Source organism: Magallana gigas, chromosome 3, assembly GCF_963853765.1.
Source record: "Magallana gigas chromosome 3, xbMagGiga1.1, whole genome shotgun sequence".
Classification (NCBI taxonomy): Eukaryota; Metazoa; Mollusca; class Bivalvia; order Ostreida; family Ostreidae; genus Magallana; species Magallana gigas.
This window is the reverse complement of record NC_088855.1, coordinates 40401496-40545674: the sequence shown is the minus strand read 5'-3', so window position 1 is coordinate 40545674 and position 144179 is coordinate 40401496. Positions and strand designations below refer to the sequence as shown.

The 144179-nt window shown below is 33.3% G+C and overlaps 10 protein-coding genes across 16 annotated transcripts; 6 read left to right on the top strand and 4 right to left on the bottom strand.

Moving 5' to 3' along the window:
- Positions 1-40620: 40620 nt before the first annotated feature.
- LOC105330158 (protocadherin Fat 3) lies at positions 40621-49925 on the bottom strand. The gene is made up of 18 exons (XM_066079773.1): positions 49759-49925; positions 49467-49529; positions 47403-47567; positions 47110-47176; positions 46732-46892; positions 46256-46426; positions 45990-46105; positions 45716-45896; positions 45441-45599; positions 45080-45211; positions 44865-44987; positions 44575-44754; positions 44290-44477; positions 43874-44096; positions 42631-43129; positions 42462-42526; positions 41708-41798; positions 40621-41188 (listed from the first exon to the last, which is right to left on the bottom strand). The coding sequence occupies exons 1-18, from the start codon at positions 49832-49834 to the stop codon at positions 41149-41151; spliced, it is 2700 nt and encodes an 899-aa protein (XP_065935845.1). The 5' UTR covers positions 49835-49925; the 3' UTR covers positions 40621-41148.
- A 1630-nt stretch (positions 49926-51555) lies between these two features.
- LOC105330138 (pachytene checkpoint protein 2 homolog) lies at positions 51556-57019 on the top strand. The gene is made up of 11 exons (XM_011431731.4): positions 51556-51783; positions 52542-52704; positions 53172-53354; positions 53557-53647; positions 53829-53965; positions 54126-54212; positions 54316-54422; positions 55123-55276; positions 55455-55567; positions 56278-56347; positions 56754-57019. Exons 1-11 carry the CDS (start codon positions 51689-51691, stop codon positions 56844-56846), a joined length of 1293 nt encoding a protein of 430 aa, XP_011430033.3. The 5' UTR covers positions 51556-51688; the 3' UTR covers positions 56847-57019.
- Positions 57020-58433: 1414 nt separating this feature from the next.
- LOC105330139 (palmitoyltransferase ZDHHC11) lies at positions 58434-65638 on the top strand. 2 transcript variants are annotated; one of them, XM_011431734.4, is made up of 13 exons: positions 58434-58577; positions 59035-59245; positions 59499-59671; positions 59863-59964; positions 60186-60310; positions 60735-60746; positions 60988-61005; positions 61316-61441; positions 61805-61911; positions 62912-62967; positions 63110-63239; positions 63384-63534; positions 63879-65638. In XM_011431734.4, exons 2-13 carry the CDS (start codon positions 59069-59071, stop codon positions 64463-64465), a joined length of 1764 nt encoding a protein of 587 aa, XP_011430036.3. In that variant the 5' UTR covers positions 58434-58577; positions 59035-59068; the 3' UTR covers positions 64466-65638. The 2 variants fall into 2 exon arrangements, with proteins under 2 accessions (XP_011430036.3, XP_011430034.3); XM_011431732.4 differs by having other exon boundaries at positions 63107-63239.
- A 4271-nt stretch (positions 65639-69909) lies between these two features.
- On the bottom strand, positions 69910-78178 carry LOC105330140 (acyl-coenzyme A thioesterase 9, mitochondrial). 2 transcript variants are annotated; one of them, XM_020068034.3, is made up of 15 exons: positions 77988-78074; positions 77582-77746; positions 77060-77166; positions 76126-76174; positions 75701-75900; positions 75371-75454; positions 74928-75028; positions 73617-73690; positions 73295-73362; positions 73090-73201; positions 71806-71896; positions 71476-71561; positions 71036-71126; positions 70422-70575; positions 69910-70115 (listed from the first exon to the last, which is right to left on the bottom strand). In XM_020068034.3, the coding sequence occupies exons 2-15, from the start codon at positions 77611-77613 to the stop codon at positions 70072-70074; spliced, it is 1293 nt and encodes a 430-aa protein (XP_019923593.3). In that variant the 5' UTR covers positions 77614-77746; positions 77988-78074; the 3' UTR covers positions 69910-70071. The 2 variants fall into 2 exon arrangements, with proteins under 2 accessions (XP_019923593.3, XP_011430037.3); XM_011431735.4 differs by having other exon boundaries at positions 77582-78178.
- A 104-nt stretch (positions 78179-78282) lies between these two features.
- LOC105330141 (ubiquitin-conjugating enzyme E2 G1) lies at positions 78283-84843 on the top strand. The gene is made up of 6 exons (XM_011431736.4): positions 78283-78432; positions 80191-80293; positions 80888-80985; positions 81384-81562; positions 83071-83162; positions 83475-84843. Exons 1-5 carry the CDS (start codon positions 78387-78389, stop codon positions 83149-83151), a joined length of 507 nt encoding a protein of 168 aa, XP_011430038.1. The 5' UTR covers positions 78283-78386; the 3' UTR covers positions 83152-83162; positions 83475-84843.
- A 2273-nt stretch (positions 84844-87116) lies between these two features.
- LOC105330142 (calponin homology domain-containing protein DDB_G0272472) lies at positions 87117-118590 on the top strand. Of its 3 annotated transcripts, XM_011431739.4 has the most exons (14): positions 87117-87313; positions 90139-90201; positions 91007-91145; positions 91458-91551; positions 92094-92253; positions 92720-92755; positions 92929-93016; positions 94415-94529; positions 94771-94806; positions 96318-96470; positions 96765-97204; positions 97708-97898; positions 115715-115810; positions 116773-118590. In XM_011431739.4, the coding sequence occupies exons 1-14, from the start codon at positions 87214-87216 to the stop codon at positions 116934-116936; spliced, it is 1875 nt and encodes a 624-aa protein (XP_011430041.2). In that variant the 5' UTR covers positions 87117-87213; the 3' UTR covers positions 116937-118590. The 3 variants fall into 3 exon arrangements, with proteins under 3 accessions (XP_011430041.2, XP_019923596.2, XP_065935841.1); XM_020068037.3 differs by lacking the exon at positions 92720-92755; XM_066079769.1 differs by lacking the exon at positions 115715-115810.
- On the top strand, positions 98134-114929 carry LOC105324522 (uncharacterized). 3 transcript variants are annotated; one of them, XM_066079772.1, is made up of 4 exons: positions 98134-98828; positions 106902-107339; positions 107515-107727; positions 113124-114929. In XM_066079772.1, the coding sequence occupies exons 1-4, from the start codon at positions 98637-98639 to the stop codon at positions 113211-113213; spliced, it is 933 nt and encodes a 310-aa protein (XP_065935844.1). In that variant the 5' UTR covers positions 98134-98636; the 3' UTR covers positions 113214-114929. The 3 variants fall into 3 exon arrangements, with proteins under 3 accessions (XP_065935844.1, XP_065935842.1, XP_065935843.1); XM_066079770.1 differs by having other exon boundaries at positions 98142-98828; positions 113093-114929; XM_066079771.1 differs by lacking the exon at positions 98134-98828 and adding an exon at positions 98867-102030 and having other exon boundaries at positions 113093-114929.
- Positions 118591-119825: 1235 nt separating the features above from the next.
- On the bottom strand, positions 119826-126773 carry LOC105330143 (alkaline phosphatase-like). The gene is made up of 10 exons (XM_011431741.4): positions 126480-126773; positions 124208-124428; positions 123591-123765; positions 122960-123129; positions 122532-122642; positions 121974-122076; positions 121591-121731; positions 121225-121416; positions 120856-120981; positions 119826-120519 (listed from the first exon to the last, which is right to left on the bottom strand). Exons 1-10 carry the CDS (start codon positions 126565-126567, stop codon positions 120293-120295), a joined length of 1554 nt encoding a protein of 517 aa, XP_011430043.1. The 5' UTR covers positions 126568-126773; the 3' UTR covers positions 119826-120292.
- A 494-nt stretch (positions 126774-127267) lies between these two features.
- Positions 127268-134967, bottom strand: LOC105330146 (alkaline phosphatase). Its single transcript, XM_011431742.4, has 10 exons — positions 134732-134967; positions 134216-134436; positions 133822-133996; positions 133398-133573; positions 131997-132098; positions 131799-131901; positions 131220-131360; positions 130816-131007; positions 127984-128115; positions 127268-127754 (listed from the first exon to the last, which is right to left on the bottom strand). Exons 1-10 carry the CDS (start codon positions 134796-134798, stop codon positions 127471-127473), a joined length of 1593 nt encoding a protein of 530 aa, XP_011430044.3. The 5' UTR covers positions 134799-134967; the 3' UTR covers positions 127268-127470.
- Positions 134968-137726: 2759 nt separating this feature from the next.
- On the top strand, positions 137727-141972 carry LOC105330147 (allantoinase, mitochondrial). The gene is made up of 10 exons (XM_011431743.4): positions 137727-138009; positions 138149-138300; positions 138561-138675; positions 138769-138915; positions 139194-139233; positions 139322-139418; positions 139680-139866; positions 140119-140257; positions 140426-140598; positions 141014-141972. Exons 1-10 carry the CDS (start codon positions 137872-137874, stop codon positions 141197-141199), a joined length of 1374 nt encoding a protein of 457 aa, XP_011430045.3. The 5' UTR covers positions 137727-137871; the 3' UTR covers positions 141200-141972.
- The last annotated feature ends 2207 nt before the right edge of the window (positions 141973-144179 follow it).

Below are 144179 nucleotides of genomic sequence, written 5' to 3'. Positions count from 1 at the left end.
GGCTCGGAAACAATAAATGTCTGTTCTGAAAATTTTCAGAGTTACTAACCAATAGTCTACCACTATCATTGTTAAGTTAAGCTGAATGTACATGTACCCTATTTAGTTTAACAGAGTCAAACCCTTGATGATAACCTAACAAAAAACTATATGATGAACGCGGTGAATTTAATTTTTTCTATAGTCATTTTTCCTTACTTATGTAGCAATATACCTTCCTCACTTGCACGGAGACCTCTTGGAGTCCTTTGGGATCTCACTGCGTCTTTATTGCACTATCATTACGCACTCACAGCGTTTGAACGAGTTGTTTTTTGTTTTGCTGCGTTCACACAGCGACCCCCGAGAGCTGTTGCTGCGATCATCGCGCTCTCTTGGTGTTTCCTCTGTGTTTATTAGCGTTTGTACCGCGCTCCCACGGCGTTTCTAGTGCGTTGTCAGCCAGCCAGGTGTGACAGGGGTTTAAAACAACACAGCCACGTCCGTATATGTATAGGGACATAAAGGATATAAGTGTACATTAAACCGTGTTGAACAATTTGAAGTTCCAGTAAAAAAACAGTTCAAAACTCAGTTATTGGAGTTAATAGAGAGGTTAAGCATTTGAACGTGTACGTGAACGAGTACGTGTAAATAGGGGAATTCCTTAAGTTAATGTGTAATTCGTCATAATTTCTGCATGCCGCGTAATTCTACAAGTTGTACAAAACGTGTAAAATTAAAAGTACACGGAGGTGTAAACTTGTAGCATTTTTCAAAAGAAATACATACCTTGTGTATATCAAAAGTTGTTTTGTGTACAGCAGACGATAGGTTAAGGACGACTGTGCTTTTGGTTTCATCAAATTCATTGAATTATTTCATGAACAGTGAGAGTAAACTGAACATGTTGAAAATGTTAAATCTAATTATTTTTCACGTTCATTTACAAGTACAGTTTATTAAACATACGCTTAATTTTTGTACGTGTAAACATACTTGTAGTTCTACACGTACCCGTAGACGTACACGTTCAAATGCTTAACCTCTCTAATTTTGAACAAGCTCAAACTTAAATGTGTTAAGGTCATCAGAGTTCAGAAAACTATTTTCAAGCTTTTGAAAAATGACCCCGGGTATAAATATCACGACTTTTGGTCTCAATTTTCAACGTTGAAAAAGTACTCCGGATCAATATATGGTGAGGGTAGAATCTCTAGTTGTCAAACTTTCATAATTTTCACATAAAGACTTTTCGGACATAGGCCCCATTTAATTAATGATAAATCAAAATAACTGATGGGAAAAGTCGAATAGTATAAAATATTGATATATAACGTAATAGTTTTAGATTATAATAAAAAAAATGCCAATGTTACATAGAATTTATAACGTTACATTAATTTTGTCAAAATTGCAAATCAAAAGTGTTATATATTCAACATGTAATTTGAAAATCATTTATGTTAAAAAAAACAAAGGAGTCATACACTGATTTGAGACTTATAAATTGGAGAGAACAGGGGGAATGGGTATAAATCATATACAACCCAATAAACAAATCATCCTGTGAGTCGTTACAAAGCAGAATATATAGCAATTAAGTCAATAGTTTATCATAGTGATATGTGTACATGTATATAATTAATTACAAAATTCATTTTACAGATATAATGTCAATACACCCGGCCAATGGACCTATAAGTCGCTTTGAAACTGTTACAGGGTGAATAAAATTTGCATGTTTTAGGAGTTAGTTGGCTTTGTCAAATGTTTCTGTTGTATAATTAATAGATAAAATGAGCAATTCGGCGGAGATATTTACATATTAGATTAGTGAACAGAGTACTATAATTGGTAATATTTTGAATGGACAATATCACTAAGAAAACTTTTCATTTTCAATTTCATTTAAGTCACACAAGTTACATATTCTTTCCTGTACCGGTTCTCCTCTGTATTGCGACCTGTTTCAATCATTAGAGGAAGTACACCACATCAAAACATTGCCAAGGATCTGATGAGTTTAGCAAGATCTTGCGTAACGTATATTCTTCAACGGAATAGCTTGATTTAAATAGGAAATATGTTCGAAGTTTTGGCACATCTTGAATATTTTTGAAACATTCGGTTTCGAAGTTATTACGTTAATTTTCCTCTGCATAGTTCAAATTACAAGGTATAAAATTGGTATAAGTACTTCCCATGTTTAGAGATTCCAGGATATTTTTAACTTGAGAGCTCCAGTGAGAAGAATTGTTTTGCGCACCGTGCCAACTTGGTAATGCGTTCATTTTCCATATATACTAGTCGATTCAACAGACGCAAAATGTTCATTTCGTGGTGGATTTTAGAACTTACCACCCGCTTTACCTATCAACGGAGTAATCCGATGAACACCAAGAAAATATCGGAGGGCTCGATTTTGTACAATTTCAATACAATGATGCTTCTTGTATCCCCTACCCCAATGCTGATAAAGGACGGATATAACAAAATTATTAAATAAATTTTCGAAGGTTCGGAATCGAACCAATTTATTTGCGTTGATTTTTTAGAAGACGGATCCCAGGGCACTCACTTTCAAATCACTTTAAAATCACGTATTTTCGTTGAAAAATCATCCCTTAATATTTGTATGATGCCTTGTAGTTCAGATTATTTCCCCTAGATGAAAGTTTAAGTTACTTAATTTTGATATCTTTTCCCGAAAGTTAACAGTCTTAAATTTTTGCAACTTAATTCGTAATCGCAATTTTTTGCACAAGGCGTCGAAGGTATATAAGATGTGTTGAATGTCATGTCATGATATATCTGCATCCATATGTATATTAACTTATAATTAAGACATAACAAAACATGTAAATATATATGAAGACGCTCTCAAAAAGAATAAGACGCGACCAGAGAAGTACTCTTACCGGAAGGGGGTTGGGGACGCACGCTGTTTATTCCAACAACCTTATATTCTCAACAAAGAGAAGAATTCTCGGGAAAAGGGTTTTATTAAAATGGGGCTTGAAATATTTTAGGTGTGGTAAATTAAAGAATTTGTTTTAAACATTGTGTGTGATTTAATGGATAAGAACATTAGGCTTGTACTTTTTCATATGGTGTGAATAACAAGAGAAAACACCCTAATAATATAAGTTTTGAAATAGTGTATACATGCATTTAATGTGACAATATATTATTATAAATATTTGGCTTGTACTTATTCTTTCCAGAGCGAGGAACAGGTGTATATATAGATAAAAACAAACGCTATTTTTTTTAAATCTTATTTTCTCCAAAAAGGGTAACATTTCCGGGAAAATTGGTTTTAGGGGGGGAGAGTATATATATAAAATGTCGACACTCGATATACATAGCATTAATGTCGACACGTAGGGGAATTGAATTTATAAGCGTTTTCCCGTTGTAATTTAATAAGAAATGACTTAGATGATGTTTATATGCCTTATCCAAAACATATCTAAATGTTTTATTTAATAAACTTTACGAAAACATGAGATGTAAGAATCGAGTCGACTTTCGCAGTATGTATGTATTTTCCCTAAAAAAGAGTTCAAGAATTAGTATACACCGGTGGATACAATTATAAAACTATTTCTTTTTATCTTTCAAACGAAAATTACAATCTAGAAACAAGAAATGCCGCGAGAAATAAAGAATTCATAATGTAAATATACGCGAGTAAGTTGAAAAACGAAAGTAGACGGGACTTTCCGCATCACTGTCATGTGGGACAACTCTTTGTCTATTTTTAGAAAAACTGAGATAATGCATCGATTTATTGAAAGATTTGCAAATTCGGCTCAAAAACTAAATGCAGTTGACGACATAAAAAGAAAACACTGAATATGTGTAGCGTTTCGATAAATAAAATCTCCATGTATGTTAAAACTATTTTTCTTTTCAAAACACGAAATAAGACGTGAACAGTAATTCCCCTTTCAAACACATATACATTTTTTCGTGTTGACATTCTGCAGAAAAACATAATGTCGACGCGTATATATTGCGAAAGTCGACACGATTCTGAGATCTCTTGTTTTCTTAGATTTTATTTTATAAAACGATGAGATATGTATTAATTACGGCAAAACAATTTTATCAAAGTCAATCCTTGTCAAATTACAACTAGAAATCGCTTATAAACTCAATTTTCCTAAGTGTCGACATTGATGCTATGTATATCGAGCGTCGACATTGACCCTGATTCTCGAGTATATATATATATATATATATATATATATATATATATATATATATATAATTAATTGTTAAGCGCTTTGAGAAATGGTTCGCCAATTTTAAAAGCGCTATATAAAAACTCGCAATTATTATTATATATATATATATATTCATGCACATATTTAGAATAAAGGTACATGTACTTGGTACTCAGTGAAGATTGGAAACTGCGTATATATATATATATATATATATATATATATATATATATATATATATATATATATATATATATATATATATATATATATATATATATATATATATATATATATATATATATATATATATATATATAATTAATTGTAAAGCGCTTTGAGAAATGGTTCGCCAATTTTAAAAGCGCTATATAAAAACTTGCAATTATTATTATTATTATTATATATATATATATATATATATATATATATATATATATATATATATATATATATATATATATATATATATATATATATACATTGTAGGCAACACTAATTGTAAAACGTAAGCGCTTTCATTTCTTAAATCCTCGGACGTTGTAAAGTCGTTAAAATAATGACGCAATAACGTTACCTAGTGATAACGTACATAATTTACATGATAATTTCGGTCGAAGCGTGGTGTAATCCAAAGAAGCCCGAAGGGCTTTATGATAGATTTGACCACGCTCCGACCGAAATTATCACCTCATAATATTAAAAAATGATTCCTTATTACTTATATTTATATTATTTCCAATTTGTACACTTTAAAACAACATTTTAAAATCACTAATTTTTCATGTAGCACATGCTATGTATTACTACGCGGCGCAGCCAATATCGTTTTTCAGTTATTCTATAAGACACGCCCATATTTTATGAAGTTATTTGGCTATAGGGTTCAAAATTGATTCGTAGTGTTATCACAGACAAAGACAGTTGAAAATGTAAATATTATTGAATATTATACATTTACAACATATTAAGAAATTAACTGTTTTATGTTCAAATGTTTAATGTGTATACATGGTATTTAACTTAATTTTATAACAAACAATATCACCGATATTACCGGAGGCTTATTTACTGCATGTGGCACGTGCTCATGGTTTATATTTGTGTATATGATGTAACCCTGCGGTGACATATTATCCCTTATTTATATATATTAATTCATCCACCCCGTTTATGATTACTGTACATTAATTAGTCTCTAGATTTTACTCTTACATATCTTTGATCTGTAGACGTAATTATTTTAATATCCAGGGTAAGGAAATAATATTTTGAGAATGTATTTGAAAAATAAGATTGTCATTCAATGGACTTATCGTATACATACATACATACATACTAAGACTTCAACACCATTAGGAACCCTGACGTTTCGCTGGGCACAAGACATCCCTTTTATGTATATCTTGAATAGTCTGTGTTAGTTCCAGGGATTTTCTCAAGTTGAAGAAACAGTAGACTTAGATATACACAAACGGATAAAACCATGTCTAACAAACAAAGCATCGATATCCCACCCGATTTAACAAAAGCAATTGAGAGTCTTTACATCTTTCACATGTATCTAGCAGGTCACTAATTAGACCTAAATATAATCAAAATTCAAATAATACATATCGTAAACTGAATATTAAATTAAATAATATATGTATAATTAATTCATTCTTTATTTCGTCTAATAACCTGATAAACTTTAAAAAAAAAAAGAAGAAGAAGAAAGAAACCCATTGTCGTAGTAAGTGTATGTGAATGCAATTTTTAAAACCTTTTATTGTCCAATCACTTAATAAAAAGCAATATATCTGGTGCCAGGGTTGCTGGGGTCCTTAGTTCACCAAATACTACGTTACATACCGTTTATATATATATATATATATATATATATATATATATATATATATATATATATATATATATATATATATATATATATATATATATATATATATATATATATATATATATATATATATATATATATATATATATATTAATTTTCGTGAAAGGTTTTTTTCTTTTTAACATTTATATATAATTGACCCAAAAACATGCATATGAAAATATGTTGACAACTATAATTTTACGTTAATCTTGCTTTTGCAATGGACAATTGCATTACATCATCTGTAACTGCACGAAAAAAATTTCCATGTCACCATTTTTTATTAATATATAAATATATATAAATAATATATGTTTCTCACAGCGAAAGAAATAAACAATTTCCTCTTTGACCCTTTCATATGAGGGTCTCTATATCTATAAATATGTTTTTAATTATGCATATTATTAAGTTTAAATATATTGAAATACTTGTAGTATTTTTCTAACAAAACATTAACTTTGTTTAGAGATATATCTATTCCAAACTGTTCTTTGAACCAAATCAATACATTTTCCCAAATATTTTCAACATATTCACATTCCAAGAAAAGATGACACAGTGTTTCTGGATATATCTTACAAAAACCACATAAATTTGTATTGATAATACCAATTTTACATAAGAATGCATTCGTTGCTAAGATTCTATGAACAATTCTATAATTGAACAACCTTAACTGTATATCATTTGTTCTTTTAAAAAAAAAAATATTTTGTTTTTTCCACCAAGAGTCATCAACATTTAACTCTAAAATATTTTCCCATTTGATTTCACTTTTTGGCTTTTTGTACTTCTGACTAATAAAAACATCATAGAAATCTCTACCACCTTGTTTGCTTTTTGTAATTAATTGTAAGAATTTTGGGAAAAAAGGTTGACTTCTTTGAATATTATCATGGTCATTATTCAAATGTAATTTTCTAATACAATAAAAAAAAACAATGTAAAAGGTGTTTTTAAATCAAATTTTGTACAACATTCATGATATCCTAGCAAAGTTCCGTCCGTATCGTAAAAATCAAAAACAAACTGAATACCCTTTTTTAGCCTTGATACAAAAAGAGTCAAGACATGTCATTCTCATGCCACTGTATTCATACCTTTGGCAAATAATGTTTTAGCTACCCTTGCTGTTATATATAATTAACCAATATATAATTAAACAATAAGTCTTCATTTTCTTTGAGGTTTCTTAAGATGGGCTTGGTAGCGTTAACAATAAATGACTGAATTTGGGTATAAGCAAAGGCCTAACTACTGTTATGCGGCCTGCAGTAGAAAAAGTCCTTCTTGACCATGATGATAATAATTTCTTAACTGATTCAATTTTTGGCAAAAAAAATTAAATCAAACATAGTATTTGTATCTAAGTCTATGCAATATGTAATACCTTAGACTGTAAATGGTTCCTGTGACCTCATTAGGTTTTTGTATTTTTCACATAAGTTACTGCCGGTATGAACAGTAGATCCAATCTTTGTCATTGTGTTTTATCTTAGTTTGGTTTCAATCCAGAAAATTTGGAATACTGGTTGACTAAAGATATAAAGTTGACCTGATGGAGTCCTCTGACCAATCCATAAATAAGACTGTATCATCAGAATATTGTAATAGTTTGTATTCCTTATCTTCAATAACAATTCCCTTAATTAGATTATTATTTCTAATCATTATACCCATTGTTAGAACAATTATGGTGAAATTGGGTCCTCTTGTCTACAACTTCGTCCCATATGAAAAAAAATCAGAAAAAATATCATTTTGAATAACACATAACTAAGGCTCTTTAAACAAAAATCTTTATCCACTTTATAAAATTCTCACCAAAATTTAAAAAATGCAATACTTTGTAAATAAATTTCCAAGAGATAGAATCAAACGCTTTTTCAAAATCGATCAGAAGAATTAAGACCAGGATTATTATGTTCCTTACAATAGTGCATAATGTCATATAATAACCTAGAATTTCACCTATATATCTATCAGCAAGAAAACCCTTTTGATTTTCTTGAATTATTTTCGTTAAAGTTGGTTTCATTCGGTTCGCTAAGACACTAGATAGCAGTTTACATGTAATATTCAATAAGGTGATTGGTCGCCAATGTTTTTTTTTAGAAATTCCCTTGGCTTATTGCCTTTTTGGAGAATAGATATAATTCCTAGCATTTGATTATAAGATAACTGTCCCATTTCATAACTATAATCAAAAGATTTGAGAATATAAGAATCAATATCCCTCCAAAAATTTTTTTTTAAATTCTGCAGTAAAACCATCTGTTCCTGGTGTTTTGTCATCCTTAAAATTCTTGAGGGCTTGAAGCACCTCTTGTTTTGTAATTTCTGCATCTAAAATTTCTTTTATTCGATTATTCATTTTGGGGACATCTACTTTTTGTAGTAGATCATCTAGGTTTACATCATCAAGATCTTGATCTTTATTTGCATAGAGTGGTATATAAAACTTTTTTACCTCTTTTAATATTTCTTCTTGTTTGTTTATATGTTTACCCTCGATATCCAATTTGCTAACATTTTTGTTAACACAATTTCGTTTTTCTAAAGCACAAAAATATTTTGTAGGTTTTTCTCCATCTTCTATCCACTTACAATGACTTCTTAACAAAAGCCCCTTTAGTTCATATTTTCTAATTTCTTCCAGATCCCTCTCAAGGTCGTTTATCATATCTAAATATAGTGGCAAATGGTTATCAGCATACATATTGTAACGAACCGAGGGTACGGGTAAATGTTTAAACTTAATTATGGGTCGCTGTTTAATTAATATCCTGCGTCAAGGTTAAAAAAGAATTAACTTTGGTCACAGTTTATAGAAATCGTTGATTCAATTATAATATTCAATTTGCCGAAACTAATATAAATACTCCGTATAAAGTTTTTACCATTTATTGCAACGAACGAATGGTTCTATATAAAAACACGTATAATTATTACTATTATACAGTATGGTTGGTACAACGTTATTAACTCCTTTAAGTATAGCGACGAACCAATCCAGGACGCCCTAATACAAAAGTTGTATTACTTTAGTAACACTAAAAGACTTGGTAATGTCAATACATATCACTGTCAAGCGAGTTGCTCTTCACCGTCAACTGAACTTTGCTCTCAAAACACCGTCTTTTTATGCCCTAACTTGTTATGTTGATGCTGAGACGCTGACAACGTCAACGTCATAAGTGTCAACTAACTTGGCGCATTTTATCTCATAATAATTATATGATAACGTTGTACCGACATAAAATACACGACATTTAACATTTTTACATTATGATACAAAATTACAATTAATAAAGTTAAATAACATCAATTATTATTGTTCATTTCGATTGTCATTATTTTTTTATAGAGTTAAAATAGTTTTAAACATCGGGCTCGAAGTCCGTAATATACTGCAAGCATGGCGGTTAGTCCTAACGAAAGTAAACAAGTCTGTATTCTAATGGAATAAAAGGATTTATATAACCATGTAAATAAAACAAGTAAGTCACAACAACACACAAATAATTAAAACAAATGATGATTTAGTTTCAACCCAGGAATCGTAACATTACCCCCCTCTTAATTGAAACGTCCTCGTTTCCACTTGGTTCACTCAATCAGCAAGTTGCAAATGGACAGAACACTGAGTCTGTGCATCACGTTTCACAGATGAAAATGAGTTGATGGTCTCCTCCGCCTGAGTTGCTGAACATTTAGTTGTGGTCGATGTACGATACCAGAAGGAGCGTAATTGGTAGGTGGTTCCATCAGGTAGGGTGGCTGTTTCCTCCTTCCTGATGTGATCCAGGGTTGGTGGGAATGACACTGCTCTGGTCCCCGTGAGAATGGATCTCTCCCTAATCATGATAAGTTCTTCAGCACAATGTTCTTTTCTGTAACTTGATGGAGCCCCCAAGAAGAAAAATCTTGGGTCCAGATGGAGGTGGTCATAGACATTTTTTCCTTCCTGTTCCTTGTCCATAGGTTGCAGATCTCTCCATTCTTCATTCGTCTCATTCATCCCATCCATAGAGCTAATGATAGTTGCTGGTGCGTCACTCTCCTGCATTTCTTGTTCCTGAATATGGTTTGGCTGTGGCGATTTAGCTAGGGGAGAAAGCAGAGGTGAGGTGGTCTTGAATAAAGATATGCAGGACCTCGGTGACGGAGTGGTAGGTAGCTCAGCAGGTTGGATTGCAGGCCGCTCATCCTGAACTGGGGTCCCTGGCATCTCTCTCTCAACTTGTGGATGAATTCTATGGTTTCTAGTTGGTCCACCATTGACTGGGTGATACTTGCATTTTGCTTCATGAGCAAGTAATTGGCTCTTTCTTGATCTTGACATGGCTAAAACACATCCATACTGGGAGTATTTGCACAATACTGGTTGACTGTCATGCTTATCTCTGATGTGTCTGCTAAGTTGGCGCCATGTAGGGTACATCCTGAAGCAGGTCTTACAAGACAACATCATTGGTACTGAAATAAAATAAAGTTATTGTCACTTCACAATCATCACTATTTTTCTTCGTTGGTTATATTATGAAATGTTATTAGAAACAAAGGTCACTGGATTGGTTCACGCACAATTTTTAACAAAAATAAATTATAACTGTTTTTAACGAACGCGCTTTATTGGGATCTATTTTCATTTACTTCGCTTCGGAATAATTTCATCTGATCATGGTGAATATATTTTGGTTTTTCTGTTTTTGACCTTTTGACTTTGTACACGAGGTCGGATACAGCGCCTAATACTATGTAGGGTCCTGTCCAATGGTTTTGAAGTTTCGGACTGCTCCCTTTGGTTCTGGCTTTAGACGCAATCCATACATGTTGTCCAGGTGTATACTGCTTTTGATTTGTATTGGTGTCATATTTTCTTTTCTGATTTTCATTTACCTCAATCAATTTTTGCCTGGCCTTTTCGTGGATGACTCCTATATTGGTTTTCATTTTCTCAACAAAGTCGTGGCAATTTTTATATAACTGGTCTTCCCCTGGATGACGACCATACATAAGATCAACTGGCAGTTTCAACTCTCTTCCCAGAATTTGGCTGGACTGTATCCTGTGGTCTGGTGCACAGAGGATCTGTATGCGAGCATCACCAAAGGTAAAACTTCATCCCAATTCTTTTGGTTTGGTTGAATGTACTTGCTAATCATATCTTCCAGGGTACGATTAAATCGCTCGACCAATCCATCACTCTTAGGGTTGTATGGTGTAGTTCTTGTTTTCTCTATTCGCAACAACTCGCATAAATCTTGAAATAATGTTGACTCAAATTGCCTGCCCTGATCAGTGTGGACCTGGAGTGGAACTCCTTACTTCGAGATAAATTCTTCTGTAAAAACCCTTGCAATGGTTATTGCCTCCTGGTTTTTTACCGGATATGCCTCTATCCATCTTGTGAAGTAGTCAGAAATGATAACAATGTACTTGTTACCCTTCTCAGTCCGTGGTAAAGGACCAAGGATGTCTATGGCTACCCTCTCCAGAGGTTCACCAACTAGATACTGACCAATTTTTCCTCTTGCTGCTCTTGACGGATTCTTCCGTGCCTCACATATCTCTCTCGGATTTTCTCGGTGGGTTTGGCTACTCCCAAGTGTCCACCTGTGGGGTTGTCATGCACTAGCTTCATTACTTCAGTGACGCAGGCCCTTGGTACCACTATCTGGTGATAGGTTTGCTCGTTTTCTTCCCATGTCCTGTAAAGCACGCCATTTCTTATAATTAGGCGTTTCCATTGCGACCAGTATGTTTTAACATCTGTCGACTCTTTTGCAACAATCTGCCAGGTTGGTCTTCTATCTTCCAACTTCCACTTGATGATTTTGGCTAATGATGGGTCTGTGTTCTGCTCTTTTTGTAGATCTTCTGGTGACTTCGTCATGTACCAATTTTGAGTGCTCGTTTGATCTTCTCTTAACTTCAGTATTGGATTACTTTCAGGTTCTATGTTCTGGTAATTTATTTCCTTCTTATCACAGTTATTACAAGGTGAACATGGACGACGATTTAGTCCATCACTATTACCATGCTGTTTTCCTGGTCGATGTTCAATCTTGAAGTTGTATGTTTGTAGTACCTCTAGTCAGCGGGCTACTTGTCCTTCTGGATTTTTGAAGTTAAGGAGCCAAGTTAATGCTCCATGATCGGTTCTAACCAGAAAGTCTTTTCCATATAAGTAATGATGGAAATGTTTTATTGGACTAACTACTGCCAGAAGTTCTCGTCTAGTAACACAGTAGTTTCTTTCTGGTTTATTAAATAACTCCTTAAAGTATGCGATATGTCTCATTATTCCATCCTCTATCTGAGATAGAACTCCACCCATAGCAAATGCACTAGCATCTGTGTCTAACACAAAGGGTAAGTTCAGGTTCGGGTACCTTAAGATAGGTGCTGAAGTAAGGGCTATCTTTAGGTTTTTAAATGCTTCGTCACACTGAGGGGTCCAACTGAACTTTTCTGTTTTCTCTGTCAGTTTGTGTAGAGGTCGGGCTATATCTGTAAACGGCTTTATGAATCTTCGATAGTATGAACATGTACCCAAAAAACTTCGCACATCTGTAACTGATTTTGGTACAGGCCATTCCTTAATTGCGCTCACTTTATCTGGAGAGGTTGATATCCCTTCTTGACTAACTATGTGACCAAGGAAAGCTACCTGGTCTTTGAAGAAATCACATTGGGAGAAACCTTTAATCCAGCTTCTTGTAATCGTTGCAGTACTGCATCTAGATGATTTACATGGCTGTGGAAATCTTTGGAATAAATAATTGTGTCGTCGATATATAAGAGACAAATTTCGACGTTCAGACCAATACATTTTCCATTAGTCTCTGAAATGTGGCTACCGCATTACATAAGCCGAATGGCATGACCTTGAATTGGTAAAAACCATGTGTGGTAACAAATGCTGTCTTTTCTTTATCTTTAGAGTCCATCGTTACCTGCCAGTAACCGCTTGCTAGGTCTAAACAACTAAACCATTGTGATCCTCTTAATGCATCAAGTGAGTCATCTATACGTGGTAGAAGGTATAAATCTTTTTGCGTTACTTCGATGAGTTTCCGGTAGTCAATACAATATCGAATGCTACCATCCTTTTACTAATACCATTGGTGCACTCCAAGCGCTAGATGATGGTTCTATATTTCCTGCTTTAAGCATTCTCTGCACTTCCTCTCTTGCTGCTTCTTTCTTATAAAGAGGTATCCGTCTAGGCTGTTGCTTGATTGGTCTTGCGTCTCCTGTGTTAATTTTGTGGGACACAATAGTTGTCTTCCCTAGCTCTGTCTTTGATTTTGCGAATACTTTAATGTGCTTCTGCAAAAGATCCCTTACCAGTCTTTGTTGTTCCTTAGAAAGGTTCTTGGTACAAGAGTCCCGTAATGGTTTCATGTAATTTGTAAAGCCTGTGTCTACAGCTGGCTCTGTGTTGGTGTCATTCTTGGTTTGTACTTCACTTACATTAGGTTCTATTTCAGCTATAGCTGCAGAAGTATCTTTGTAAATTTTAAGCTCTTGGTCACTAACATTTATGACACGAATGGGTACCTTACATTTTTTGGGTCTTACTAGACATCTTGCAACTAATAATCCCGACTGTTGAAGGTCACGTTTCGTTCCATCTATGAGGAGTTCTTTATCATTTAGATTTGGGTGAACTTTCCCTTCAATTATCATCTCACTTCTTGGGGGAATAGATAAAGTCTCTTGAATAGAAATTTTGAACACACTACTTTGATCACTGACAGTGTCGCATACTAGCTTCTGGTCACCAAGTGTAAGAGTTCCTTCCCCTAGGTGTAACTGACAATTATGTTCTCTGAGAAAATCAAAGCCTAGTATCATTTGCGCATCAATGTCAGCAACTATTGCTCTGTGTTCGATTATTTCCCCTTTGATTTTGAATTGTAGTACAGTCTGACCTTCTTGGACCACAAGGTCACCATTTGCCATTCTTAAATTACCATAATTTGGTTCTAACTTTGGTCTCATACATCTGTCTATTTCATAATATTTCTTTGGATGAATGACTGTGAATGACCAGTGTCACTGATAGAGTTTATTTTCAAATTGTAAACAAAGACATCAAGTGTTAATGAGTTATTACTTGATCCCTTTATTTCTAAAACTTGTGGCCCTTTTTGTTGTGTAGTTGTGGTTTAGGCCGCTGGCGTCAACTACTGCACGTTTTCCTGGTTCTCTGGTACTTTGGTCACTACGCTTTTGGTGTGACCCGTTTTTCTTTGACTCTTGTTTTTCTCTGCTGCCAGGTGTCGTTGTAGTAACCTACATTCACTCTTGATGTGACCATCTTTCTTGCAGTAGAAACATGGACCTTTCTTGTTGATCTTCTTTTCTGTGTTCTGTCTGATGAGAGCTATTTGGTGTGCATCATTTCTGATATTTGCATCCATCGGTTCTTCTCTCTGCATCCGTACCGCGACTCTGTTTCGTCTTCCACGTGCTTGTTGAAATGCCTCATATTCTAATGCTAGTCGTACTGCATCTTCTAAATTTCTAGGTCTTCCTTGGAATACTGACCATTCCATCTCTTGTTCATTTAATTTTTCAATGAACGAATCCTTGGTAATCTGATCGCGGAAATCTAGGGGTGAGTTTGGTGAGGGTGAGTCGCTTGATATCTTGCATCAATTCTGTAATAAATTCATTTTTCCTCCGTACTCGGCTCTTTAATTGTGTCTTGTAAATCTCTTTCTGATTTTCTGGTTCAAATCTTGCCGATAGTGCAGAAACGAGGTGACGAAAGCTAAATCGATACTCTGGTCTTAGATCACTCAGAACGCTTAATGCCGGTCTCCGTAGACTTGTAGCTAACTCTAGTGCTTTAGTTTCGTCGTTCCAGTAGTTGAGTTCAGCGATCATGTCAAAATGTACTATGTAATCGTTCCAATTCATAGTACCATCAAATGTTGCCGGTTTTCTTCCTCTCGGTTCCGGTGTTTGTCTGAATTCAGGTTCCGGTGCTCGTCTTGAGTAGCCATCGTAAGGTACGTCGTGTTCATAACGATCGTGCGTTCTCTCTTGATTAGTTTAAAATGGACGCATGATTGGGCGAAATTCGTCGTTCCCGTGATTAATAGAACTTCTTGATGTCATTGGATATGACAATCGTGTTCTTGAATAATCATAATTATGAGGTTCATCGTACGAATTCGGCATAGATGTGATTCTGTACGGCTGGTATGCGTTGTGCGTATGTTCGTCCTCGTACATGGTATTGATGCCAAAACGCACATTATTATGGTCATTCGATCGCTTGTCATCACTTGTTGGTTTTACTTGATTTTGTAACAAGTTCATTTGTGATTTCAAAGATTTTATTTCGTCGAGAATCACGCGCAAACTATTTTGCCTACATGGTTTTACACTGGTACTATCGCCTATTATGCTGTTGTCGTTATTGTTATTGACCCGTAAAAGAACTTCTCTACTTGGGGTACCATCAATAAATTGTCCTTGATGAGGTTCTTCAATATGATCGTTTTCCTCCATAACTTCTTCGTTCCTTGACATCGTCGTAATTGTAAAAGTGTTGCAGTTTTAAAACAGCTGATTCCATCGCTGCCACCAATGTAACGAACCGAGGGTACGGGTAAATGCTTAAACTTAACTAGATGCTGTCATTAGACAGTAATACCCGCACCATGTGTTTGCCCCTAAATAACACTGTTCTGTACCAGTTTAATTAAAAATGAAGGCTATATGCAAGCTCCGGTAATACAATTAAAATTTATAATTTTCATAACTGAAGGATGAGATCCCTTCCCAAATGATAATACACATCGTGACATGAGCAGCACTTTATGTGCAATTTGGGGTAGAACTGTTTGCAGTGAATTTTCAGTTAATCAATAATCTTAACATTTTATGTCATAGAAAGTATAATGGTCTATATAATTATTACAAACAAAATTAAAAATTAAATTATGCCCCCTCCCCGTGGCGGTTGCCGGATTTAGATTTGCTTCTATGTGCCTACATAAACATCATCGTGTGCACAGATTTAGAGAAGGCGTGGGAGTGAGGGGTCCAGACCCCCCCCCCCCCCCCCCATGAAAATTCATTTATATCAATTGTAAAATTACCAAAAATACACCTTGGACCCCATTGCTCTTACAGACATGTAAACGCTCTAACCCATTGCGCTTCAATGTTAGGTAACATTATTTGGGGGGTAAATATTTAATGAATATTTAATATACTTTATTGTTTATCTCAATAGAAAGTATACATGTACATGACAATATGCAGGTGTCCTGCGCCACCTTAAAGCTGTTATTTACCTAATAAAATAGTGCAAGTGGATTTGAAGAATAGGTCATAAAAATACATGCATGTTACAAATGAATGATCTTTGTCTGAAGTTACGTACACAACACAGGTCTGCATGTCTCATTAGCGGGTACTAGTTTTACCCAGCTCTTCGATTAGATGGGTTCACGTGTATACATACATGGGTGTTGCTAAAATGCGGAACGGAAAGCGGAACGGAAGGGAAAACGGAAAATGTTATCTAATGTTATTTACCTCATAGATTTTTTAATCATACTAAAACGATATACTTTATGTACCTTTTTAATTTTTTTTGAAAGATTAGCAATATTAGATTATTTATTCAAGAATATTTATTTCCTCAAAATTAACAGTACATGCATTGACCACTATATTCTGTCCCAAAATATCCTCAATTCACTATTTGCTGTATATTTATATATACCTCAGGGTTCAAGCGATTCTCTTTTAGAAGCATTAAACATTCTCATTATTCTTTCTTTAGAACGTCCTCTCTAGCTTATCAGCTGGTATAAATACACGGCTAAAAATAAAGAAGTCTACGGGGTTTTGCATTTCAACAGACTCGGATGATAGTGTTGAAAAATTGTGCAAGGTCTTCTGAGTGACTTCCAAATGGAGAAAAGATGTCAACATTTTCCATTATAAATCGTCCAAATGTGCTGCATGAATATTTTGGGATCGACAGACTATAGTCCCAATATATAATCGGAAAATCAAACCAGGCAACGGTTAGAGCTCTCTATTCGGATCATATGTATATAGCTGCTGGAATAAACAACTGCTTTTTAATGCAAACGTAAACAAAATTGCATTGCTAAAAATACTAGTTTCACAAATTACTAGTTTCACAAATTACCGAATATTTTAATGTTTACTGTATTCTAATTTTTAATGTCGTCAGTCCTACGGTTTTTTTTCTTCCATCTCAATGATACTGTATTATCTGTATGATAAAAGATCGTCTAGAACACCGAAAATTCAATTTTGATGTAAGTATATACATGAACATCATATTTGAAATATAAAAAATACTCAAAACACGCATAAAACGCTTTCACTAACTGCGTACGTTACGCTGATATGCCAGCAATACCAATAAAAAAAAAATAAGTCAAAAGTTAAAGCTAATTTGCTCGTTTAATCATGTTAATGTTTCACAATTCGTATACATTTGCTTTTTCCGTTTCGTACTCAACTAAAGCCGAATGAGTACAATGCTATAATTGATAGACATTCATATGAATATTAATAAGATAGCAACATGTTGATAATCATTCATTAGATATAAATAAAAGATACAAAGTAAATCGTTTCTGGCCAGTCTATACCCTTTTTAAGCGATAAACGTGATGATATTTTCCATTCCGTTCCGCTTTCCGTTCCGCGTTTTAGCAACACCCATACATATGCAGAAAAGGATTAGTTAAGATCAGCTAAAGGAATTCATTATTGTGTTTTAATTGGATTATCATTATGATGTTGACCAATTTAGGTAAGCAGAATACATGTTATAGCAGTAGCTTAATATAATGAGATGCCAGCATACATATATAAGTTCTACTTTCACTTTCTAAATGTGATCTCCCTTTGACAGCATACTGTATCATCATCTTTTAATATTTAAATAAGCTTATCATCGTTACCTATCCTATCGCATTTGTAAAGTTTCTGTCATTTTAGTTGCAAAAGTTATTTTTTTTCATTTGACAGACTGCATGCACTATTGAGTTGACCCCATATTGACCCTATATAAACAATTTCTTATTAAATTTGTGTATTACATGTTAGTAGGTGTAGACACTTATCATTTTATATGAGTTATAATAGGGAGAAAGGATTATTTCTTTGTTAATGTATTATAATGCATCAAATACAATGTAGGTCATGACTTTATGGGACTGTTCTGACCCCACGAAACAGGAAAATACAAAATATCATCTAATGTCATTATGATGCATCAAATGGTGTAAAGTACATTAATGATCCCCAGGTGTTGTCTTTACACCCCCCCCCCCCCCGCCTTTCTGAAATAGGAAATGATATGATACACTGTATATTTTGTTAACTTCTGAGATCTGAGATCCTCATCCCTAAACCATATAATTTATTTTTGCTCTTTGTGTTATTGCGCGTAAAATTGTATATAGATTATGCCCCCTTGGAGACACCCTGACATTTTAGAACTAGAAATAATAATGTATTTTATCTTATTCATATGTTATACAGTAGTGTTTGATCCATGTGGGTAATTCCTAGCCTAATGATGTCACTGCTTTGTTTAGGAGACTTTACAATTGCCCCAAATAGGCGAATACACATGGAAGTGATGCATATAACATTTTGTTTATAAATCTTAAAAATTGAATTAAACAATTTCCAAAATGTTAATGTGAATCACGAGAGAAAAAGCAATCAAGAAATGATTTAAAAGTTGCTACTGTACACATGTAAGAATGTATTAAGAAGACTGAATCTTTATAACCAGGTTAAATTGTGTGTGTGGGGGGGGGGGGTTGAATGTGTAGTATAAACATTTATAATTCGAATCATTTATTGTTATTAATTTTAACTTGTCAATGAAAACTACTTATTGATCCCAAGGTAGAAATATGACCTCTGATCATATCTCAATAGATCATTTGTCAATTATGCAAGGTGTAATATAATTCTTTTTAGAATAACATTTTTACCAGTTTATAAAAATTTTTAGACACTCAAATTATATTTTGATTTTAATAGATCATTCGACAAGGGAGGGGGGGGGAAGAACAGTTTATATTTCAGTTTGTTTGGGAGTGGGGGTTCCAAGTCATATATTTGACAATTTTTTAATGTAATTTAAGATAAGACTAAGCCATACTACAGTCATGAACATGAATAGTATAGAACAAAACGCAAACTTATACATGTACATGTATATATACATAGGAAGTATAACAAAACAGATGATTGATCTATATCTGGGTTCTTAAATTGAATCATATATCATGTACATATTATATTATTGTTTCTTTGTTCAAGGCATTTACGATGGTATGTAGGTCATGATCCCAAGTGCTCTTCCTGAAATTATTAAATATCATAAAAATCCCCACCTTAATCCAAAGATATTATTCCTCCTTAGGTCATGCAGGCGCATCAGATCATTATGGCATGTAAGTCATGACCCTAAGGGGTCACCCTGACCCCCTTAGAATCAGAAATTGTCAATTATCTTTAAATTATTGATGTTTGATGATCCTATCTCTATTTAATCTTTATTATTAAGTCCCCCGAATGAAATTTGGAGACTTATTGTTTTTGTACGGTTCTTAATACATGTATTATTATTCTTCATCTTCTTTTTCTTCTTTCCTGCTCGGAACTTGTTTCTCAGAGATGGCTGAACAGAATTGTACAAAACTCTAGGATATGATAGGCCTGCATATCTAGTTGTGCACCCTGGTTTGATTTTTCTCATTTTGGGTTAGACAACCTCAATTCGGGGGAGGGGGTGGGGGTGTCAAAAGGTGTGGGGTCTAACATTGAACCTTGTAGGAAGAATCGTAGACTCTATTGTAAATGGTAACTTGAAAACGGACAAAGATGATAATATAGGGTTTTCATAATCATATATTGGCTGTTACTGGCAATATATAGGGTTTATTAGATCTGATCCCTGGGGTCATCCCCACCCCCCAGGAATTTGAAATTACCATATATCTCAGAAACTGTTATAATCATGACCCCTAAACCATATATATTCATGTTTCTGATGTCAAGGGGCATCAAATATTATGTAGGTCATGGGCCCTGTGGGTGGTCCTGACCCCCTCAAACAGCAAGTCCCTTAATATCTTCAAAACAGTTGAGATCCCCACCCTTAAACATATATATTCCTGTTCCTTGTGTCAAGGGGCATCAAACGGTATGTAGGTCATGGGCCCCTGGGGTGGTCATGACCCCCCCCCCCCCCCTTGAACAGGAAGTGCACGAATATCTCGAAAACGGTTGAGATCCCCACCCTTTAACCATATATATTCTTGATCCTTAAAGGGCATCAAAAGGTATGTACCGGTAGGTAATGGGCCTCAGGGTTAAATTTAATTTTTCAAAACCGTAATGCACAACTATGGAACAGTTCCTATCATATCCCAAGATATGATGTTTCTATCCATTAAATCATAAAAGGAGTTCTAGGATCTATGTTTTTTTGAAGTGATAAACGTCAATTTTCTGCTACTTTTTGACTCCCTGGATAAAATTTAAATTTTTAAAACCTTACTGCACATCTATAGAACAGTTCCTATCATATCCCAAGATATGATTGTCCATCCATAAAATCATACGAGGAGCTCTTGGATCAATGTTTTTTTTTAGTGATAAACGTCAATTTTCTGCTACTATTTGACTCCCTGAATGAAATTAAAATTTTTAAAACCTTATTGCACATCTATAGGACAGCCCCAAATATATCCCAAGAGATGACTTAGCTACTCCAAAAGTTGTAAGAGGAGTTCTGGGAACCATATTTTTTTTGCAAAAAAACGTCATTTTTTGTTGCCCACTGATCCCCTTAATAAAAAAATATTCTGGAACCTGATCACGCCTCAATATGACACCCCCAATCATATTTTAGAAGATCATTTGGCTACTGCAAAAAAAATGACGTTTTTGAAACCAGTTTTTTTTGTAAAAACAAAAACGTCATTTTTTAGTCATTAAATGACCCCCAGGACAAAATTGAAAATTCTGAAACCTTATTGCGCATCTATAGGATACCTTAAGACATATTCCAAACGATGATTTGTCTACTGTTGAAAATGTAGGAGGAGTTCGAGGAAGAAGGTTTTTTGTGAAAAAATTTTTACCAATTATTTGACCCTCAGGACTAACAGATAATTTTTGAAACCTTTTTACAAAACAACATGATACCCCAAATCAAACTCCAAGAGTTCAGTTTGCTGGTTTATAAGATGTAAGAGCAGTTTGAGAAAGTAAAACGTGACAGACGGACGGACGGACGGACGGAACAGGGTAACAACAATTTACCCGAACTTTCTTTAGAAAGTGCAGGTTTAATTATGGGTCGCTGTTTAATTATTTTCTTGCGTCAAGGTTCAAAAAGAATTAACTTTGGTCACAGTTTATAGAAATCGTTGATTCACTCATAATTATACCCGCACTTTCTAAAGAAAGTTCGGGTATATTGTTGTTACCCTGTTCCGTCCGTCCGTCCGTCCGTCCGTCTGTCTGTCCGTCTGTCCGTCCGTTTGTCACGTTTTACTTTCTCAAACTGCTCTTTCATCTAATAAACAAGCAAACTGAACTCTTGGAGTTAGATTTGGGGTATCTTTTGGAATATGTTTTAGGGTATCCTATAGATGCGCAATAAGGTTTTGGAATTTTCAATTTTGTCCTGGGGGTCATTTAATGGCTGAAAAATGACGTTTTTTTTTACAAAAAAAAACTGGTTTCAAAAACGTCATTTTTTTTGGCAGTAGCCAAATGATCTTCTAGAATATGATTGGGGTGTCATATTGAAGCGTGATCAGGTTCCAGAATATTTTTTTTTATTAAGGGGATCAGTGGGCAACAAAAATTGACGTTTTTTTGCAAAAAAAAATATGGTTCCCAGAACTTCTCTTACAACTTTTGGAGTAGCTAAGTCATCTCTTGGGATATATTTGGGGCTGTCCTATAGATGTGCAATAAGGTTTTAAAAATTTAAATTACATCCAGGGAGTCAAATAGTAGCAGAAAATTGACGTTTATCACTAAAAAAAACCATAGATCCAAGAGCTCCTCTTATGATTTAATGGATAGACAATCATATCTTGGGATATGATAGGAACTGTTCTATAGATGTGCAGTAAGGTTTTAAAAATTTTAATTTCATCCAGGGAGTCAAAAAGTAGCAGAAAATTGACGTTTATCACTTCAAAAAAACATAGATCCTAGAACTCCTTTTATGATTTTATGGATAGAAACATCATATCTTGGGATATGATAGGAACTGTTCCATAGTTGTGCATTACAGTTTTGAAAAATTAAATTTCACCCTGAGGCCCATTATCTACCGGTACATACCTTTTAATGCCCATTAAGGATTAAGAATATATATGGTTAAGGGGTGGGGATCTCAACCGTTTTCGAGATATTCGTGCACTTCCTGTTCAAGGGGGGTCATGACCACCCCCGGGGCCCATGACATACATACCGTTTAATACCCCTTGACACAAGGAACAAGAATATATATGGTTTAAGGGTGGGGATCTCAACTGTTTTGAAGATATTAAGGGACTTGCTGTTTGAGGGGGTCAGGACCACCCACAGGGCCCATGACCTAGATAACATTTGATGCCCCTTGACATCAGAAACATGAATATATATGGTTTAGGGGTCATGATTATAACAGTTTCTGAGATATATGGTAATTTCAAATTCCTGGGGGTCGGGGATGACCCCAGGGATCAGATCTAATAAACCCTATATATTGCCAGTAACAGCCAATATATGATTATGAAAACCCTATATTATTATCTTTGTCCGTTTTCAAGTTACCATTTACAATAGAGTCTACGATTCTTCCTACAAGATTCAATGTTAGACCCCACACCCTTTTGACACCCCCCACCCCCTCCCCAAAAAAGTGGTTGTCTAACCCAAAATGAGAAAAATCAAACCAGGGTGCACAACTAGATATGCAGGCCTATCATATCCTAGAGTTTTGTACAATTCTGTTCAGCCATCTCTGAGAAACAAGTTCCGAGCAGGAAAGAAGAAAAAGAAGATGAAGAATAATAATACATGTATTAAGAACCGTACAAAAACAATAAGTCTCCAAATTTCATTCGGGGGACTTAATAATAAAGTTTAAATAGAGATAGGATCATCAAACATCAATAATTTAAAGATAATTGACAATTTCTGATTCTAAGGGGGTCAGGATGACCCCTTAGGGTCATGACTTACATGTCATAATGATCTGATGCGCCTGCATGACCTAAGGAGGAATAATATCCTTGGATTAAGGTGGGGATCTCAATGGTTTTTATGATATTTGATAATTTCAGGAAGAGCACTTGGGATCATGACCTACATACCATCGTAAATGCCTTGAACAAAGAAACAATAATATAATATGTACATGATATATGATTCAATTTAAGAACCCAGATATAGATCAATCATCTGTTTTGTAATACTTCCTATGTATATATACATGTACATGTATTAGTTTGTGTTTTGTTCTATACTATTCATGTTCATGACTGTAGTATGGCTTAGTCTTATTTTAAATTACATTAAAAAATTGTCAAATATATGACTTGGAACCCCAAGACAGCACCTGGGGGTCATTAATGTACTTTACACCATTTGATGCATCATAATGACATTAGAAGATAATTTGTATTTTCCTGTTTCGTGGGGTCAGAACAGTCCCATAAGGTCATGACCTACATTGTATTTGATGCATTATAACACATTAAGAAAAAAATACTCCTTCCTTCCTATTATAACTCATATAAAAATGATAAGCGTCTACATTTACTTACATGTAATACACAAGTTAAATAAGAAATTGTTTATACAGGGTCAATATGGGGTCAACTCAATAGTGAATGGAGTCTGACAAATGAAAAATATAACTTTTGCAACTAAAATGACAGAAACTTTACAAATGCGATAGGACAGGTAACGATGATAAGCTTATTTAAATATTAAAAGATAATGATACAGTATGCTGTCAAAGGGAGATCACATTTAGAAAGTGAAAGTAGAACTTATATATGTATGCTGGCATCTCATTATATTGTGCTACTGCTACTACATGTATTATGCTTGCCTAAATTGGTCAACATCATAATGATAATCCAATTAAAACACAATAATGAATTCCTTTAGCTGATCTTAACTAATCCTTTTCTGCATACGGAAAACACAGACATGTATGTATGGGTGTTGCTAAAACGCGGAACGGAAAGCGGATGGAATGGAAAATATCATCACTTTTATCGCTTAAAAAGGGTATAGACTGGCCAGAAACGAATTACTTTGTATCTTTTATTTAATATCTAATGAATGATTATCAACATGTTGCTATCTTATTAATATTCATATGAATGTCTATCAATTATAGCATTGTATTCAATGGGCTTTAGTTGAGTACGAAACGGAAAAAGCAAATGTATACGAACTGTGAAACATTAACATGATTAAACGAGCAAATTAGCTATAACTTTTTACTTATTTTTCTTATGTGGTATTGCTGGCATATCAGCGTAACGTACGCAGTTAGTGAAAGCGTTTTATGCGTGTTTTGAGTATTTTTATATTTCAAATATGATGTACATGTATATACTTACATCAAAATTGAATTATCGGTGTTCTAGACGATCTTTTATCATACAGACGATACAGTATCATTGAGATGGAAGAAAAAAACCGTAGGACTGACGACATTAAAAATTAAAATACAGTAAACATTAAAATACCCGGTAATTTGTGAAACTAGTAATTTGTGAAACTAGTATTTTTAGCAATGCAATTTTGTTTACGTTTGCATTACAAAGCAGTTGTTTATTCCAGCAGCTGTATACATATGATCCGAATAGAGAGCTCTAGATGTTGCCTGGTTTGATTTTCCGATTATATGTTGGGACTACAGTCTGTCGATCCCAAAATATTCATGCAGCACATTTGGACGATTTATAATGGAAAATGTTGACATCTTTTCTCCATTTGGAAGTCACACAGAAGACCTTGCACAATTTTTCAACACTATAATCCGAGTCTGTTGAAATGCAAAACCCCGTAGACTTCTTTATTTTTAGTCTTGTATTTAAACCAGCTGATAAGCTAGAGAGGACGTTTTAAAGAAAGAATAATGAGAATGTTTAATGCTTCTAAAAGAGAATCGCTTAAACCCTGAGGTATATATAAATATACAGCAAAAAGTGAATCGAGGATTTTTTGGGACAGAATATAGAGGTCAATGCATGTACTGTTAATTCTGAGGAAATAAATATTCTTGAATAAATAATCTATTATTGCTAATCTTTCAAAAAAATTAAAGAAGTACTACATAAATTATATCGTTTTAGCATGATTAACAAATCTATGAGGTAAATAACATTAGATAAGATTTTCCGTTTTCCCTTCCGTTCCGCTTTCCGTTCCGTTTTCCGTTCCGCGTTTTAGCAACACCCATGTATGTATACACGTGAACCCATCTAATCGAAGAGCTGGGTAAAACTAGTTCCCGCTAATGAGACATGCAGACCTGTGTTGTGTACGTAACTTCAGAGAAGGATCAGTCATTTGTAACATGCATGTATTTTTATGACCTATTCTTCAAATCCACTTGCACTATTTTATTAGGTAAATAACAGCTTTAAGGTGGTGCAGGACACCTGCATATTGTGATGTACATGTATACTTCCTATTGAGATAAACAATAAAGTACATTAAATATTGATTAAATATTTACCCCCCAAATAATGTTACCTAAAATTGAAACGCAATGGGTTAGAGCGTTTACATGTCTGTAAGAGCATTGGGGTCCAAGGTGTATTTTTGGTAATTTTACAATTGATATAAATGAATTTTCATAGAGAGGATTTATATAACCATGTAAATAAAACAAGTAAGTCACAACAAAACACAAATAATTAAAACAAATGATGATTTAGTTTCAACCCAGGAATCGTAAAAATATCATGTAAAAATTTTAAATTATTAATAATCTTTACTTTATGTTCTTTCCTTTCTCGCGTTTATTTCGACGACATTTGCATTGCCATATCCTTTATTTTCATCAAAAAAACATCTAAAAATAAGTTGCCTGGAATTTCCAGTCTTGATTCATTGATACGATATTCAATATCAGTTTCTATAATGATTTTTTATACCCCTGCAAACGAAGTTTAGGGGGGTATATTGGTTTCACCCTGTCCGTCTGTCCGTCTGTCTGTAGACGCAACTTTGTCCCCCCCCCCCCCTATAGAATTTTTTACTACTGCATGGAACAGTCTGAAAATTTGTACATATGTTGATCACCATCTGAAGATGTGCACCTGCAATTTTTTTCCAGATGGAGGTTTTTTGTCTTTATGTCTTAACTAAATTTATTTTCTATAAGTACTCTATCAACTGACAATGCAAAATTTTTGTTTGTCAATGATAAATTCTTAGGAGCTAATGAGAACATCAAAGACAAGTGTGGCTGAATTCATTTGTCCCAAGGGGCCATTATCTGAGCCAAGGTTTAGATGGAGCATGTGTTTTGGGAAAATTGATAATCTGTAAAATGGGTTGTGATTTGGGCTATTTAAAACTGTTTCATGTAAACCAAAAGTTTCCATCAATTAATAAAGAAGTTAACTATTTTTAGAAGTTGTTTAAATTTATTAGTCAAGTAAATTGATGAAGTGACCCTAAAGAGCATTAATTTAAATTATATTCAAAATTACTGATATGATTGTAGTGTTTTGGCAATTTTAAAATATTTTGTAATATTAAATTTTCTTTTTTACATATTTTTACATAGTATGGTAATTATGGTAATGCTTTTGGAGTTTATTAAATTTAACAAGCTCAACAAAGAAAATCATAGTCCTAGTATGGGATCAATTTTCTGATATAGAGTTCAAAATGAACCACTGGAGAAAGTGGGGGAAATATGAAACAACTAATTGCATCTGTCAAGACTTTAACGTTTTATCAACAGAAGAGCATTTCTTGGCTACTGGTATTTCCATTTACTGAAAAGGGAGGGGTTACTGTCATTTTGTTGGTTTTTCTTTAAAACAATTAAATAAAAAAAAATATCATCAGATACATAAATTTGTAAATGTATTACTTTATACATATGTATTACCAGTGAAATTCTGACAATTTTGATTTAAAATTTTCTTTGTTAATTTTTTTGTTTACAATTCTAGAATTGTTTTTATTTGTATGTGTTCCAAACCTTTATTTTTCAATTCATTTATTTGTCCCCATTTGAGATTAGCCTTGCGGGGGTATTCGTCCCATTAGGACAGTTCTAGTTAAGTTTGTTAATAATGTAACAAGTTTGTATTTAAAATGTCTTCTGATTCAACTTCTGACAATATGATTTTTATTTAACATTTGTTACAAAGTCTTTATTCCTGAGTAGTGAGTTATTAAAACGCCAGAATCCCTTTCCCTTTTTAAAGTCATTTATAGTGATGTCTAATTCAATAATAGAATGGTCAGTCCTATAACCGGGTAGTATGTGTACATTATCAATTATTGATAGGAGTTCCTCTGACACAAGGAAAAAGTCAAGTGAAGCTTGTTTTACAGGATTTTTTCTACTCCATGTTTTTTTTCTAACATTTGGGTTTTTGATTCTTCATGGATCTACTAGACTAAATTTTGATTTTAGTTTTTCTATTTCAATTTTATTTTTTTGGATTATTTTTTTTTCTAAGATAATGAAAGCAATGTAATAGGTAATCTTGCACAATATTCCAATCTCCACACATAATAATAAAGCCGGTATCAAAAAAGTCATTTATTTTTTCACTCAACTCAGAATAATTATTAGCATTATCCCTATTGGGCCCGTATAAATTGACTAGCGTAATTGAGTACTTGTTATCTATCATTATATTTGATATAATGCAATTTCCTTCATTATTGCTAAAAACGTTTAAAATATTTATTTCATTTGTGTTATTTGATAAGGTTAATGTTCCTCTTGCATCCGATTTGCCCGAGCTTATGAGCATCTCATTACCCCATTGAGCATAAACTGAGTTTTTATCTAATTCTGTACAGTGAGTGTCTTGTAAACAATAGATGGATGATTTATGACTTCTTTAGTAGTTAAAAACATCTTAAAGTTCTCTTTTCATGGGATCATGTAACCCTCTGCAGTTTCCAGAAGTTATTTTACACTTGGTCATTGATAAATTGTAAACTGTATACTAGTAGCGAGTAAGAACCTATGCATGATACATTCACTCAACCCTTTCACACATGCATCAAAAAATACAAATACTTCCTGTATGGTAATGTAACAAAATATGTCATTAAAAAATATATAATGTACAGATCTGGGTCTCGCTAGTTTAAAGTATGTTATTAAATTGTGAATAAGATAGTAAACCTTATTTTAAATACATTGAAATGAGAAAACCCTGTAATTGCTCATATAAACTCATACACAGGGGCACAGAAAAAAACAAGTGCAAGTCCCCATGCGTAATTACTACATATCAAAGGGTATACCTGTAACCTTTATTTTAAACATTAATACTTCGGGGCAGAAAAAAACCAAAGGTAAGTCCCCGTGTTACTACTACATATCAAAGAAAATACCTGTAAATCTTATTTTAATAACTCATACCTCGGGACTTTGGGGGGGGGGGGGAGTATTAGTCCACATGTGTGATTATTACATATCTTAGAAAATACCTGTAAACTTCATGTACATATAGATCTAAGAAAATATCTATAAATCCATACTTTGGGGCGCAGGAGGAAGAGTATACCAATGTAAAACCGATTTAAAAACGAAGAAAAAACCCCCAGAAAAACAGATGCCGGTTTAATACATATATGTGTACATTATCAGTATCTACTGTAATTCACTATTAACTGACATCTTCATTTTCATCATTTATAATGAATAGAGCACAAGCACAAGATTTCTTCTCTTAAGTTCACAGCTGCTTTTACATTCTTAATTATTTGATATTCTCTATTCACATCCATGAACACCGGATTATCACATCACAAATTATCACGTTTTGTTTAACTAACCAGGAGCCTTGTACGCGAGCCATTCTTTTCCATCTTTTGGTCGTTATTCCATAATTACGTCATTTTTGGGGAGTTGATTTTAATCAACTCTCCTATGCAGTTACTCAGGCAAACCGAAAGTGAAACAATGTTTGGACCTATGCACAAATCATCACCGCTGACAAGACTTAGTTCATAAATATAATCGATGAATTCGATGTAATGTTTGCTGAAGCATTGATTTTTTTTCAAGGAAACTTATCTATAAATACCCTTAAAATAGTCAGATTTTCAATAGTACGAACAATTTATTATTTTGTAGTCGTATGTATTCCTACGCCAGAGTTCAGTGTAGTCTCGTTCAACTAGACGCCCCGCTGTCTCCGTAAATCTTCGACAAACTCTCTCTTGCTTGTCGGAGCCGAGCGTCTGGTTGAACGAGCCTAGCTAGAGTTCAATATTGTTTGGATCCTTACAATTTTTAGAAATATTTTAATAATAGATACATAGTTTGATGGAATAAATTCTATCTTTAAATACTAGTAATACGCAACATATGATTCATATAGGGTTTTCCCGAAATTCTGGTCGGAAAAATCCGAGATTTCATATTATAAATATGTGCGTAATTCAAATACAGATTAGATACTACTTGTGGTGCAAACTAACATATCATTGATATTTAAATAGATAACAAACGATAAAATCAACTTCCGTCAGTACTTCGGTATTTGATTGTTTCACGGATTCTGGTGTTCATTCCCGATTTCCTGAGTTCATATGCCTTTCGAGCCAATCCCCCTCTATTCTTCAAATGCACCGGTAGATCCGTTCGAACAGCATATAGCTAGCCCTTTGGTAAGGTAATGAATCCTGCTAGATTTAAGATCATACAGTATTTCGGTCCTCCATGCGGACAAATTTCACTATAACAGCTTCTGGTGCATTTGGTTTATAGGTGCTTTTAGGATTCTTATGTACTCTGTGCGAGTTTTCAATCAGAATCGACTCTGCTGATTCTGATGAAAGCAATGCTTGGTTTATGATGAAGAAAGAAGATGGAGGAAAACAAGATAGCGCAAATGCCCATTTGGTTTTATCGTAAAATACAATTTCAAATTTATTTTTTTCCAACTAAATATAATTGATAACGTCAAAATTCAAATTTACAAAAGCACTATTTCTTACTATATTCAGTTTTGAATATTAATAAACAAACGATAAAAAAATAAATAAATCATAAAGTTTTGGTGGTCTCGAACCCACAGCCTAAAACACTATCTTTATAATGTTACCTAATGTCTGGTCCTCTAACCACTGAGCCATTTCAGTAACAACGAACTACATTGTTAAATGCTACATGTATATGAGACTTTAACCACGAATTTCAAGACTTGTATTATTTTTCTAAAACGTTGAATTGTTGCAATACAAAATGGCATTTCTAAAGTATAGTGGGTCATCTCGTCACGTTTTCGCTGATTGAAATCAGTTTCATTTCCTTTAAACCTTACATAGACTATGACAAAAATATGGAGCTCAGACCCACTCTATATAAGAAAAGGAAGTTCTAAAAATGACACAATTGGAGGTTTTGACACGCATACGCCAGTTTAAATCAACCTATTCTAATCATTTAACATATTATAATTAACATTAGGAAATTATGGCATTTGTAGACATTTTAATTTTATAGTATCTTATCTATCCTCATATGGGCAGTTTACACGCCTTATTCACCCATCTTCTTTATAATAATCTCGTGAGTTACTACGCCTGCTTCTTTTGGAATGCCGTAAAATAATAAATGATCTTGCCTCTTGTTGTATAATCAATCCTTGAGTTCTTTCAATGCATCCTCCAGCGTGTCCATCTTGTCAACCTGTGGATTAATAACTTTATTGTGTTGTTTTTTCAGCTCGGCCAGCCTGTCCTCATGATTTTGAAGGAACTCGTTTATTTGTTTGAATTCGCCGGTCAACGCATCGTCCACCTTGCCCTCTAAAGCAGTTAACGTGAATGCATCTTCATTTACAAAAACAATATAAATATGTTTTGGTTTTTGGTTTTTTTTTGTATTTTTGTTTTGCTTTTAGTTTGTTTTGTTTGTTTTTTGTTTGTTTTTTTTAGAGAGAGAGAGAGAGAGAGAGAGAGAGAGAGAGAGAGAGAGAGAGAGAGAGAGAGAGTAAAGCTTTCACCCATAGGTTTATAATAGGAAATAAACATACTTTAATATCATTCCATATGCAGATTTTAAGAGACATGGACGGAGCTTCACGCCACAATAGTTTTAAATATTTCACTTCAATGAAAATTAAATTTCATGTATCGACTTAACAACAATAAAAAATCACTTTCAAAGAATATGATACTATTACAATATTTTTTTAGTCCAGATTCGATCAATGATGATCTTACAATCTTCACCATTTTTATATGCCTAAAAGTTTTGGAATTATATTGTCACAGATTCTTTTCAAATAAACGCTAATACGTACTTTAAGTTTTCGTGATTCTTTTAGGTTACTGTTTGTTGTGACAACCAACATCATTTATGAACAATAAACCATGGTTCAAACCCAGATAAATAAAGACTATGCAAAAAAAGTGTTAATTGCTTCTTATTTGTATGTATGGCATGTTGTATGACAAAATCTATCATGAACCAATTTATAATTGAGGAAAACCGAACCCTTCCATAACCAGAATGAACAACTTGAAAAACCACTATGACTTGGTAATTAGCAAACAACAAACCATAGAATGTATGTTGTGTATGTAGTTGGATATTGCAGTTTTTGGTGCAATTCATTAATGTATTTTTTTGTAATACTTTTGATACATACTGCCTACAATATGATATACAATATGATATAGAATATATATATATGATATATAATATACAAGAGATGTGAATAATTACATTGTTAATTATTTGATTTATAATTATTCTTTTTGTTCAATATATGAAAATTTTACAAAGTTTAATATAGTATACAAAAAAAACCCTGGCCATTTACTTTCGCTGTGAATGTCTCTGATAGACTTGAATTATTTCATTGATTTCAATTGCTTTGATTTTGGTTTGTCATTATTTTGACTGATAGACCTCTGTAATTAATTAATAATCAGACGGACGTCTGATTCCAAAAGCTTTCTTTTCACATTGTCAAATGTTTGGTTTTAAGAATGCTGATGATTTCTTAATCTAAAGGGGTTGTAAATAAAACAAAAGAACCATTAAATTGAAATTTGAAAAACTTGTATGTTAATTACACAATCAAAAGACACACAAAATTAAGCCTATTATGCCCTTTAATTCTGACAATAAGAATGCAAACAGCCGACACCTGCTACTTTGCAATAATGGTATTTACTGGTACTTGTTACATTGAGGCTTTGTTTATGGCTAAACGATCTCCCTTTGATTTTAAATGTCAGGTAATTTCATATTTTGCAAAGTTTGATAGCTTGATGCTTATTGTAAATGGACTTCCCAACAAAACATGACTCAGAAAGTACAAAGACGGGGTTAGCCAGTGTGGTTTGTTATTCATTAAAAGAAACATTGTTTTTAAATAGATAAAGGATTTTTTCTGACATTATCAGCAATCATTGTTTTGTCCAAATAAACTGCTAGTACTTGATGCAAAAAAATCAATAACAGAAGATTAAGCATAAAGACAATTTTCTTCGTAACTTCAGTTGCATTTAGTAGTTTGCATTCTAAAATAATGATATCAATGCATATTTGATGTCTCTGATGTATTCAGTAAGGGTCAATGGATCATCCTTGAACTGGAAAGTCTACTAATAATAGACAGAAAACTGTTGTCAAATAACCTTATATATCAGTGGATAGACAGTCCATTGATCCATCAATGCTCACCAATGTTGGTTAAAGTTGAAATAAACAAGAGGCCCATGGGCCACATCGCTCACCTGAGCAACACTAGGCATGATAAAATCAGCTTTCTGGGGTCTTAATGAAATATACGTGGACAATGTGGTATAATACATGCAGATCCTGTATAAATAAAAATGCATTTCTCCCCCACGATATTCTTGTGTTTATGATCTAGTCCCTTTTCAAACAGAATAATTTTAAAGTCATATCACATGTTGAGCATTGTTGGTTTAAAAAAGATCCTAAACAATTGTTAATAAACGGAATATAAACCTACATCACACTCTGAACCCCTTGTGAGGCCCAAGAATCGTGCAGGGGCCAAAGTCTAAGCAATCTTATGCAATCAGCAATATGTCAAAATGCTTGCTTATAACTAAAACCATATATGATAACATTTCAGTATTTGTAAATAATCAAAATGGTTTTCCCTTGTACAACTAGATTCCCAATGTGGCCCCACCTCCTCAAATTTTTGATTTTAACGAATTTTAATCCATACAATCTGAAGTTGCTTTCACTTAAGTTGCACATTTTCTAGGCAAATTTTTTTTCGGGAGATTTTTAGATATTTCTCTATATATTCCTATGTAAAAATCCCCCCCCCCCCCCCACCCGTTGTGACCCTATTCTATCCCAAGGGGTCATAATTTGAACAAAATTGAATCTATACTACCTGACGATGCTTCCACATAAGTTTTCCTCGCTGATTGGTTTTAAGAAGAAGATTTTTAAAGATTTACTAAAAAAAATTGCATTATTCCTTATTATCTCCTCTTTTAAAAGGGCGTGGTATTTAATTATCACAACTTTAAATTCCCTCTGCCTAAGTTGCTTTGGGCTAAGTTTGGTTCAAATTGGCCCAGTGGTTCTCGAGAAGATGTTGAGAATGTGAAAAGTTTACGTACAGACAGACGGACGGAAGACAGACGAAATGTGATCAGAATAGCTTAATTGAGCTTTCAGCTCAGGTGAGCTAAAATGACGTGGTGACGTATCATATATGTTAAAAAACCGTCTATTCCAAGATCATCTGCTTTTGGTAAGCCTGTGAATGACAATATATGGTTAGAATTCATAAAAATTGGCATCATATAGCTCCTGGTAATACATATACGCGAGGCATGTAGCCATTCATACACTTGAAATAGCAGAGGCCACTTTCCGTCAAAAACGCTAAAGGAATGCAAAACCAAATGTTCATGTAGTTAGTATACAGTAACTTTTTCTCGGTTGCCGCTTTTCGTAATTTTGTAAGGAAATAAAATTAAACTTTATTTCTAAGAATTCCATGTCGAACGATTTTAAGCGGCTGGAAACTCTACTGCAGATGCTCAAAACACCCATCATATGAATTGAATTAGCGAGGATGGGGTAGGAATTAAAACTGACTTGAGCGTTGATGGTCAATGTGACAATATCATGTCAGAACAAAGCAGACAATAATAATGAAAGCTTAAACGTTTTGCCTTATATCATAAGATCTTTGTTTCCTTTCTATTTATAACAATATCATATGATTCATTCCTGTATATTTCTATATCACATAATAATACACAAGATTCCGTTATAAACTCCGGACAGAGGACGAACGCGTCCTTGCAGAGTTAACGTTCTTTTTTCTGTGAAACGAAAGCAAAACTTGAAAAACCTAAAAATGGCAATGGCTGTAGGTAGGAACTGTGAATTGAATTGTCCAATTTGTTTAGAAAAATTCAACTTTCCTAAAAGGTTGCCATGCTTACACACATTTTGTGAGCCTTGCATCCAAAGTTATGTACAGGTACACAAGTCTGTAACGGAGGAAGAAACTATTGCTATACTCTCTGTCCCGAGTTTTAGCTTCCACCACTTTTTGCTCGATATTTCAATAATAGTAAATACCTTTGTGCTCAAACTACGTTCATCCACTAATATAAAAAATGTCCAGATTATCTGTTTTGAAACGCCCCCTCTACCGCTTCAGGTTTCAATACACATCCCGAAATTGAAAGTCTACGGAGATTTTGCATTGCAACAGCCATTAATAAGCCCGGATGATAACGTTAAAAAATTGCGCGATGTATTCCGAGTGTATTCCGAATGGAGAAAAGGTGTAAACATTCCCCATTATAAATTTCCGTAAGGAATCTGTTTTCGTTCCTGTGAATTTTTCTGAGTGGAAAGGGATAATTGTTCAATGAAAATATCTTGGATATATTCCCTTTTAACGATTTCAACTGTATTTCTTTCACAGGTATGTGTAATTTTATTAAAAATCATCAAAAAGAAATGGAAGCAATAACTTGGGACAGACTATAGTAGATTTTTCATGTGTCCCTTGTGTCGTTTTAAAACTGAGCTGCCAGATATCTCTGTTACTGAATGGACACAGTCCAAGCTTCCAACCGATCATTTGATTGCTTCTCTTCTCGGGCATAAAACAATTGACTCTAAACTCGAGGAAGTATACTGTGAACCATGCACTTTTGCCAATGAAAAAAACCTAGCAAAATATCACTGCAGGGATTGCAAGGAATTCTTTTGTGAGCAATGTTTCAACTACCTACACAAACGTAAAAGAGACAACAACTTGCACATTGCGACAATTATAACTCCTGATTCTGATCTGAAACTTCTTGAAATGGAAGAACCGTGTCCTCTCCATACCAATAAAGTGCTGGAGGCATTTTGTTTTGATCATAGAAAACTTTGTTATAGCTTCTGTTTTATGACTGAGCACAAGAAATACGATATAGTTAAGTCTTTAGACGAAATTGCAAAGGACGAAAGAGAAAGCCTCGATATGGATATTTTTGTAAAATCAATATCTAAAACCGAAAGTCAAACACTTTCATCTTTACAAAAAGCAAATGAAAAGCTTGCACAGTTTAGTGATGACAAAGATTCAATGCTGCAGACTTTGACTGATATCCTCGAAACCACAAAGACACAGTTGGATACTCTTCATAGAGAGCTAAAAGGTTCAATTGAAAAGTTGTTTGCAAACTCGGAAGAATGTCAACAGTTTGAAGTGGAATGTATAGCTTCTTTTCAAAAAATGTTAATGTACAGCAAAAAATTAGTCGAAGCAGTTGAAAAACATGGCAGTAGAAAACAAAAATTTGTTACTATGGAGAAAACAAGAATTGCTATTCAGAAAGACTATGAAAAACTTCAATTGATATTCGGCTCTTCTGAAACCAGCAAATGTTACGTCCTGGATATCGATGAAGAACTTAAAAGTATACAAAAGTGGTCTAAATTAAGATCTGTGAAATCTAAGCAACAATGTGACGATCCCTTAAAAGACGTCAAGGAATCTGTGTGATTTAGGTTGCTTCAAAGATTATACAATATTCCGTCACTGTTTTCCAGTTAAATTCGTTTGCTTTCCACAGTGTAGCCCCTCGTTCATAATTGCTAATTCGCAATCAAAATGGAGATTCAAATGTCAAAAACAAAATTGTAAATTAGGAATATTTTTGGAGTGCCTGTCTGATGAAAGTCCCGATTGGTCTTATGAAATATCGGCAGAATTCTGTCTTGTGAATCAAGCTGACCGGGAAAAAGACATTGTGAAGAAAATTAAACATCGATTTCATGGAAATGAACCTGATTGGGGATTCTTATCTTTTATTGACTGGAAATTGCTTGTTTCCATGGAAGAGGGATATGTGTCCAATGACTGGATAGAAATCAAGGTCAAAGTGTGGTGAATAAATACGAACACGGACAACAGGAAACCTATTTGTTTGTTGTTTTTTTGTATAAAGTCTGCTATGGTTTTACCCAATTCATAACAAATTCCTTGTTTCCATAGAAAAGGGATATGTGTCAAATGACTGGATAGAAATCAAGGTCAAAGTGTGGTTAATGAATACGAACACGGACAACAGGAAACATTATACATATATTACATGGCTTCGAGGGCGACATACCAGAATATTTGCCCCGAGGTGACAGGAAAGCCCTGGAGTGTTATGTCGCCCGATGCCGGAGGCAGAGGGCGACATAACACTCCAGGGCTTTCCTGTCATCGAGGGACAAATATTCTGGTATTGTCGCCCGAGAAGACATGTAATATATGTTATATAACATTTTTAAACAAATCAAACTCGGGTTATCAACATATTTATTTACATGTAATTCACAAGGCAGAGGCAAATGTTTTTAAAACACTCACGCTTGAGTTTATCACTTTTGTCGTAATTGCCGAATTTTTTTCATCAATTAAACTATCGAGTTCATCTGAATTTAGATGAACAAACCGCAGACGTTGGCCTGACATGTTTAAAATTCGCGGATCTGTTTACGTTTGCTTAGCAACTGGCTCGTTGAATTTCGAACCCGACGTAATTAATATGCAGAATTCTTGCACGCGATGGTGATATTACAGTTTCGGGAGGGCATTTTAACTATTTCCTGTGAAATATAACTGTTTCCGGGAGGGCAATATAACTGTTTCTGGTGTGATTCAGCAATTTTCAGGGCATAGTAATAAAATTATCTCATTTGTGACATAACGAAAAAACTTATTCAAAAATGGTATATATTCTGTTAGTTGTTTTTGTTTTTGTATAAGGTATGGCATGGTTTTACTTAATTCATAGCAAAATTGTAAATCACATGTGTTTTATACCATAAAATAAAGTTTTTAGTTCTTGCAATGTAACATTATTGTAAATCATGTATACTGCTTTCTACCGTTGTCGAATTGAGCAAATTTTTCCATGGCCGTGTTTATAAACCTTAAAATGAAAAAAATGACAATAACAAACCGTGAACCATCTCAAAAATCCATAAAACGAAATTCAAAGCAGAGCAACACGGACCTCAATATAGATAGAGGTAGGATCAGGTGCCTAGGAGGAGTGAGCATCCTCTAATGGCCTGTCACACCCTTATGCTCTTTATCGTAATCGGGGAAAAATCGGAAAAGTCCGTAGATAATTAGGTGATAAATTATGGTCAAAAATTAGTATGAAAAACGTTTGTCAGCATGCGACCCAGTGGTAGATTGTTTTTGCTGACAAGGTCGTTTATATATAGGCCCTACTGTTTCATTTTATTTTTGCATTATATCACAAGTTAAAATTGTGTTATAATTGCACTACCATTTTATAAACGAGTTGGATAAAGCATATAAAATTACTCAATGGTGGGCGTTTCTTATTAAAGGGACTTGGACACGATTTTAGATCAAAATTTTCTTTTTCTTTTTTCATGTATAATATGGTTTACTTGCTCATTTTGGATGATTGGCCAAAATTTGAACGTTATAAGACAAGTTATAAGAGAGATACAGAGGTAAGAAATCATTGTTATGTAAACAAACCTCGAGTCTTATATTTGTTAACAAATAATTTAAAGTATTTAATTACCATTTCTTTGACCAAATGAGTAATGGCAAACAAGGTTAACTGATACATTGTGTTCATAGATAATATGATAAATAGAAAAAAGCAACATTTGATTGAAACTTATACCAATTAAAAACATATGTAAACTAAACAAAGCTCAATCTTTGTTTACAAAACAAAGATTTTCAAACTCTGTATCTTGCTTATAACTCAATATTTTGACTTTCAAAAGTTGACAAAGCATTAAAAGTACCCATATTAACCATTTTATACATTAAAATTGGGAAAATAAAATTTTGAATTTTAAGCTCAAATCGTGTTTAAGTCCCTTTAAGACACAAATTAATTTTTCTTTTATTGTTTATGTAATTCATGTCAATGTATATTATCATACGAGGGAAATTATGACAACAAATATGATAAAATGTTAATGCGTTTAATGATGCTAAAGAAAGAACATTGTTTATTTTCTTAAATGTATATGCAATCCTACGTCTACAAGTTTGATTATCACGGTATACTCTGATAAAACACTCGCTGAGATTCTAATAGATGAATATGTTTAAACAGTACATGAGTAAGACAAAATTGGCAATCATGATATGGTTGATGTTTCGAGAAAAGAAATAAAGGAAAAGGCGTTTTAGGAAGGGTATAGAGAATAGATGCTTTCACAAAGTAAAACTGATCTTATTTTGACTACAACAATTCTTTGTAATTACGTAAACACGTGATTTATAATTATAGAAACAACAATATTTGACCATTTTAGGACTGTAATAAATCTTACAACATAACCTTTTGAAAGAGGTTTTTGTTTTTGGATACATAACAAATAACAAATAAATAACAAATAGTTTCAGTATAATAAATATCATATTAAAAATAGCTAAAAAAAGGAAAAAATATTAATTTACTAATACGATCAATTTTGGTCGGATTGGATAATTCAAAGAATACATTTTTGAAATTGTCAAAGAGTTACTGTCAGTTAAGAGCTAGAGGAAGAATAAAGTAGTATGTATTAAACAATTTAAAATAGTTTATTAAAATTCTAACAAAGTATTGCTGATGGTGATTGTGTTAACATTGAAAAATATGTAAAAACTTAAAACAGCAAACGAAAATTCTACATGTTTCACACTAAAGTCAAAAGCCCAATTGGAAAATATTCAAAATAATTTTGTTTATTTAAAAAAGAACAGACCAGAGACAAATAAATAAATAATGGCCATGGGAAGTTAATAAAAGTAAGATATGGCCAGAAATTAGTCCTGACGTTTATCCCATTTCATTTGTAACAAGTAACAAGGCACTGTTTTCTGGTGACAAAAAGTAACATTACCTATGACAAAACTGATTATTTTCTTTTCGCTGGATGGTTTAATTTCATCCAGTAACAATGGTTACAACTATATTCTATTGGTGACAAAACGTAACGAGCCTTTTTCTGTTTAGCTGGGTTCTTATTTTATTTTGGTTACAAGGGTTACAGCTATATTCTATTGGTGACAAGAGGTAACATAGGTGACAAGCAAGAGGTAACATAGGTGACAAGCATTTTTCTGTTTAGCAGAGGGTTTATTTTGTTTGGTTACAATTGTTACAGCTATATTCTCTTGGTGACATAGGGTAACAGTGGTGACAGTCATTTTCATGATTTACAGGATGTCTTTTTTAAATTGGTTACATTGGTAACAATGGTTACAATGGTTACCATAACCCTAACTCTAAACTAACCCTTACCTCTAATCCTAACTCTTACCCAAACCCAACCCTAGCCATATTTTGTAACCAAAGTTACCAGTAGTCACTGTAGCCTGTCACAAGTACAACAAAGTTTGAAAATCATTCATACTAGTATTCAAGCATTGTTACCGATGTAACCAATGTTACTGGTTACAAATACAAAGGGGTAAAATTCAGGACTAATTTCTGGCCATGTATGATACAAAGTACACTTACTCTTTTGTAATGAATATTCTAATCTAGTGTAATACAGAGTTGAAGTAAATATCGGTTGTTGTCAGTGAACAATGCGAAACTTAATTAAAGTGACACGGTGACCTAAAAAGAGATGTTTAGCTTTCTGATTAAGACAACGAAAATAAGAAGAAATGTAAGAATGTTGGTCATACCGGAGGTTTTACACATTATAAGCCATCACTTATCAGTTGACAAGTCGTCAAAACTCATCCAGAATTACACATATAAACTAAACAAGTTGTTTTGAACACTGATTTGAGTGTCAAGTGATTGCACTCAACAGTGAGTTTGACGCACTGAAAAAAGATAGTTATTTGATGTCTGTAGTAAGAAAAAGTGCGTCTTAATAAATAAACATATAAAATTAATTCTAAAAGGTGTTTAGAGGCCGCTTGCTAATGATATGAACCACGCTACAGTATTAATTTCCCTGCGCTTGCGTGGCTATGAAGCGGAAGGGAAACTCAATATGTAAGTGGTAGCCAAACGATAAATTCTATTTTCTTCATTTTAATTGGGTTTATTTACTTTTAGGCACTGAAATTTTTCAAACGTTAATCCTTTCATATGATATATTAAATACTAGTATTTGTGGAAATCGTGCATACATTCAATATTAGATCAAATAATGGGTTTGTGCGTAACCATGTCTCTGTAACAATAGCAATTGTGAAATAATTTCTGTTATATTATTTACTCCATCGGCAAATACTACGAATGTTACAATTCTACGACTGCAGGCAGTCCTCTTGCGTTTGCTCTGTAAGTAAATACAAACCTATGTAGTGTGAAAATGTAACGTTAAATCATCAATGCGATTATTGGATAACATTGTTCCACTACTGATTTTTCAAAAAGTACAAAAATGTTCATCATTACTTATTCAAAAGATATGTTAATAATCCGATCAATCATTATAAACTTAACAAATTGTAATGTATCCACTTAAAATTTTTATTAGATGTGATAGACGAATATCAGCGTCTATATATGTATTCAAGAGAATGTTATCTGTAAGAGTGGTGAATTCGCCCCATTAATATAAAGTGTTTTCAGATTTCTCTAACAAAGATCTACGTTGCATGCCACTTAAATTGTATTAAACTATCTCCTGTCCGTAAGCGTTTGATCAATTAAATATAGTAACCATTATATAATTTACTAGTATATATATATTTTATAAATTCCAACCTTCGAAAATATTAATGAAGGTAAGATATCGAATTTCAATACTTATGTAGTTGACCAAGAAGTTGCTGTGAACATATTAAAATCACACCTTTGATTCCAGCTATCAAATTTTGACGGCATCCACATGGTGACATCGCCATTGTCACCTGACCATTCACTGATGCTAACTCGTGAGTCACCTGTTAAAATATCAGTTATATTTCAAATTGAAACTTAATTCACATTTGTTCTAAAAGTGTACGTCACAACATTACATAGCCATCTGTTTTATTTTGTCGGGATAATGATAAATAATTTACAAATAAAACAATTGACAAGTCTTACAATAAACATATTTTATATGTAGCAGAACAAAGCTAAATCAATAAGTTTTTTTTTCAAATTACCTATAGCCCTTTTAAATATTTTTCAATTTTTGAAAATAAGATTAAATGAAGAATAATTTTAAAAAATGAACTAGAAAATGTTAACATTGTATGGTGTTTTCTTTTCTTCCAGTTTTTAATGATTACAGTGGTTAACGAAACCACAGTGTTCATCATTATTCATTATGTTAAAGCTGAAGACGTAAAAAGCATTGTTCGCCATATTTCTCTTTCATCGCCGCTATCCTACAAACCTATACGTGTATATAAGACACAGACAACGAAACAGTTTCGATGTAGATGTCTCACCAGTGTGGACGTTCATCTTGCATCGTCAAGTAACTCGGTCGTAATGAAATATGAATGAAATTTTACACACTCTTTCCAAGCCAGTACGATACTAGCATCATAAATTTTAAAGAATTTAGCTCAAACCGTGACCATGTTTATTAATTAAAACGAAGTGATCAGACTTACGTCTATCGGTGTCGGCCTTCTCATAATTTTCTCCCTTCTCAAAATGAACCTTTTTGCCATCGCAACTGTGTTGACAAAAAATATAACATGCATGTATATTTATACAAAAAGTAACAATAAGTCATCTTATTGCAATAATAAACTGGGATATATTGAGCAATTAAAATACCTTGTACAGAGTCCTCTTTTTGAGAACACATAGCCATATTTGCAATAACGGTACAGGCCAATAACAGCAGCTCCGAGCAAAATGACCAACAATGTCATCAGTGCTGCAAACCATGCCACAGTTTCTGGGTCGTCAAAGAAACTGTTGCTGGTTCCCGGTACGACATTCACCGTAACCGTCACGGATGACTGCCTGTTTCCTTTGTCCGTGGCTTTTATGAGAGTGAGCAGTTTTGTGCCATTTTCGAAATGTCTTAGAGATTTTGCAGTGGTTAATAGTGCATTACCGTCGATGTCAAAATACTGATGGTCCAGTATCGGTTCGATGTGGTAGCTGATTTGGTTGTACGTAGGTCCAAAGTCGTCGTCCAGCGCGGTGATGTAAGCTACCGATGACGTCACGGGAACATCGTAGATCACGGTCACGTGATACTGATTGCTTGGGAAATACGGCGTCTTGTTGTTTGCATCCGATATATTGACTGACAAAGTGGTGGTACCTTATCACAAAGGATAATGAAGACATTCAGTCAAGGTACAAAATTATGATGCCCAACCAAGGCCAGAAGATTTATAAACTTTAAATAAGGAAGCACGATCAATATAATCTTGTCCACCTTTATTAACTATCTAATTTAACATTGTACGTATATGTGACTTTTAAATTGGATTTTAAAAGATATCGATGATGAAATATTTTGCTTTTATAAAAAAAAAACATATATAAATGTAACGACCGCCCATTGAGCGTTTGGTTGATAAAACATTTTGCGACAAAACCCGTAACTATCGCGATATAACGAAAAACTTAAGCGAAAGTAATAAAAAAAAAACAATGAATAAACACACAAATTTTGAAATAATTGTTTTACTTTGGTTAAATTATAAACGCGAAACATCCGCGATAGAACACCTTACTTAAATTAACCAATGTCAATATCGTTGAGGGTTTTATTTTTGATAACAATTACATGTATATTGATTGTTTATTCGCAGACACTTTGCAATTATTCGCAAAAGTTCCGTGGGCTTTTTCGCAAATATTTTGCGTTTCATATAAAGAAATTCTATTTAAAGCTATGAAATAAACTCAGCTCATCGATAAGACCCAACACTGACCGTTAGGAATAGCCCAGGCAAAATGTTCATTAACATAGAATTGTTGCACTGCGATAAAAATGTGAAATCGGGGGGGGGGGGGGGGGGGGGGTTGACAGAAAATGAACCATGCAGTTAAGGTATACCACTTGTTCCTTGAGTATCCACTGCCGCGATGATAAGAACAACAGAGGGTTGCATTGATTCAGGCTTGTCCACGATGTAGTCTGTCTGAAACTGTAAAATCCCAGTGCTGGCATCGATGCTGAACCGTCCGTAGTCATCCCCACCCGCTATCTTGTAGGTCCACGTGTCTCCTGCGTCTGGGTCGCTGACCACAAACCCAGGATCTGCGAACTTACTTCCCGACTATCACAGAAATTATATATATACAAATATGTATATGATACTTTAAATAAATACCGGTCTAATAACTAAATAATATTTTGCAAAGTAAAAAAGAAACAATTTTGTGGGTTTATATGCTTATGACAGTAAAAGCTTTAAAGCTTTCCTTTGATGGATCTGTAAATTGATCAAAAACAGTTCTCTCATAACTTACTTTTGCCTCATCACGTGAAACGTGGTAGACTTGATGAGCAAACTCGGGTGGTTCGTTTCTAGATTGTACGATGATGCTTAATGTTGCCTTTGGGGCCGATGCTTTCCCATCGTTAACCGTAAAGGAGAATTTGTATAAAGCAATATCAGCTCCAAAGTCTAAAGCTTCGATGACAGAAATCTTTCCAGCTGAATTTAAAAGACAGTGACGATTATTTTTTTTATTAAAAGAATAGAGAAAAACGATTAGAAAAGGGTCTTATTGAGATAAAACAAAGCAACAAACTTGTTTCATCCATTGAAAATTTCCACATAGTTTCCACTGGACCATACTCATATTGATAACTCAGAGCATCGCCGTCTGCATCCGACACAATGGCGGTAAATATCACGGTTCCTACGGCAACAGTTTTGGGTACATTGACTGTCTGGTCCAAATTGCTTACGACAGGAACGCTGTTCACGCCTATTCAAAAATATTATTAAAAATATTATTTTTGCTAAACCCTGGTATTACCAATTTAAAATTGTCTTATCCATCTTAGAGGATGAAAAATCAATTTCCTTTAGCCTTACCAGTTACCAGTATTGTTAAGAGCTTATCTGTGACTGTTCCATACTTGTCGGAAACGACAATGTAAAGATTGTAGGAGAATTTGGAGGCGTCCTTGATACTTGTTTTTAAGAAAATGTGCCCCGCTGAAATTAAATACAGAGAAAAGATTTGAAGTATAGAGAAACATTATTTTATGATTTTCCGAACTTGAAGATATTGTGAGTAGTATACATACATTGACTAATGGTGAACGGGCATTTTGTGCAGTAGTTAAGGGAGTGAGTAAGTTGATCGTTCTCGTGGTCAGTGCTGTTCACAGCGAACACAATAGTTCCCACTGACGTACTGCTCGATATGGTGATCACATCTGTTATAATAATAATGAAATGATAAGTAATAGAGAAGTAAATGAATCAAAATATGTATTTTAATTGCAGTATCATTGTACGTAGGTGATTTAGTATTTTTAAAACCATTTGCTCAATTTAACATTCAATAAATTGCAATTGGGTATTCATCGATTTCGGTTTAGTTATATGTATACTGTAGCTGTCATTAATTTCGAGAAAAAAAGAATCTTCTAAAATATAACTTACTTGGTAAATTATGAACCACTGGTTCCGAATTCTTGATAAGGTATACAAACAATGACTCCGAGACGGTATTTATGGAATCTGTGCAGTCTACCACAACTTCGAAAGAAGAGTTGCTGTCATAGTCAAAATTTGGAGATGCTAGAGAATACACGCCAAAATCTGAAAATAATATGATACAACTCTGAATCAAATTGCTTTTCTGTGCATCTATTAAGTGGAAAAAAACATAACTTATTAGATTATCAAGTCAGACCAAAACTTTAGTTGTAACTCACCAGCTGTCCCAGAAATGTATTTTACGAGAAAAGGTGCACCTTCTGGAGAAGTGGTGTTGAGGGAGCACGTGACTGTATCACTTCCGGTCTCATTTCGTAGTGTCAGGGCATATAAGAGAGTTTCATGTTGGATAGATTCGGATACATCGACAGACGATGGAAGATTTAGGATCTCGGGAGGCTAACATTGTGAGAAATCAATATAAGAACATCTAAGTTGACATTTTTATAATAATTTTGTTTAATGTTTAAAAGGTGCAAAACGTTGTCTCACCGTGTTAATGACAGTAACAATCAGATTCTTTTGTTGACTTCGGCCACATGGGTCTGTAATCTCGATAGTGACCGTGTATGTCCCATGATTCAGAACATCTCCGGTATAGATTTCACCTGCAAGTATGATTAGTGCATCAGTACATCACCATCGTTATACATGTATTTATTAGATTAATCAATAATGATGATTAACTTTGTGATTATGTACATGTATATTCTGTTGATCTTTGGAAATAATATTTCCTCCCTATAGCTGGACCTTACCTGTAGCAGAATTCAGTGTGAATTCTGGGGCGTTGTTCTTCTGAATAGTAAGGTAGGGAATATCTGCGGCATTGGGATCGCTATAGCTGACAGTATATACATAAGTTCCTATAGCGACAGTGTCCAGGACTGTTACTGTCTGCGGAAGGTTGGTAAAGTACGGTTTTGAAGCTGTAATGTAAATAAGCAGCGATATCATTCAAGGCCTAGTAGATATATTCAGTATATAGCTATTTTAGTTATGTTACACGGGGTAAAAACTGTTTCGATTGGTCATTCTTAAACTTGATTTGATGAGCTTAATGCAACATTTTAATGATAAAACTAATGAATGGCAAACCTCAAATGAATATAACCGTGATGTCCTATTCTTTTTAAGAAGTGTAACTAACGCCGCTGACTTGTTTTGACTATAATGTTGTTGATACAATTTGCAAATATTTTTCGAATTGTTGTTAAATTGTGCAGGTACTCACAGTCGGCCACAGAGAATTGTATGGCGTAGTTTCTGCCCGTAATGTACGGTGTGTTCAAGGTGTAGGTACCCCCTACAGAAAATCCCGGCACCCCCGACAACTGGATGTTCTGATCTACCGTAGTTATGGAGTAGGGGATGATGTCGTCACCACTTGAGTACCTGAAGAACATTAAGTTTGACTTAATTAATAAACATAATTTTATGATCTATAGTTATTTCTATAAAGATTGATACACAATGATCACTGCAACGCGGGTTGTTTATTATGTATTTTTGTATTTTGTCGTTTTATTGATTGGATAGCATTTATCTAATATCGGATGCAAGTACAAAAGAAAGAAATAATCAACTTATTAATTTTCAAATTTGTTCTTACCAGCCAATGACGTCATTTTTTTCTATCAAGATGTCATTGCCTGTATACACAGTTAACGTTGCATTCACTGAAAATAAAATAAAAGAATACAAAATATTTTGTCAATCTCATACTATTTTAATATCTACATGTAGTAAAATCCGTTTAATAATAGTATTGTTGAAATATTAAGACCTTGTTTCGAGGCGTTGTGTAGATTATCTATAGATAATTTATACCTACTTCAGAAAAAAGTAGGCATCTGGGTGACTAAGACTATATTATATAGGCATCAACACCTTCTGAAGTCGTACCTTCTGGAACATAGTAGTTAAAGGTGTGGGTCAACTCGTAGACATTTGGTGCCGTTTCCTTCCAGACTTGAAAATCAATCAATCCATAGTTGCTGCTCCAGAACTTCACTCTTGACAGACTTCCACAGCATGAAGATCCGTAGGCAGGGATGATGTATTGACAACCTACAATGTATGATTTTTGACCCGTAGTCTTTTACAGGAGACTGATAACATGAAATATGAAAATATGTTGTATAAAAGTCAAGTTGACCAACTAAATTTTCTCCAATGGCATGATGCCAAAAGAATAGCTCGGTCTATAAAGTATCATTAAGTCCATAACCTGACTCTCCGACTCAAATAGTAAAGAATGACCGAATAAAACTGCAGATGAGGTCAGTTTTTATCAAATTAGGTTTAAATTCTTTGTAATTATCCTGGATATTCAAAATAAAAGAGCTTAATTTTTTCAGCGTTTTAACGTTTGATATCATTATTAATGACATTACAGTATCAAACAACATTAACGTAGCTCGCGGGTTTGCTGACGTCACAATAGGATTCGACGTAAAGAGTTGACCGTCATAGCAAACTCATACATTTCATTTAGAAATAACAAATGATCTTTAGAAACATAAAATGAAATATTTCAAAAAGCTAAATTGCAGTTTATACAAACATTTATAATTATCAAGTGCTAAAAATTTAAAGATGACATACACTGTCGCATTGAATGCTATAAGGTATGAGTGTGCGTTGGAACTCTTTAATCTAATTTATGTTTAGACAAGTACATTGTAAATAAATTGAACCGTATGCATTAACTTCGCTCGTTTCACAATTATGAATTCTGTATTTTCAAATACCGATCTAACTATTAAAATTATTTTGGCTTTTAATATGTATCGTATGCGATTACAAACTTGTTTATATGGCAATACTTGTATGGTAATTATTTTTGCATTGAATGCATGACTGGCTCATTGAAAAGAAAAGTAGTTATGTTTCTTCTCTTCACAACCTTACATTAATTCCCTTTATGCATTCGAAAACATTCATAATAATGTTAATTAGATTTGCATGTTCTAATATGTGTTAATCAGCTAGTCTGGTCAACCAGTGCATTTTCATATTTGGTTCTCAGAAGAAAGAAATTGATGACGTCGGGCTAACGTCGTGATAAAAATATAGGATTTTGTGAAATCTTTTAAATCTTTAAAGTTGTTTTACGAAAAATTGGCCGAGAACACATATTGATTTTTTTTTTATGAACTGATTCAAAATTATCTCTTCTGTTATTGTGTTGAGTATAATTAAGTTCGTCTAGATCGTTTAAAAGTTTGGAGCATAGTTTTGAAATGCGGTTTTCGACTAATATATGCATTTTACTATATATTTCATTGAAATGGCGTTGCTTGATTTTATCAGCGACACTGTGTTTGAAACACGATAACATTATAACTATGCAGACGAATCTCAAATAAATTTTAGAAATAAATCTCTGAAACCTATTGATCACGCGGACAAATTTTCAGGGTAGGTTTTCTCGCAAGCAGTAAACCCGCGAACTACCTTAATATACTGATTAAATAAGATAAATCTCTAATAAACGTAGTCTTCTTAATAAGGTCACGTGATGAGATGCTACAAAGTCAGGCACGTAGCATCGTTTTTGAAAGTGGGGGGGGGGGCAAAAAAAATAAGGGAAATTTAAAGTTTCCAAAAATCTTCAAAATCCTAATCCGTGGGGGGGGGGGGGGGGGGGGGAGGGGGTTTACTCAACTATACTTCCAAAAAAAAATTCTTCTTTTCCAAAAATTTTTTCCCTCCAAATCATGAAATTCCTAATCCGTGGGGGGGGGGGGGGGTACCTTCAATTTGACTACTCATTTCCTAATTTTCATATCAATTTTTTACTAACTTCCAAAAAAGTGGGGGGGCCAACTCCATTATAATTCATTTTTTTATATGTAAATTTTAAAAAATTCGTTGCTGCGAGAAAAGATGGGGGGGCCCTGCCCCCCCCCCCCTGATGCTACGTGCCTGAAAGTAAACGCGCAAGTGCCCAAGAGATATTCTTACTTGAACAACTTTCTATCACGTCACTGTGTGAAGATGGATCGCCGCCGAAATTGCATGCACAGTCTGAAAAATGGTTATATAATCAAATGCATGAATGAATAAAAAAATATTTGAAATGAGAAAAAATATCGTTATGTTTCCATTCGGTGCAATTTAATTCATTCAGCAAAACGTAATGAAAAATAAAAATTTCCATTCACTGGGTTTCTTTTTCAATAAGTGTACAAGACTTCATTTGCAATGGGTTCAGTTTCAAACACTTGTGATTAAAGCTAAAGACACCAATACTTACCAACTTCAGCTGTAAAATATATTATTAAAAAGAATACACGAAGAAATATTATTCTCCTCTCAATCAATAAATTCATCTCTGACAGTGTGAATATTAATCTGATCGGACATTGCAAAAGGTGTTGAAGATATACTGGAACTCTTGTGACCTCTAAATTCAAATACACTAAATAATTTAAAAATTGTCCCCTATTAAAATGTATGATCTTTTGTTGTGGACTACTTATTTACTTGAACTTTAACTCCGCTTCTGGTTTGTTTTGTCCTTTGCAAGGACTGTTTATTTCTCAAGACGCCTTACCTCCGGCTACCGGAAGAAAGTGTCTTTAAAATTGGTACACTTTGTATTTACATATTCGACATGGTGGCAAGTCAAGTAAAAGTCAATCAAATAAAGATTCAAGTTTCAAAAGTCAAATTTGTATATTTAATTATTCTCATTATTTATTTTTCTCTACGAGATAGAGAGAAAGGGATAGAGAATGAGAACTAAAAGGTATAAAGCTGTAACACGTGTTGGTTTGTCGGATGTTTTACGAGTGTGGGCTTTTGGTTAAACCCAGCCATTGCTTTGAACAGAAGAAAGCCTCCAGAAATGGATAGACCAACGCTTAGTTTTCAACGTCATATAAAGCAAGAAAGTGCACGGTACACTTCTAGAGTACTTATGAATTTGTTTATCCCTTTTCTCATTTTTTTTTTTTGGCAAACGGTCACTTGCTGATGTTCATAATACATCAACCATCAACACACATTTAACTGACTTTTTATTTTATTATTTTTTTAACAACTGTTTTTATTACCCCAGAACATGTAAAAGTATTCGTATAGCCGAGGTTGGGGAGCCTTGGAATCTATAAGTTGACATTTTTATTTATTGCTGATTGATATATATCATATTTTTGTTAACGCAATACTATTCAAAATAATATTGAACGTAAAAATGTTCAGATGTACAGTAAGACCCGTGAGAAACATTTCTGCAGAATAAAAAAACGGTTTAGTTAAATTGATCCGAATGAAGATTTGTGATAAAACTTTATATTTATTCCTTGATGCACATGTTTTGTTTAGTCTTGTCTTGATATTTTTTGTGTTGTATTTGACTTTGTAACGCTGCTTGAGTCAGACCATTGTTCATCGGGTGAGCGATATGACCCAAAGCCAAATTATTTTTTTTTGGGGGGGGGGGGGGTGGGGTGGGGGGGGGGGTTAAATAGATATTACTGCTTTTCTCTGTGAATTCATAACATTACTAGTATTCATTATATGAATCATTTCAAATATGTGTTTTGTATCCACTACTGTTTCGTTTGAGAAGATTGTAGAATAGGAACATAGACTTCAAGTTCTTTTATACAGTCATATTTATATTGGCTTTATGCCCCCAAAATAAATGTTCCAAAAGTCAGAAAGATGCGTGAATTGTCGTGCAAAGAAATATTGCTCTATAAACAAAACCTACCAATAATCAAATACAGTATTTGATAGCAATCCCGTTTCATATATGAAATTTGGAAAGCATGTTGCATATCTATTCATGACTGAATATGAAATTATCATTAATTGTACAACTTATAAGGTGGCAAGTGTTCTTGATTTCCTTTGGAAACATATAGTTTGGGCATTATTTAGAAATAGTGAAGAAATATATCAATTTTTCGATTATAGGCTTCGATTACAGATCCGGATTAAACCGCAATATACATGTGCATATATGCCAAAAAAAAATTCGAAAATTTCTGAGGAAATCCCACAGCCGGATATTTCAGCGTTTCCTGTTTTGGTTCTTGGATTATGTATCATAATAATAAAATGGCGGCATGTTCAAAGATATTGGCATAGTTCTGCATTTGATACCACAAGAAGAAAAGTGTTCCATGGGTTTTACTTTACTTTACTGACTTTGTTAAAAGAAGAAGTTTATTTCAATGGGCGATATATCAGTGAATGGACTCGGAAGTGTTTTACCAAAGGGTGACACGGAGGAAAAATATCACGTTGAAATCTGTCTGAAACCGACAAGGTGCCCCTTTTATTTGATAATTATCTTAGGATTTTCATCAATCATCAAACCGTCTCATAAAGAATCTTAGAATAGTCATACCTTTAATGTAATCTTAACCTGATTGTCTTCAACAAGGAAGTCTATGCGTTCACAATCACATGATCACAGCAGCTCCACAGACCATCTCTAACTCCTGTGATTTTTAGAACCATTTTAACAAGGCCTTTGACTTTCAGTAAGACGTAACAATCTATTTATTGCGTCAAAACAAGTTCAAAATGACGCTGGTTTCAAGTGAAATATGCACCAATTATGTAGTCTTAGCTCAAAAGCCAGACAAATCTTGTTGATTTCAGAGAGCCATGGCTGGGTGACCTACACTAGAATAGACAGGCCTACGTCACATTGCTGTTTTCACAACTACCCAAAGTCCAAGCTCTTGTTAAAATGGTTCTTTATATTTATTATCAAATAAGAATGAGAACAGGTTTTATACAAATGAAACAAAAATTAATAAAACAAAAAATTCAATTCAAACACCAGTCAGATCTGGTATCATCATGATCATACCATGATTTCTGGTACCATATCTCTTGTCGAGATTCAGTATGGATAGTATATTTTTACTTGTTCTTATCCAGTGTTATCATTTTGACTTCATCAATGATCAGACAGTGAATGCTTAAGTCCAAATAGCGCAGTTGGATGTAAACAAGATTACAGATACATGTCTGTCAGTCTATAAGAGTCTATTACATATATTTCTTTTTTCTTAGCTTGGCAGAGAGTCAAACAGTCAAAGAACATGTGATTGCCCTACTAGATCGTCATCGCGTTGTCTATGGAGATCTCATCTTGACTTCTTTTGATGATGTGTTTTTACAAGAGAATGTTAAATCTGTTTCACTTTGTGACACAGAGTGCAATGCTGAAAAAAAGGTAAGTGGTATTAGTAGATTAATCTGAATTTCTTTTTAGAATAACTTTGAATAATATAACATATTTTAACACATTTTGAACTAAAATTTCAAACACTCCGTAAGATCAATAAGTTATGGAAATGACTAAAATGAGTGATATTTAAACCATTTGAAGGTATGAGCCCGTCCTATGATATTGCGGTAGTTAAATCATTTTGTCGAAAAATCTATCCATACAGAAACTTTTCCAGAAACTAATGTTATTGTGAGATTCCTCTATTATATTCCTCAGTGATGTTTAGTATGCGTCTGTTTATTATGTCTAAAAATATCTCGACGTCAAATGTCAATTTCAGCGCATGCTACTATAGGTAAACAGAAATACCACGATACCATAGAACCCGCGATATGATAGGAAATGATGTCTTAATTCATTCTTTAATTGTCTTGTTATTGATCCATGTAATCCATCCTCTTCCTTTATAGCAAATCTGCCTGGTTTCGGGTAACCTGATGATGCATGTTTATCGACTGAATGAAGATGGACCAGGAACTGAAGAGCTGGATGATGAGGAGGATATGGCAGCTGCTCATCATTGGCTCCTGCCTGCCTCAGATTTCAGTGGATTATGGGAGAGTTTGATTTATGACGAGGATATCAAACGAGGGGTTTGTAGATGAAACTAAGTAACAGCTTTTCAAAAGCTTTCTCATTACATTTTTTGAAAGCCATAGGTGATAAGCATTGTAACTAATATGAACAACTAAAGATATTAGAAAATAATCTTTTTAATTTTTTCTAAAATCTCGTCAACTTTTTATCACATGTTTATACATGTAGTAGTAGTAATAAAAGGTTTCTGTTTTGTAGCTCTTGAATTATGCATCAACAACTCTGCTGTTTTCTGACAAAGCTGTCAACAATAACATAATATCATGGAACAAAGTTATTCTCCTACATGGTTAGTGGAAACATTTTCTCCAAAATTTACATTTATTCTAATTAAGCACATGCAGTTTGAATCTTTTTAACAAGAAAAAGCATCTGGATCCAAACCTGCAATTGCTTTAGGTTTTTATCTTTGATATTCTTGTAAATGTTTTGTAAAACATACAGAAATGTGCTGAATTGTGTTTCTTCAGGACCTCCTGGGACAGGAAAAACTTCTTTGTGTAAAGCCCTGGCCCAGAAATTAGTGATCAGGTTGTCAAACAGGTACTCTTATGGCCAGCTTATTGAAATCAACAGTCACAGTCTCTTCTCCAAGTGGTTTTCTGAGGTAATTACATTATATCTGAGTGTAATAAAAGAAAAGTTTCTTGGAATGTTCAAGATTACCATGAATATTCAAAAATTAATCAGAGTGTTGTGGTTCTGTGATATTTCAAGGTGTCAGAGAACATTCTATCTATAAACATGTATTAATATCTTGCTTGTAGAGTGGAAAGTTGGTGATGAAAATGTTTCAGAAAATCCAGGAGTTGATTGATGACCAGGATGCTCTGGTGTTTGTGTTAATAGATGAAGTAAGATTTGTACATATTTTGTTGCTCATTAATTCTCAGTGCAAGGCTTTTAATCATATATGCTAATTTAAGGAAAAGAAATTGATGGCAGCATGTCTTTTAGGTAGAAAGTCTGACTGCTGCAAGAAAAAGCACAATGTCGGGGAGTGAGCCGTCAGATGCTATCAGGGTGGTGAACGCACTGCTTACACAGCTGGATCAGATCAAAAGGTGGTGTATTCTAGATAGTGCGTCTGAAATAAGCTACAACTTTGTGTTTCGATTTCATTTAGTACACTAAGTTCTATCTAATTCTTTCAGCCAAATACTATTTAGATTACAATGTAAAAAGTTACAGAATTTAATTACTGTAAGGCATCATCTCAAGCCAGGGTTCGGAGTCTGCATAGCTCTCTCCTACCATTTTCTAAATGAACAAATAAAGTTTCTTAAGCTTAACATTCATGAGCCATATGTGACAGTTCTGTCAAGTTTAAACAAATGTTTGTATTCTTTATGCTGTTTGCGGTATTGACTGCATCAGCAAATAAACATGTTTTATTTAGGACAGAATTGGATAATCAACGGTTACGTCAAAATCTAATCTTTAAGTATACTTTATCAATGATACTCTCTTCTCATGCAACCAATGCTAGATGGGAGGAATTCAGTGTAATAGCTGTCATTCAGAATGATGAATCTATATTTAAAATGTATAAAAATTATAACAGTTGTTTACTCTGATCATGGTACACCATCAAAAGATGCTTGTGTATTTGCCTTTTTTAGAATTCATATGGGGTTTTGGCTAGAATGTGATTTCTTAGAATTTGCCAGTAATGCAATAGAGTACATGTATTACTTTATGAAAAAAAATGTACTGTGAAATAAGTAACAAGTAATTCACTCAGTCTTCTGCCTTAATTAACAGGTACCCTAATGTGATGATACTGACTACCTCCAATGTGACAGGTGCTATTGACCTGGCATTTGTGGACAGAGCAGACATTAAGCAGTATATTGGACCACCATCCCCAGCTGCCATATTCAAAATCTACCACTCGTGTATTATAGAACTTATGAGAGTAAGAATAATCAAAGCACCAAAATTTCTTACATTTGTCAAATATTAAGTTGGTGTAGACATAAATCAATAAGATTTTTTTATTAATGTGTCAATTATGTTATTGGTAATTTTGATTTTATGACAAACATTTGTTGACCTGTTGTCCAAATGTGTGAATTTTAAACGTGTACCATTAGGTTGGAATCATCTCCCCTGCACAGCAACTGTTTGATTTACGTACACTGGAAGTCATGAAGTTCATTGAAAAAAATGTTACCAGGCTTAGTTTGCAACTGCGAGACATAGCAATGTGAGTATAGACTGCCATTTTGAATTTAAATGCATACTTTTACTTATATTTGCATTTCCATTGTTCTTTCCCACTGTAAGCCCATACGGAGGAGCTGCAATTATTTCTCTATAATCGCAATTGCTCTGTCAGTATACTATGACGTCATAAAGATGTAACGTTATATATACTTTTCCATGACGTTATAGATTTAAACCACTATACGATACATCATGTGTTTTCTCCAACTCCATTAAAATTGACGTATTTACATGTAATATTAAAACATGTTTTTGATAACATTTTACAGGAATTACTGTTATATAACATATCATTGATTTTGTTAACAAATCTATGTGAATTAAAAAGATTCATTACAGTCTAAATGTTTACTTTTGATGTAATAGCTAAATGTCAAGGTCTAAGGTAATACAGGGTATTTGTGAGTGGTAAAATGCAAATATAAGTAATAAGCAACGATTATTTAGTGAACATGGCGTTATGAATAGCAATTGCTCTGTTGGCATATTCCATGATGCGCGCTAGCGCATCATGGAAAATATGCCAACAGAGCAATTGCTATTCATAACGCCATGTTCACTAAATAACGTTTATTTCTTAAATAACCAGGAACAGTATCTCAATTAATTAACATTGTTATGTAATTATTACAATGGACCATGACATAAACTTTTTTAATACTTGTTTTTCTGCTTTTGTTTTTGTTTTAGGCAGAGTGATGGATTGAGTGGAAGGACTCTTAGAAAGCTCCCTTTTATTGCCCATGCTCTCTTTGTTCAGGTATTTAACAAAACAGCTTCTATGTATATACAAACATGAAAATCATTATTACACTTGCCAAAATTTAATACATTTATATTTTGCTGAAATGTGCTGATAAATTTACTTTAATATCAACAATACCAACAATTTTACCACAAGTCAAATGTTTTAAATGCATATCGTTTTGAAGTTGAAGTTGTGTTGTCAGACGCACAAAAGAAGGAAAAGATTGTGCAACTTTGTTTATTCAATCTTTTAACCTTAGTTTGCAGCAAATATTCTTGAAAATTAGACTGATACAGAAAAATAACAATAATTTATTACCTGTATACATGTTTATGCAATTTTGAAAAATGACTAAATCCATGTGTCTATAGTAACAGAATCTGTTTGACTTGGCTGCATTTAAAAATATATTTTCCAGAGGCCATCTGTCACTCTTGAGGAATTTCTGGATGGACTGAAAAAAGCAGTAGAAAGGCAGTTCAAAGAGAGAAGTGACTTATCTAATGACTGAGGAATTTGTTAAGAATCATGCCAAATTTACTGAACTCTTTTGTTACTGTGATAAAAATCTTCATGGTTTGATGATATTTATTATGTTCATTATTCCAGATGCGGTAAATAATGTTCATTATGACAGTGCTACATAATAACTGTTTATTACATAAAATATTAAGTCAAAATGTATTTGGTATTTTGGTTTCTTTTTTTTTTTCATAAGCAAATCTTAAAGTAAAGTAAACCATTTAATATAGTGACATGTTTATCTTTTACAATTGAATAGTTGATTACATAAATCAAACACCTGGCCCTTTGGACCTATAAGTCACTGTTAACACTAATTAAAAAAATTAATGCATGAGCAAGGATTTACTTTGTCTTAATTTAATAAATGCAGAATGTATAAAATTTGCAATTTACTAATGATAGTTTGAAATAGGTTGTCTTGAGATAAATATGAATTATTTGGAAAATTTACACTTGATAAAGTTCACTTCAGAGATTGTTATTTAGAGTAAATTCTAGAAGAAAGTGGAATTTGTCCTCTATTTAGCAAATCTAAAGGTACATTTAAAATGGATTAGATAAAAAATAATTATCCAACTTTCAACCCAGTGTGACAAAGAGAGTGACAGTAGGGGTGTATCAATATTTTACAGCATAGATTATTATCTTCTAATATGCATTGATTCTGAAGTTTTATTCAGTTGTCCTAATTAGAAGAGAATTTCAATAGAAACTCAAATAATGATGTAAACCTTTGCAATTAGAGAGCTTGTTAATCTAATCAACCCAAACTATGTAAAGAATGTATTTTATGATTTATACGTTTCACAGTACTGGTAGTTCCTTAGCGATTTAATATCAACTTTACATTTAATTAACAATGTCAAAACATACATTTTTTACACAGTATATAAAAAATTACTTTTATCTGTTAAAAATACCAAAACAGGTACATGTACAAAGGTTTTCTGATATTACAATAATTATCAAAAATATCATTCAAATGATTGTTTATTTCAACATGCAATTTTCACAAAAAGTTTTTTTTAGAAATGCCACATAAAAACCATTTGACCCAGTTCACTAAAGTCTTGGGGAATTTAAAAATTCGCCACATTAATCTAATTTGAGAAAATTTTGAAAGATGGAAGAATGGCCACATTGACATTTATACATTTGTCTAAAGTTGCACAAATATTGCATTCTATATGTAGTGAGTTCAAATAAAAAGTGTTTGAAAAAAGCAATGGACCTTGCAAAATCCATGAAATGATGTATAAATATGCTAATTCTCTAACAATGACTTTTAAATGTTTTGGGGACTCAAGGCGACACTAGGCTCCTAGTCTGCAACTGGTGTCCCCTCATTCATTTTTTGGATCCGCCCATTATATAGTATTTGTTTGCGAAATAGTTAATGTACGAGTTAACTCTTTCATAGCAAGTGCGAGAATATAGTTCTGTTTTATATTTACTATCTTAAAGAAATTACAAATTCTTACAATAAATATTATCAAATTTTTTGTTTCAATTAATTATTTTGTTTTTATCTTTAATTAAGATATTGATTAGCTTTGGTAATATAAATTTTGACATTATGGCGCTCTGGCGGATTAATATAGTTGATACTGTCACCTTGGAACCAAAATGGCCGGCATATACTATTTTCAAAAATTATAATGTAAAACCACATAAATTACTTTTGACTTAATGGGTCGCTTCATCAATTAAACAGAATGTAAGTAAATTCCATTATATGTAAACTATAGCTTAAACATTCTACCACATAGATAATTTTTTTTTACAGAATTAAGGAATTAATCGACATGTGGGTAATACGTGTAAACGAGGACTGCCTTATTTACACTTTCTCGGGTGTTGTTATCTTATTAGTCATTAATGATAAAGTTTAGGTTAAAGTGTCACGTCTCAAATGGTTTTATATCTCACAGTTCATTTCTGATTGTATCATACATGTCTGGGTATCGAAATATTAAAGGCCTAAATATGATAAAATTAATGTATCTTTTGATGTGTGTAATATAAAATGTTTACATTACTTATAGCCCAATAAATGTTGCTTATTAAACATATGGGTTACAATTAGTTAAGTATTTAAACATATGAAAAAGGTATTAAGATTGTATGGCATTTGTAAAGACATGCATTTTTAACAGTTTCTTAATTGTTTGTAGGTGAAGTGACAAATTTGAAGGAAATCTTTCAAACATGTCCAGAGAATTGTTTCGAACGCAATATCGACAAATCAGCCGAAAGAATGGTTGGACATGCCCACCTCACCCTCTGCAGGGGGTTGCATGGTTCTTTATTCTATACTTCTCTTTCATCAACTTCACAACATTGGTTCCTCACTTACATTCAGATGTACAGATCCCAGCGTATATTGTATCCTTTTAAGATTTTGAAATTTAAGTTTATTTATCTAGATTTATCTTGTAATGCATGTACTGATTTAAACTGGATATATGTACTTGTGTACCTGCATGTACTTGATTTAATTGATTAGTACTTAATTATTAAAGTCTTAATATAGTTTCACATTTCATGAAAGTTGATATTTTGATTTTGACAGTTTTGTTTGGTCAAAAATGATTCATGGTAATTCAGGAAAGTGACCAAGTCCTTAGCTTTATTAAAGATCACTGCTCTTGCACTGATATCACATGTTTTCACACACATTGTGGCCAGCACCATCAACCCAGCTGATCCTGCTGTGCTGAAAGGAAACCCAAAACGGAAGCCATTTGACAGAAGAAAACATCCTCATGTTATAGATGACAACTTGCACTGCTATATCTGTGAGACAGATGTGTAAGTAATTACAGAGAAAGACAACAAGTTTTAGTGTAAACATGTTTATATACTGTCTGATGAAAAATATGCAGTTAACATATAGGCATACCAATTTTAATTTTATATTATTTCTCATTTAATTTTAATATTTTTTTTTTACAGTTACCAGTACATTTGTGTGAAATATATATTTCTTCTTTTTTTTTCAGGGCTTCAAAATCAAAGCACTGTAGTGCTTGTAATAAGTGTGTGATGGAGTTTGATCATCACTGTAAATGGCTGAACAATTGTGTTGGTGGCAAAAACTATAGGTATGGGTAAAAATGGATTACAAATATATTTCATCTAGTCATCTACCGGTAGATATTTGTGCCTTCTACCAATTTGTTATCTGGGGCAATTGGGACAAGCAAAAACATTTATGCCTAATGGGAACACAAATAGCTTAATAAATGAATTTGTCAAACCAGTTACAGAATGCATGAGGTTTTTGTGGTGTTGCTTATATATAATGATACTGAATTATTATCAGGTGGTTTCTGGCGGTGCTTGTGACAGGAATGCTGGGTGTGTTATCGGTTCTCCTCTTGGCATTAGTGGAGTTTGTGGCTTACTACAGTGATCAAACCGATGGAGAAATATTAAAACCATACAATGGTAGGTACAAGTGCTGGGCGTTATCAAATTCACCAATTTTTATAGTTAGTATGTCATATATAATCTACAGTATACAATGTAGTGTACTTCATTAGAGATTGAGTTATGAAAAAGTGAAAGGAAAATTAATAGAAAAAAAATGTTGATAACCAATACAGATTGAACTTATCAAAGATTGCCAGTTAAATTAAGAAACTGTTTTTATTGGTATATATATTCAACATGATAATCAAGACAAAAGTCATAGATTATTTAACCCAATACACATATGTACTATGGTATTGTTCAATAGGATTATATTGATACATATACAATAAAATATTATATGTAGACAAGTAAACTGATATTCTAAAAGAAAATATTATTTAAGAAACAGAGGCTATATGTACATGTACCAGTAAATGTGTCATTCTTTTATTTACAGATTTCATAGCAAGTAAGTACTGGAATGCTCTCGGACTGTAAAACTGCATGCAGCTTATTTTCTTTTGAAAGTTGAATTTATGTGGGTTGACTTAAACAACTGTACTGTCAGTTTTATTTATTGTAAATTAAGTTTGATATGCAGGTTTATAAATTTTAATGCTCATTTGAGTAATGTACATGTAATTGCACCATTGCCTTGAATACCCAATTTGTTTTTATATTATTATCATTTTGTTTGTTTTGGATTTCAGATATGACAGATACTTCAGGTAGGTTTTACTTACCGTTTTTTTTTTCAGATATTCTTAGTTAATGCTTATGAAAAACTACAAGAAATACATTGCTTTCTAAAATTACATTTCTTTTATAATAGCAAGTTTGAAAACTGTTAAAATCCTAGATTTGCTATTCATTTAACACTTAATTGTATTTGACATTTTTTTAATTGAATATTGATGCATTCTTTTTTTTCTGATAATGTGTACCAGATTACCATATAACTTAAAATGTCACAAGATTTTCTTAAACTCTGTATGAAGAAATTCCATTTGCACATAATACCATAATCCTCCTATTCAGAGTTTAAGATCTGCTATGCGGTGGTTCCAGACGAAGGCTTTCTTGGCCTTGTGGGAGTGACAGCCATCTTCTTACTCTTGTCGCTAGGGCTCTTAATACATCTGTTTGCCTTCCATTGCTACCTAAGTAAGTACATGTAGTATTGTTTGTACATGTAGTTTACATCTAAATCAGATCAATATTGATTATAGGTTGCGGTTATAGTCAGACAGTATATACTTGACAGTTTTGTAATTGATAGAACTTGATAGAAATGGTATTTTGAATTTTTTTTTAAAAATTGATGAAAATCTGTTATTGATTTTTTTTTGGGGGGGGGGGGGGGGGGGAGAGATTTTTAATGTTTGAATAAAAAGGAAATTCTTAAGATTATATGTATATATATTAGGTAAGCTAGGGGCAGTCTAGGCTGATTTGCTGAAAAATGTAGTTTGGCTGTATAATTGATAAAATTCTTGTAATGCAAAGTAACTGTTAATATTTTGATAGTGTATAACCAGATGACAACATATGAGTACATAGTTCAACAACGTGACAGGGAAGAGAATGATTATGGCACAGATGTTCCTCCAAGCAGTCAAAGGGAAAAGAAAAAGGTACCAAGACAGGGGATTGTTTGATACCTGTTTATAGACTAGACAGAAAAGCAAGTTTGATTACAGATAAAACTACCCACCTCTCCCTCCAACAAGAAATGATGAAAAATTTTAGATACATGTATAAATGTTATCTTAAAGAGACATTATGGCGCATCTTATCAAAAAACCAACTTGAACTTTTCCGATCGGGTCCGGTATTTTTGTACTACTCATGAATGTATAAACTTAATTAAAATTAATAATTATGTATAACCCATAATATTTACATCGCAACATGTTCTGGGGTTCAGCGTTCCATACTATTACGCATGCGTATTTACTGTAAACAAAACTTATGCAGGGCTCGCGAAGATTCTCCTGGACATGTTTGTTGATATAAATATGCCTTAACTACATCTCTCAGGTAATAATTGTTCAAAGTTTTTAAAATAACCACAATTATTATTTTGTAGGCGTGTATCTTGCGTGTTTATCATAGGAGTTGCTACAACCTAATTTATTTTTGTAAATGAGGCCCCTTGAGAGGTTATTTGACATATTTATGTCTGTTCATCTTAAAATGAACAGAAATTGGTAAACCATTAATAAACTATCGAGAAAGTGATGGTGTGTTCTGTTTAGAGTGTCCCTTTAACTTTGTATACTATGAAGACCGTAGTCGGACGAAGATCTAGTACATGAGTAGTTTTCAGCACGTGTCAATTACTGTCAATCAAAGTCCACGTGGTACAAATAAACAATATAAGATAATTCGGGTTTGTACGACCCTTAAATTTCTGGAGGCTCATAAATACATTAGGTATGTGAAAGGGATTTTTATGTATTTCAACTATTACAATCAACGTTTTTTGTTATTTCATAATGATACAATAGGTAAATCTGAAGTTATTCACACATGTGTTTTCAGCTGTACTGTCTCTTTAATGAACAAATGTTTGAATGTTAATTAGCATGTACCAGATATTAAAAGTTAAATTTTTTTCATGTTTTTATTCAGTCGAAAACAAAGAACAGAATTGAGCCAAGCAATGCAAGAGAAGGAAAAGACAAAATGTAAGAGTAACTCGAGAGTTTAAAAACAGTAGAATAAGAGCAAAGTGATGAAAATGAAACAAATAAAACCTAAGCACTACTATTATTTATTGTACCATCATCTGGATATTAACTTGAATGTATCTCTTAATTTAATTAGTAGGTCATCATCATCTGATATGAATGACAACAGTGGACTACAGTATCAGAAAATGCTAGAGGAGGCAGAGCGACAGAGAACAGACGGAGAGACTCCCCCTCCTCTGACCTCCCCCATACACAACAACAATATTGTATGTTTACATTTTATAGTAACCAAGACAACAATATTGTTGTCAAGCTCTATAACAACATATAAAGCTTAACTATGTATTCAACTCTTTTATTTTGGGAATGTATGAAGAAAAAGATGCAGTTTGTATTGTTATTGAATTCAGGTTTTTGACAAGTACAGTAGAGTTGATGATAGCGATGGTAGCAACACAGTAAAGAAATTGAGGAGAAAAAAGAGGAAAAGTCTCCGAGCTCACATGAGCCAGGGTGGAGATGGAGATTTTCAGGATACAGACAATAAGATAGCCACCATAGGTTTGTTATTTCGCATTAACCTATTGTTTTTTTCTTGCATACTTCAAATCAGAGAAAAAAAATTCTTGAAGGCAATTTGCTAGATAAGTTCAAAATGTCAAATACAGATTGGCAAACGATACATTTTGGTTCAATATAAGGTCACAAATTTACTGATATACTCAAGCAAATAAATTAATTAATATCCAACCTGGAAGAGGGGGGCATATTGGTATTTGCTGCATGGGTATGTTTTATAAGAGCCTCTTTTTTTAAATCAACAATTATATTATTGATCAGTAACATGCATGCACAATGCTAGTACAAGTACCGTACTTAAATTTTTAATTGATGTTTTGTTTCAGACAATCCTTCTCTTTACTACTCTAAGTCACTGAATGCACCATTGGATGGTTCATTAAGGAAACAATCCCAAAGAATGATGCCTAGTGTTCATGAAAATAAAAGTTATCATTCTGACACAGATGATTCCCAAAATGAGGCTCCATCAAAGAATGTAATTAAGGGAGGTAACACTCAAGACACTAGCCCTGATTCTGGGATTAATTCACAAGACTCTATTCGCAAAAGTAAACGGTTAAGGCGGAAAAAACCACGGAAACCCAGGCAAATGGATGTGGAAGAAGAAAATGAAGACTTAAACTCCACCACTATTTTTACAGTGAATGGAACAGCCAAATTTAATAGAGATGGAAGTTTAAATTATGGTGATGGTTTTAGAGAACTGCCATTAACACCTGTCCAACTAAGGAAAAATAAAAATCTTGGTGAGAATCGACCATCAGAAGTGCCAAAATTAGACTTAGGGGCTCTAAGGGGGAGTCATGAGAGTATTTCGTATCAGCCGGTCAGTTCTCTGAGGTCGTCTGATACGTATAGAGCGGTGCTAGGGGGTATACCCGAGAGATCATCCTATGATACTGAGGTCTAGTCAATCAATACTTACAGAGTTATAATTGTACTAATTTTAATTTATTTTGTCATTCACTTAATCAACTACTTGGTGTAGTTACTCTATTCTCTGCTGCACATGGAAATTAAAAGACTCAAATCAGATTAATATCTATAAAATTTCACATATGAATTGTGATTTTTAAAAATCACAAAAGATCTACTGTTTCCTTTGTACGTAATTACATGTAGATGCAATTTTAGCCTCTAGGTTCCATCTCCTTTTTTAGTATTGCTGCATTGTTTCTGTTTGTGTATGGATAGATTTCAATTATTTCGAGTTATTTGCTTTTGGCTCCCATGTTGGACCTCTAGGTCAGCAACACCCTATAAGAGTCTCCCATTTTATGTGGAACCAAATTTTTCCGGTCATAGTAGGCACTGAATTAACAAGGCGTACACACGCCATATTCTACTCACTATATACTGTAGTGTACACACAGTCATATGTGTGAAAGCTTTTTCGTTACTTTACAGTTTTGATTTTTCTTTGCCCGACATCCATGGCCATCATGTTAAAATTTGGTTTATAGTCAAACTTTCATCATGATGTTTGACCACCAACACAACATCAAAGGAGAATATTTTAACTCTTCCTTAAAAAGATATCTGAATTTAGGTGTTTGTACGGAAAACATTCATCTATTTATTACTGCTTTTAAAGTGGTCCAACTGTGATATCTTAAGTGTTTTAATTGCATAGCAATCCAGATTATAGAATTCCTTGATACATTATGAATTTAAGAAGAAGAAAAAAAAATTGCTTGAATGATGGAGACCAATCAAATAATTTGCTTATGTAGGTTTGACATACTTATAAGTTACCATCAATTACATATCTATACCAGTAATTTTTCTGAGAGCTTTTTAACTTTGTTAAACGTCTCTGTATTCTTTTATATCGTTGTGCTTATTTTATTTCCGTCCAGAATATTGTTTTTATTTAGATATTTCTTTTTGTTATTTTGAAATTTATACACAAGAATATGTACAATCATTCCATGAATAGTGACAATGACCAGTATCACATATCTTGAGGGTCCAATGTTTGTTTTATTTTACTCTTGTCCATTCCATTTTGGGGCATGGAAGTACTCAGTTCTAGCTAGTACGTGTATGCTTTAATTATGAAATATTTGAGATATTTGTTTTTTTAATAATTTATTTTTCCTGTTTCAATGATGAGCTCAGGTTGTGAATGGTGGGAAATTATGATATTGCATGTTAATTACTTGATTATTTTGGTTTTGATACAAGAAACTGTTTTATACATATGTTTATCTTGTTCTGTGATCCAGTGTGCAAGCTTGATTTGACTATTGTTGTTCTTGCTGTTAGATTTCAGTCAAATACTGTTGGTATTGTAATAATTGCCCATGTATTGTGATATGATCATTACTTGATTAACCTGTCTTATTTTTGGTATTTCTGCAAAGTCCCTACCCAATTTATGTACCAGATACTCAGACTTTGTCTTAATTAATCTGTCAATTGTTCTAATTAAGAATTCATGTATGTTTTGCACAGATTCTGCATTACTCATCAGAAAAATTAACCAAGACTTCCTGAGTTATAAATATCAATGTCAGGTTTCAAGATTAGACCATTGGCTTTAAAGCTGCAAAAGTTGCAGATATTAATTTCAACTACCTGTAAACAAAGTTCCTTTAAGCATGTTATTTGGTAAAAGAGGAAGGGGTAAATCTTAAAACTCATTTTGAAATATGTGTTTGTAATTCAATGTATGGTACAAGTATATGTATGTGTTCACTATGAAAAAAAAAACCTTTTCTCTCTTTAATTTAGACCCTCAAAGAATCTAAAACTCATTTGATCATTTTCACCAATGCATACAAAATGTTATCTGCTTTTTTCTATGTGTGCCTTGATGATACAACTTCTTTTAATATTTAATTAAAAGGTTGTATTTTGAAATACCTATATACAACAAATTACTTTTCATTTTCAAAATTATTTTAGTATTTAAGCTACACCATTTTAAATTTTCATAAAATAACTAATAAGGCACTGGTAATTTTATTGTTTTAGTTACTGGGACATGTATGTACTTGTTCTTTTTTTAGCACTTTTGTTTGAAATTATCACTTGTTAATTACATCAATGGTACTGAAGAAGCTTAAATTCTAAATAAAAAATAAAAAGATTAATTTCTTGTTCCATCTGTAAAAATTGTGTTGGTATTTAATTGTATTTTTACCTAAAAAAGGAAATTTTAGGGCAGGAACATAGTTTTTATCCATCCCTTAGTCTGTCAATCTTTTTTTTTTTTTTTCGATGGAACCCTTCTGGAACCAATAAATGACGATAATCTTATGAAAATTTGAGGCAATAAATACATTGTCACAGTGAATGATTGCAAGAAGTTCCCATTTTTGTTTTGAGGGAATTTTGCCACTCTTGATTGTAAAGTTTTGGCCACAAATGAATATGCTTCTGAAACAATTTGTCAACAAACTCCTTTAATGCAACTGAATAGAATTTCATGAAAATATTTTATTAATAGACATACTGTGGAATCATTATAAATTAGTGGGCACCAATTTTTGTGGATTGTGGTATTTTTGCTTATTGGTGGGGATTTAATTTTGTAGATGCATATGTTTTCAGTAAGAAAAATCTTAATTTGTTTTTGCCAAGGATGTAAATTGTGGGAGAGAGCTACCCACAAATATCATGAAAATTGAGCCACCGTGAAATCAACGATTCCACATAATTAGGGCCCTGATCAATGGGCATCCAATAGTGATCAATCTCTCCGTTCCTCTGTCCTTTCGAGATCACTTGTCCTTATTTTCTTTCAATATGGCTCAATCTGGCTCATACTTTACCAACAGAGTGCCTTTGGTCAAAGGATGTGCATTGACCTTATACAAAGTTTCTAGGGCCAGGTCATATTAAGCTACTTTAAAAAAATCTTTGTCCAGTGCATATCTAGGTATTCTGTTTTCTTAGACGTACCTGGCTCAAATTGCAAAACAAGGGTGGTAAAGGGTGTGCAGTCACCTTTAACCTAGTTTTTAAGCGTAAGGTTAAGGTTATAGCAGAATTATGTAAATTTAAATAAAAATCCTTGTCCAGATCATAACTTCCTGCCTTTACTCAAAGGATATGCAGTGATCTTAAATAAAGCAAAGTTTTTAGGTCAAGGGTTAAGGTCATATCAGACCACATCAAACTTTATTCATATATTCTCTTCCCATAGCTACATTTGGCTCATACTTTTCACTTCCACTTTAAGTAAAGGGTGTTGTTGACCTTCTAATCTGGATCATACTTCACCAACTGAGTGCCTTTGGTCAAAGAATGTGCAGTCACCTTGATCAAAGTTTCTAGGTCAAGGGTCAAGTCGACAAGATCGTATCAGGCCACATTAAAATCATCAGAGCATATAACAGGGTACCCTCTTTCCTTTTAGCTCTATCAGGCTCATACTTCACATAAACAAGACTATTAAGTAAAGGGTATGTTGTGACCTTGAACCTGGTTTCTATAGCTCAAATTTGAAGGTCATAGCAGATCTCTTAAAATCAAGATTTGAACCATGAATTCTTTTCCATTGGCTCAGTTTTGCTCAGGTCAAAAAAAAAAATGCATGTAGGTGAGGTAAGTTTGTTATGAGCTTAAAATAAAGTTCTATGCATGCCAGCTTAACAAATTTCAAAGTCATGTCTTAAGGTCAAAGCAGTGTCCTCTAATGCTTTTCAACCTAATGTCTATTATTTTAGATGGTTACCACCTTAACAAAGTCTAATATGTAGATGCACACATTCATAGGATATTTTGATTCTATCATATCATTATGGGAAGGAGGCTCTTAATTGTTCAATAAAGGGCAAAATCATATTTTAAAGGGAGATATTTGTGAAATGGTCTGTATATGCTATGACAGATGGACAGGTGATCAGAAAACCTTCCTCCACAGGGATTTTAAAACACTCAACCTTTTTGGTTCACTTAGATTGATTAGAAGGCTCACTATTTTTTCTACAGTACCAGTCAAGCAAGTCAGTTGAATCTAAAAATAACTTTGTTAAAAATGAACACTTAGATCTTGTCTTTGGTACAATGAATGGACTAGTACTAGAACAGTCAAAGAATTACATTGTAGGTCAAAGTTCAAGGTCAAACAAGTTGAAATTTCAACTGCTAGTGGAAAAGTGTTTAGCTGCATGTTAATTGATAAATTTTATGCTAAAAAAATATGATGTTCAGCAAAGTATGTTTATTATGATTTAATAGTTTACCGGTAATATCAACTATTCATGTTTACATTTTCAAGAACCTAAAAAAAAAATATAAATTCTTGAAAAACTAAAGGTGTAAATATGAATATTTGTAAATTATAAATTAGGTCCACAAGTAAAAAAAAAATTTAACTCCATGTCAATAGAACATAATAAAAAAAATGCACACAAAAAGGAACAATACACCAACAAATGTGTAGATATACTTAATTAAAAATTTATATTTAAACTTTTAGATTAACAAAAATATTTTGAATGTAATAAAACTGCCTTCTGGATATTCACAGTCTGTAACTACAGGTATATAGGACTCATTCAGCTGAGACAAATGCAGGTCAAAATATCAAACAGCTGCACTACTTTTAGTTAATAAATAATGCATGTACATGTACATGTATACATATTTCAACATTTATATGCTCTATACAATATATTTTGTAAATTAAGAAACTACATGTACATTGGTGCACTTTTGCATACATTGAATAAATGCAGAATTGTTTGTTTTTAATATTCAATAAAAAAAAATGCATGTAAATTGAAATAGAATATCATCATGTAGTGAAAATTTATTTTGTTCATTTCAGATATTTTATACTGATTGCAAGATTTAACAAAATCACTCTGTAAATTTTGATTCATGTCTCCAAGTAAATCAAAAGGTGGCAGACTGGTTGGTTATTAATTGGTATAAAGTAAAAAGGCTGTAAAAAGCTTTTTTTGAGTAAAACCTGTGTTAAGATTGTACATAGTTTAATGAGAATAAGGTGCCTGAGCTACGAGACTAAGATAGACACACTTAGTATCAATTATACTGTAAACATAGAATGATAAGCATGTTTGATATTCAACAAAACTGACTTTTCAGAAAGTAAGATCTGACTTTGTGAGTTACAAGTGAATACATGTATCAACCTGTTATTGCATGTAGCCATGTACATACCGGTACATCTATATGCTATGTACTTAATTAAGGTGAAACTACTTCTTTGAAAAGCATTAAATAGAATACATGCACAGCTAAATGTAATATTTTTACAGCATATTTGCAGCTACAATCACAAGTTTATGCTGTTTTTACATGATTACAGTTAGAAATGGCTTTTCTTATTTTGTAAAATTCATAGCAATGATAATTTAAATTGCACAAACATGCATGGTTGTAAATAAAAACACAACTCTTCAAAAAAAAAAATAATGAACTGGTGATATTATATTTATCACATATAGAAACCAAAGAATTACATGTGTAGAGAAATCTAAATAAGGAGTATAATTCTGACATCCGGATAACTGATGAAGGGCTATCGATTCCAATAATTTAACTTTCGAAGTGTCTCTTCCCATCCAAGTATAACATGTATTCTGAAAGATTAAATCAAGTGAATATAACTAACTAAACTAAAATGCTTTACAATGTAATGCCTTTCTAGAATTGTTGACAGTTTTCTCCCATCTTTTTGATAGGAGTGAGAAGATTGTCTTCACTAACTTAAAATGTACAAAACTATAAGCTTCCAAAAAATTTTGTGAATTAAGCACTGTTCAAATTATGACCCATAGGCATACCTATCTTTTAAAGAAATTTTTTCTTAGATCATTTTTTCCTGATAATGTACTCTTCTAAAGTGCAACACATTTTGTCTGTACTAAATTTCTTGATTCTTGTACCTGCATAGGTCTTTGGCATGACGTCTGGTATGGTGGGTTCATGGCAACGAAAAGTGAAATGGAAGTTATTGCTGGTGCTGCGCGACCCAAGGTCGGGGTCTATGACCTCAGCATGGACGTGGACCTGTATGTCCTTGTCCTGGGTGTACACAATCTACATAAAAAAAGTGTTACATTGTAAGCATGTTAGTGTAATGCAAAAAATAAATGTATTGGTTCTCAGGCAAAGTGGCATTAGGTCAACTGATGCCAAACTGATTACTTTTATTGCCATATTGATAAGGAGCATAATCCAATGTTTTAATAATTTTAATTTTAGAGCTAAAATATGAAAATTTAGTTATTCCCCTTCGCAACCCTTGCAATGTAAATATTTGTTGTCCTAAGAGACTCTTCGTATACAGTGAGATGGAGCAACAGTCTTTCAAACTATGGTACCAGTACATGCAATACTTATTTTCACAAATATGATTTTTCACTACCAGTATAATGGTACATATATATCAAAGAAACATGCTGAATGTCAAATACATGTACTAGTACAGAAGACAATGCTTAATGTAATGACTTCAAAATAACTGTACATCTTGTTCTTGACAACAAAATGTACACACCTGAGAGGACATCAGAAGAAGAGACCTGATCTCCACAGACTTAAGAAATGCAATGTCGTCCACAACCCGAACACTGATGTTTCTGGAAGAGCTGAAAGATTTATAACAATTTATTAATAATCAGAGGAAAATTTGAGATACTTCCACATATTATTAAATAGAGTTTACTTAGAAACAGCCCTTCATATCACTTATGTTTTGAACATTTGTATCAGAAGTGCTTGTCATGATTTTTCTGACTTTTTAGGTTTAACCATCCCAGTAAGATACGAAATTGCACTGGGTACCGTAATCATTTAACTTCATAGGAGTAGTCAAATTTCTGACATCTGAAAGACTGTAAACAGTTTGTGTTTGTACCTGAAAAGGTCAGCAATATATCAAAACTACATGCATAAGATGTGCATATACCTGAAGTTGATGAAACTCAAAATACATACCAGAACAAAGCTGTATTTGCCCAGGCTAGCTCATAGGCCTTCCTCATTAGATATCCTCCAAATATCTTGTTATACAGATTCCTGGCCTAAAGTAAGTAAAGAAAAAAATAATTAGTTATACTTAATAACTGGTATAATAACAAACAACATTTGTTATGAACAGGGTATATGCTACTCATAAATCTTCAAACACAAGTAAAAATAATTTCAAGATAGTTTGCTCAACAGTTACACACGAAATAAAACTCGAATTAAATAAATCAAAATACCCAAAATGAGCTAATTTTTTTAACAAATGAAATAATCATCATTGCTGTATTAGGAACAGACCTCTGGGAAACAGATATGTAGGTTTTTCAGAATTGTTTCTTCCATCCATACAGTGTTGTCTGGCTTCACTCGCTGGCGAAAGGTTTGGAAGCTGCAATAGAACAACATATGTATACTGACTGACCTCAAACAGATACATATGAATTTATTATTAAGATCAGACATGACTTATGTTCCATTGTTTTCCTGCGTTGCTTTGAAAATTTTTTTATACAAATATACCAATACATTTGTATTTTCATTGGTGCAAACATGAGAATTACAATAATTGGCAAAGTTCCAACATATGCAAAAACAGAACTGTTATTATCACATGTCAGTAAAGAAGATACATCATCAAAATTTCACATCTTATATAATACTTTTCTATTTAGATACAGTTTTAATGGAAAATATATAAGGAATACATGTAAAAAGACTTTACTTAGGCATTCAATTACATTTTGCATGTTACAATAAAGGAAATGCAAAATATTCTAGCTACATGTAGTAATGTACCCTGTATTTTGGGGCATATATGGATATAGATTCATATACAAATACCCGTAAATAAGGGATGTATTTTCATGGAAATTTAAAGGTAGGGATTTCTAGTCTTGCTCGCAAAGTAAATTGTCTCACACGACTTCTACATATAACCCCCTGGCAAGACTTGTAGAAACAATACCATCCTCAGTTCCATGGAGAGCTTACAAGCAGAGCTGCCAAAGTACGATGCTGATACATTTTCATTTCACGTAGCCAGCTTGTTTCATATGCCAGGTACCCTTTTTAACCCCTGGGTGGAGAGAGTTCACAAGTACCTTAGTAGAGTGAAGTACTGTATATTTCGAATTAAAGGCGAGGAATTAATATTTGCGTAAAATCGTGAGAAGCACATCTCACGAATTTTAAAATCTCATATTTATTTTTTAGACATACGTAAACTACGGTACATGAAACTATGATAAAAATTTGGCATTCATGATTTCACGTTCTCACAATTTGATGGGAAAAGGTTGAATCACAAAATTAAGTACATGTACTAGCGTGAAATAAGGAATCTATAGTAACTTGCCAAAGGTTACAATGTTACCTTGACAGCGACAGACCAGACTCAAACCTGTGTCCAAATCAGTTGACACTATCAAATGCCCTAACACCTCTAGAAATTTATCTAAAATTGAGAAACATCTGGTGTGTCCTTGAAGTTACATAATGTAGGCATGCATTTGTTAGAACCGGCATTAGTCTATCAATGAATATTGCACTGGACCAAATTTTGTGGAGCAGACATAGCCTTACTTGGGATCCAGTGTCTGTAGAAATTTTTGGTGAATCATTTCTCTCTCTTCTTCACTGGGATGGGTTTTTAGAAGGTTTTTGTTAGCTTCTTCTTGTCTTCTCAATTTGCTTGCTAATAAAAAGAAACACAATTGCAGTGTTATGAGTTGTTCACACATGCAGGATTATTTTAAAAGTATTCCAAGCATAATTTTTTTATGTATACCATTCCCTAAGTCATATATCTTCTCCTCCTCTGGATTTTGAGGTTTCAATCCACATATAACAGCTGATCTGTTGTTTAAAAAATGCAAAAACATGGATTATATTGTTAATAATTTTGATAGTAATTTTAGTGTATATTTAATTCAATTCAATTCAGTTTACTGACATCACCATGGTAGCATACAATCAATTGACAGACAAAAGAATATTATAACATAAAGGTTATAGCATAGCATATACATGTAAAGTACGTCTCTCTCTCTCTCTCTCTCTCTCTCTCTCTCTCTCTCTCTCTCTTGGAGTCAATAAAGATGTAAACTAACTTTTTAGTTGCAGGGTTTCTTGCCACCATTAGAAACTTGGCCACAAGGATGGTATGAGTGCCAGAATCCACCTTCTGCAATTTAAAGTGGGAGTTATATGAAACAAAACTCATGGTAATGAATTTGGTCTCTCTCTCTCTCTCTCTCTCTCTCTCTCTCTCTCTCTCTCTCTCTCTCTCTCTCTCTCTCTCTCTCTGTTACAGGACTGACGATATCCAAAAATAGGCATTCAATGCTTATATTTATATTCATACTGATGTCTATTTCTATGAAATATATGTGTATTGTTGCTGTAAAGCCATTACAGTAAAACTCATTTAGTACGAACACGCTGGTATTCAAACTAGTCTGACCATCACATCATATAGTTTTGTTTAGTTATCATAATGACATTGGTAGATTACTTTCATTAAAATCGGTCTCTATGAGTGAGGAAAATATTATTTAGCGGCCGATATGTGCATCAAAACTTAATAATCATATGTTTACATTAGATATTAAAGTAAAATTTCATTTTAATTCATATCTGTTAATTATTGGAGTCCCTATTAAAATTCTAAACAAACCTTTGCAAAATTTTATGCTATACATATTCGGATATAACGAATTTACGGATGTAGCAAACTGATTTTGAGTCCCGTAAGAGTTAATAATAATGAAATTTAACACTTTTATAACGAATTTCTTTCAGTTTAATAAAGTTTGCACTTCTATTTCACGTAACAGTTTGAATACATTTATTTTCATATAAATTTTTCGACCCACAGTCTGATCATTATGGGTATCAAAGTACTATATTTTTACTCTAAGCCTCAATTAGTAAAAATTATAGTCTTGTGAAAGAAAACATGTATATAGTGAATTCACTATAGTTATTACCGGTATTACCAATTCGTTATACAGATATAACGAATTACAGATATAAAGAAGTTAACCTTTTGGTCCCTAGGACTTCGCTATAACCGAGTTTTACTGTAATTTAATGATTATTTTTCAAAAGTACTTATCAACTTATGGTTATGTAAGATTGAACATTTCGTTTAATCTTAAAAAAATAAATATACTCAAAACATGTGAAGACATTTATGTTTGTGCTCATGGTGCATGAATTAGCAAAGTGTATTCATAGAAAATTGAACGTCACAGATTTCCATTGCAAATACTTTAAGGGAAAATCCACTGAATGTACATATTTAATTGTATCAGGACCATAGAAAGTTGAATGAAAATTGAATGAAATATTGGATCATGTGACCACATTTTATGACATGTTTAAAACATATACATAGAGGTGGAGAATACTCTGCCCACCTGTTGTAATGTTGTAGTGACCTCCATAGAGGACTTTCCAGCCCAGGTCACATTCCCTGTCATACTTATATCAACATCAGGAACTATCTCTGCTTGTTTCTCTAAAAAAATGATTTTATGTAAAAATTGTTTGAAAGCATGAAATAAAAACATCAGTTTACCCATTGTCCATAAAATATTATTCTTTAATGAAAGATTGTCTATACCCATTTATATTGGTGCTATTTACATCACAACAAACATGGTACAATATTTTTCTCCCTTTACCTTTGAACCTTTTTCCTTTTTTTAATTTTGCAATGTTGTTGAATGATTAATCATAAAGTAAAGGAATATGTGTTGTATTGTCCACATCTAAATTCTTACGAATTTTTCAAGAGAGATCAAAAGAAAATTATAAACAGTAATCACATGGTCATTTTTGCACTCAGCACATGACTTACCAATTCTATCCACTAGAGCTGTGACAATGGATATTCCTGCTTTCTTAGATCTGTCAACCACTGTATGTTTGTAACTTACATACACTAAAATTAAAAGATAGATAATTCATTGATGTACTGAATATGAAGCCTTAATTTATTCATACATCTGCATTTTACTTTTAAACTCAGTCGAAACTAGAAAAGTGAGAAAATAAAATCGTTTTCTCTGTTGATATTCTTGGTCACAAATCCAAAAGCATCATCATGCTCATCCTACATGTATCTGCATGGGCCATGTACAAATGAGACCAACATGTGTAAGACAGAATAAGAACCACCATTTCATACCTGAAAATGTATCCAGGTCCTCCAATATCCTGCCAAAGCGTATTCCCTTCATGCTTGGATTGAGGTACTTTTGTCGGGCAGCAACATCAGACAATGGGATAACCAGCTCGGAGTAGCTGTCAGACATACTCCGCACAGGAAGTTCCTCCTGTGACTCTGCAACGTATGCCAACTCAACTTTTTCCGTTCCATTACTGGCTCTATATAAATGACACAAAAAATGTTTGAAAGAACTCAAAATCAAAATGTTTATTGTGATGGCACCAGTGCATGTACATGTTAATGTAAAAAAACAAATGAATAATATATATCATTATATATTTTCATAATTTTTTTATTAAAAAAGCAAAACACTAACTATTCCTATGTAATTCGATCGAAATGTCTTGAATATTATTAACTTATTCTTATAATTAAAAGCTTACCCAATTAATTTTTGTGACCCACCGACTAGGTCTTTTAAAGATTCTCTTGCTAAAATATAACAAAATATGCACTTAATACATGTACAGACATTGCAGAATACATTAAGACATTATGAAAAGAAGTATGTGGTAAATTTTACAGTATGGGTATATTCTGATGAAATCTACAAGTGTGCCATGCTTTGTGTACCTAGTAGCATAGCTTCAGATCTGTAGTTCCTGGTCTGAAAAAATTTGGATGGACGACCTTGGACCCAGCTCATCCATCCGAATTATTTCAGACCTGGAGCTACAGACCTGGAGCTACTAGAAGCTCATCTTCATGTTTAGTAAATAATAATCAACATTTGACACTTTTCTTTATAAATGTAACACACTGATTGAATAATTTTAACAGTAGTATATATTAAAAAAATATAATTTAATATACTATGATATTATGTTTACAATCATAAAGCATGAATTGAAAATGATATTTCAAACCCCAATTTAGCCCTTTACACTCTTGTGTACCTATATATGCAAAAGATAATGCATATCAATGAATATATCTAGTAATAAAAATTTTGGAATAAGACTGAGTTAATACTTTTTAGATGTGTATGGTTACGTTTTTAAAAATAGTCTGCTTCAAGACATTTAACATGCATTGAGGAGTTGGCATTCATTCTTCAACTAAACAATGTCACTTTACCAAAGGTTTTCTTTTTAAAACCAAATCTTAATTGACAAATAACAAAACTTTCCCATTCAGCTTCTCTATAGTTTCCCTTTATAATTTTCCTTTTTTTAAAAAGGGGGAGAAAAAGAGCCTGGAACTCTGTATAGCTAATGTCGTTTTTTTTAAATATTGATAATAAATATAAAGAACTTTACTCTTCTTATAAAGAAATCTGTTCAACATAACCAGTTGAGGTCCAAGATTTAAATATACCTGCTGCAATAGTCAAATGACGTCTTGCAGGAAGTGACCTCAAATTTTCAATGAGTGATATGTTGTGCCCAGTTTTGAGTTTCTGACAATTGGAATTCACAGCATTTCTGTAAATCAAAAATAATATGATATACATCGTAACATGTACATAAGTACAACAAAAAGAGAGAGTTTTGATGGCATTTCAGTAATTTCATGCATGTGTAAATATATTCATATTTTTTTCCTGATTAGATATATAACTTTTTACCTACAGTCTGTATGCTTTTGATTGTAATGGCACATATTAGTATACTTGCAAACAAAACCATCATATGTTACTAAAATATAATACAAGTTTACATTTTTTATGTACATAATCATTCAAACAAATATGAAATGAAATTAAGTAAGATCAAGCATTTATTCCTTCATACACATAGGCCAAGATACATCAGATTGATCAATAATAATTGAAATAAAGAAGAAAGAAATATTTTCAAAAGTTTCAATCCTGCATATGCTGCACGATTTACGGATTACCTGATAATCATCAAACTTCTTCTCAAAAACATTTTATGTGAAACCGTTTTGGCAATTTTTCTCTCTGAAGGCAGTTTGGTCCAAAGTAATATCCAGGAGTAAAGTATGATTGGTAGAAATTACCTTACAAGTGCAATACCTCTTTGTTGTTTTTGAGGTTGTTTCCTTTTTAGATATTTTAAGAAGTGTAATTAATCAAACATGTATGATTTTTATGACTAGCATCCGGTTTTCACACGTGAAATTTACAACTAACTCGGCAGCAGTTAACCAAGTTTTTCACTGTTTTAAAATGCTTGAATGTATGAAAAAAATAACCCCAAAATAATTTGAACGGCTGAAAATGATTGAATTCAGTTATTTTTGTTGATCAAATGAGCTTAAACTGCGACGAGTATGCAAGTACATATAAATCTTCATATCATCTTATCGTAAATGTAACGTCCTTTTCTACTGTTTTGCCCCAAACTCAGGCCAAAGTTTTCTGTTTACATTTCTTGAACATTACCGGAAATAAAATATTTAAGAAAAATTAGAATATTGTCTGTGCTCAATCCGGAATTCAAAATGATCATGATGATAGAAAATGTTCAAACAAGCTACATTAAAGCAGTCCTTTAAAAGAAATCGCTAATATGAATTAAAATATAAAAACTAAAATATGAAATATATCAATTATTGACCAAATTGTTGTTGAATTATCTGCCCTTGTCTCTCAGCTGAGTGCATTGCTTCATTTACTGCGCTTGCGCTGACTTTACTTCCAGGCATTCATCGTTGAAGAGAACTATTAGTATTAGCTTTCATGGCTTACGAACAATCAGCCCTTCTATTGAGAAAACAATTGGCTGGTAAGAATATGTTGAACATGGTTGAATTATTTTTTCTTAGAAAATTAGCCACAAAATATCGGAATTTAACAACAAGCCCCGTTCTTTGTATCGACTGCTTACTACCAACTTGGCCATGTCGACTCACTTCGTTAGTATATTCAAGAATGATAAAATGTATCATTAATTCCATCTTTGATAATTTGTTAAAGATTCACGTAATTTTGGCATTTAAATTCAACAATTTGAAATTTGTATCCATAATACCAAACTGTTTTTGATTCAATTATATGAAAGTTTATGTTTAATGTAGTGCATTGATTAGCATTTAAAGTTTGAAATCGAGTTTAATGGTATGTTTGTATTGAAAGTTGTCGGTCCTATAATTGTTTATCTTAGTTATGATGTGTGTTATGTTACTGTCTCGTTATATGATAATGCAAACAAATCAGTAAAATTTCAAGGATACTGAAGAAATTTAAGCTCTACCATTGTTTTTAATATTTAAACATTAATTGCGTGGACCCTGAGGTCCATGCACAAAATAAATAACCAAGGTAAAACCAGATGCAATTGGAAAAATTCAGCTTGCGCATGAGCTAGGCTGGTTCCTGTGTGGAATTGTAGGCCAGGAAACCAGGGTAACACACGTTTATCTGAAGCAGAATGAGATTCCATACCATGAACACATTTTAAAGTTCAAAGGTTCTGAGATTATAAAGGTGTTGATAAACAGAACAGAAACATAATGTTCCTTTTAAAGCTCTGGTGGGGGCAAATCAGGCGAAGCCCCCGGAAGCTCCTGGGTTTTACCAAATTAATCAGTCAATTTACTGTAAAAGAAATGGTGCTACATCCCTTTTCTCTAGCCAATAGGTAGCCCTGAAAAAGATTCCCAGTGTTAGATGATACAACAAAGGAGTCATTTAAGTAGAAGTATCAATATCATCAAAATATATTTTTAAAGTGTATAATTTGCCCTTGACCTTTTTTAAAGGACAGCAACTTGGTAATTGATATTTTAAAGCAAAGAAAGAATAACATGTATGTTTCTTAATCCTGACAGGATAGATCATGGTACTTTATAACATCAAGCGATTTGTAGTACCACCAGGAATATATAGGTATAAGCAACTATCTCAACATCTTATGCTTGTTGTGCACATGCATACATGTGATATATACTGGTGGTATGCAAATCATAGCGGGTTTTTTTTTTTTTACCCATTCATGAGATCATGACTGGACAATAAAATGTATAAAAAGTTTTTTCAGTATTTTGAATTGTTTGCTTATAAATGCCACAATTTTCCTGTATTTCTTGCTTGCTAGATACTGGAAAATGTCACCTGTGTTTGACATGTGACCTTCCAATACCCGTGTACACAATTTGTCACGTGTAAAGTTGTAATTGTCATTTGGGATAATTATCTTGCTATGAAAACGTATCAAGATACCCCTTTGGGTAGCTTTTTTTTTAAGGGGTACCTACTTATAACTTTTAATGTTAGTGATAATCTTAAGTAACTTGATAGAATATATTTAATGAACTTTAGAAATAAACATGAATCTGACCCAGCTCTCCGTACATATTAAATACGGTTATTAAACATGTTTATTTCACTGAAAAAAAAGAGTATGGTTTCAGCTTTTATGCTGTTTATAGACTCGGGCAATAGAACACACAGAGTTGTACATTGAACCTACAGTCTGTTGACTGCTCAAGCATTAAATAATTTTTTCCATTATACATCATGACCATCTTAATCTTTTCTGTAGATTTGAACAAAAATCCAGTGGAAGGATTTTCAGCAGGCCTGATAGATGATGAAGACTTGTACAAATGGGAGGTAGTCATTATTGGACCACAAGACACCCCATAGTAAGACTTGAGTTCTTTTCTCTATGTAGTGAAATTGTACATCTTCCTTGCATCATTATTGTAAGTTCCTTACATTACGCGAGTACCAGTCCTTAATTCCGTGATCCTGCTGTTTTGCTGTTAAATCGCGAGAATATAAAATAGCAAACGCGGAGCTTTTCTCCTCATATCTTAAAGTTCTTAACTCTAAAAAATTAATGGCAAGATTTTAAAATCTGCGAGGGGTGCTTTACGCGATATTACGCAGATATTAATATCTAGCGCTTTGTTAGGAATCTACAGTATTATGCACAATTACCGGTAATAAGAAATGACTAATGAGGAATAGGGTTTTAAAACCAGGTTTGAAGGGAAGGTGGCTGGTTGGATGATCATTTTTATGATTAATAATTTATTTTTTTTATGCCTATCATTCATATATCATAGACAAAATAATTTAAACAGGCAAAAAGAAATGAAGTAATAAGTATGTAAATATATGAGTAATTATGCAAGAAATATTTTTAATTATTTAAGTATTTGTAAATACTCTAAATGGGATCAAAAATATTGTAGTACATGTATATGTTAAAAAATTGTTTGATCAATTTGCAGTGAAGGAGGATTCTTTAAAGCACACCTTATCTTCCCTAAGGAATACCCCCATAGGCCTCCAAAAATGGTATTCAAGTCAGAGATTTGGCATCCAAACAGTAAGTCAGACCCAGGTTATGTTATACTTGTATTATTTTTAAAAATTGACGTTAATTTGTACAAAATTTGAATGTACCCTGGTATTAACCTCAAGCAGACTAATACATTTTTAGTGCGTGTATTGTGACGTGGTAAGTTATGTTATATTATTTAATTGAATTTGTTTAGCCAATCAAATGAGGCATTGCAATCAGAATGAAATTATTTGTTGGTAAAACAATGTATTATGTTTTCATGTCATTGTACTAGATTTGATATTTACCTTGTAACCATAGTGATGACCCTTAAACATGGGGGCGAGAGTTGCCGTATTGAACACATTTTATAATGTTAGGCAGTTTATCCTACATATCTGTAGAACTTTGAACCAAAAAAATTCATTCCTTTATTTTTACAGTTGGTCCTGATGGAGTAGTGTGCATATCTATCCTTCATGAACCTGGTGATGATAAATATGGATATGAAACTGCTTCAGAACGTTGGTTACCTGTGCATACAGTTGAAACTATTTTAGTCAGTGTTATATCCATGATTTCTGATCCTAATGATGAATCGCCAGCCAATGTTGATGCAGCTGTAAGTTTTGTTTTATTATTTAAAGCTGACATGAATTCATAAAAGTATTTGGTCGCCATATTAGTTTCGATCGCTCCTCTACTGCCACTGGGGTATATATACCGGTTGAGAAAGTTACGGTCAGTTGCTTTCCGATCGAGGCATTCGCGTTGCACGGACTTCTAAATGCACGAACTACACATTGTAGTAAAATGTAGTAATAAAGAATAAAGAAAACAACAATCAATGAAATACAAAATGTATTTATTCTTTGAAAGGATGTCCAAGGTATACGTATTATTTTGCACAGACAGTGCTGCCTTACTTCGCATGCACATCAAACACGTGTGTCGTTCATACAGAGTGCATAACGGCTGCATCTTCTTGAAAACCCCGGCGACACTACATCCAGCACAGTAGCTAAATGATAGTAAATCCAAGAAAGTAACAACGTTTCCATCCGTTCCTACAAAAACGCCCCATTTCTAAAATCCATGCGATAATTGACATTGCTCGAACTGCCACAGTGTGTGGTTTGCGCATGTGCGATGTTATAACATACACAGGAAAACGGTCTACAATTATTGAGGAATTTTCGAAGTATCTTCGCCTGGATTTCAGTCTGTCTTGTTTCGTCGTTTATTGGATATATCTTGCCAGTGCAGTGGTTGTCATATTATTTTTGTTCAAAACGCGTTTTTACAAGTCTTTTCGTCCAAGGTAATACGGTGAAGCATGAATAGTGCTCTCGGTCTTATATAGGGGTGTGTAGCGATGAGCAGAACAATGGAAATCGACAACTAATATGGCGGTAGTCGGAGATAAAAGGGAAATAATGCGTATTTATGAATTCATGTCAGCTTTAATTATGCTGTCTGTATAGCAATTTTTCATGGCTTAAAAAATTTCAAACTCTGTTTAAAATTGTTTGTGATGATTCATATAGTTTAAAACTATCAGAAAAATAAAAGCAAGATTTTAAAATCTGCAAGGGGTGCTTCTTGCAATTTTAGCAGATATATTTACAATTTCCAGTGTGATTGTGATAACACTACAAATCTCAAATTTGTAACATATAGTTCAATATATTTCATCAATGATGTACTGTTGGGGTGCAACCAGGGTTTGTATAACTATATGAAATGAAAATAATTATAAAAATATTAAATTGTACGTTTGCCAAAAATTGTGTAATTGTAAGTAATAAGGAATCATTTGAATATTATGGCCGGGGTGTGATCAAACCTATCATTAAGCACTTTGGGCTTCATAGGATTTAAAATCATTACCTCATAATATTCAAAGAATAATTCCTTATACCTTATATCAATTCCTCGAATTTAACTTTGAATCTACAGTAGCGATCTGTTACCATACTTAGAGTAATTACTTTGGAAAAAAAGTATGGTTGTTTTTGTTTGAATTATTTCTGTTAAATTACTGGTATGAGCATTATTAAATCCCATAAACATTTTTTGAATGCATGTAATTCCATAATGTTTAATTAATGAAATTGCATCTGTTTTCAGAAAATGTGGAGAGAACAGCCAGAAGATTTCAAAAAACGAGTGGCACGTTGTGTCAGAAAAAGTCAGGATGACTTCTTATAGAATACACTCAGGTACATATAATGGTATACATATATCAGTAAACACCCTGTCTGGTATATGATGATAGTTTTGCACTTCTTTTTTCATTTGGGGCAACGTAATAGTTGTAGAGACAAAGTAAATACTTATATTTGTAAGATGAAATTTAGTTGTTAAAGAATTTGACAGTAGATGAACTTCCAAGTAAACTATTGTTTTTGTATGTAAATTTGAAACTGATTATATTAGCCCCATGTTTATCAGTACATGTACCGGTACTTTAATTTTCATTTTACTGTCATTTGTATTGAAAATTTGATTTGAAAATCTGTTTTTGTTTTCAGCTTCTCATCAGAACTATTACCATCCCTGTGATCATTTCCTGTTTCATGAAGACTTTATGGAGAGTTGATAACTTATTTCACACAGAATTAAGTTCAATACCATTCTTAATATGCAAAACATATTTCAAACAGCATGGTGGCATTGTTCATAGTGTGAAAGTTTTGTTTTGGAGTGTCTAGCTTTGTGGATTTTTTTTCTTAAAATACTGGTTAGATATTGGATAAAAATTGGAGGTCTCAACATTTTAAAGAGATATAAAGAAATTGTAGCAAAATATGCAGATGTTGTTTGATTGTCAAAGGAGAGAAATGTTTAATAATGATGAAAGTACATAAGTACATTTTCATTACAAAAGAAGACAGTAATCAAAATTCAAGTCTGTTTTATGCACTGGTCTGTATGAAATACATTGCCAGTTGGCACCATGTGACATATATTGATAATGCACAAAAATTTACAATATGGGTGTACTTGATGTGAGAGTTTTGCAAGTGCTAAAAGATTGAGTTGAATAGGAATGTCTGAAAGATTTGTTTTAAAACTACCTTATTACTTATTCATCTTGGAAGTACCTCATGTACTATTATGTGAAATGAAGAGGGACAAATTTAACCTCATTTTTCAAAATATTTTGGACTTGGTATTTGTATGGAAATGTTGACAGTGTGAATGTTAATCTTTCTATTTATTTTTTTCTGTTGAAAACAACAAAACATCCGTTACATCTGAGAATTAATAAAAAGCTACTGAAAACAAATAAGAGGATATCAAACTAAAGCAGAACTGTGATTTTATCATAAATATAGTGCTTTATTTGGACTATTGCCAACTAATGTGTTTGAAGGTCTTTTAAGTGTCTTTCTGTTCTTCTTTTCACTTATTTTTCAATTCATTTAGATCTTGTAAAATTGCATTTGTTATTACTTCATAATTATATTGTGTAGTATTCCAAAGTATGCATATTTTCTGTACAGATACAAGTAAAGCCTGCAACATATTATTATATTCTTTGTTCCTGTAATATTTATTATTCATTTGTGTATATGTGTATTTGCTTCAAATTGTTCCTGTTATTCTGAATTGGAAGCATACTTATATGTACATACATAAATATATTCTGGTTTTGAACTCAAGTTGGTGGATAAAGATATAATTAAGGTGAGAAAAAAGTATCACAATTTATTTTAATGAAATTATAAGGGATTCATAAATTTGGAAACCGCAAAAGAATGCAGCAGTTTTGAAACTTGGTTTTTATGTGTCTGTGGAGTTTGCTTACCATCAAATTCAGGGCACTTGTTTTGAATGAATATTGTATGTCAGTTATATTTGTCTCAGGTAAATAAATTCCTGTGTTGTAAAAATTGACATGTATGTGTAGTTATTCTTATTTATAAAATGTGCACAAGAAAATAAATTTCATTGGGTTGTTAACATAGACTTTAACGACAATTCATTATTCATATTTAACAGTACTACGTGTAATACATGAAGGTAAAAGAACACAAAGTCATACGAGGGTCAATCAAAAAATACCAAGACTTTTGTCATAGCTATGTTACTTAACGTCATATCATTACTAAATTTGGTAGACATAATTTAGCAATAGTTTCAAACAATTTGCAAGAAAAAAAGTGAAGAAATTCCTTTATTTCTAAGAATTTTTAAGAATCTATTCCTGCAAAAATGAGGTCACGGCGCACGATCAAAATTTGTGGTATGTCAACAATTAACCATATAATGTTGAAAGTAATATCTCTATAAATTGGGCTTAAAACCAAATAATATTGAAACCTCAAATGAAGTTTTGTCATGGTATTCTATGTTCCAAATAATGGCGGGATATATTGTTTTGTCAAACAGATATTAGTTACTAAAGACAGATAGTCCTCTTTAGAATTGACTAAAAATATCGACGTCGCCGGACGTCACGGCGCAACGAGAGGTACAAACAAAACGGAATTACCCCAGGAAAAAGCCGACAAACGCTGTGAAAATGCTCAATGGTGCAAAAAAAAAGTCAACAATTATTTGCAAGTTTGTGTTTAAGTGTAATAAATTTTGTGGGGGTGGTGGTAAGTGTATTTTGAATATAAAACAGTCCGGAAAGAGAGTAGAATATCTGTAAATATTTGGTCAAAAAGTAAGTAACGTCAATCGACGTTCAGGGTTATCCTTACTGTAAACTAAGAGATACACGGTTAGAAAATAAAAACTTTGAAGAACTAACTCATGATTCTGGAACAAATGTGTGCAAATAAGCTGTTAAGTGGTTCAGTGCCATTTTAAATTGTAAGGAGAAAGTCACAAGAGACTAACCGTGACATAAAGACGGGGCATATCTATAAACTGTGCGTGTTTAATCTTGACGTCATGTTTTGAACATCACCGTGCGCCGTGGGGACAAAACATGTTGTTTTTAAAAAGGGGTAACAAAAATACCGTGTCATCAAATGAACTAAAACTTCGCAAATCAATAACATAAGCGTTGGTGCACAGATTAATCTGTTAAGTATGACTTTCATGAAAAATATATGATAGACAGCCACATTGTCTTCGTATTTTCTGATTGACCCTCGTACATGCTAACTTTTAAAAAATTCTTAAGTATATACATTTTCATGTTAATTAATACAAATAAAAATATTTTATTGGCACAAACACAATTACAATAATTGGCAAAGGCCCAATGGATATACAGTAACATCATTTTATGTTTACCTGGTACAATAACTGCATGTACGTACAGCTAGTACACGTATTTATATTTTTACTGATCTATATAGATCAGTTTTACATTTCCTTAGACTAATTGACAACTTCTTCTTCCAATAACTGTGTTCAAAGCAGTCATTAATGAATTTAACAGTAATTTTTAAAAAAAAGTATGTATTTCACTATTTAAACATAAATGTAAAATGTATCTTTATATGATATAAATTATAATATATAGATATATATATTTATTTCGGAGAATCTTTAGGAGTTCATTTAAAAGATAAAATTTGATATGTACTCAAAGTGTACGAAATGAGAAGTAGTTTACATGATGATTAAATCCGGTTGAATAACTAAAAAAATTGTTATCAAAATGATGATCACTATTAAATAATATAATTAAAGACATTTAAGTACATGGACAACTATATGACCTTTGTTGAATAATGACAGTGTTTATAAAGTTTCTTCAATATTGACCTCGTCAAACAATATACATTTTAGGAAGTTTCCAAGTACTTAAGTAGTTCGTTTAGTTGTGTTTTACTACTGTAGTTAGTCAACTGTTTTTGTTGAAATTTATTTTCCCAGTCAGACTAAAACCTTTTATTTCACTTCATTAAACAGTAAATTAACAAGGGCTGGATTTACATGATTCATTTAGACTGTTTAATTTTAACACAGTAAAGGGTCTGCATGTGTATTACATGTAACATGCAGTAATTCATAAGATTTGCTGGTATTATTAAAATTGTTAAATACTCGGAAACCACGTCTTCCTGCTGTTGTCATTGATTATATTAAACATATATAAGCCTGAGTATTTAAACCAAGTTTAAATAATGTATTTACGGTTTACCAATATTTATAATAGATTAATAATGCCCTTTTCTGGTTATTAGTCAACCCATTTTTTAGTCACATCCGGTTTGATTCTATGATTTCCGGTTTGTGAAAGAAGTAACAGAAATAGCTTCAGGAAAACTTCACTTATGTCAAGTGGAGAAATTATGACAGAAAATGCAGAATGATGTGAATTTTCGAATAAGGTCAGCACATATGTCTGACCCAGACTGTCAGGACCAAGGAACAATGCCACAGAGAGGGAAAGTGGCAAAAGGTAATTCCTGAACCAAAGATAATTTTTTTTGACTACATTTTGAGAATGATTTTTCTATTTTCATAAAATAGAAATAGTACTTTTTCGAGCAAATGGAAAACATGGGTTTTTGTGGGCAAGATCGGGTTGTATTCAAAGTAATCTAAGAGTTGTATATCGAGTGAATGAACAAGAATAGCAATTGTTTACCTGTTTACTCTGAGTCACCTTTGGCCTGCAGTAAAAAGGCGAGTTTCTCGTTAGTAAACAGAACCCTTGCCAAAAGAGGGTGTTTACTTTACTATTTTTTTACATGCCTCATGTGACAAACCAAAATGCCATTTGTGATAATTGTGCTGTCCTGACTTGACTTAGCATCGATCAGTAACATAAAATCAGCTCAGATTTATTTGCATTAATAAAATTCAACTATTCATTTAATCATGGCTATTCGTTCAGCGGTCATTTTCCTTTTAGAATTTCACATTCTAATCAAACACAAAATAAAATTGGTATGGTCCTACATAACCTGAGGTAAAAAACTTTTACTATAGTATATATTAAGTGATTAAATATAATTAATATAAATATACTAGAAGATATAAGCCCAGCATAGGTGATTTTAGAGTCATTTGTAATTCCTTTGCAAGAGTTGTGTTCATTTTATGAAGGATAGATCTAGATATATAGATCTAAATTTATCTAAAACTAAAAGAGTACAATTTTGTTTATTAATACAAAAAGACTTGTTCCAAAGTGATAGAGAATCCAAGCATTATCCAAGAGTATACTGGAGGATGTGTGACATAAGACATAATGACAGAAATTTCACAGAACAATAAGTTTTCTTTTTTTCATGCATTTGAAAAAAATGACTGTATTAATGGATGGCTGCTTTAGTTTACATTTATTTGTTGTTCTGTACCTTCTGATTTTCAAAATTTTTGCTTATTTGAATTCTTGTAGTTTCAAATGTTAGAGCATGTTTAAAACTGATTACCAGATCGTTACATAAAACCTACTAAATGCCTTTATTAAATGAGGAAAAAATCCATTTTACAGCTAGTTGCTCATTTGTATCATTGCCTATTATATTTGAATAGCTAAATTTTGTGCGTGTGACAATAAAGCTCAGAGTTTTTTTAGAGGAGGAAATAATAAAAATTCATTAAAAAGTAGATAAGATCAGTTCAACTGACATACATGTTTGTATTCTTATGCATGCATGTTTTTATAATACTTTTAAATCTGTTTAACTTAGACCACCTTTACAAAATTGTTTGTTTATCACATTGACTAAAAGATACCATTTAAGGTCAGACGACACGTTCCTCGATTTTATATAATTTTTTTCAGGAATTTGTTAATGGTTTACTACTAATTTGACAAGCTTTCTTGGAAAAAATTAGAATACTTTACCAGGCATTTCTGCTAAAATACTAGAGTATGTAATTCCCTAAATGATCTTGAATTGCTGATATAAAAGTAAATAAATATACAGCACAGCAAAACACCATAGTGGAACTCTATCTTGGCCGGGGACAGGCTTTAAACTCACAACCTCAAAAACTTACTTGGCAGTGAGCGGCCACAACTATAATCACTCAGCCATCTAGGCATAATACCATGTACAAGTAAATTTTAATCATTTTTAAATAATTATAAAAATAATAATTTTTATTTGAACTCTTTATTACGAGGAGATACAAAAAAGATACCCGAGGAATGTGTCATCAGACCTTAAGTCTTTTAAAGATATTTTTATGAGCTATTTTTGTTTAGAGTTGGAGAAAATTGATGTTTTCTTTTTGTCATAAACACCTAACCACATCTTTTTAATATAGTTGTATCATCATTTCAGTCTTAAGTCTTTCATCATACTTAAATCATTTTGATATTCTTTGTTAGTTTTGAGATGTGGTCATAAAGTGATACAATTTGTTTGTTTTATTTGTGTTACTGATTTTACCTTTTATATAAATACATTTTTTATACTTTTTACATTTATATACTGTTTTACCCATGTATGTCTATCTGTCAATCTTCACAGCAACTATTCATCGCAGGTGTTTGAAATTTTAACACAGTTTTAGGCATACCATATGGTTGGATCCGTTTTAGTACCATTCTAAAGTCAACTTCCTGCTAAATGAAGACTTTGATTATTTTTAGTCTAAATTTTCAAACATTATTTTCGTCTAAGATTTCCCAGCAACTTTTCATCACAGGTGCTTTAAATTTTAACACACTCTTTGCTCAGGCATACCATATGGTTAGATTTATTTTTTACCAATCAGACATCAACTTCCTGTTAAATGTCAACTCTGCTTATTTGGTATATATATTCACATCAGAGCTGGGTTATTACTAGTGAGCATTTAAGGCATTGTAGAAATTTGTTTAAAACCATTTTCTGCAATGCGGCAAATGCCAATTTATTGATTCAGCATTTGAAAGATATATGATATAATAAAAGACATCTACCTTTGTTTAAGATGTTCCAAAAACTTATCAAAATTTTTAGATTTTGAAATTCATTTGGTACTAGTTTAATTTGATATCAATTAACTGAATTATTTTAAGGTTTACCATATTTTTCCATGTAAGAAACTGTTGTGTCTGTCAGAAACAGAAACCAAGGATTTTGTTTTCACTGTGTAAGCTAAATCCAGATGAAGTTATTATTAAAAAAAAACCTCAAGTGTTTTTCAAATTTTGTGTTTTTTCTAAATTCCTTATACATTTAACACTGATTGATATTGAAACCTTCGACTGAACTTTAATAAGAATTTCCACTGATTTAACTGATTTTCTTCAATTGGTTTTTAATTTCTTTTGATTTGCAGTTCGCCAAGAGTTTATGATCCATGAAGACGGAGCCATTGCTTACCAAGAACAAAATGAAGAATGTAAGTCAAGCGTGTTAATTTGTTATCATAATTGTAAGCAAGCATGAGATTAAAGCTCAAGTCATGTACAAATCCAATAATATTCCTTTTGGATATCATCTTTGTCTCCATAACTATTGTTATCAGTAGTCACTGTCACTACTGAGATACTGTAAACCAACTTTAATTTGTGACAACTTTATTTTGCTATTTACTGGGGATAAAATGGTATGCTATGAGTAATTTTCAATGCCATGCCTTATCCATAGCTTGTTATGACAACCATATAACAAAGGCTGGTTTGCAGCGAGAAACATTCATGACAACGAGGCTCTCGCGAACCTCGCAAAAATTTTTAATACAGTACATTTTAATCAACAAGGAAAAGCATTTCAAAATAAATGGGCTGTGAGAAGGCAAAATTTTTGGTTGTGAGAACCAAAAAATCTAGTGTGTGATAATTTGGCACTGTGAGAATTGAAGCCATCATGATTATCAGCTGAAGTGGGAATGGCTGCTCCTTAAATGAATCATAAAGTACAGTGTACATTATGTATCCCTCATTCATGATATATACAGTGTTGTGTATTGTACTATCATAAGTCATTTGTCAATTCTACTTGATTTTATGAGTGGAATAAAGTAGCATGAGAAATTAAGCCATTACTATTGAATGAATTCTTCTTGCAAATTAAAACACCAAACAACACTTCGGGTTCCTCCGAGGATCATGACATGACTCATCATGCTTCAAGTGTACCTGTAACAGAATAATGATATACAAGGTGACGACAGTGTCAATTTTCCTTTCATTGGTTCATTTCAGTTGAGAGACACTATGGTTTAAACAGATTCAACAGGAGAACAGTTCGAGATGATATTCCAGTGGCCCGAGTGGTACAGAGTGACGAAGAGAGGCAACAACAGGAGGAGAGATATCAGGAGTTACAGGCCCTGAATGTTCAGTAAGTCACTGGTGTTGTGTTAGAACACATGGTATGTGATTTATATTTTACAGTTCTTCAGGTTTTTTCATGATTTGTATTTTATTTAATTTTGCTCTTTTTCATTGATAGTACATGTACATATTTATTAATATTGGTATGATAGCTGGAATTTTTTTTCCCTGAACCGTTGAATGGAACTGCAGCTTTACAGTTACTTCCGCAAATATCCAACAAATGTTCTCATGAATATTTTGCCTTGAAAGATCTATATACATTTACATGTATTAGTTGTCATGCTTTGTATTTATGAACTTTAAATACTTGCTTCAGAGCTGAGGAAGATGCAGAAATAGCTCGGAGACTAGAACAAGACCTTATGGGTGAAGATGTTGCTGTGAAAAGACAGAGAGAACTTCATGATGAGGTAACAATCAGTCTTATGCATGTACTCACTGGTGACAATCAGAACAACAAACTATGCTAGATAAAATGTGAAGAAAGTAGAGATCTCTCAGTATTTTAATAGCTTTTTTCAAAATGATGAAAAAATAAAGGTCTACTTTTGACGCATTTGAGAATCACTTGTTAAAGTACAGTTTTGTTTTGTGTGGGAGAGAGAGAGAGAGAGAGAGAGAGAGAGAGAGAGGAGAGGGGAGAGAGGGAGAGAGAGAGAATGGGTATGAACAGTATACAAACTATGCTTTCAAACAACAATGGTAGCAAAAAAGTTAACATGTTGTAAATGCAACACACCACATGTATTATGTACAAAAGTAACCATAATTTGTATATGTTTGATCATTTAGATGGTAAAAATATTTTTTTTTCTTTTATACATATTTTACTTATAAATGCATGTTTATGCTCTCAAGTACTGGTAAACCAAGTTGATTATTCAAAACTTTTAACAAGTTCATGAAAGAAAATGTTTGGAATGCTTGCCATAATTTGATGATTTCTCACAAGGAACTTGCAAGAAAGGCATTTGAAAAGGAACAAGAGCGGTATGCAAAGTACATGGAAAAGAAAAGGATAAAGGAACTGAAGAAAGAGCGGGAGATTTTAGAAAAGCAACTACAGCATCATTCTGAGGAGGCAGGGCTAGTGGCTCGGGCCTTACCACCAGGTGTGTATAACCATCTGTATCTATTCTTTGGAGGTAGGGGTAGTGGATTGGTCCCTCCCATCAGGTAACAACTCTGTGGAGGTGCATGGAAATTCCCTGTAATCTCTTGGGATAATGGAAAGCCATAAAGTGGGTTAAAAAATCCTAAACAGAAATAAGCGCTAAAGATATAATTAAAAAATAAATTGATTGCCACATACTGTAAACCAAGTTTTAGATGTATGTAATAAGTATGTGCAATGTTTGGGAGCTAGTCACTAACCTGTTGTTAAAAGAATGATTTACATGTATTTGAAATAGATAAAATAACTGCCTGCTTGCATAAATTAATTGTCAGGAATTAGTTTTCCACTGGTCATTTGACATTAATAAGTTTTGCTTATAACACTTGGTTTACTGTGTATATATATTTAGTATGTAGCTAAGCATGGTTTTTGTCTAATTGTTGTGCACTTGTTTTAACTAGATGCTCGCTTGGGTCAGGAAATGCCACATACCCCAGGTAGGCAATGTGGCCAAGAGCCTATTGTATAACTTTACTGATGCAAAAACAAGAACAGAAATTGGTGAATCATTCAGCAGTGGAGGAAAAACATTTTTCATTGGGTATAAATTAACATCTACTGCACAAAGTTTCTGATGATCCTAATGGTAAACTTGGTTTCCTTGTTTTAGATGTTGAGAGTGCGAACCACGCTATGAGGGAAATTAGACTAAACAATGGAGCTGTAGACAGACAGGCCCAAAATATCCACCATTCCAGGTCAGATAACAGATAGTTAAGGCAAATTCAAAGTGTGCTCATGTCAGAATAACATTTTCTCTCCTTTTAAGTTGTTCAAGTTGTGTGCACTTAAAAAAGTTGACTTTCCTCTATTAATAAAGGAATTTAGAACACTGTTTGAGAGAAAGATTGATAAATGTCAATGATATTTTTGTAGAAGTTAACGTTTGATAAAAATGTAGTTTATGTATTTTGAAAAAAGGATTAAGTTTCCTTATTATCTATGTTTTCTTAAACAAGTTTTAACTGTCTGACATCAGGAAACTGTTGATAGACTGCAATGTTTCATTTCAGAAATAAAATCGAATGTATCATGTAATGTACATTTTGAATAGAATTGGAAGTGTAAGGTAAATCAAAAGCAAAGGGGCAAAGTGTGAACGAATGTGCTGCTACTGGATAGTTGTATTTGGAGTTCTACAGTCTTAGAACTGGCAATATTACGGTCTTGATGTAGAAATTCAATTGACATAGACAATTAAAAAATCTGAGAATGTTTGCTTCAGATTTGAAGTAATGTATGAAGCTGCTAATAAAGTTCTAAGACTGATTCGTTTTATCCTTGGCATGCTACTATGTATGTCTACATCTAGCTCTTTGGTTTGTTTTTTTGTAATGGTCATTCCATATTGCAAATATACATGTATGTTTACTCCATTTTCTGTTTTAGAATTAATTTTTATGTCTAAATGGCATTTTTTTTTTAATTTTAAGATATTTGAATGGATTACAAAGCATCACTGAGAATTGTTTCATACTTATTTATTTAGTTTTTACATGTGCTAGCATAATCAAATTAAATACCGGTAGTTACTGAATAGATATACATTGTACATGACATGGACTGTAATGTAAGAAATACAATATATACTACTAATATCTGACTTGTATGGCTCTCTAGGATATTTCCTTCTGCCATAAGTAAATAATAGCTTTGTATTCAGGTAAAATCATTTCTTTATATACAGGACATAATTAGTGCTCATAAATGTGACAAATTGAAGGAAACACTGATAATAACCAATTTTAACTTCGTATTAATTCATTAGTATAGAGATAATGTAAAAATGAACAAAGAAAACTCCAGAATTTGAAGAAATCTTAAGATTAAAATTTCTATTGTAAACTGGAAACACTGTACTAAATTTGCACGAACGCTTTCTTATATCCATGTATATGTATTCTGTTAAAGTATTTGTACTTTTTTTTAAAGAGGAAAAAAAAACCATAATTTTTTATGAAAAAAAAATGTGCTGACTGATACAGTCTTCTCAAATGTCAACTAAAGCCACAAACATGACTTATTAAAGTACAGTTTTTGGATGTCCATTTTCTGTGTTATGTCACTGATTGGTTTCTTTTCTTCGTTGTCCACAGAGTAACCCACACAGGAAGAATCGAGGATGACGGGGATTTCTCTGACTTTTACCCACAGCTTCCTGATCACATGGATGAACAACAGAAGAGATTTATCCAAGAGACGGCTGATGAGGTTGGTATAGTAGTAACTAGAAAAATAAACAGTTTCAGTTTGTACGATTTTCAATACTGTATGATTGTATAAATGAATTGATGGTAAATTTGAAGAAGAAGAAAATTGCCCTTAGTTTTATAGTAAGATATTAAATAAAATGTACAGGATTTTGTTTGTAACATAAATGAAAACAGATATCGATGTTTGTGTATGTATATTGTTATGGATAAACTTAGCATTTTTTTTATCATCGTTGTAGGAATTGGCTCGTTTGTTGCAAGAACAAGAACATAAGGTATGTACAGATTGGGAAACTTAACTGTTAAGGACAATTAGAAAATCCTATCTTAAAGGATATACTTGGTAGTTTGTTTACATTTAAGAAATAAACAACGTTATTTAGTGAACATGGCGTTATGAATAGCAATTGCTCTGTTGGCATATTCCATGATGCGCTAGCGCGCATCATGGAAAATATGCCAGCAGAGCAGTTGCTATTCAAAACGCCATGTTCACTAAATAATCGTTGTTTATTACTTATATTTGCATTTTACCACTTGCAAATACCCTGTATTAGCCTAGACCTTGACATTTAGCTATTACATCAAAAGTAAACATTCAGACTTTGTAATGTATCTTTTTTATTCACATAGATTTGTTAACAGAATCAATGATATGTTATAACAGTAATTCCTTTAAAATGTTATCAAAAACATGTTTTAATATTAAATACGTTAATTTTAATGGACTTGGAGAAAAACACATGTTGTATCGTATAGTGGTTTAATCTATAACGTCATGGAAAGAATATAACGTTACACCTTTATGACGTCATAGTATACAGACAGAGCAATTGCGATTATAGAGAAATAATTGCAGCTCCTCCGTATGGGCTTACAGTGGGAAAGAACAATGGAAATGCAAATATATTATTATGGTAAACATTTGAAATGAATCAAAATGATCAATTGATTTAAAATTTCCAGTTCACCTAAATTTTTATGCCCCCCTTCGAAGAAGGGAGGGCATATTGCTTTGCTGCTGTTTGTCGGTTGGTCCACCAACAGTTTCCGTTCATTTTCTTCGCAGAGGATGAACATGTTGAAATGAAATTTGGTATACAGGTTTATCAGGATAATATCTAGGTCAAGTTTGATATTGGGTACGATCGAGCAATTTTCGACAAAGTTATGGCCCTTTGACGTAGAAAAATTCTAGCTATTGGCAGTTTCCGCTCATTTTCTTTGCAGAGGATAAACATATTGAAATGAAATTTGATATACAGGTTTATCATGATGATATCTAGGTCAAGATTGATATTGAGTACGAATGGGCAATTTTCGACAGAGTTATGGCCCTAGGACCTAGGAAAATTTTCGACAGAGTTATGGCCTTTGGACGTAGAAAAATTCCAGTTATTTGCAGTTTCCGCTCATTTTCTTCGCAGAGGATTAACATATTGGAATGAAATTTGGTATACAGGTTTATCATGATAATATCTAGGTCAAGTTTGATATTGGGTACGATCGAGCAATTTTTGACAGAGTTATGGCCCTTGGACATGGAAAAATTCCAGTTATTTGCAGTTTACGTTCATTTTCTTTGTGGATGTTTCCAAAGGAGGGGGGCATAAGTGTTTTACAAACATCTCTTGTTTATTTAATACCGATATGATGTTAGGAATTAAAATGAACAAATTTCTTTAAATCTCTTTTCATCAATCACATTAGAAAAAATTCTTTAGTAATTCTTTGCTGGATGCTTGATTGAGGCACATATATGTATAGCTATTTAACTTGCTTTCAGAGAAACAAAGCTGAAGTCGACCGCAACAAACTTAGAGAAATAGAAGAACAAGATGAGAGGCTTGCCAAAATCATCCAGGAACAGGAAAAAATCAAACTAAAAAAGGCCAAAGAGAAGAAGAAGAAAGAGCAGGAAGAAAAGAGCAGACAACAGGTGAAGTTATACCTCAAATCATACCTTTCCCTCTACCTTACCCTTACCTTGGTGATTTATAAAACATACGTGTGAGCCAGTCAGCAGATGTACTACTTACACGCTTTACATCATGATCATTTTTAATACTCTTAAGAACAATATTCCGTTAAAAAGATCGAAATGGGATGCACATTCATTGGAGATTTTTTAACAAATATTGATGAAGAAATATTCATAGAAACCAATATTTTGTGGGATAAATGATAATCTAATAGATGTTCATGTATTACTAATTATTGCATTACATTTTAGCAAGTGACAAACCCTGCAACTCGACCACTACCTGATTTACCCGGTCAGAGGTCAGATATTCCTATTCAAAGGTCACACGACCACCATAGGCTGCGTAGGGACAGTTTTCTGCAATCTCTGAACAATGGACCAGCGGATAACTCTGGACAGCAGAGAAGTCCTGATAACTACAATACCAGTGCACATTCCTCCCAGGGGGCCCACAGCTCCTCCCACAGATCCAATAGTACCCAGGGTGTTCCCAGGATGGACCAGAGGCTGCCTCCTCGTGGAGATCACAGTGTTCGGAACGTAGAAAGGTGGCTTGAAAACTCGGTGATGGAATCTCAAGGTCCTCCACCCCGGAGGAGGGTGCAGTCTGACAGATCTGACCACAGTGACCATGTTCCTTCTCCCTCCCCACCTGGTAGTTACCATAGTGACGAGGAAATACCTTACAGGTAATTTCAAAACTAGATAAGGAAATCATAATCATTTCTATTTGATAAAGGTTTGAAATATAATGGTACATGTTTATATACCAGTTATACATGTAGAATATTTATATGTGGTAAAAAATTAATGTAGGATGTCCAATGTGATAAAAAGTAATTTTAGGAGAGGTTTTACATTGGCTTTGATTGTTACCCAATCCATTTGAATTTCAATAAATATATTTAAATTATATGTAAAATGTAATTTCTCTTCAATGAATTGTGCGTTTTTTGTTACAATATTGAATATAAAATCTTTTTCCAATTTTTGTTATTTTACCTTGTATGATGAAATATTTCGGTCAATTTCACGTGACACCACACAAGGAAACATCATTTTTCAGTTAATTTCATCTTTGGAGAATTTAATTAAAAGTACCTGTATATTTCAAAAATTTTATTATAAAATGTACTTGTATTTGTTAGAAAATTACCAAAGAATATTCTAGTTGTGCATATTCTCTCTTCAGACCACCCCCACAGCAACAGCGAGTCTCCTCCCGACCACCAGAAGAGAACCATTATGCTGTCAGTAATCCAATGCCATTCAACATTGCGGCCGCCATTGACCCAACTTACCACCGTCGAGCTCATGAATTCCAGCAAGATGAAACTGAGGCCAAGGTTCCTGTTACTATGGCTACTTCCTTGCCAGTCAGAGGTACCCTGAATATGTGTCTTGCTGGGGCTTGGTATATGATTAAACCACTCAGAATTTCCCCTTCTCCTGTAGAGTAACAAATAGAAACAAGGCCTATTGCAAAATGTACAAATTTTCTTCTTTAATTCTATTTCTTAATATTCCTGCACGAAATCATAAAAAGATACCACCACTGTAGTCTAGTTCTAATTTCATGATACTGAACAAGAAATAACATGGAAATGTCCATTTTTGGGAGTTGATTTTTAATCAACTCTCCTATGCAGTCACGCGGACAAACCGAAAGTGAAAAAGTGTTTGGACCCAATCACTTAATCAACACCGCTAAAAAGAAATAGTACTTTAAAATAATCAATAATCGATAAATTCGACGAAATGTATTCGTTTGTCTTATTTCCCTTTAGAATATGTATCTGAAAAGCTTGAAAATATTCAGAATTTGAAATGATACGATTAAATTCGAAAGTTTTAGTAGTTGTATATATTCCTACGAAATCAGGTCAATCCAGAGGAAGTCTCGTTCAACCAGACGCTCGGCTGTCTCCGTAAATTTCCGACGAGCAGGGTTTACGGAGACAGCCGAGCGTTCTGGTTGAACAAGACTAATAGAGGCACCGAGCGCTTCCCGGGTAATGGAATTCGGCAAAATTCGGCTGATTCCGTAACGTTAACCTACATAAAAATCGGCCGAAAGATAAAATATTCGTATTTATAAAAATGGTTAATAATTAAAATAAAATGAGTAATTTCGGCAAAAAAAAGTTACTGTGTATAGCGTTGATTTTTAGAATGACAATAGTTTTGGAACTATTTTCATTCGACACATATTTGTACGCCCCACGCTTTATTTTCCCGCCAAGCTTCGAAGACAAGACGACATTCTCGGACTCATATTTGTCAACGTATCGTTCGAGGTTTCTCAACGGAAAGGTTTGTGTTTTATGTTTGTTTTAAATGCATATGAAACTGATTGTCTTAAAGTTATTTCGTTATATTTCTTACATGAAAAATGAAGTTTGTAACAGTCAACAATTAGCCTAAGCCTTTCTAAAGACACAGTCGCCACTGTTATTGTAATATACCATTTAGCTACAGCTACAGGCATAAGAACTAAAATAAAGAGTTATATTTTAGATATAATATTGTGCTGTTGACGAGGAAATCTTTATGTTGATTGAGGCTTCGCATACGAGTGATAGTCTAGAGTGTGTGTTTTAATGCTTGAAGTGATGATATGTGAATTGCTTTGTTTTTCTCGTGGTGATTATAGAGTTTCATTGGGGTAGATAATCCAGAAATTCAGTCATGGGAAACCTGTTTTAAATCATAAGCAGATATTTATGTTTACCAGTTTTTACAAGTGTATTCATTATTTAGAATTTGGGTGTACATAAATTATCCACATTTCACTCGTCATAGAAAATGGTAAAATAGAAATGCACAGATGTATATCTTGGACATTTGATAATAAATGAACTGCAAGTGTTGTATGTCAGGGAGATGAACTTTCAAGAAATGAACAATCAAGAGATGAATGAACAAGAAATATGAACATTGACACAAGAAATATGCTCTTACCATGCTCAAGATAAATCTCAATTGAAGGCAAAGTAGTTTTGAATTAATATCTTGTGCAAGAAAAGTAACAAAGTGTGGTTATTAACATGTTTTAGGAACTGAGGTGTTGAAAGTGACCATATATTAATCTTAATGGATGTATAGAGACGTGATAATTAATGTCGGGATATTCTCTATTGAGATCTGATTTTCATTAACTTGCACTGACTGATGGTTGATTCCTGTAGATTAATAAAGTGCAGCATATTTATGAGTTCAGAAGACCATTAATTTATTTCAAAATTATCTTTGTTTGATCAAGATTATTTATTCAAGTTAAAGTTATACTCCTGTGAAAAGAACTGAGGGGTTCACATTGCACTGATATTTCCCCTTAACATTGCACTGATATTTCCCCTTAACATTGCACTGATATTTCCCCTTAAGATATATAACAGTTGGGGTTGTATAAAACAAAAATTCAGATAACTGCTGTTAACTTGGACATAAAGAATATGCATGGAAAGGCAATATTAATATTTTCCTTGTCGTGTGACTTTGCGACTGCTGTGGAATAGTTTGTGGACCTCTGGTTGTTAAACCAATTCAAAGTCGAAAAATAGCTTAGCTTAAGAAAAAAAAATTCATGTTGTGTTAAGAAATAGTTGACAGAAATTGGAATTTAAATAAGTGTTAGAGAAATAATTAGAAATGAAAAGAAGTTGTAACTTTTCAGATTCAGATAATGAAAGCCTACCAAAAAGGTCAAACTTAGAAGCTGTTCAATATTCCGAATTAGGATTAACAGATGTTCAAGAACATGGTGTAGAAAGATATGAAGTTGTTGAGTCATCAGATACTTCGCTTGCTCATAATGTCATTTTTGAAAGAAGTGTTTTTGGCAGTTTTCACCAGGGTTCTGATAATTTTTCAGAGACAAGTAGGGGCCGGCAATGTGTTGCAAATGCATTGATAAGCATTCTGTACAGAGTTGCAAGTAAAAACACAGTTTTCTTTTGGGATAAAGAAGTAATTGATTACCTTTTAGTTGAAGGAGATTCTCTTTATAGGCAAGTGAGGAAATACTGTTCACATTCATATTTGAATCCCGAGGACATTCCTCGAAAAGTGTGTTTTTATTCATGCCTAACAAATTGCTCCATTTCAACAACATTTGCGGGAGATATCGTAAACACATCTTCAAATGAATTTCCCTTTGTTTCATTGGAAACAGCATTAAATCTCTGTTTGAATGAAGCACCTCATGCTTGTATATTTCTTTGTAAGGGCGTTGCTTTAGCAATTCATTATTCTGATACTTTTTTCCACGTTTTCGACTCCCATGCTAGAAACATGCAAGGACAAACTGATAGTGATGGAAATGCTGCCATTTTTACTGTCAAATCGTTACAGGAGTTGCAAAATCTTCTGAGATTTTGGTTTTGGAATAAGAATTCAACACAGTTTGAAGTTTACAAATTCAAGGTGCATATATTGAAGGACAAAAAAGCATTCAAGAGAAATGGCCCGATAGTATGTTTGTCTCATAAAAAACTCACCCGTTCAAACAAACTTGTTTGTAACACTTGTGGTACAACAGATATTCTGTCACAAGTCAATGATCATTGTGTATCCACAGAAAGTTTGTCAGAAGTTAATGATTGCAGTAGTTCAGCAGAAATTTTGCTCCAAGTTAACGATTATAGTGCATCCATTGGTATCTCATCTCAACCTAATGGTTGTGGTAGTTCAACAGAAATTTCATCAGAAATTAGTGGTCCTGGTCAACCAGTGGAACAATCAATAATTGTTGATTTCCATAAATCTGTACAAGAAGGACCTATTCATGTATGCCAATGCTGTAAACAAACTTGGTTCAAAGAAAGTGTTTCGAAGGCTGTAAACATACCTGATGGCATCCTTCAGCAGTGCCAGGTAAGGAAAGCTGATATAGTTTGTCGTACATGTAAATTGTATTTAAAAACTAATAGAATACCCCCATGTTCAGTTGCTAATGGTATGGCTTTTCCATCAAAACCGAAGGAACTTGAACTGACTGAACTTGAAGAACGACTTGTTTCTCCAAGAATTCCATTTATGCAGCTCAGAGAAAAACCTAGAGGAGGACAGTTAAGCATTAATGGAAATGTTGTTAATGTCCCAGCAGATGTCACTTCAACAGTTAAAAAATTGCCCAGGATGATGTCAGAAAATGAAACTATTGCATTAAATTTCAAGCGCAGCTTAAGCTTCAAGCATTCTGTGGCCAGTGAAAGAATAAGGCCAAACAAAGTCTTTGTTGCAGCAAAGTGGCTAGTTGAAAATAGTGCTTTGTATAAAAGTGAAGGAATTGAGGTAAATCAGAGTTGGGTTCATTCATTGAATTCTGAGGAAAGCAATATTACAGAAACAAGCTCTCTAGGAAATATTGATTTAAACACAAGTGTTAATAATTCGGCAGGAGAGTCAAGTCTTCGAAAAAGTCAAAATGAGATAGATTCATGGACTGAAGACCCTGATCTTGATGACAGGCCCAGTGGAAATACTGATACCGTTTTGCAGAGTGTTGATTTTCGTGAGTTTAATGAAGTGTTGAATGTTGCACCTGGTGAACACAACAATCCTTTAAGTATGTTTCAGGATATTTTCTCTGAGTTTCTGGCATTTCCTACTATATATTGTGGAGAAGCTAGGCCAGACAACAAGTCTCGTAAAGTACCTTTGCATTACAGTACCATCTGCAAATGTGAATTGAGGAATGTTGACAGAAGATGTGCAAAGTGCATTCCAAATATCTTTTACAAAGCAAAGAAATTACAAATAAAACAAATCCAAGACAAAGTCTCGCTAGCAATTAGAAAATGTAAACTGCAAGGGAAGAAATTCACAGTAGCAGAGGTGTTGGATTCCATTACGGTAGACAAAATGGTTCATTTAAATGAAGGATATCATGTGCTGCGCAACCTTCGAGGTTCCCCGCCTTATTGGGAAAAAGCAAAAAAAGATGTTTTTGCTATGATGAGACAGTTGGGCATTCCCACTTGGTTCTGCTCTTTTTCGGCTGCAGAAACGAAATGGATTCCTCTCTTAAAAACACTGGGCAAACTCATTGACAATGTGACATATACAGAAGATGACATAAATAACCTTTCTTGGGATGAAAAATGTAGGCTTATAAAGTCAGACCCAGTAACTTGTTCAAGGTACTTTGATTACAGGTTCCAGAGATTTCTTCACGGAGTTTTGTTGCACAAAACACATCCTGTTGGGGAAGTTGTTGACTATTTTTTTCGTGTGGAATTCCAACAACGTGGCTCTCCTCATGTTCATATGCTCTTGTGGGTGAAGAATGCACCAAATGTATCTTCTGATTCTTACGAAAAAATATCGCAGTTTGTTGATAGATATGTCTCTTGTTCAAAAAGTGGTGCAGATCCAGTTTTGGTTAATTACCAGACTCACAGGCATGCCAAGACGTGTATGAAAAAAAACAAACCTATTTGTCGCTTCAATTTCCCAATTCCTCCTATGCCTAAAACCGTTACCTTGTCCCCTTTAGAAGATGAAGCTGTATTGCCAGAAGCAAAAGCAAATTACCAAAAGGTTTGCATGCTACTTAATTCAGATGAAATCAAAAATACTGATATGGACTTCAAAGAATTTTTATCAAAATTAGAAATGGACTTTGAGACATATACATTGGCCATTAGATCATCACTGACACAAAGTAAACTTTTTTTAAAGAGACAGCCATATGAAATTAGAATCAATTCTTATAATTGTACCTTGTTGAAAAGTTGGCTTGCAAATATGGATATACAGTTTATCCTAGACCCATATGCATGTGCAACATATATTGTTTCCTATATCTCTAAGGGTCAGCGAGGGATGTCAAACTTGTTGAATAAAGCATGTGAGGAAGCTCGAAGAGAGGATTCAGACATAAGGCAGCAAGTAAGGCACATAGGGAATCAGTTTTTGTCCCATGTGGAAATTGGAGCTCAAGAGGCAGCTTATCTTGTGTTACAAATGCCTTTTCGCAGAACTTCCAGGTCTTTTGTATTCATCAACACAAGTCCTCCAGATGAACGAGTCATAATGTTAAAGCCTAAACATGTACTGGAAGACATGAAGGAAGACAGCACTGACATTGAATCAAGCAACATTGTGAAACTCTATCAACAGCGACCAAAAAGTATTGAAAAGTTGTGTCTAGCAGACTTTGTATCTAAATTTTCTGTAAGATACAAAAAAAGGGAATCAAATCCTAATTTGATAAGTACAGATGATCTGCCAGAAACAGAATATATAGAAGATACATCAGATGATGTTGAGGATGATTCTGTGGACTTTGAATTACAAAAAAGTTACATGTTTAGAAATGGAACAGAAATAGTTCAAAGGAAAAAACAATGTATTTTAAGATGGGTGCACTTTGATGTAGAAACAGAACCTGAAAAATTTTACAGAGAACTACTGATGTTGTTCACACACTGGAGGAATGAAGTTAAGGACTTGAAAGGAAACTGTCTGTCTTTTGAAACTATGTATTTAAACAAAAAAGATGAAATAGATAGCAAAAGGGGAGAATATGAACCAAGTCGTGTTGTTGTTAACACTATAGAGGAGGCAATCCTGATGGGCAGTTCATTGGAAAATGAGTGTCTTGATTTTGTTGCACCTGAAAATGAGCATAATGAGCTTATTGACAGAGATAACGGTGATAGGCTTTGTCAAAAGTATGGGTGCTTCAACCCTGATCAAAATATGCCAAATTATGATATAGGGATAGACCTTGGCATAGCAAGAAAGCAGCTTGAAAATGAACAAATCACTCAGTGGGGAGAAATAAATGATGATGATTACAGACAATTATTGAGAAATTTGAACAAGCAACAAAAAGAGTTTTTATACCATATTTTGCATTGGGTGAAAACAAAACCAGATCCACTCTATGTGTTTTTGACAGGAGGTGCAGGTGTGGGGAAAAGTGTTGTGACAAGGGCTCTCTACCAATGTTTACTGAAATATTTTTCTCATCAATTACAAAACTCACCAGATAACTTGCATGTCTTACTTTGTGCACCAACAGGAAAGGCTGCTCACAACATAAATGGTGCAACCATACACTCATCATTTTGCTTACCAGTTGGGCAAGGTTTCAAATATAAGCCCTTAGACATGCAGCAGTTGAACATTCTTAGGTCTAAATACATGCACCTTAAAGTTATCTTCATTGATGAAATATCAATGGTTGGGCATGGCATGTTTAATTTTATTAATTTAAGATTGCAAGAGATAAAAGGTTGCAAAAAGCTCTTTGGTGGAGTAAGCATTATAGCAGTCGGTGACCTTTTCCAGCTTAAGCCTGTAATGGATGGTTGGATTTTCTCACAACCATGCCAAAACTATGGACCTTTAGCGACAAACTTATGGAGAGACAATTTTCAGATGTTCGAGTTAACAGAAATAATGCGACAAAAAGATGATAAAGAATTTGCTGAGATTTTGAACAGATTGAGAGAAGGAAAGCATACCACAGATGATCTTGCAAAATTAAAAGGTGCTTTGACTACTAATGACAGCAAACTTTCCAACATTCCTCATCTTTTTGCAACAAGGAAGGAAGTCTTTGGTTTTAATGAAAAAATCTTTTCACAGTCCTCATCCGAGATGAAGGTCGTTATTAAAGCTATAGATTGGGTAATTGGGTGTCCTAATGAAGCATTGCATCCAAGGATATTGTGCAAAGTTCCTGATGACAATTCGAAGACAATGGGTCTAGTATCTGATTTGCAATTGGTTATTGATGTGCCTGCAGAAATTACCAACAATGTTAATGTACAAGATGGTGTAACAAATGGATCACCTTGTATTGTTAAGAAATTTGACTATCTTGTTCAGGACTCTGAAAGAGTAAGCATTGTTTGGGTGGACTTTCTTGAGGAATCAACAGGACAAAAAATCCGCACCGAACATTTCAGGCTTTATCATAATGGGATAGAAAGATCTTGGACCCCTATTTTGGAAATAACAAGGATATTCAAAATTCAAATAAATGGAGTATATCAAGTGAAAAGGCGCCAGTTCCCGTTGCAACTTGCTGCGGCCAAAACAATACATAAGTCTCAAGGGTCAACCATGCAGAATGCAGTTATCCATTTTGGAAATCGGAAAATTGATCATATTCATTATGTTGGTCTAAGCAGAGTGACACATATAAGAAATTTACACATACTTAGCTTAAATGAAAGCAAAATCAAAGTATCTACACTAGTGTTGGAAGAAATGGATAGGTTAAGAAGTAAGTCACAAATATCTTTAAGCCTTGAAAGCTTTGATGTCCTGCCTCTATCAGTCACAAAAGTTGTATTTTACAACGTAAGGTCACTTCATCGTCATATGGTAGACCTTAAGAAAGATTTTGCTTTGTTATCAGCAGATATTTTAGCTGTGTCAGAAACAAGACTTGGAGAGGCAGATGAAATTGACATGTACTCTTTAACTGGATTTACTACTTATCGCTTTGACTACCCTGGTACAGCACACAGGCCAGCTTATGGTTTAGCAATCTTTGTAAAGCAGTCTATACTGGTTAGAAATGTGTTCAGGAACCTCATTCACAATATTCAGGTTTTGTCGTTAGAGGTAGCTTGTGCTCACAACTGGTTGTCAATAAAGTTTTTGTATGTTCCACCAAAAACTTCAATTTCACATTTAAAGGAACTGTTAAGAAGCATAATAAGCAATGAACATTTTTCTCAGCCAATCCTTATAGCTGGTGATTTCAATTTTGATTCACATGTGTCTAAAGCTCTTGAGTGTTTCATGCTTGAAACATTTAATCTTAGATATTTAGAGACAGGTATAACAACAGACTATAATTCTGTGCTAGACCAAGCTTTTACAAATGTTGGAAATGCTGCTCTTCACTCATGGGGAACTTTGGAGTCCTATTATTCAGATCACAAACCAATATTCATATGTTTCAATTAAACAAGAGATCAAAACTGTTCTTTAGTTAAAAGTGCTTTAAATGATATCTCCATGCTTAAAAAATCCATAGACAATTCTAACAAATTGTTTATTACTTTCATCTGAAACAATATATATTTGACCTACAAACTGCAAATTAAAAAATGCTTTTGTATTCTCTTATTGCAAGACTGAATTTTCAAATATTTACAAAACTTTAGTAATGGTCAATATAAAAAAATCCTTTACATTGTTTCAATTTTAGCTTTTATATGCATTAAAATGTTGCAGTTTTGTTTGAGCAACAACTTTCATTTTAATAGCTTCTTTATTTTAATATGAAGTATTTCAACATTCATAATGCTCTTCTTATTCAAAATAATTGATACTTTTTGTTCCAATAAAATGTACTCTAAATTTGATTGTTTAAAAAAACAAAGCATTTTGCATTAATACAATTTAACTTTTCAGATGTTCAGCATCAAGAAACTGAAGGCTTCAAAGCCGAAGCCGTATTCCAACCCACTTAAAGTAAAAGTGATTGGGGTCGGTGATAAGTCGACGTACACAACAGCCGATGGTAAAGAAAAACAGCTTGTTCCACTTGGGGTTGCAGATAAAGAGGACTCTATAAAAGTGTCCTTGTATGAAGTTGACAAATTACCATTATTGAAGGCAGGAGAATGCGTGGTTCTATCGAACTACGTATACAGAGCGGACCCTCATCCAACAATAGTGGTCACTGCAGTGACCAGAGTCATGAAAACCTCAGCCTTTGCGGTTCCAGAAGATGTCAAATTAACAGCAAAGGCAATTGCAAATCCTGCCCCAGCCAAAATCATAACGATCCACGATGCCAAAAAGAGCCCTATCAAATCCTTGGTATCGATAAAAGGACGAGTTATTTCGGTTTGTTTCAATACCTCTTCAATTTTAAATTCAATTTCTTAAATTTGTGAATATAAAACCTTTACCTGAATCTTTATCAATACATTGTTCAGAAGATTTTTAACAAGTTCTAAATAATTATGTCATTTCAACAATTTAATTTACTATATTTATCAAAATTTTATTTTTTTGACAGGAGGAAATAATTCGAACAGTACAAGTAAGAGGAACAGATGTCCAGGTACGGAATGTAAGGGTAAAGGATGGAACCGAGGAAGTAAAGGTGGCATTATGGCGTGACCAAGTCGATGGGTGCAAAGTTGGAGAATTCTTAGAATTCTCTAATTTGGTGACCAACTCGTACATGGATGAGGTTTCCTTGTCAACAACACAAAGAACAAAAATACAGGTATGTTTTTTTTAAATACCCATGCAAACCATGTTTAAGGGGATGTATTAGAATTACTTTGTCTTTATGTATGTAGACACTAATTTGTCTCCCTATAAACTATTACCGTATTTTTCCGACGATTAGTCGGTATTTTTTTCCTCTGAAGCAGAGCACCCGACTTATCGTCTTGTTCGACTTGTCGTAGGCTCGATGTCAGAAATTTTTTTAAAATAGCATTAAAAATCTTGGTTTTAATCATCTTGAGTTGGCTGTGTGATTGAAAATTACGTTGTTGAATTCACTGTTCATCTTTAATAATTATCATTTTCACTCATCTGTCAACACTTAAATACATAATAATAACAACAGTTATTAAAAAATGTTACATTGTCTTTAATCAATTAAAAGTTTTACCGTTCCGTTTTTAGCTCACCGAGACGAAGTCAAGGAGAGCTTATGCTATACCCTCGGCGTCGGCGGTGGCGTCGGCGTCGGCGTCGGCGTCGGCGTCCGGACCTGGTTAAAGTTTTTGTTGCAGGTCCTGTATCTAAGCTATTACTTGTCCTATCTTCACCAAACTTGCATGGATGATGCATCTGGACCTACTTATGGACTTGAAAGACTTGGATGCTGAATCTGGGTCCTAAATTTCAGATGCTGGAGGAGGTTAAGGTTGTTGGACCAGGTTAAAGTTTTTGTTGCAGGTGCCCTTTGATAGCAATATCTAAGTTACTGCTGGTCTGTACTTCACCAAACTTGCATGGATGGTGTGTCTTTTATACTGATGCACCAGACAGGCTTGAGTGCTGAATCTGAGCTATAGGTTTCGGATGCTGGAGGAGGTTAAGGTTTTTGGAGCAGGTTAAAGTTTTTGTTGCATGTGCCCATTGATAGCAATATCTAAGTTACTACTGGTCCTAACTTCACCAAACTTGTATGGATGATGCGTCTTATGATACTGATGCACCTGACAAGCTTGAATGCTGAATCTGAGCAATAGGTTTTTGGATGCTGGAAGAGGTTAAGGTTTTTAGAGTTGGGTAAAGTTTTTGTTGCAGGTGCCCTCTGATGATTATATCTTAGTTACTACTGGTCCTAACTTCACCAAACTTGTATGGATGGTGCGTCTTATGATACTGATGCACCTGACAAGCTGGAATGCTGAATCTGAGCCATAGGTTTCGGATGCTGGATAAAGTTAAATTTTTTGGAACAGGTCACATGTTTAATAGATGATAGTACTATTTTAAACTTGTATAGTTGATTTAACTGTAATATGAATGAATCGCAGAGGTAGCTTCAGATGCAGAGCTTGATCTCCATTATCAAGGATGCTAAAAAATAAATCTTAGTTATTACAGGTCCTAACTTCACCAAACTTGAATGGATGGTGTGTCTTATGATACAGATGCACCTGACAGGCATGGATGCTGAATCTGAGCCATAGGTTGCAGATGCTGGAGGAAGTTAAGGTTTTAATTGCTAGTGCCCTCTGATGATGATATCTTAGTTATTACTGGTCCAAACTTCACCAAACTTGCATGGATAATGCGTCTTATGATACCAATGCACCTGATGGGCTTGAATGCTGAATCTGAGCCATAGGTTTCGGATGCTGGATGAGGTTTAGTTTTTTGGAACAGGTGACATGTTTTATAGATGATAGCTTGCATAGTTGATTTAACTTTATTATAAATTAAACACAGAGGTTGCTTCAGATGCAGAGCCTGATCTCCATTATCAAGGATGCTAAAGAATTCTCCTACCTCACTCAAACCAGCTCGATAGGTAGATGTGTTTATGATAAATGATATAACATGATTCCTCTGATATAGTATTGTATGATATGAAACAATATTGTTTGATATGATACAATATGATATCATATGTTATATTATAAAAAGTTATACAATACGATATGATATTGTATCAATTTTTTTGATATTTTATGTTATGATATTGTATCATGATATTGTTATGTATAGTACTGTATTGTATTTTTAATTTATTATTTTATCACATGATACAATTACATAAGATATTGCAAAATATTATATTGTATCCTATGATACAATATTGTATATTCTATAATATTGTATCATACAATATTGTATAATATGATATTGGTTTCAGTAATATAGAATTATATCATCTGAAATTGTATTATATGATATTGTAATATTATATAATATTGTATCATACGATATTGTATGATATGATATTGGTTTATATGATATATTATCATATCACATGAAATTGTATTATATGATATTGTAATATATATTATTGTGTCATATGATACAATATGTATAATATAATAATGTATTTTATAATATTTTACTTTATCACATAATATTGTATCATTTGATAAGATACAATGTTAGAATCAAATTATTTTGCATTATATGATATAATATCATATAATGTATCAAATATGTTTCAGTGTCATTCAATACAATATCATACTAAGTTATACAATATAATATCATGTTTCAATGTTATGATGTATTATGTTATATGATATTGTAATATAATACTATATTGTATTATATTTTATGATATTGTATTATGTGATCAAATACAATAAGGTAAAACACAATACAATGTCATATCATATGTTACAATATCATATCTCATTATTGTTTATTACAGTATTTTATTGTATTATATGATATATATTATAAATATGACATGATGCAATATTTAATTTTATATCATTGTATTGATTAACATATGAACATATGATTATCATAAAAAAATTTATCAGATGATATACGATATTTTGTCAAAACAGAATCCATGAATATCCAAGATCATAAAGTATGATTTTCATATAAAATGATAAAGGTGGTCTTATGAAGGTGATGTCTCATAAGGGTGATGCTCCGTCTCGGTGAGCTTAGTAATCTCTGATTACCTATGTTTAAAACACATCGTCACATGGTTCTATGTATCACTAGTAGGAAGATAACATTGCGCAGTAAAATTGAAACCAAGTTTGAATGGAAGAAAATATTGCAGTAGGTCCGGTATCGTCATTATCAAGTCGTACAAATGATCGATCTATTTCTAACAGTGTCTATGTAAAACAATAGCGTGTAACTGCATTACTGGATACAAAGTAAACAAGTTTCATCAAATCTTAGTAATTGCTAAGCTTTCTGCACTTGAGATCCCCCTTTGAAGTCCGACACGAGACAGGTGCATGCCTATGACACCGGAAATTGTTAAACAAACATTGACCACGCGCCGAGTCAACAGGTGGCTGGTTACGTAATGGCGAATACACTGGCAATAGTCAGAGTGGATACTTATTTTAATGCTTGGGAATAAAATATTTCTGACAAAGTAAGTTTAGTTTTGCATAACACGCGATATCGGGAATTGTTTAAAATGCAAGCGACTTGGTAGAAGTTGCCGGTATTTGAAAATTTGATGCATAAGTATAAAGCGTAATTGTTTAAATGTTAATCATTAATAATAATTGGTAGCAATATCGGTGACATCGTGGCATCATACACTGATAATGTTACTGCAGTTTTATAGGCCATTTTGAAGTGATAAGATCGACGTATGGTCTGAGATCGACGTATCGTAGGATTTTGTTAAAATTTTGGCTAAAAATGAGCAATTCGACGAGTTGTCCGCATCGACGAGTCGTCGGGAAAATACGGTAAATCACAGCATGGATGAGTCTTAAATTATGTATATATTCATGTATGTTGAACATTGCCTAAAGATAAGTGCTTTAAATGATATCTGAAGATAATCACCTGCTTTTTTATTAAGATGAAAAACATTCATTAGTTTGTAACTCTTTTCTTACTCTTATTCTCTATATTGTACACTGATCATGAAAAGTAAGGCGGCTTATCCTTGCATTTTTTTAAATATCTATTCTAAGTTTACCAAAATTCTAATTTAATATTCAATTAGTTCTAATTTAATATAAAATTTTGTTCACATTAATATTTCTTCTGCTCATTTCTATAACTCAAAATATGTGAACATTTGTGATTTCAAACTGTAATTTTGATGAAATGTATACAATTTCATGTATATACTTTATATGTACATTTTTTTTACTAATTTGAATGAATTTATGATAGAAATGTTATTACATCACTTGAGTCACTCACGTGACCTATTGCAATTGGTGTTCATCTGTTGTTGTCGTGATGTGCATCTTGTGTATCACTTGAACTTTTTGCCTTGAAAAGCTGTTACTTTAATGAAAGCCCTCTTTGTTCACCAGACCCATGTACAATGTGTATACATTCCCCAGATACACATGTGTCTGGAGCAGTAGCTTCGTTAGTTTACCTGTTTACCTGTGTCATTGTTTGGAATCATTCATGTGTGAAGGGATATTATGTAATCAAAAAATGAATAATGAACATAGATCTGCCAATGCAAGCGTTTTAAGATATCATATTCATCAGTAAAAAGGCGACGAGAATAGCAAATTTTAAAATCCTTTAAAAAGAAGTCTGACTATAACAAAATAATTACGGATACAGATTTCTAAACCTACAGTACTTACAATAACTAGTTACGTCAAAACATCACACCTATATCAATCATTTTGGCTGAAAAATCTTATTTATTTTGTATAGCTTGTAAGAAAATCTTCCTCTGAAGCCTCGTTATAGCCTAATTCTATTTTCCCTTGATTAGATTTCTCAAAGCAGGTAAAAATAGCCAGTTTGAAGCGGCATAACACCGTTATTTTTGCATCAATTTTTTGCATGAAATTCTTGTAAATAAATTTTATGACATAAGTTTCACTTAGGCTGGGCTGCAGGTACCCATTAACAGTCATTAAAAGAGACCTATAAAAGGCGACTTGAAGAAAACGTCCTGTTTGATTTTTCATAATGAACTTCATATTTTGACTAATTAATGCAAATCTTGAATACTTCATTTTTTTCTTAAATTCTAACCAATTGCTATGTGGTTTGCTTCATTGTTGTCAAAATTTGATGCCAACTTCTCTTGACCATCTCCGATGCTCAGCAATGTTTAATAACTCCAAATTATCCAGATTTCTTTTATCCATAGCATAAATCTGAATTTTATACAGACATTTGAATTAGTATTTTAGTGTTAGTATTACCATCAGTCACACCACTACATGCTTTGTGTAGTGGATTCACAAGTAGCTACTTATCAATGAGTTATACCCGCCAGTGCACCAGCACTTTTTTTTCACACTTAGTCTCGTTTATTCCATTAAATCCATCGTAGACAAATTTGCAATAACTTTGTAAAATGCTTTGATACCATCTAAAAATTTCATTTTATTTAATTTGTCTCTAAAATTATGAAAGTTTTTAATTTGTTTAATATTTTTTAACAAAAAATTTGTGAATTTTATTTGCAGCCATGTGATGCTCCCCCATCAATGCTAACAGGAACAGTCATTGCCTATGAAAAATCTGAATTTGGATTTTCCATTATGGTGGAAGACGGAGACACATTTCAGACAGTTGGTATCCCCATAAATATGGTCCGTGACGCTCTCGAATGTGATGAGAATAGTGTTGAAGACACTTTATCCATTAGAATACCATTCAGTGTGGCAGTGGGAACCACAAACGGAATTGTCTCTTCATTTGCTTTAGGGTGAACTTTTTATGCACTGTTGGTGATTGCCATCCTGACCATATTTTGGGTTTTTTGCTTTATGATTATGCTTTTTCATGTATATTCAGTACTTTGCTGTATACTGTTAATTAAGATCTGAACTCAGATAAATGTTATGTTTGAATAGTTTTCTGTATTTGGAATGCACGTTGTGCATTTTGAAATGTTGGAGAATTTTATCACTTATTTAAACTGCTTGTTTTTTAAATTTTTGTTGTCACTGGATATATGGTAGAGAATATTTTTGCCTTTTGACATTCTGTAGTTTATTGCTTATAATTAAGCACTTCATTGTTACAGTCTGTATGACTTATCTGTTTTAAGTCAAGTGCAATATGAACACATCATTCACTGTATGTTCTGACACATTCCCAACAGCGTTTTACTCCTGGTTCATTTATTTTTCAAAATTCAAATGCACATTCTGTTTCTTTTCCATTATTATAATCTACAATTTTGCTGGACAAATTTTTCATCTAAAAAAAATAATTTGCTGCTCTATAATGTAAAACACCATGCATGCATCCACAGTTTTGTTTGATGTAAATATTTTAGTGCTTTTATTTTTTTCTTCAAATATTGGTAAATAATTCTTGTTTATTTGCTCTTCTCTATGAAGTTTCTTTTTATACATTTGTATTTTAATACATTTTGATCAGGTGATCTGTTAATAGGTGCTCTTCAATTTTCAAAGGCTTCATTTTGTATTGGGACACAAACAACAAAAACCTAATGCTTTGTTTAGTATGTACATGTATTAAAATCAAAGCATCACTAAGCCATATGTTAGAGGTCCTCAACATTTACCAATGTACACTATTGTCACTATTTTCAGCATTCCTGAAATTTCTGTTATGATTCTCTATTTTCCCAATCATGTTGCTTTAACTGGACATACTTAAACAGATTACTCGTATTTTGCCATGTAATACATGCATTTAAACAAGTTGATAAGTTTTAATTGCAAAAAGTTCTCATTTATGAATATTTGGCTTTATGTAAAAAAAAATATTATTTTGTTTTACATCTGCAGTATATACTAATGTTTTTATACATTGATTTTTTTTTATCCAAATACCATACTAGTCATATCAAAATCTGTCCTCTTGGGTGATTTTTAGTTTTATAATTTATTGATCTATTGCATTGTTTCAAATGCACTACCAGTATTTTTCTCAACATGTAATATTACATGTTTGCTGGGGTTTTTATGTATTTTACCTATAAAACTACTGCCCTTTTATTAGTTATCAAGCTTTAAAATTGAACACATTGTATAATGTGAATGATTAAAACAGGAAAAATTGTTATTGAGGATTTTTATAAGTTCTAGAACAATAAAAAAAATTAGAAATTCCTTTATTTTGAATAAACATAATTCATTTTTTATTAATTTAAAAAAAAAAATATTTGATCTTCATTCTGTTTAATACAGATTGATCATAATTCAAATAGTTTCCACTGAATGCCAACTACAGTTTTATCATGATCTTTTAATTTAAGATACATGTAATATTGCTGACTAATTTGTTTATATTACAGCCAATTGTTTCTGTTTTTGTTCTGATATTGTTCAATTATATTCCTGTTCACTTTTGAAAGCTACACAGACTGTTTTTCAGATGGTTTTCGGTCTTCCATACCTTATACCATCTCTGAATAAATTTGGTTTAACTGTTGATGATTGTTGTTCTACATATTTACTGGAATCATATTTAGCATTTCTCTCAAAATACATATTTTTCTCCTCCAAAAAAGTAAAAATCATGAAACCTTTTAATACGCTTCTCCCAATTGGGATGAGCTTAATCTTGATCAGGAATATTTCTAACTTATGGGTCAATGTCAAAGCAAACTTATTTGAAATTCTTCTCATCCTATTGTCCATTATTTCAGCAGGACCCTTTGACAGGGTAACCATTTCAATGTTGTCTAGATATTAATGTACATGTACTAGTCCAAACATACCACTGGTATTAAATTTATGCAAGATCAACTCCCATTAGTACTTTCAGTACTTTGATTTTTATTCCACTGCAGTCAAAAGCAACTTTTAAACTTTTCTTCCATACGTAATCAATAATTTCAATTGAATTTATCTTGATAGAATTCAGAGCAGTCATAATCTGTCATGTTTACTCTTTCATTAAACATCTGAATTTCAATTGCATGGTACAAATGTTCATGTGAATGTCTCCTAAAGTAATTGCGCCTTTTGTGCCAGCACATTCCGTTCCACTGGGTGTAGTTGACGGTAGTCATATTGTTTTGTCCTCTGTTTGTGTGCGTGTGTTTCTGCTGTGATTCACCTCAGGGAAGTTTGGTGTGAATGCACTAACCACTTTGACCTTTGACACAGAAACGGAACTAGAATGGGACCCCTCTCTACGTGGAAGCCTTAGGCGACCCAAGGGAACTTGGAATCAGATGGCCTTTCAGCGAGGATATTTTGGGGGTATGATGGTTCAGAGAAATGATCAAAAATGTTATACCAGTACATCAATTGTCACTGTATATTTTGTTTGGAATGTTGAATTTAACCTACAGTAGTATTTCATAAGACTGTTTAATACATTGGATGTGTTTTATATATAAGCCTAGTAATTTATTTTTGTAGTTTAAACAGGATATGTTAGAGAAAAGGGATTTGAAATGATCAAAAAATATAGGAAAAGGAAAAAATGTTTTAACTTTTCAATTGAGCTTTTGGTAATAAATAGATAAATACCTGTATAGGGAAATATATTAGTTCTAGATTTAAAAAGTTTGAAATGTGTCATACCCTAACTGTAAAGAATACAAGATGACCTCCATGAAAATAGTGGAATTATGTAGTTTACACTAAAAAGACTTCTTAGATACACTGGAAACATACAAGTGATTAACAAAGAAAATTGTTGAAGTAATGTTACTGTTTTATTCCATGTTCTTGTATAATGTAGTGTAGCACAACAGTAGGCTACATATTGTCACAATTAACCATTCATACACAACTCCTCACTTACTGGTACATGTAGATGCATGTATGACCTCTGAACTCTTCTGTTTGAATGTTTCTTCAGACACAGCCTGCATTCTGTGTTGAAGCACCTTCATGTTTGTTTGTAGTATAGATATTAACTAACCCCAAACTGTTTTTATGAATTTAAATCTTTTTCAAGGCGCTGACAGACTTTTTCAATTTTTTTCAAATTAGCTAAAACTCAAATGTTAAAATAATATCCGTGTAGATTGTTATTTGGTAAAGTAGACATTTGGAAAATACATACATCTGTGTAATAAATTGTTGCTTTTATTGTCAATAGACCGACATGGAAATTTATCTAACAAATACTATTAATTATTATGTAGGAGTTAAGACATATACTGCAGAGTATGATGTACTAAGATATTTTATAAAAAGATTTGTTCGTCTAGATACCGGGGTGTCAGATGATGGCAGTTACTCACAAGAAGGACCTGTTATATCGCCATGGCAACCAGTGCAAGGTCAGAAGCGATCGTCTCAGGACAAACAGAAGAGAGCGTCTACGGGTAGCAGCAAGCACGATAAACAGAAAGGAAATTGCAAGCAACAATAATAGTTCAAGAATGGGAATACATGTATACATCTGGACCAGTGTTAATTAATGTATTGGCAATAATGGTCTATTTGCTTTCAAAATTAAGGGCTTATCTGTTTAGATTACAAAATGTTTATGACATACAGGATAGATGACATCTTTTGATGATTTTACCTAATGTGTGTTAATTATTTTCTTCTCTCTACAATTCTTGCTTTTTAAAGATATTATAATAACCCTGAGGAACATAAACTGTCTGTTCACTTTTGACTTATTAAGTCAGTGCCGCAAATTTGGATGTCTGTTTATGACATGTAAATTAGGACACTTTTTGTATATATCATTTTCTACCTGCTATCAATCATTATCATTTTTGTTATATAGATTGCTTTAAAAGGTTTTCGAAAAGATTAGGGTTCCCATTACATTACATTAACTTTAATATTTACATTTTTTTTTTTTATCTACGAATAATGCCACTGTACACACATATATTTGTGGGTTTTTTTTAGAAATAAGTAGAAAGCATCAATTTTTATGCAGAATAATACAATCTTTATTCACCAGATATTATTTATACACTTTGTGCAGTCTAAAGCTATTTTTCAGCATCTTAAATCTTTAATAATTTATTTCGATTAATGAATAAATTTATTGATTTATCTGAATAAGTTTTCATGAGGATTTAACTTTGTGTTCTGATCTATTACTTACTGATCATAGTTTCACATTGATCACCATATAAAAATGATGGATCAAAAATGGAGACAAAAGCATGAATTATAAATGTTGTTATCGATCACAATTTCGATATCCTTTATTTGATATTAGCAGATCATGCCTAGAAAATTAATGAAAAATGTGACTTGGCTTTCTGTTCTTAATTAAACACAGTCTTCCACGTTTTCTGATTTTTGATACCTTAGTGGAGTGAAATTTATGAGTACATGTATTTTGTTCTCGTGAAGGTGGTTGACTATTTTGTAGATTATAAATTCACAGTATTGCTTCATTAATTAATGGCATTAAGCAGAGCTTTGTGTATGCAGGTATTGGGTCTGCTAAATTGAAAATTGTGCAATATATATTGTCTGATATTTTGCTGGATTCTTTTTTTCCATCTGCATGTACATTATTTGCAACATCGTTTGATGGAAAAGTCCAGGATCACATATTCTTGGGCTTCCATGCAAAGCTTTTTTAGTTTTTCTTACTCTGTTACTGTTTAAAGTTAAGGTTCCTTATTTTGCTGGTCACACTCATAGAATTTTGCTACAGTGAATAAGAGAAATCTCAATTGTAAGTGAAATGTAAACAATTTCACTTCACGGGGCAAATTTTGACAGAAATCCTGGTGTTGGGGAAGTGATGGTAGTGTCCAGGGCTGCTTATAGAATAGATTGAAGGTTGTGGTTTATTCTGGGGTTGTTAATACAATGTACCATTGGGAAGAAGTGACTTTTCATCAAACATGAATATACATGTACATTGAGCAGTTGGATTTTGAATATGATTATTTTTTTTTAAAATTCATTTTTTTTCTTAAATTCCTTTGGTTATTATTACTTGTTATTCAGACTGTTCATTCTTTACTTTTCATTCTGTTTAGAAGTGACAAGAAAAATATAACAGTATACAAAAGTGATGCTTATTTATAATATTGATACATGTAGTTTTGATCTTTATTGCTGTGATAGAAATGTCTTTTTGTAGTAGTTTATATATCTTAATTTCCCGTGTCTCTGTCTGGGGAATTTAATAGTCATGTAAATCTTGTTTTGGTTGAGCATTGAACTATCTTAGAGTCTGTTTTCTTTGCATGCTTATTTTCTTAAATATTGTGTGTTGTAAACTGTCTTCTAGGGCTAGAACAGTATCCCAGGGATTGCTAGTCACTAGGTTGTCCTACAACCCAGTACATGTAAGTCAATATACAAAGTTGGAAATAGAAAACCTCTTATTTGATGATTTATCCAAAACCAAAATACTACATGTATATACATGTATATGTACAGTAGATAATTTTTTGCATCAGTGCTATGGGAAAGGTGTAATTACATGGTTTTATTTAGGGGGAAAGGGTTGGAAAAAATGTGACTTCATCTCTCTTAAAAGTGAATATATGAAATAATGAATTTTTTTTTTCAGTTTAAGATACTCACGACCATTCCTCCATTTTTTGTATTAATTATATTGTTATTTGTTTTCATTTAAACTTACCATTTCAAGATATCAAGTTGGGGTAAATAAGTTGAGACATACTAAGTATTTGTTTGATTTATCATTTTGTCTTTAGTATGTGCATGTTAAATGTTGGTGAGAAAACACTTAGTGAGTTATGTGGACAATATTATACATTTGAGTAATCCAAAAAGACAGTAAGCCAAATGTATCCAATATTAAAAGAGTTAGTTTTTTTGCAGTATATATGTTTTTGTTTTGTATGATCTTTTATTAGTGTACACATTTTACGTACTTTACATTATGTACCTGTAGTTATAATATTCATGCATACGATTTTTTCCAGAAATTTAATATAAATATATTCATTTAAATCCTTAACATTCTTTCACTTCTTTTTTTAAAAAGTAGTGTAAATATCTTGATTTTGAAGGAGTATTTAATTAATATTTATGTCATATGAAAAAATGAGGACAATTCTTGTTTGAGTTAGTTCTTGTATTAATGCTCTCATAACATTCGCAAATCTGGATTTTTTTCTCAAAAGGGGGAGGGGGTAGTTTTGTATGCAATGGGAGGGTAGGGGGCTCAAGACCAGTTTTTTGTGACTTTACTATTTGAAAGTGGACTTAATCAGTTTGAATTTTGAAGGGGTTTCCTGACTCCTCCCAAGATCCATGCATGATTAATGTTCTTAACAATATTTTCACAATTAAAAACAAATGCTTTGTAAGACATGTATTTTATTTGCAAATGAATTAGATACTGAGAGGACTTTGAAGTCCTTCTTGTCATTCGATGATATTCAACAATGACGCTTTTCTTCCAAAATTACACCAGCATTTTCTAGATCAGTTTTAATTGATTTTAAAGCTAAAATTGCCACTCGGAATTCAATTCTGATAAAATCACATCGAACAAAAGATGTGATTTATGGCACTTCAATGAAAATGCAAATATTTGAACCACCGGTCCAGTATATATGAGACTTGCCCAATAATACCACAATCGAACAAAAAATACTTCAGCTAATATTTCTAAGAAACTGAATAATAGATAAATAAGTACAACATGAGTATAAAACAGTCATCATTAGACAAATCTTTCTGTAATTCACGGTCAAAATATGGCGGATACAAAATATTTGGATAACGAATGATAATATCACCAAGGAAAATGTATATAGTGTTCTTTTACGTCATCGGAGTAAAAATAGGTTTGTTTTGGCTGAGCCCATTACAGTGCTGCTTGTTAATGCCGACACAGGCCGCGTACGCCAAAGCGTGAGCGATGTAATGCTGTTCATGGACTCCGTCAAACAGGTGAGCCATGGGGCCCGTGGCATACACTGGGACGTCCTCTGCGCTGTGTGTTTCGTACAACAGAGGAACAGCGCTCACCTGGCGGTAGTCGTTGTGAGCTGAAAGAAACATATATAGAAGTTCTATTATATGCATTTATCCATCCGTATTCAACATATCAGAAACTAGCGTCCGATGGAATCCGGTATTTCATTTTCTGTATGCATGTAACGAGCAAATAAATATTTTTTTTTGTTCAACAGAACATAAATGACTTAACAACCAATTTGATTGAAATCAGCTGTTCTTTTACTCTACCACGAGCACAACGTTAGTCCCACCGCATATCACCAAAAACAGTTTTATGTTTTAGACTTCTGAAACATGTAAAGTCCCTTATTTCTATTTCACATTTCCAAGGATTTGACTTACTGGTATTGTCACCAATGACTTACTGGTATCGACAGTGTTGGGGTCCTTCCGGAAGCCCCAGTCGTATCCGGGCCCGTTTCCGTAACTAAGAGTGGTCCAGGCATTCCCATCTACGGGGAGTTCTTCTGGGGCAATTGGGTTTACAACACCTGATCAAAATCGAAAACGCGTATAAAGTGATAGAAATATTCTGCATGGTTTTCCTCCACAATGTAGAATATCCTGTGTCTTGAGCGAGAACGTTTTTCATGCTAATGATTACTGGATACCCCTTTAATACGCCATTTCAATAATTGTTCAGTAAAAAAAAATTGAAAAACCATATATGTCAGTTTGTTCCGAAGAAAAACTTTCGAAGTCTAAAAAATAACAAAGCACTAATATAAACTTACCAAGTATGTTGTTTCCACGGTAGGAATGTCCCCCTATATTGAACACGTGAGAATGGTCAGCCGTTACCACAATAAGGGTATCACTGGAATTGGTCATTTGTAACGCTGTCTTCACCGCGTCCTCAAAGGCCAGGGTTTCGTACAGAGCCCGCTTTGCTGTGTTGTTATGGTGACCGTGGTCTATTCGTCCACCTGAAACCATAGCATAGCATTTTTTTTAACTGACGATATGAAAGATTTTCATGTTTGTTACGGCCATTTTATTAAAGTAATAATAATAATATCATTTACAAATTATCTGGTCGATTAGAGGATAAAAATTGTACAAAAAAGCAGACATTTTCAGGAAAAAATGGGCAAGCCTACCTTCGACCATCAGAAAATAGCCCCTGGTGTTATGACTCAATATCCGAATGGCTTTATCCGTCATTTCGGCCAAAGAAGGCTCTCCGTTAGGTCCTGTGTCTCTCTCCAGGTCATACTGCATATGTTGGGGGTTAAATAGGCCTAAAATAGTTTTACATGAAATAGATTTTATAGTACTGCATGGGCCGACCAAACAAATAGATTTTGCCCGTCCGACTATTGACTAAAATGTGTCAGAAGCATAGTTATTGCGAGACTGGATTCGGTTGGAGTACTAGTATTTATTTTCTTTTTCATAGTAATTTATGGTTAAATAATTTGCTAACTAAATTTCTATCAATCTTTATTGGCTAGTCATCTTGAAATTATCAACAGAATTGTACCTAACGCGAAGTCCGTTTCGTCGGGGTTGATGGCATCAAATTGCTGCTTGTTCCAAGCATACTTTGGAGTGTATCCTCGCCATTTCTTGTCTCTGCCCCAAATCTGATTTAAAATGGGGGTTATAATAATGCTATTCGCTTAGAAAGTAACAAATTCCGGCGTGTATTTCTAGTAACAATAGCATATTATACTCTGTCAGTTATTATAGAGCTCCATGTAACATAGTTTTCAGGGGGCTATGTGGTCCACAAAATAACTGTCAGATCTGCCCAAAACTTTGACATATGATAATTTTGGCCATTACTAACTTCTAATAAAGAAAATTTTCAAATATTTTTAGCTTTTGATTAAATTTCAGCATTTTCCTATATCTTTATACAGAACTCTTCTTCATACTGAGGTAAATATAGCTTTAAAATGGCCGTAACCATCAAGCCCTCTTAATGTTTTTGAAGTTTATGAATACTTATCATGCAAAATATTTATCGAGAACGTTTCAAATAATAAGAAATAATCTTTCAATTTAATATCAATGTAAATACATGTAAAAACCGAACCTCGATGAGATCCAGATCGTCCTGGCGTTGAAATGAGATGTAAGCGTCGCCATACTGAGGATCCTGTTGTCTGTTCCTGATGAAGTATTGTCTTCCTCCCCCGAACAGAACCTAAACCAATTCAAAACCATACATCATAAAATCTTTTGCTGGCGATGTATCCTTACATGGATACTATAACTGGGTCATCAAGACTTAAAATTTATATTTATATATTCTTATGATGGACCGACACAGGATGTACTCATACTAGGTTTTGAGGCTCATTTACAGAAAATCACAAAATTAATAAGATTTCTTGCAGGGGAAAGCACTGGTTTATTCCAGTAAGATTTATTTCTCTTGTCAGAGAAAACTTTTGCCTTAATTAAGAGGGCACTTGTTGGGCTGTTGTATTTTTTTCTCTCAATATATGAACAGACTCTCACCTGGATGTTAGAGTTGTTGTAGATTAGTTGGTGGGCGATATCCTTGCACCCTCCCTGGACACCGTGCATGTGGACGTCTCCCTCCCACAGACGACTGGCTGCGTGCGCATACCCAGCGGCCGGAGTTGCGTGGGTAATTTTTGTGTTGGTGACAATACCCATGGATCTTCCTAGAAAATCGTAAATGGCAACGAATCATTTCAACATTGAGGTGAATCAAGTTCGTCCGATTTATATTTATTCTTCTATTTACTGACAATTTTTTGCTGCTGCAGTCTGTGTATCAATAATTTTATATTGGAGACGGAAGGTATATAATATGCAGGCACGTAGCATCGTTTTTAAAAGAGTGGGCCGATTCTTATAAAATCTTGACAAGCAATAAATGTATTTGGAAATCATAAAAACTCTAATCCTGAGGGAGGGGTGTATACCTTCTATAACTCAAAATTCGAATTTTCATATGTAATTTTGAAAAATTAATTGCTGCAAGAAAAGGGGGGGGGGGTTGCCCACGCTCATTATATTGGAATTTTGAGGGGGCGGACCTGCGGCACCCCTCTATAGATCCACGCATCTGTGCTGTTCAATTCTAAAACGACATTGGTGCATCATATGTTTTAATGTGTACCTTGTTCTTCAAACCAGTCATTCATACAATTGATTTCGGCGCCAAACTGACTGCTACAGTTTCCAACCACCGCGGAATCGTCCACCCCAATCAGCTGGGAGTTGGTCTTGACCCCACACAGGAGAGCAGTGGCTGTAGCCGCCGAGTCAGGGGTCTGTCTGTCGCTGGAATATACCTTGTGTAAAGTAAATGAGGGTCAATTCATATCTAGAAATAATTTTACACTCTTTAAATTATTTTGAACATATACGGTTTTCATTTCTTAAGTCAAGTATATATTTCTTCTGTTTTAGCCCAGGTGTAATTATTTATTGTCACTTCTTTAACTTTTTTTATTTTGTATAAATCGACGACGTAGATTCACAGAATAACAAAATTAACACGACGTATGCTTTTCAACGCAAGGAAATTCACAAGGAAATTAATTCACCATTAACACGTACAATTAATTGTTTAACATTTTTGACAGTGTTTAAAGCAAGGACAATTCTATTGAATTATCAGCAAAAACTTTTCGACAGCAAAATAAATCTTAAGTGAGCTCAACAAAACTTTGAACATGTCAGACATTTTACGCAGACAATCAAAATGAAAACAGTGCCCTCACGAGCATTCACCTTAGATAACCCAATATGAGGAAACTTTTCAAATTCCAGCATATTTTCCTCCCCAGAGTTTCCATTTAACTGTCCTCTCAGGATCCGCGCCGCTGTCACGGTGGACATCCCCATTCCATCTCCAACAAAAAGGATGACATTTTTGGCTTTATTAGTGTTAAGGTTCCGATTAGCCGATTCATAAAGATCACGTTGGGCATTTCCAAACCAGTCCGGCTTTCCTTTCATAAAAAAATAATAATAAACTTGAAAATGGCCTACATGAATTTTTGACTCGCTCATGAGAGCTTTGAATCTATTGAACTTAAAAGTGCTTAAAGGATGTAAACAGTAAAATGATCATTGTAAATTCGATCAGGCAAATAAAATCAATGAAAATCGTCTTAAAACCGCTTCTATATAACGAGCGGGTGGGGGGGGGGGGGGGGCATTATGATGCATATACAAATATATAGACGCTGTATGTTATTTTATATTTTTTTAGATTCTATTTCGGGACAAGGCAGTTCTGTGCATATGAATTTATTACTTTGGTACCAAGTACCTCAGGCAATTTTTCTTCTAAAATGCTATCTAAAATAGAAAATACGTTTTATATAGACAAGCTTTCGAGTCTAAATACAATACATTCTGAATATTTTGCAATAAATTAGTATATCATTTTTAAATAGTGTTTTGTGTTAAATTTTCGCTTGTTAATCACATGGTACCTTTCTTTCCTATCTTCGGTTGATCGGGGAAAATAAATTACTAAAGTAGACTTACAAAAAGGCATATATCATGTGTAAGCATGATTCAGATTACAGCTCTCTCTCTCTCTCTCTCTCTCTCTCTCTCTCTCTCTCTCTCTCTCTCTCTCTCTCTCTCAGTAGATAAGTGTTTGTACCTATATGCATAGACCCGTATTGTAAATTAGATAAAAATAAGAAATAGGGAATCTTTTTAGTATTGTGAGGCGATCAAACACGGTTGGGGTGATCAAATCCAATAAAGCTTAAGGATTTTATGATAGATTTGATCATGTCCCACCTTATTTGAACACCTCATAATATTCAAAGAATTATTACTTATAACTTTAGTTATATTTTTATAATTTTCACCAAATGTTCAACTAAATATTAAATTATTGATATTTCTACGTTATTTTCATTTCGTATAATTATGGAAACCCCGCTTGCACCCCACAATACGTCATTTGCGTCATTGATGTAATGTATTGGACTATATGTTACAAATTTAATTCGTATAGCTTTATCATATAAAAGAAAGGCATTAAAAATGTAAATATTGATAAATAACTTACATACCACTATTTAAAGGTATCTAACTTACTTCTAACTTTAGGTATTTGCACCAATTTACATGGACGCGTAGTTAAAATTAGATATTAAAATAAATACACATCACTATATTAGGTATTTATATAAGTTCTTCAATATACAGTTGACATAAGTGAATTATCATTTGACCTTTGTGAAGTCAGCCTCTAAAACGTTATTGCAGTGACATTTGAAGCACGCACTCCTCTAGCTGTAATTCATTCCGATACTAATTAGCATGCATTTTTAATTATTAATTTTCGCAGAGATAAATGACATTTGTAACGCACATAAAAATAAAGCTCCATATCCATACATATCTAATTTTAGTCACGAAAGAAGAAAGACTTTTTTATTAAAGTTAACCGAAACCTATCTTTGTTAAGAGAATAAAAAAAATGTATGCAGATAAATTTAATATTGTGCATTGTTCATACCCTGCTGGGGTTTAAGAAAATACAAATATGTAGGACAGCAAGGATGGACATTAACTAATTAGACCGTCGGGAACACAATGCAGCGGTGTGTCTGTTCTTCCCATTTTGTCCCACTAACATAGCGCTGTTGGGCATGAAATGGCTACCATTAATTTCAGCTGTAACTTGGCGAAATTTCTCCCGGCTCTGACCCATACAACACCAAATTTATTTCAAATTCACGCCTTATACTACAATTTACAATATTAAGAATGGACCCCGAGTCAAAGATTACATTCCTGCGCTAGCAGTTGTCATGAATAATATCAAGTTGGTTTTTTTTTGGTATAAACCTATGTATGTTGCAATTCAAAGCAGGCAACACTAAACGAAATATTAACGCGATTAGTATTCTGGTTTTCAAAGAAACGTTCATTCTTTTTTATCGTTTTATGCAAAGACGATTATCTACGAAAAACAATGGCTCAGTATAGTAATAAATAAATAAAATAAACTACGAGAATCTGTAAGAATTACCGTGACGATGCGTTCCAATCGTACTCTGTAAGTGAACTAAAACAAGACACAGACACAGCACACGGTTCATTTTGTTGCTCCTTGCCATTCTGTCAAAAGTAATTCATTCTGTATAAGAGAGGCCCAGGTGCGTGTTACGTCAATTAGCAGCGATTATCGGGACACGCCCAGCTCTCTTCAAATAGTCCAACTCCAGGGTCTCGAATCTGTGAATGAAGTCTATCCCATTCGCTCCTGACGTAACTTCCTTCGAAGAAAAGCGTGTGCTGCACGTTTCAATGTTCTAACAAGACGGCCTAGCTGTCCGCGGTGACAAATTGAAATAATTAGAAATTTTCTCGCATTTATTATTTTATTATGGCATGGAATGACGTATCTACGAAAACTTACATTAGCATTTATAAATACAATTTCCACGTTGTTTTGTTATTTATTTTCAGAAAAAATACGTATTGTTATTTAAGTACCGGTATTTTAAAGTTAGACTCTGAATAAAATTTAAATGAAAAATTTCACTTGGAAAAAATATACCTATCCATTTATAAAGGGGAAATACTCATGTTTTACATTGGTCGACTTGCGTTGAATTAAGAAAGAAACTTGAAACTAACGATCAAATTTAAGAAACCTTTAATTATTTCATCTAATGAATGATAGGAACCAGTTAAATATATTGTGATTGAAAGCATTAAGTGCACTGGATTGAAAATCGTTTTATGAAACTGGAGCGTATTTATGTTCCTCAAAACATGCAGTTTTCATCATGTTATAAATATGAAAGCTTTTGGTTAATACAAAATTTATTCTGCCAAACTGAAAGCATATATTTTTTTTTTAATTAACAAATGAAAATTAAAGTACATGCAAACATAATTATTTTGGTGTATATTGACATAATTGAAAATGAAAATATATGCATACATGAACTTAACACCTACTGATGTCGATGCTAGTTGATTTATACTGGCGTTTCCGTTAGGCCATGCTCTTGCTATAAATAACCAGCCATTAACACTAAAATTGAAAAAGCAACTACTTTTATATTGGAGTAATGAACGTTTATCTGTCCCTGTCCATTGTTTATGAGAACGGAACACTTATTCTTCTGGGTCCCAACACAGGAAGCTAGAGACATCACGTGATATATGTAGTGCTGCTCGTGCACGCCGTGTATTAGATGCGCCCAGGGACCGCGTGCATAGATCGCCACATCCTCGCCTCCGTGGGTTTCCGATTTCAAGGGAATGGCGCTTGTTTGCTGATAGTCGTCAGCGGCTGCAAAAAGACATGAGTAGTTACTCGACATTAATGATGTAAAAAATGAATCAAAACAGTAACTATAATTACATCTAAGAATCTGCTTTTCAATTGCGCCACTTCGATTCGGCCATGTTTAGTGCTTTTGTAAGTTTAATAAAAAATAATTCATCTAAAGAAAAAGATATGATACAGAGTTTAAGTCCATATAAAAAATACAATTTAAAACAGCGCATGCTCTACTGACTTGTGTCCACTTCCCTCGGGTCTTGTCTCGGTTTATCGGGCGTTACCCCGCCTGGTCCATTGCCGTACAACAGGGTGGTATACGCTTTGTCATCCTCGGGGAACCAGGCTTTTGGGATAGGGTTCACTACTCCTACAAAACGTACGACCAATTCTAGGATGTCCTTAGGCCTAAAAAAAATTATTCATGTTTCCTGTCGCCCGACCGACCCTATCTTTTACCCTCCGACCCTAAAAGTTTTTTTTGTGATCATGATGGTGATCGGTAACTTCGCCAGAATTTCCTCAAAAAGAAGAAGTGAATGTGCCCGGTCTTCTAAATTCACAATCGTGTAAACTGACCTCACTGGCAAAATAATGATAGTAAACTAATATACAGACATTTTTACTGCATAAATTAACCTTGTGGTTATAGTATAACTTGCAACTATCTTATTTTCAGGGTTTATAAATACGGGTGATGCAACAACATACTGTGCATTGGAAATTACAAAAACGATGTTTATTACTTTGAATCCTGATATAACAGTTAGTTAATAACCTGTTATTAGTTAATAACTGCAATAAATGTTAAAATTATCATAAAACTGCTGTCTATATTATCTTGAAAATAAAACAGATCCTCTACATAATAACGTACGATAGTAAGTGGGTCAAAGGGATGGACTAATACCCCAAATACACGAAAGTACAGACACTAATTTGATATTGACATTAAGCTTAAACAAAACATAAATATTTATCCAGAAAAGGATAAATACATTCATACACATGTAGATTAAATTTTGCAAATAATAATATGTTTTACGGTGCGACCGTTGGGGCGAGCACAGCATGTGATCAAACAATGAATTATAATAAATTAATAAAATAAAATTAACAACGTGAAATTTGAATGCCAAAAAATAAAACATACCTATTTTTCAGTAAATTTTCATTATTCATAGTTTATAAGACTTGTTATAATTTATTTATTTATATGTAGAACAATAGTTTAATCTCAGATACAATGTTGTTAAATAATAAAGATTTTAATATATAAATATTCATTGCACTGCATCTCCTCTTTTAAAGTGATTGTGATTATGATTGATTGATTGATTTCCCCCCTTTTTTTTGCAGTAGACATTTTTTCTTAAACTTACATAAAAAACTTGACTCATCATAGAGCTCCCCCCATGCTAAAATTTTTTTCATTTTTGTCAATTTATACATAGAAAATCGACTTACCATGGATTTGCCCCTCCACTTAAAAAAAAATAATTAATGTTTAATTTTATTTTTAATTTACGCTTAAAAATATTTGCTTATCATGTTAAAAGAACATGGTGTTGTCCCCCCCCCCCCCCCCCTCCGCATGTAATAAATGGAAGTGAAAATAAAGAAAGCATTGAACTGCTAAAGAGCTGAAGGATTAGAATTTTTTGCTTGCAAAGATTTTTTGGATTAGGCTGCCATCCACCCACCCACCCCCTTAAAAAAAGGCGCTGCTACGTATAACGTTACGTTTCAGGAAATTACCGTAATTATAGTGAATAAAATATTTGTGAGCATTCATCCAAATTAGTGCAATTTACAACTGTTTCCTGTATCTGAAGAAATGTCCTTATTCGTCAGCTGTTCTTTATCTTAGCCTTTGCAAGATTTTAAGAGGATTTTGGTCATTTCAGCAGATTTACAATAACTTCAATTAGAGTAATTTCCCCTTATCAGTGCTTATTGTGACGTCAAAGCTGACGTTGGTTAAGTGTCGTCTTACTCTTTAAAACTCCCCTGAGAAATAAAAGTATGCGAAGTATACTGTTTTATTTACTTAAAAAGCATGGTGTTCTTAAAATTACACATCTTATAAGCTTTTCAAAGGTTTTACTTTCATTCTCGGGAGAACGTGATGTTGGAACGTGAGGTTGGAAACCATTGGTACTATGAATTGTGGGTCAAAATTTACTGACTCCGAAAAAATATATCGGATCAATGTGTAAACGTTTGTGACGTCACACGATTATTTTTGATTGAAAGTGTAATGAGGTGAACTTTAGAGGTAACATTGACTGTATGTCGCTTACATCGTTATTGTTTTGTCTTGCTGATTCTCGTGAGAGTGTGAAGTGATAAAAATTGCCATGATTACAGGGAACTACTGGGACGATTAAAACGATGCATTACTGGTCCGATTTACTGACGCCAAAAAAATCCGTTGAATGAATGTGCAACTAGTCCGAATTTTTTATTCACACACGCCTTGCCGGTAGAGCTCGCTTCGCGCCGGCGCTGCGCGCCGGCGAGCTGCGCTCGCTATTAGTTTTTATTTTTAATTTAAAAAAAATCGATTTTTTTTCCATGCAGGTTGTTTTCTATACATTACATGCATAATAATACATAGACCTTTGATTATTTTGAATCATCATTAACATACTGTGCACTGTGAACATACTTTTTTCTCATTATAACACACGTTCTTGAAGTTTTTAAAAATAAAATATTTTTTAAAAATAAGTTTTTTTTCCTACCTACCTACCCTAATTTTTTTGGTCAGGTGACAGGAAACATGAATATTTTTTTTTTGGCCTTATTGTTGTATTTTATGATATATATATAGTACATGTATAAGAAACATCTCTGATGCAAGTATATGTACTCGGCTTGGGATGTGATGGCAAACACCTTTAAATTTCTTTGAATTTCTCCTTTGCAAAAAAGCTATTTCGGAACTTTTTCATATTTTGTTGTACGAAGTGGTCCCTTTACCAATTTACTTACAACTAACGCTAAAGGAAACTTAAATTCAGATTGGTACGTAGCAAAGCCAGTAACTTAAAAAAAAAAAATTAACCTAATATATCGTTGCCTCGTTTTGGATACCCGGCGATGTTAAACACGTGTGAGTGGTCGGCCGTAACGATCATTAGCGTGTCGTGTTCATCCGTCATGTCCGTGGCTACTCGGACCGCCTCGTCCAGCATCAATGTCTCCGATAACGCAACTTTGGCTTTGCTGTCGTGATGACCATGATCAATCCTTGCACCTGTACACCGAATTAATCATAAAAAAAACTTGAAATACTGTCTTTACAATTCGTGTTGGTTCAATTTTTGTGAATTTCGTGAGTACCTCTCGCTCACGAATAATGAAACAGTATATATATATCTTATCATGCCATACACTTAACTACGTTTCATTCATTAGACTTTTTTAAAAGATAACGTAAACGATTATTAGAAAATGCCTAGAGGTTACCTTCTACCAACAAGAAGTACCCTTTGCTATTCTTCTGCAGGATTTGTATAGCTTTTTTCGTCATTTCTGAAAGAGAGGGTTCTCCCTTCGGCCCTTTGTCCCGCTGTAATTCGTATGCCATGTTACTACTGCCAAACAGACCTAGAACATGAATGAAAAATATGTATACTTACTCAAATAATACGTTTTTTGGACTAATGTCCTTCAAATATTTTATTAAATACGTATCTATATTAGATTTATATCGCGATGTATAATTCCTTTATTTCTAAAAAGCATCGTTTCATGAAATTCAGCTAGCAGATTTTAGTCTTTCCAGTTTATAGCTCTGTGAATTACAATCGATTTTCTTAAATAGAGGGGAAAACATCGTGGATTCATGTATTTGATACACTTTCAAAATTCTCTTTTTTTTATCGAATGGATATGAACCACCTTCGTTTTGTTTTGGGTTTTTTTGGGGGAGGGGGGGGGCACTCCCTAGATCAGTGCATGTTATGAGGTAAAATATACTTGGTTATGTTCTTGGTAATATTGAATGATTAATAAATCGACAGCCAATCTAATGGAGCTACTGACCTAGAACTTTGTCGGTGGTGGCTGGATCCACAGAGCGCAGCTGCTCCGTGTTCTCCACGTACTTGTAGTTCTGTCCCGAATCCTCCATCATCACCTTCCATTCCTGTTAAAACATCACAGGTCTTGAGTGTTAGTTAGACAAGACATCGGACAAGAGCCTTCAGCTTTCAATGTCTGAATGATTATTATTTACGTCACCTGAATTAGATTTATCCCGTCTTGTCGTAAGTAGCTGGAGTTGGTTACTGGGTCACGTGTGGTGTTCGGATAGAATCCTCGTCTGCCACCCCCAAAAATGACCTATAAAAGAAGAACTCCTATGTACTTACTAGAAACTGATTATTATATTGCCTCTCATAATAAAACCTCTCTCATCACCCCGTTATATCCCGTAAAAGTTTTGTGAAGTATTGCAGTTTTTCATGTTTCATTTTACGTACCCTTCAGAGAAGAAACAAAGACCTGATTCTTTGACAATAACACTCAATTTGACAGACTTTCTTTACAACCAGTCTCGTGTTAAAAGTAGTATATACACTAAAAAAAAGAATTGGTTTTCACTCGCTGCTTACTTACATCAATGTCACTGGGTGTTTTTTTTTGGTAGAACAGTAATTATTGCCCCACCCACTATTAACTTTCGCCACCATCACTTGTAGGTCAGCAGTTATCACACATTGTTAACTTACATAATTGTCACTGTTAACTTACATCGTTGTCACTGTTGACTTACATCAATGTCGCTGTTAACTTACACCAATGTCTCTGTAAACTTACACTAATGTCACTGTTAACTTACACGAATATCACCGATAACTTACATCAATGTCACTGTTCACTTACATCAATGTCACTGTTAACTTACATCGATGTCACTGTTCACTTACATCAATGTTGTTGTTAACCTCCACTAATGTCATTGTTAACTCACAAATGCCACTGCTAACTTACATGAATGTCACTGTTAACTTACATCGATGTCACTGTTAAATTACATCGATGTCACTGTTCACTTACATCAATGTCACTGTTAACTTATATCAATGTCACTGTTCACTTACTTCAATGTCACTGTTAACTTACACGAATATCACTGAAAACTAACATCAATGTCACTGTTCACTTACATCAATGTCACTGTTGACTAACATCGATGTCACTGTTAACTTACATCGATGTCACTGTTCACTTACATCAATGTCGTTGTTAACCTACACTAATGTCATTGTTAACTCACTAATGTCACTGCTAACTTACATGTTGACTTACATCAATGTTGTTGTTAACTTAAACTAATGTCTCTGTAAACCTACACTAATGTCACTGTTAACTTACACGAATATCACTGAAAACTTACATCAATGTCACTGTTAACTTACATCAATGTCACTGTTAACTTACATCGATGTCACAGTTGACTAACATCGATGTCACTGTTAACTTACATCGATGTCACTGTTCACTTACTTCAATGTCACTGTTGACTTACATCAATGTCGTTGTTAACTTACACCAATGTCTCTGTAAACCTACACTAATGTCACTGTTAACTTACACAAATATCACTGATAACTTACATGAATGTCACTGTTAACTTACATCGATGTCACTGTTTTTGTAGATTAACTGTTGGGCGATGTCCTGGCCACACCCAGCACCGCCGTACTTCTTTTGATCGGTGTCTGTTTCCCAGTAGCGGTGAGAAACCTTGGCGTAGGCGGTAGCGGGGGTGGCGTGGGTGATCCGGGAGGTCGTCACAATACCTGTAGATTTACCTAAAACGCCGAAAAAATGAGTTATGAATTAGAAGAACATGCAATCTATTAATTTTTTAAATGTCTATTGATTTGCAGTGATAATGACTTTTTTTGCATTGGGTGTCCAAATTTTATTCATTTCTGAAGTAAAATTAAATCAAAGTAACAAATTTTTTCAATAAGGGTAAAAATTCAGTATTGGGGGGGGGGGGGGTATAAAAATACATGTTAAATGACAATATACATTTTTGTTCGTATCAGCTTACCCTCCTTTTCCGATTGTTGGAGAATTGTGTCTATCTCGGAGTCTTTGGGAAATTGACACTCCCCCATTCGTGCCTTGCTAGTCAGTCCTACGTTATACCAGTTCGTTTTCACCCCCGTTAGCATCGCCGTGGCGGTGGCAGCTGAATCCGCCACTTGTCTGTCGCAGAGATACGTCTACAAATTATTTGGCGTACATGCAGAGGTCAAGTTTTTTTATTTTACCAGGTACGGGGGATAAATTAAAGATAGGAATGGAAGTACAATCTCAACAAAATTATTTAACTTGATTTAAGAGCCTTAACTTATAAAAAATTAATGAGGGGAGGTTATATTATTTTTTCTGTATTTTTTATAGCTTTTTTTTAATACTGACTTTTCTAATACTTGACCCACTTTTGATAGACCAACATTCGGGAACTTTTCAAACTCCAAAACGCTCTCCTCTCCTTGTCTCCCTTTGAGCTGGCCCCCGTAAATCCGGGCGGCCGTCACTGTGGACACGCCCATTCCATCCCCGATAAACAAGATCACATTTTTAGCTTTGTTGGTGTTTAAGGTGCGTTTAAGCGCAGTTTCTAATTCATTCTCGGCCAGTTGAAGCCAATGATCTGGTTCTATAATGTAATAGATATAACGGTTAATTGGTTGCAGAACAATTAATATGTATCGCAGAAATTATAGATTTATTTCGAATAGGAGGGAGGGGGTTCAGACAAAATAATCCCTCATAATTTCAACTTCATATATTTTTATTTTGTTTATTGAAAAACTAATACTGCATGTGAACAGCCTTTTAGATATATAATTTAGCTCGGTACAGGACTGAGGTCATCCGATAAAATCTGAAGTGTTTCGTGGGAAAATTTAAAGCAGAATGTGAAAATGAAGTGTTGCAGAACCAGTACATACCTTCTTCCTGTGGTTTCCCAGCCTGAATAAAAGTAAATAACAACAACAGTTTAGTAACAAGTTCCATGTCGGAGATTAATTTCTGGGACGCCAAAGGTTGTTGTCCTTCTGAGATAGGAAATCTAAGCGACACTACTTTGTAGATAATGATGGCTTCTTTCGCAAAGTACTTCTTTTTATCAATGACTTAGGTAAACATCCATTTTTTGTTTGATTTTTTAGTTTGCTTGCAGTTGTTCCACACTCCACTGATCGAAAGCGCTCTACTTTTAATCTAAATTGATACGACCCATTGGCTCTAATCCTATCCACGTGAGGTCTTTAGAAAAGAGAAAAAATTGCTATTTTTTATTAAACAATTCTAAAGAAGGAATAATGACGGTTTTCAAAATTGGTGTTTAACACAAATATATCTGAATGGCTTATGTTAATAGCCTTTTCACTTAGTTACAGTGTGTGCAAGGTTGGGAGGTAGTTACAAACGGTATATTCATGCCAGAAGAACCCGAAATAATGAAATAATAGTAAAATACTTTATACATTGTTTTTGCTTTATTATTGCTCATAAACATACTTGTTCTATCATTGTTTATTTATAATAAAGTTTCCCACCAAAATATCTCAGTTTTTGCATTCTCTCCTTATCTTTTGAGATTCAATGCAGAAACATGAGAAACTCTCCTTTCATTATTTATAAATACTGTTCATATTTCTTTAAAGCAAAATCTAGTATATTTTAGATTTTGTAACAATTTTTCAAGTTACAAATAAAATCGTCTAATAATTAACGAGTTTGCGTAGTTGTCCTTCTTAGGAAACAAGTAATTTTCAACAAGTGCACTGAGGCTTACAACTGCCAACATAACACGCAGTTTTATAATATTTACCCAGTCTTTGTTTGGCTATAAGATTATAAAATGACAACAACGAAACAAAATCAACCTTTAACCAACTAATTCTCGGCTTTGGATTTAAACAAACAATTCTGTTTGTTAACATAGTGCAATGACAGCCAACAATCAAAATGCCAATAAACGGTCAGTCTAAAGTCGACAAGACACAATCGGAGACACCAACACATAGCGTTTTGGTGGTGTATCCCACTTCCTTCAGGTTCCAACGAGGATTGTTATGTAACCTGTAATACAGTTGATGCCAAAGCCAGAAACTACATGAAATGTGAAATTGAATTAGAACGAAGAAATTTCGTTCATCGAAGTAGTGAAGAAAACAGTGGTACCGTACTCACATCTTTGTCATTTATCAACATATCAACAGGGTTCTGACAAAGAATATCAAAACAAGTTAACGCATACAAGTTGTGTTAATTTAATGTTGCATTATGACGCCAGGCGGCAGTGTGTTCGCTACAATTACTGCTCCCCTTTACGAAAAAATCCCGCGGCTAGCTTTGTCGGGGGGGGGGGGGGGCTTCCAGATGACTCTTGATGCGGTGGATTAACAGCTATATTCTGTCCCAAGATATTTTGGATTCACGTTTGGTTTAATTGTTTGATATTTATAAATACCTCAGGATTCAAACGATGTTCATTCCAAAGTATGAAAAATTTCCAAGATTTCTCAGTCAAAACGCCCCTGTTAGCTTATCAGGTTTCAATACAATGCTAAAAAATGTGATGTCTACGGAGATTTTGTATTGCAGCAAGCCCGGATGATAACGTTGAAATATTGCGCGATGTATTCCGAGTGTATTCCGAATGGAGAAAAGATGTAAACATTCCCCATTATAAATCTCCGTAAGGAATCTGTTTTCGTTCCTGTGAATTTTTCCGAGTGAAAGATGATAATGTGTCAATGAAATTATCATGGAAAATATCCTTTTCAACTATTTCAATTGCACTTCTTTCACAGGTAAGTGTATTTTTTATTAAAAATCGCCCAAATGTGCAGCATAAATATCTTGGGACAGACTATAATTAAAAGAAGTTTATTATTTTTTTTTAAATTGTAAAACGTATAGTCCAGTGATACAAGCGGTTGTACATGTACTTGTCTGATGGGAGCTACTTTACGAAACGCTTATTCCACAAGGTCAGTCAGATCCATGATGCGAATGACATCTTTAATGACAAATTGATTGATTGGTATTGATTTTAGCACAATTTCACTTTCTCTATTGATCTTTTAATTTTGTTATTAAAAAATTAATATATCTTTCAATGTTATTTGGAAGAACGTTCTAAAATTTAAGAGGGTACTACTGGCATACACTAAACGAAGCGGAAATGAAAAGAAATAATATTTCACTAAAAAGAAAGAGCAAGCGTATGAAAACGCGCGTCGTGATTCGAACACCATCTTTGTCGAGATAAAAAGTCTGTGCGTGGTGGTTGGGAGGTTTAAGGAGGAAGCGTACGGATTTATATATTTTAAATACAATATTTTTATATAATCCGACCAGGGCGTTTTAGTATTATATTGTCAATGCGCGGCTCCAGGTTATTTTCAAAGGAGGTCCGAAGGATATTTAAGGTGATATGGCACACCTCAATGTTGTGATATTTTCTTTATCGAAAGAAATAAACAATAAAATTTAGCGTTAATTAATTAATTTATAAACAGTCTCTTTCCCAAAGTCACCTAACATCGTAGCGCGGTGGGTTAAGTGGATTTTCAACAAATCTATAAGTCATGAGTTCGAAACCCATGGGAATTTGAAATTGTTTACTTTTCCAAGTTTTTTTTTTTAATGTATTTTTGATTAGATATTGTAAAATTTGAAAATTCTAAACCGGTGAAAGTATTTTAATTATAATGTCACTATAATCTTTCATCCACATCAACATTGACAGATGTTCCATAACGTTACCACCTGTGGGGTGGGGGTCCGAGGTATATCTTATCGGTAATTTTAGTATGTACATTTAAGAAATGTTAATTTTCCAGAACCCGATCGGACCCCCCCCCCCCCCTTTCTAGATAACTGTCTCAAACGATTTATAATAAGAAACACGACAGATCCGTGGTCGACTTGGAATTTACATACACTTTGACCCAGTTTTTTGCATAAGCCTAGTTTTGGTTTTACCTTGAGTTCATTCAACCTGGCAACTATCTGTAGGTGAGAAGTGTACTAAAAGTGCAAGATAGTGAATGTTCGCTTACTAGTACTGAGAGAAATGGCCACACACAAAAAAGCATTCATAAGCAAGAGAGTGTTGTTGGATGGAGAAATCAAACCTGCATGCATTGAGGTACAGAATGGCCAGGTGTGTCGAGTGCTGACAGACGGATTTAACGTGACAGATTACAACCAGGTTACCCCCCTCATTACTGACATTATATAGTACTTAAAATGATTATAGTATTATGTTCAACTGTTCAGCAATACAAAATGAAATTTAAAAAAAAAACTATAATTTTAAATATGCAACATTGTGCATTATATGATTATAGGTTCAGGATGTTGGAAATCTGCTGATTATGCCTGGGGTGGTGGATGCCCACGTTCACGTGAATGAGCCGGGGAGGACAAGCTGGGAGGGGTATACCACAGCCACTAGGGCAGCCGCCGCAGGAGGAATAACTACCATTGTGGATATGCCACTGTTAGCTTTTTGTTGATTTGTTAATTTTGAGTAAAATCAACATTCATTTCTGTGAAATAGAATTCATGCCTATACCAAATACAGGTAGGAATAGGAAATGCTTTGAGGCATATTCCATGGAAATTATGGTGACCAAATTTAGGCACAGTATGTTGCAAATGTTTTCCAAAGTTTCAAACAAATAATATTGGTAGAATTATTTTTTTTTACTTTGTGTAGTGACTTAAAGCAAGTAATTGTGGAGAAAATGGTTATTGTAGGAATTCCATTCCCTCAACAACAACTTTAGATGCCTTTAGAACTAAACTTGATGCTGCCAAAAATCAGTGCTTTGTTGATGTAGCCTTTTGGGGAGGGATTGTCCCGGGAAATGCGGTAAGTTCTTATTTTTTAGCTTGAATAATGATAATTTGACTCTATTGGTATATAAAGATAATTGTTGGGAAATGTTTTTCATTTTTTTTCCAGGAAGAGCTGAAACCAATGTTAAATGCAGGAGTTGTTGGTTTTAAGTGTTTCTTGATTCATAGTGGTGTGGACGATTTTCCCCACGTAGAGCAAGCTGACTTAGAAACTGCTCTCAAGACACTCCAAGGAACAGATGCCACTGTATTGGTGAGAGTTAATCAGAAAGGATAGATTTGAATCATGAGGATTTCAAGCTCAAGTCTAACAAAAAGCTTAATATATTTATCGTTTAGTCTGTGAAGTTGACAAGTTTTCTTTCAGCGCTACGTTGTGCCTACTAAACATATCCAAATACTGGCACATTTTACAGTCCAATACATGTATTATAGATCTGTTTCTTGAATGTAGTTTACATATGTTTATAATTTTCTAAATCTTCAGATATTTGATCTATGTCTGAATAATGAGTCTCTTTTTCTCTATAGTTTCATGCAGAGATGGACTGTGCCTGCAATGGATCGAAAGGTATATAATTAACATTTTGTCTCCAAAACGTGGGCTCTTCAGAAGTTATGTGTGACATGTCGTATGAGAGAAATGCTATTAATTGTAGGTAATCCGGAGGAGTACCGGACTTTCCTGGAGTCCAGACCAGCAGTGATGGAGGAGAAGGCTATCGACCTGGTGTGTGAGATGTGCCTCAAGTACAAGTAAGATTATTATCTATTCAGTGCATGACTGTTTTTCCGTCTTCGTTCTAAAGCTGATTGTAAAAAGAAAATATTATAAAAGATTGATGCAGATGACAAAAAATGTTCAGTGATCTCAAACCAGTTTATATCTGATAAATCGCAAAATAAGTTGTCACGAATTAAATTAGGTTTACATTTACAGTATCTCATTAATACTTGCAGTAAAACATTAACTGAATCGCATGTGGAACTAAATTATCTATTTATCTTCTTTTGCAGAGTGAAATGTCACATAGTACACCTGTCTGCTGCCTCAGCTTTGCCAAGCATTGTGGCTGCCAAGGAGAAGGGGGCCCCCCTTACTGTGGAGACCTGCCATCATTACCTGTCCCTCAATGCAGAGACTGTCCCCAATGGTAACACCCTGTACAAGTGCTGCCCGCCTATTAGGGAAAAGAAAAACCAGGTACACCGTACACTGCTAATCATCTTTTATTGTTTGCAAGAAAGTTTTTACCAAGTTTGCAAGGTTTACACCCATTTGTCTGTTTAATCTTTCATTGTTCCATTGTATTGCATAAATAATTATATGTCCATGTATATATCCATTTTACTATGGAAAGTTGATGATTGAGGCATGAGCCCTATACTGAATATGTGTACTGATGCTTAATGGTATAAGCTTTCAAAGATGGCTCAATGATATAGTGTTTAACAGGACCTGCTGTGGGACGGTCTTAAGAAGGGTTACATAGACATGGTGGTCTCTGACCACTCCCCCTGTACGCCTGACCTCAAACTTCTGGACAAGGGCGACTTCATGGCTGCCTGGGGAGGAGTAGCCTCGGTTCAGTTTGGTGGGTAATGTATATGGAACAATAATAATGAAAATCAAATTTGGTCAAAATGAATGTATTGATATTGATTTAATGACCCAAATTTAGTGCATAATTCTCACATTATCAATTCAAAAGATTTATGTAAATTTATTTTTATTAAATTTGTTTTGTCCTCATGTTGTTTAGGACTGTCTCTCTTTTGGACCAATTGTCGAAACTATGGGATGAATTTGTTTGATATGGTGAAGTTGATGTGTGAGAACACTGCGAAATTGGCTAGCCTGGGTCACAGAAAAGGTGCCATTAGGGCGGGATATGATGCAGACTTTGTCATCTGGGATCCTGATGTTCCTTTTGAGGTAAGCAAATGTTTTATTACTCACAATGTACTATTCTATATATACATGACAGTCTAGTATTCATGAGAGATGTGTCATAAAAAATTGGTGCAATTCATATGTACTGATTTCTATTGCCAGAACTGGCCAGTAAGCCTAGAATTGTACTGATAATTTCGGTTTGAAAAATATATCTTGTGAAAACTATTGATTACTGTATTTATTGAAGATGTTATGAATTCATTTATGAAAATTTGCTGCAGTGATTTAAATATCATACATGTACTTTATATTGCTATTTGCATATTGAATTGTAATTTTATTAAAATTTAATGTAGATTGTTGAATGGTGCTTTGAAATGCAAGTCTTTAATCAATGAAACCTCAGTTATGTATAAACTAAATTTATGAACTACACCTTTTGCATTTTATTTAGGTGACAGAAGACAGAATATATTACAAGAACAAGGTGTCCCCATACATGGGCAGAACGCTTCAGGGACGAGTATACCAAACCATTGTCCGGGGCAACACAGTGTATGCAGATGAGGCAGGCTTGACTAGTTCTCCTCAGGGTGGATTCCAACTAAAGAACCAGCAAGATGAAAAGTCTAAATTGTAGTGACCTTGTATTCCAGTATTTTACTTTTTGTCTCTTTCAGCTTTATTCAGTGATCTGTGATAAAAGGTTTTAAAAATTACATATGTTACAGTATACCTGTGATAAACAGAAAGTTTATTAATCATTCCAAATGCATGTTACTAGTTAAATTTAAAAAGTGAATTGGTTACATGGTAGTGGGACATGCTGTAGATTGAATGCTAGTTGTTTTCTCATGTTAAGTATACAGTACATAGTCATAGATATACTGTAGAAGCACATATTTTCGTTGGGTCAAAATTTCGTTGATTTTAAATCAAATAAGATTTCGTTGGCATTTAATTTCGTCATATACTAATCTCTTTGTATCCATTAATACTTGGATTAAAAAATTTGTCATAGATTTAATTTCTTTGATTTATACTGCCAACGAAAATAACGAAATTAAACCCTCAAAGAATATTTCTGCTTCCACAGTACCTAAATGATTATGTATGTATACAGACTACATACCAGTACATTCCTTTCTTGGCCCAGATCTGTTTTTACATTAATTTATGCAATCAGGTAATTAATTGGTTAATTGTGACATTTAATTTCATGTATGTACACATTGATATCAATATACATATATGATATGAATTGTTATATAGTTATAAAATAAGTACGAGGGTTATATTAATAATATTTGTTTTTATACAATGTACATGATGTACTTTAAATATGTATCACTATACAGAAATATTGTGTATTTTTTTATAAAGATGTTCAAATAAATCAAAATTTGAATATAAGAAGATTTTTCTTCATGATAATAGCTTAAGGGAACAAATAAGGCGAGAACATATGGCATAATGGAAAACTTAATTCAACTCGAAACATCCATATTTGTATCCAGTCTTCGGTAATAAAAAAGGATCTTTTATAAAATGAAATTTTAAAAAAACCCTGCTACAGTCGTTTATGAACAGGAGTATTTTTCCTCATTTTACAGTAATGTGAAATAATCCAATAAGTTTAGCAAATGGGATTGGAAAATGATATGAAGTCTATCAATATAAAATACGCAGGCAAATTGGGTTGATGAACCCTTTCTTTTTCATTCATTTATTTCAGTCTCGATCAACACCACTGTACAATGGTAGACAGAGACTATAGTTACACTATTTATGATAATTACTAACAAATAAACCCCACATGCGTGAGACAAAAAGTATAAAAGATCAACTCTGGCTCGTTAATACAATTTTAAAATAATACTAAAACGGGGAACATTTCTTATTTATGTTCCTAAGAAAAGATCATAATTTTCTTTAAAAAAAAAAACTACAGTGTTTTGCACTAGAAACTTTTGATTTTCTTTACTTAAAATGTACTTTGTGTAATTTAATTTAAACATATTTAATTAAAAAATTTAAATAGAATGGGTAGCAGGAAAAGACTATGTAAACCCTCTCAAAAATATAAAGTCAAGTAGTGGTGTTATTAAATAATTTTATAGAATATAGTATTACCTGATTTAGAAGATGAGTTCCACTTTATACTCATATGTCCTTTTTACACTGAATTACGAAAGAAATATATAAAGAGTTTTTATTACAAAAAACCAAGTGTTTTTAAGCTAGCTAAACTTTTAAGTGTTAACAATACAAAGGAACTCAATAATTTAGGAAAATATTTATCTAGCGCTTCCAAAATGAGAGCGCAGCATTGTAATAATACCACAGTTTAAGCTTCTTATACATTTATGTTGATATGTACATGATTATATTGTCTTAATATGTCCACTCACTTACTGCACATTGCACATTTGTATATAATTTTATATGTATTATAATTTGTATTCCGATGAGTTGTAAAGCTCAAGGATAATAAATTGAATTGAATTGACCTGTTTACTTTTGGCTATGACTTTTAATATTTCAGTTAAAAGCTGATAATTATTTTGAAACTATTATATTATGAGACTTTACCACCTGTATAAGGTATTAATTATATTTTTACTATTAACATAGATTTTTACTGGAGTATAAAAATAAACAGACAATCTTATAGTTAATTGTTTATTCAAATCGTAATGCATTACTGTGTAAAGAATGTATATATATTTACGTATCTGTTTATATATTTTTTGGTAAGAATCATCTTTTTATTAACCAAGAAAGAACCTCGCGCCTTTACATTACTCGGACACAATTTTAACAAATGATTTAAATAACTGTCCTGTTCTCCATATTCAGAGAATCATAAGTTAGATGGAATAGGACAAATGAGTTTTCATGTTGCAAAATGGTAAGCGAAACATGCAACATAAAAATGTAATTATCAGATTTTTCATCCCTTGTATGAATATGCATTTTTTATAATGGGGAAGAGGTAAAGCCATATTGTGCACTATAATTATTATATTAATAATTATCCTTTACTGTCTGAAAACCTAGTTGAAAGCATGTATTATTAATGATATCTCCCCTTCTACCATCTTTATAATGTCAGGATTTGTTACTACGGAGAAAAGAGTCCCTTAATCACAAACCCGTAATTAGTTAATATTGTGAAGATGCCCTTCTGCATAATATTGCACTACATCGATATTTGACAAAGATTAGCATGTAAGCTCAGTCTAAATATTTGATTAAAGAAGTTATAAGTTGTGCACACGAGGTATTAATTATGTCGTGTCCATGAACACAGGCACCCGACGTTATATAAATATTTTGCTTATTAATTAGGTATAGGGGCATATATACCGATCAATTTTATTCTGAAAATGAGAAAAATATAATTATACCGTCAGGTGCTTGCGACCAGGAGATGTTATCTCGTGCGCATGAGATATGCCGCATTTCGTAAACACAGCATAATGTCTCATGCACACGAGATATGTGGTGCACATCATATTATAAATTTATGGTGCACACGAGATTTTATGTTGTGCGCACGACATAATTTTTGCCAAGTATCTTTGAAAACAAGTGTCATGAATGTAGTACTGAAAGTA

Excerpts from the sequence above, each read along its gene's own strand:
- LOC105330138 (XM_011431731.4), top strand. The coding sequence starts at position 51,689 with ATGGGCGATATATCAGTGAATGGACTCGGAAGTGTTTTACCAAAGGGT. Across the intron at positions 55,568-56,277 it reads CAACTGCGAGACATAGCAAT|GCAGAGTGATGGATTGAGTG; the intron begins GTGAGTATAGAC and ends TTTTTGTTTTAG. Across the intron at positions 56,348-56,753 it reads CCCATGCTCTCTTTGTTCAG|AGGCCATCTGTCACTCTTGA; the intron begins GTATTTAACAAA and ends TATATTTTCCAG.
- LOC105330143 (XM_011431741.4), bottom strand. The coding sequence starts at position 126,567 with ATGGCAAGGAGCAACAAAATGAACCGTGTGCTGTGTCTGTGTCTTGTT. Across the intron at positions 123,130-123,590 it reads TGACTGGTTTGAAGAACAAG|GAAGATCCATGGGTATTGTC; the intron begins GTACACATTAAA and ends ACGATTTTCTAG. Across the intron at positions 120,520-120,855 it reads CCCCAACACTGTCGATACCA|CTCACAACGACTACCGCCAG; the intron begins GTAAGTCATTGG and ends TGTTTCTTTCAG.
- LOC105330146 (XM_011431742.4), bottom strand. The coding sequence starts at position 134,798 with ATGGAACTTGTTACTAAACTGTTGTTGTTATTTACTTTTATTCAGGCT. Across the intron at positions 133,997-134,215 it reads CGAATGTTGGTCTATCAAAA|ACGTATCTCTGCGACAGACA; the intron begins GTGGGTCAAGTA and ends AATAATTTGTAG. Across the intron at positions 131,008-131,219 it reads GTACTTCTTGTTGGTAGAAG|GTGCAAGGATTGATCATGGT; the intron begins GTAACCTCTAGG and ends TTCGGTGTACAG.
- LOC105330140 (XM_011431735.4), bottom strand. The coding sequence starts at position 77,613 with ATGTTTTTGAGAAGAAGTTTGATGATTATCAG. Across the intron at positions 73,363-73,616 it reads AGAAACCCTGCAACTAAAAA|ATCAGCTGTTATATGTGGAT; the intron begins GTTAGTTTACAT and ends TTTAAACAACAG. Across the intron at positions 71,127-71,475 it reads GCAAATACAGCTTTGTTCTG|CTCTTCCAGAAACATCAGTG; the intron begins GTATGTATTTTG and ends TAAATCTTTCAG.
- LOC105324522 (XM_066079770.1), top strand. The coding sequence starts at position 98,637 with ATGAGTAATTTCGGCAAAAAAAAGTTACTGTGTATAGCGTTGATTTTT. Across the intron at positions 107,340-107,514 it reads TAAAAGGACGAGTTATTTCG|GAGGAAATAATTCGAACAGT; the intron begins GTTTGTTTCAAT and ends TTTTTTTGACAG. Across the intron at positions 107,728-113,092 it reads CACAAAGAACAAAAATACAG|CCATGTGATGCTCCCCCATC; the intron begins GTATGTTTTTTT and ends TTTTATTTGCAG.
- LOC105330141 (XM_011431736.4), top strand. The coding sequence starts at position 78,387 with ATGGCTTACGAACAATCAGCCCTTCTATTGAGAAAACAATTGGCTG. Across the intron at positions 80,986-81,383 it reads AGAGATTTGGCATCCAAACA|TTGGTCCTGATGGAGTAGTG; the intron begins GTAAGTCAGACC and ends TTATTTTTACAG. Across the intron at positions 81,563-83,070 it reads CAGCCAATGTTGATGCAGCT|AAAATGTGGAGAGAACAGCC; the intron begins GTAAGTTTTGTT and ends ATCTGTTTTCAG.
- LOC105330139 (XM_011431732.4), top strand. The coding sequence starts at position 59,069 with ATGTCCAGAGAATTGTTTCGAACGCAATATCGACAAATCAGCCGAAAG. Across the intron at positions 61,912-62,911 it reads GTCAAAGGGAAAAGAAAAAG|TCGAAAACAAAGAACAGAAT; the intron begins GTACCAAGACAG and ends GTTTTTATTCAG. Across the intron at positions 62,968-63,106 it reads AGAGAAGGAAAAGACAAAAT|TAGGTCATCATCATCTGATA; the intron begins GTAAGAGTAACT and ends TAATTTAATTAG.
- LOC105330147 (XM_011431743.4), top strand. The coding sequence starts at position 137,872 with ATGGCCACACACAAAAAAGCATTCATAAGCAAGAGAGTGTTGTTGGAT. Across the intron at positions 138,010-138,148 it reads ACGTGACAGATTACAACCAG|GTTCAGGATGTTGGAAATCT; the intron begins GTTACCCCCCTC and ends ATATGATTATAG. Across the intron at positions 139,419-139,679 it reads GAGATGTGCCTCAAGTACAA|AGTGAAATGTCACATAGTAC; the intron begins GTAAGATTATTA and ends CTTCTTTTGCAG.
- LOC105330142 (XM_011431739.4), top strand. The coding sequence starts at position 87,214 with ATGCAGAATGATGTGAATTTTCGAATAAGGTCAGCACATATGTCTGAC. Across the intron at positions 96,471-96,764 it reads AAGAAAAGAGCAGACAACAG|CAAGTGACAAACCCTGCAAC; the intron begins GTGAAGTTATAC and ends ATTACATTTTAG. Across the intron at positions 115,811-116,772 it reads TCAGCGAGGATATTTTGGGG|ATACCGGGGTGTCAGATGAT; the intron begins GTATGATGGTTC and ends TTGTTCGTCTAG.
- LOC105330158 (XM_066079773.1), bottom strand. The coding sequence starts at position 49,834 with ATGAATTTATTGATTGAGAGGAGAATAATATTTCTTCGTGTATTCTTT. Across the intron at positions 47,568-49,466 it reads CGTGATAGAAAGTTGTTCAA|GTTGTCAATACATCATCCCT; the intron begins GTAAGAATATCT and ends CATACATTGTAG. Across the intron at positions 42,527-42,630 it reads AAAAGAGGACTCTGTACAAG|TTGCGATGGCAAAAAGGTTC; the intron begins GTATTTTAATTG and ends TTGTCAACACAG.